General features: G+C 43.6%; 10 protein-coding genes, 1 long non-coding RNA gene and 1 other non-coding gene across 29 annotated transcripts in view; 4 read left to right on the plus strand and 8 right to left on the minus strand.

Moving 5' to 3' along the window:
• The first annotated feature begins 12,365 nt into the window (after positions 1-12,365).
• On the plus strand, positions 12,366-18,309 carry pck1 (phosphoenolpyruvate carboxykinase 1 (soluble)). Of its 2 annotated transcripts, XM_061291339.1 has the most exons (10): positions 12,366-12,568; positions 14,970-15,044; positions 15,114-15,216; positions 15,553-15,941; positions 16,009-16,196; positions 16,272-16,434; positions 16,513-16,737; positions 16,855-16,986; positions 17,168-17,263; positions 17,388-18,309. In XM_061291339.1, exons 1-10 carry the CDS (start codon positions 12,535-12,537, stop codon positions 17,843-17,845), a joined length of 1,863 nt encoding a protein of 620 aa, XP_061147323.1. In that variant the 5' UTR covers positions 12,366-12,534; the 3' UTR covers positions 17,846-18,309. The 2 variants fall into 2 exon arrangements, with proteins under 2 accessions (XP_061147323.1, XP_061147322.1); XM_061291338.1 differs by having other exon boundaries at positions 14,970-15,216.
• Positions 18,310-20,894: 2,585 nt separating this feature from the next.
• On the minus strand, positions 20,895-24,223 carry LOC133162157 (uncharacterized). 3 transcript variants are annotated; one of them, XR_009716188.1, is made up of 5 exons: positions 24,018-24,223; positions 23,129-23,194; positions 22,985-23,065; positions 22,816-22,856; positions 20,895-22,741 (listed from the first exon to the last, which is right to left on the minus strand). It is a non-coding gene; the product is annotated as an uncharacterized LOC133162157 (long non-coding RNA). The 3 variants fall into 3 exon arrangements; XR_009716186.1 differs by having other exon boundaries at positions 20,896-22,741; positions 22,816-22,890; XR_009716187.1 differs by lacking the exon at positions 22,816-22,856 and having other exon boundaries at positions 20,896-22,741.
• Positions 24,224-24,757: 534 nt separating this feature from the next.
• hp1bp3 (heterochromatin protein 1, binding protein 3) lies at positions 24,758-31,610 on the minus strand. 2 transcript variants are annotated; one of them, XM_061291153.1, is made up of 13 exons: positions 31,453-31,610; positions 30,168-30,248; positions 29,404-29,572; positions 28,895-28,972; positions 28,633-28,789; positions 28,396-28,533; positions 28,254-28,313; positions 28,041-28,180; positions 27,676-27,766; positions 27,420-27,579; positions 27,208-27,319; positions 26,846-26,995; positions 24,758-25,983 (listed from the first exon to the last, which is right to left on the minus strand). In XM_061291153.1, the coding sequence occupies exons 2-13, from the start codon at positions 30,232-30,234 to the stop codon at positions 25,392-25,394; spliced, it is 1,914 nt and encodes a 637-aa protein (XP_061147137.1). In that variant the 5' UTR covers positions 30,235-30,248; positions 31,453-31,610; the 3' UTR covers positions 24,758-25,391. The 2 variants fall into 2 exon arrangements, with proteins under 2 accessions (XP_061147137.1, XP_061147138.1); XM_061291154.1 differs by lacking the exon at positions 28,895-28,972.
• Positions 31,611-32,930: 1,320 nt separating this feature from the next.
• On the minus strand, positions 32,931-68,001 carry eif4g3a (eukaryotic translation initiation factor 4 gamma, 3a). Of its 10 annotated transcripts, none has more exons than XM_061291147.1 (35): positions 67,332-68,001; positions 60,206-60,278; positions 58,752-58,859; positions 58,006-58,098; positions 56,321-56,353; positions 54,789-54,809; positions 53,352-53,528; positions 51,532-51,643; positions 51,258-51,418; positions 50,036-50,170; positions 49,492-49,654; positions 48,489-49,226; positions 48,239-48,327; positions 47,487-47,766; positions 41,923-42,056; positions 40,698-40,817; positions 40,341-40,496; positions 40,066-40,263; positions 39,754-39,900; positions 39,330-39,566; positions 39,098-39,202; positions 38,864-39,002; positions 38,387-38,499; positions 37,895-37,985; positions 37,620-37,740; positions 37,289-37,542; positions 37,115-37,212; positions 36,865-37,037; positions 36,652-36,777; positions 36,491-36,572; positions 36,204-36,302; positions 35,974-36,120; positions 34,232-34,313; positions 33,985-34,131; positions 32,931-33,780 (listed from the first exon to the last, which is right to left on the minus strand). In XM_061291147.1, the coding sequence occupies exons 1-35, from the start codon at positions 67,496-67,498 to the stop codon at positions 33,599-33,601; spliced, it is 5,301 nt and encodes a 1,766-aa protein (XP_061147131.1). In that variant the 5' UTR covers positions 67,499-68,001; the 3' UTR covers positions 32,931-33,598. The 10 variants fall into 10 exon arrangements, with proteins under 10 accessions (XP_061147131.1, XP_061147128.1, XP_061147127.1 ...); XM_061291144.1 differs by having other exon boundaries at positions 49,492-49,651; positions 50,036-50,161; positions 58,692-58,859; XM_061291143.1 differs by having other exon boundaries at positions 50,036-50,161; positions 58,692-58,859.
• Positions 68,002-72,323: 4,322 nt separating this feature from the next.
• On the plus strand, positions 72,324-82,295 carry LOC133162152 (endothelin-converting enzyme 1-like). The gene is made up of 20 exons (XM_061291152.1): positions 72,324-73,142; positions 73,360-73,422; positions 73,588-73,689; positions 76,001-76,124; positions 76,196-76,408; positions 76,481-76,605; positions 76,691-76,834; positions 77,067-77,129; positions 77,202-77,390; positions 77,452-77,594; positions 77,712-77,823; positions 77,904-78,014; positions 78,084-78,182; positions 78,261-78,338; positions 78,415-78,518; positions 78,782-78,886; positions 79,153-79,220; positions 79,924-80,114; positions 80,215-80,310; positions 80,387-82,295. Exons 3-20 carry the CDS (start codon positions 73,588-73,590, stop codon positions 80,549-80,551), a joined length of 2,232 nt encoding a protein of 743 aa, XP_061147136.1. The 5' UTR covers positions 72,324-73,142; positions 73,360-73,422; the 3' UTR covers positions 80,552-82,295.
• Positions 81,906-93,153, minus strand: LOC133162151 (endothelin-converting enzyme 1-like). Its single transcript, XM_061291151.1, has 19 exons — positions 92,974-93,153; positions 89,256-89,342; positions 88,724-88,856; positions 87,534-87,746; positions 87,334-87,458; positions 87,101-87,247; positions 86,937-87,002; positions 86,528-86,716; positions 86,294-86,436; positions 86,117-86,231; positions 85,481-85,591; positions 85,313-85,411; positions 85,151-85,228; positions 84,978-85,081; positions 84,712-84,822; positions 84,454-84,521; positions 84,185-84,375; positions 83,971-84,066; positions 81,906-83,720 (listed from the first exon to the last, which is right to left on the minus strand). The coding sequence occupies exons 1-19, from the start codon at positions 93,136-93,138 to the stop codon at positions 83,544-83,546; spliced, it is 2,418 nt and encodes an 805-aa protein (XP_061147135.1). The 5' UTR covers positions 93,139-93,153; the 3' UTR covers positions 81,906-83,543.
• A 1,513-nt stretch (positions 93,154-94,666) lies between these two features.
• alpl (alkaline phosphatase, biomineralization associated) lies at positions 94,667-105,360 on the plus strand. 5 transcript variants are annotated; one of them, XM_061291156.1, is made up of 14 exons: positions 94,667-94,809; positions 95,722-95,829; positions 96,591-96,642; positions 100,138-100,264; positions 100,611-100,730; positions 101,578-101,693; positions 102,353-102,527; positions 102,761-102,936; positions 103,044-103,184; positions 103,337-103,406; positions 103,466-103,600; positions 103,681-103,872; positions 103,949-104,068; positions 104,138-105,360. In XM_061291156.1, the coding sequence occupies exons 4-14, from the start codon at positions 100,186-100,188 to the stop codon at positions 104,410-104,412; spliced, it is 1,599 nt and encodes a 532-aa protein (XP_061147140.1). In that variant the 5' UTR covers positions 94,667-94,809; positions 95,722-95,829; positions 96,591-96,642; positions 100,138-100,185; the 3' UTR covers positions 104,413-105,360. The 5 variants fall into 5 exon arrangements, with proteins under 5 accessions (XP_061147140.1, XP_061147142.1, XP_061147139.1 ...); XM_061291158.1 differs by lacking the exon at positions 96,591-96,642 and having other exon boundaries at positions 100,124-100,264; XM_061291155.1 differs by lacking the exon at positions 96,591-96,642.
• Positions 105,361-113,838: 8,478 nt separating this feature from the next.
• trnap-agg (transfer RNA proline (anticodon AGG)) lies at positions 113,839-113,910 on the minus strand. Its single transcript has one exon. It is a non-coding gene; the product is annotated as a tRNA-Pro (tRNA).
• Positions 113,911-114,102: 192 nt separating this feature from the next.
• Positions 114,103-115,680, minus strand: LOC133162743 (guanylate cyclase activator 2B-like). The gene is made up of 3 exons (XM_061292153.1): positions 115,564-115,680; positions 114,833-115,025; positions 114,103-114,413 (listed from the first exon to the last, which is right to left on the minus strand). Exons 1-3 carry the CDS (start codon positions 115,624-115,626, stop codon positions 114,343-114,345), a joined length of 327 nt encoding a protein of 108 aa, XP_061148137.1. The 5' UTR covers positions 115,627-115,680; the 3' UTR covers positions 114,103-114,342.
• Positions 115,681-116,761: 1,081 nt separating this feature from the next.
• LOC133161738 (guanylin-like) lies at positions 116,762-118,163 on the minus strand. Its single transcript, XM_061290311.1, has 3 exons — positions 118,027-118,163; positions 117,760-117,949; positions 116,762-117,122 (listed from the first exon to the last, which is right to left on the minus strand). Exons 1-3 carry the CDS (start codon positions 118,099-118,101, stop codon positions 117,064-117,066), a joined length of 324 nt encoding a protein of 107 aa, XP_061146295.1. The 5' UTR covers positions 118,102-118,163; the 3' UTR covers positions 116,762-117,063.
• Positions 118,164-135,214: 17,051 nt separating this feature from the next.
• Positions 135,215-136,916, plus strand: nmur3 (neuromedin U receptor 3). The gene is made up of 2 exons (XM_061291395.1): positions 135,215-136,079; positions 136,615-136,916. Exons 1-2 carry the CDS (start codon positions 135,215-135,217, stop codon positions 136,914-136,916), a joined length of 1,167 nt encoding a protein of 388 aa, XP_061147379.1.
• A 1,765-nt stretch (positions 136,917-138,681) lies between these two features.
• lactbl1b (lactamase, beta-like 1b) overlaps positions 138,682-140,226 on the minus strand; it is a 4,893-nt gene continuing 3,348 nt past the window's right edge. The window contains exon 6 of the mRNA XM_061291943.1: positions 138,682-140,226. This exon is cut by the window's right edge and continues 330 nt beyond it. Within this exon, the coding sequence (XP_061147927.1) occupies positions 139,578-140,226 (649 nt within the window). The 3' untranslated portion in view covers positions 138,682-139,577.

Here is a 140,226-nt window from a genome sequence, read left to right on the forward strand (position 1 = left end):
TGTAATGAGAAAATATGATTATGGGATTCGAACGATTCACTTCTCAAACAGCCTTCTGGAACGGATTGTGTTCAAAAACCGAGGCTCCACTGTAATTAAAATAAAATTGTGTAAGATTTCTTACAGAAATGACATTATTCATAAATAAATAAATACCGTTTTTTTCCGTGTATAGTGCGCCCCCATGTATAATACGCACCCTAAAAATGGCATGCTGATGCTGGAAAAAAGCCTGTACCCATGTATAATACGCACCCAATTTTTATGAATTTTCTTTATGAATTTTTTTTTTTTTTTTAAGTCCCAATGATCGTCACACACGCAGGGAGGCAATGGGTCCCATTTTTATAGTCTTTGGTATGGTCTTAACTAGGCTGGATGTAATTTTTTTTGTTGGCGTTGATTTCTCCGACTGCCCTTAAACGCACCACCGCGCTCCGTGCGCGCACGGGAAAGAGGCGTGCGGACGTGAAAAAGGCGGCTCTGTATGGGAGAGACGTTGAAGAGGAATAAAGACACCCTTGGAAACCAAAACTTGGTGATTTCAAGTTTCATTTCGAGGGACATTTGTCACGTCTCGTCCCCAGTTTTGCTATGTGTCTAGGTTGCCATAGTTTCTGTTCGCGTCGCCCCTCTCTTCCTGTGTCACCTCAATCGATGTAACGTGTTTTGTATTTAAGTCCTGTCTGCCCCTCGCTCACCGTCGGATCATTGCATGTGTTACTGTCATGATGTCTGTTTGCTTTCTGTTCCTGTCTTTGGTAATGTCACCCTGTCTTTTTGTTCCACGACTTTGTCGGTCAGTCCTGTTGTTGGTTTTGTTTTCTAAAAAAAAAAAAAGAAATTAAAAAAAAAAATTAAAAATTTTTTTGTACCCATGTATAATGCGCACCCCAGATTTTAGGACAATAAATTCGTTAAATTTTGCGCACTATACACGGAAAAAAACGGTAAATAAATAAATAAATAAATAAATAAATAAATAAATAAATAAATAAATAGATAGATAGATAGATAGATAGATAGATAAATAAATAAATAAATAAATAAATAAATAAATAAATAAAGCAAATATAATAAAACTTCCAAAAGGTGGAGATTCGTCCCATTTGCAACTTCTGTAAACATAACTCATTACTTCTAATGGTACCTTTTGGATAAATTGTGGCCACGTTTGGCCAAAAGAAATCCATACAAAAGTACAAGTGCAGATATTATCTGATGACCATTTATTAGCAATTCAAGAAATAAATATGGTAATGTACTGAGAATGCTGTAGGCCAGTGGTCGCCAAAGTACGGCCCGCGGGCCGGATACGGCCCACGGGACAGTTTAATCCGGCCCGCCAACCCTGAACAAATTGTATTAAACTTTTTTTGTTTTGTCATTTTGCCTGCAATGACTGCGTTTCCCCAGTAGATGGGGAAGCGCTCGCCTGCGCATTTACTACCGGAAGCCGTGTCAGAAAGCTCGGTGCACACTCACAAGTGCGTGTACGTACTCAGTAGTACGGACATGGCGCACTCGCGCTCTATTTGTATCAGTCCCGAATTTAGAGCGTGGACTGTGACGACAGCATTCTTGTAATTCGCGCGCTGAGCTTTCAGATGCTGTTTTGCGCTAAAGCCACCCACAAACCTTCCCCTGGAATCCTGCCATTAAAATGAGTCGCCCAAGGAAAAGCAAGGTGGACACAGTGCCGAACGTTTAAAAGAGAGTGGCCAATTTGGCTCGACGTACGCGACGTGACGTTCAGCCACATGAACGTCAACATCAACCCGTCACAGATCGAGGTAAACGGACCAACACCTCGGATCTCGCCTAAGAATTGCCACAACAAATTTTACTCCAGACTATGACGCACTAGCAAACTTTAACAAAAAAAACAGCGGTGTCTACAAGCCTACTGGAACCTACAAAAGGATTATAAGGAAGGAACACAAGAACTTTAAGAGACTGCTCATATGTGTCAGAGAGATTCTGCTCTGACAACTGAGCTGAACTTTCATCTGTTAAGATTGTGCATGGCACAACAGAAAGTTAATGTTCCATGGCTTTTTTTTCTATGAAGAAAGAAGTTATTTAGTTATTATTTATTTCCTGTTTTTTTCTGTGAAGAACTCAGAGAGGGTTATTTAGTTATTATTTATTTCATTAATAGTGTTATTATTTGTTTCCTGACTTTTTTTCTGTAAAGAACCTGGAAAGGGTTATTAAATAACCGTTATTTGGTTATGTGTGGCTTTCTGGAAAACAATAAATTTTTTAAGCTCCCCTACGATCGTCACACTTTTTCTGTTACAAACTGACACCGGCCCCCCATCAGAGAAGGGAAACGTTATGTGGCCCTCACAGGAAAATGTTTGGGGACCCCTGCTGTAGGCTATATTAATCAACGAATTTTTGTGCTATTTTTCAACATGTGCATTGGACCAAAAAAATTTCATTTGAAAGGCTCGAACATATTTTATTTTATTTTTTTACAAATAGTCTGTACCAGTGACAAGGACTGTTTTTATTCCAAAGCGGTAGACTTTAAAATATGCAAGAAACTTTTAGAAAAAGACAGAAGCAACCGTAGTTGATCTGTCTCCACTCAGGGCTGTTGAGGCCAGCCCAACTACATGAGAAAACTGTGCAAGCCGTGTTGGATCATGCCAGACCTTTCCAGACCGAGACAGGCGTGAGCTAAACGCCAGCCGATCACAGCCTGACTGTGGCACTGGGGGAGAGGCACCGACCTGACCACATACAAAGATGGTAGATTGGTTGCTACAAAGTAAGTTGCGACTACAAAGATAGTGGAGGAACGCAAGCTAAGTAACTAGGTAGGTAGTTTGTTAAATTGGTATATGTGTCAAGGTATACAAATGTACGGTGGAAAAGTCTTGCTTAACACGAGTGTAAAAAAAAATGCACATTTAGTGTAAATAAGCTGATGTCGCTTAATGTCACAAAATTGCAATCAAGCGTCACCAACATGGATGTGCACGGGCATCTATCTTCACTTATGCCCACATCAACCTCTGAAAATATCACAGTGGTACCCCCGGTGTTTTTATATTTTTGAGTGTTTTCCTCATTAAGAGACATTGTGAATGCTGTTCTGCAGGGTAGGGGAGCTTAAATGCGTTTTTCATCTGTGCTACTCAGTGACGTGCGGTGAGGTTCATGACTGGGGAGGCACTGACGTCAACCCCCCCGTTAAAATTTATCTGGCACCTAACCGTGTCACGAAAAAGGTTGGGGAACGCTGCTCTAGTGTGACCTATTCATTATTTAATTTGAACTATTTTAATTAAAATATCATATCAGTGAGAGTGATGTGAGTCACCCCGCTCACTCTTTGTTCGAGCTTCTGCCCTCTGGGAAGAGGTACAGAAGCCTGCGCTCCCGCACCACCAGACTTTCAAACAGCTTCATACTCCAGGCTGTTAGGATCCTGAACTCGCTTCCCCGTTCTGCGTAGCGTCCTGTACTTTTACTGTCTGTATGCACACTGGCTCTTATTTGTTGTGTTATCTGTTTATTTATTATTACTCTTATTATTTATTGTTTGTGCCTTCTTGTTTTTTATATTGCGTCGTTTACTTGTATGTCTATCGTGTAATATGTCTTGTCACCGTGGGATAGAGAAAACGTAATTTCGATCTCTTTGTGTGTCTCGGCATGTGAAGACGTTGACAATAAAGCAGACTTTGACTCTGATATCAGCAGTCTTCGCACATGAAAACACTCAATAAAGCACATGAAATCAAAAACTTGTTTTCGATCGTGCGTACCACTCCGTTCCGAAGTCCCGTTGTCCGAATCAAACCTTTTAACTCCGGAGTTGGTCTTCCTTTACTGATGACCTGCTTCGACCGAAAATCCATAGTTGAAAATTGTTTGGAAATGTAATAATCCTCCATTGTAAAACGAAATGTAAAAACGGAAAAGAAAAAAAAACGAATGTAAAACGGAACAAATGGACGACTGCTCCTCAGTTGTTCACTAGTATTGGCAAGTGAGTGGACGATTCGTTCAAAAGGAACGAATCCTTTCGAATATTTTACCAGGCAGGACAATTGAGAACACTTTCTCATTTACAATGGCGACCTGGAGGCAAGGTGTGTGAAGTGTCTTGCCCAAGGACACAACGACATGTGACTGTGACAGAGCTGGGATCGAACTGCCAACCCTCCGGTTACTACTCTGACTCTAAACGACCCACTCTACTGCCCATTGAAGCTGGTGCCACCTCGCCGTAAAACGAAACGAAGAAGAAAATGACGTATTTTCCCTTTCACGAACGAGTCGTGAATTGCATTTCCCGTTCACCAACAACGAATCTGTGAGTGAACGAATCACTCAGTGAGTGAATCACTCACTGAGTGAATCACTCACTGAGTGAATCACTCACTAAGTGAATCACTCGCTGAGTGAATCACTCACTGGGTGAATCGTTCACTGAGTGATTCGCATTTCCAGTTCACCGCGAGAACGGATCAGTGAGGGAACGAATCCTGGCTTTCCCGTTTGCGAACGAGTCAATGAGTGAACTGCCTTCCTGTGCATCAACGAATCAGTCAGTGAATATGTTGCGTCTCCTGGCGTGAACTATATAAGCCAGAATGTAGAGTTACGATTTACTTATAGTAGGTTTTAAAATAACGTGTATGCATATCAGGCACGTGCACTCATAGGAGGCAGGTGAGGCAGTGCACCTTGCCACCAGGGGCAGTAAAGGGCTCAACATGGTTTCCTCAGCTGTCACCATTAGTTGTTAAAAAATGAATAATATAATAAAACATCATATAATATCTGTCAGGCTCAGTTTTGCTCCTCTTATTTATTGGGTTATTTGTTTATTATTTATTCATCACTCATTTTATTTATCTATTATTTATTAGTTATTGTTTGTGCCTTCTTGTTTTTATTTTGTGTCGTCTACCTGTATGTTTAAAATTACTCAAGATTCTTTTTTTTTAACCAAATCACCAGCGGGGAAATATGCAAATAAGAATAAACTGTTGTTACAAATACATGACATGTTACTGTGTCTCGTCACCGTGGGATGGAGGAAACGGAATTTCGGTTTCTTCGTGTGTCTTGACATATGAAGGGATTGACAATAAAGCTGACTTCACTTTGTCCTGTGGTCTATGCTTTTAATGCAATTCGGGTGTGTTTCCTATACATTTGGATTATTTTCATAGTCAAAATAGCTGTATTTCTTGTTCGAATAACAACGGGAGACGAGAATCATGAAGGCAGCGACAGGTAGTGCCTCTCAGGGCAAGCGTGTAAGTGTGCACCACTCACACACTGTACTGAGCGTGTGCAAACGGCGCGTGCTTGCAGTCAGCGGGAAAATATGGGCCTTGAGGCAGCCAGTACCTTTGCCTCGAAGATGGGGCGATAGTGAGCCTGCGGCTAATAGTTCACGACACGAGTAAATGCGAGAGTAAATTAAGAAGAAACAAAAGAAAAGAAAAACAACCAACAACATTCGGTGCTAACGCGTTGCTATTTGGCTTTATTTTCCCTGACAATGGGGATATAATCTCGAAAGTGAGAAATTTTTCAAAACTTGACTTTCAGTCAAAGCAAGAAACCAGACGGACTACAACACGTTCGTTTCAAAAGGATTGGTACTCTATAAAATAGGGGTGTAACGATACATCGATACACATCGATTAATCGATATAATGCTCTACGATTTATTGGCATCGATGCTAAATGTAAACATCGATTTATATCGCCGCGTTTTAGACGCGACTTTATTTTGAAATCCAGTTCATTGTTGCTTGCTTCCTTTTTCCGGGAGCAGTGCGCCCGGCGTTGTTGTGTTGTGAGCAGAGCAGGCACGTGAAAGGGGAGTCGACAACTAGTACGCGGCTCCTGGGCTGGTGCTATAGCTAGTGTCTAAAAAGACGAGGAAATTTGCTCCCCTTTAGGCTTCAAGTCATTCGTTTGGAAGCACTTTGGATTCCAAAGAAAAGATGGCTCAACCGACAAGACACGTGCAGTTTGTAAATCCTGCCATGCGGTGATCAAATATTCAGGGAGCACAAATCTCGCCGCACATTTAAAGAAAAAACACGACATCAAAGTTCAGTGTTAAAATAAGCACTTTGTATACTGCAATACTCTTGTAATTTCCTAAATAAAGAGTTTGCAGTAACTTGTTGATTTTGCGTATGAATTGTTATAAATCAGGATATTGTTCTATATTTTTTATTAAAAAAAAAAAAATCGATCGTAGAGCACTATATTGCGATATATTGTGAATGAATCGCAGCAGGCTTTAAGATATCGGCAAATATCGTATCGTAGTTCTTTGTATCGATATTATATCGTATTGTGACAAAACCCGCGATTTACACCCCTACTAAAAAAGACTGGCTTTGTGGTTGTGCTGCCGAAAATCGACTTTATTGCTTTCCCTGTCATCGAGATCTTCGTCCAGAAGGACAGAAGAATGGACTTAATTTACAAGTAAAGGTAAGAATACTGCAGTGGTGTGTTTAAATGTACGGTGGTGTGTTTAAAATTTTATTAAATTTAATCAAGAATCGGATAACAACCATGTATGCATGTAAATCTGATTTGTGAGTTAGTGCTTTAGCGTCATACAGTACGATTGTAAATCTGACTCTGAGTCAGTGCCTCACCAACCCCAACCCTCACCGCACGTCACTGATGCATATATATGCCGAAATGTTGTTATTCAATATATCAACTGCAGTTTCACATTAGATTGCTGGTTTGAGATGTACTTTTATTATTATTATTATTATTATTTTAATAAACATTTATGTTATAATTTGTCTGGTGTTTTATTCCTTGTTTTTATATTCGCCAATCAAAACAAAAATCAGACATTTGGTTAACTGCTTTATATGACAATATGTACATGTGTTTTACGTTGTTATATGAGTTGGTGTTCCCAAAATTAACAAATGTTGGCATAACTTTTTTTTTCAACCTTTTATTCAAACACAAACACATTCGATATAATAACACCATCAACTACAATCCAACAAAGTCACTCGTGAATCTTCGCGAACGACCAATCAGCAGCGCCAGCAAGCGTCAGATGGAGGAGGGACTTTACGAGTCAGTGACGTAATTACCCGTTCACAACCGGGTGAGAGACTGTTGCCAACGGATCTGTGTGTATTACACACTGTAAGTGTTGGATTATAGAAAGAAATGTGTTAATTACCCGAGCCAATTATTATTATATATAGCGTTTTTTTCCATGTACAATGCGCAAAATTTAACTAATTTATTGTCCTAAAATCTGGGGTGCGCATTATACATGGGTACAAAAAAAAAAAACTTTATTTATTTATTTATTTTTAAATCCGGATATCATACGGAGGCCGCCATTACAGATGCGCTTTCTTCTCTGCTGTTCACTTCAAACACGCTCCATACGAACACAATGCTCTCGTATCAGACGCTTGCTAGATCACCTGCTCGTTTGCTGTCACAATGTACCCTACACAAATCCGAAACGTTTCTTCGGTATTGAGTATGCTAGCGCATGCGCAGTGATACTGACCGGCAGAATAACATCCGGTTGTTCCCAAAGATGATCTTTTTTCTGAAATAATTTTACGTTCACGGACTTAAGTAGGAGTCAAAATTTGGGTGCGTATTATACATGGGTACAAGCTTTTTTCCAGCATCGACATGCCATTTTTAGGGTGCGTATTATACATGGGGGCGCATTATACATGGAAAAAACTGTAATAGTTTTTTTCGGGGTATTTGTACATTTTGATGTGTATGCGTTATTTCCACTGGATGTTATTAAAAAAAAAGAAAAAAAAGCCGTATCAGTGTGTTCGTCTGAACGAATCATTTGAGAGAACCGATTCTAAAGATCCAGTTCACTTAAAAGAACTGGAATGCACATCACTATTGTTCACTGTAAATTTGAACTGGAGATCTCTTATTCTACAGGTAGGCGCATGAAGCATCCCCGGGATCACTAGCACCCCCTGCCATAAGGTTGGAAAACCTTTTTTTGTAGCCTTTTCAAAGCCGTTTTCATGACGAAAAACATAAGCTATTATATACACCAGCTTAACTACGGAAATTAATTAATATAGCCACAGTGTTTGAACACTTCAACAGTGACATAAAGACAGAGCAGTTCAGTCTAACTGCTGTGTGATTACGCAATCCTCAGAGGAGGCTTGACAGGACGTTGGCTCCTCCGAGCGAATCGTCTTCGGTTTTAAAATACCGTTTTTTTCCGTGTATAGTGCGCAAAATTTAACGAATTTATTGTCCTAAAATCTGGGGTGCGCATTATACATGGGTACAAAATTTTTTTAATTTTTTAATTTTTATTTTTATTATTATTTTTTTTTTAGAAAACAAAACCAACAACAGGACTGACCGACAAAGTCGTGGAACAAAAAGACAGGGTGACATTACCAAAGACAGGAACAGAAAGCAAACAGACATCATGACAGTAACACATGCAATGATCCGACGGTGAGCAAGGGGCAGACAGGACTTAAATACAAAACACGTTACATCGATTGAGGTGACACAGGAAGAGAGGGGGCGACGCGAACAGAAACTATGGCAACCTAGACACATAGCAAAACTGGGGACGAGACGTGACAAATGTCCCTCGAAATGAAACTTGAAATCACCAAGTTTTGGTTTCCAAGGGTGTCTTTATTCCTCTTCAACGTCTCTCCCATACAGAGCCGCCTTTTTCACGTCCGCACGCCTCTTTCCCGTGCGCGCACGGAGCGCGGTGGTGCGTTTAAGGGCAGTCGGAGAAATCAACGCCAACAAAAAAAATTACATCCAGCCTAGTTAAGACCATACCAAAGACTATAAAAATGGGACCCATTGCCTCCCTGCGTGTGTGACGATCATTGGGACTTAAAAAAAAAAAAAAATTCATAAAGAAAATTCATAAAAATTGGGTGCGTATTATACATGGGTACAGGCTTTTTTCCAGCATCAGCATGCCATTTTTAGGGTGCGTATTATACATGGGGGCGCACTATACACGGAAAAAACGGTAACTATAAAAAATCAGAGATTTTTGTTCAAAATTGTACAAAATTATTGAAATTAAAAGGAAAATGACTATAATAAAAACAATTGAATTTGTTTTTCCCCTTTTCATGACGGCAGGGGAGGCGTAGCAGACGGAGTCACAAGTGAACTTTGAGCTGTCAAAAAAAAAAAACCCAGAGGTGTCGCTACACTAGATTAACTCAAGGTGATGCTCCTATCAAATGTACTGCACATTGAAGTGGCGCGCTCAACTGCTACGGACAAAGGCATTGGGACACACACAAGAATTGAAAAGAGAAAATATGAAGCTTGGATCAAAGAAGTGGGTGGGACATGCTGGAGAAGTGAAAAATTGAAAATATGTAGCTCAATCAAGGAAGAATTATTTGGCAAGAATGTGATGATATTGAGTTTGGTCAAAATAATTTTGTTCCTCACAATAAATAGGGGGAAAAATATGGAAATTTAGGCCCAATTTGCGGGACATGTACAGCCAGTAAAAATCACTGAAAATTCTGACAGAAGTAACCTGTACCCAACCGTCTTGACAATTGACACAATCATTCAGGCTGTAGTCCGACCTTGGGTGCATTCTTTGATCGATAAATAAACAAAATACAATGTAGACATGCACAGAAAAAGTTTACAGCATCTGAACAATAACATGTTGTTTGTTTGTTTGAGCCATATACTTGTGCACCATTGGTAGTATGTGAACCTTGATACACGCCTTGACGTCACCAACCTTAAGTGTGTGTGTAAGTGTGTTTGTGTGTGTTATTCATTGACGTGTGTTTGCATTGCAACACTGATGTGCATGCTGATGTTGCAGTCAAAAGACGACATGCTGAGTGAAATTCAATGCGCTTAGCTTACTTAGCTTTTGACTAACACTTGATAGAAAGCTAAGGAATTAACAAACTAACCAGCTGACCAACAAACAAACTTATCAAAAGAAGTAACTTACTAAATAAATGAATAGATGACAAGCTAGCTAACAAACTATGTGGACGATTTAAGAAAAATTATTACAACTCAAAACCAATAGAATTTATTTGTAAAAAAAAAAAAAGAAAGGTCGAAAAGAACAAGTGTTGAAAATCTCTTGGTTTGCAAATGTTTGTTGTTGTTAAGGTTAATTGAGTTGCGATGTCATGTGCTGAAGTAAACATTAGGGGCGTCTCCAAAGTCTTTGAATTGGTGGCTTAAAGATTGCACTTGAGCACATAGGCCATTAAACACAGCCTTATGTCATGCACACTGTAATGTGAACGTGTCGTGATCAACAAGTTGCTTCCTGCCTGCTTGTAGATACTAAAACACAGGGCAAAGTCTGTTCACCACAAACACCTGTAAAGCATGGTGGTAGCAGCTCAGTGGACTAGTGGCAGAGTGTCCGCCCTGAGACTGGAAGGTTGTGGGTTCAAACCCTCGCCGGGTCATGCCAACGACAATAAAAATGGGACCCATTGCCTCCCTGCTTGGCACTGAGCATTGAGGGTTGGAATTGGGGTGTTGGATCACGAAGTTATTCCCAGGCGCGACACCACTGCTCCTCCCCTCTCCCCCAGGGGATGGATCAAAATCACATGGGCATGGCTTAAATGCAGAGGACAAATTTCACCACACCCAGATGTGTGTGTGACAATCATTGGAATTTTAACTTTTAATCACAAAAGTGAGTGCCAACTCTCACAAAAAAGCTTTTTTAATTTTTTATTTTACTACAGCTGGATCCTGGATCTGTTTAGTCACCATCCCAAAACAAATAAATGATAAGTGACTGAATAAATACATACCTAAGTAAACTAGACTGACTGACTAACTTCCAATTTAATAGCTAACCTGCTAAGTAGCTAACTAGATAGCAAGCTAGTGCTAGCTAACTGGCAACCTACCTAACTAACTACATACCTAAATAACAGACATACTGAGAATCTTTCTATCTACTATAAATGACTAAGCGAACAAAGAATGAACAAATAAACTAACCAACCAAATAACCAACTCCCAAACAACAAATAAATTAGCAAACTAACCAATGAAATAATGAATGTGCAAAAAAACACACACCATAGAACACCATGAGTATTCAGTAGATGAAATGATGCATACAATATAGTATAGGGGTGGCCAACCCGCGGCTCGCGAGGCACATGCGGCTCCTTGCCGGGTTTCATGCAGCTCCTTTACGTTCATATCAACATTTGTGGGTTTATTTGTTTGTTTGTTTTTGTGCGTGTTCGCGTCGCTTGAGGTCAATATGGTATTTTCGTCAAACGCTGCGTGTTCGCTTCGTTTGAGTTCACTATGGTATTTTCGTCAAACGCGCATGCGCATGAGGTGAAATCCCGCAAAGGAGGAGGGGCAAACCCATTCGAGGAAACAATTAGTGTCAATTTCGTTCTCAAAATGGCAGGGAAAAAATGCACAGCTAAATGTGGCCCATTTGAAACCGAGCAGCTTGGGGGGGGAGGGGGGTAGTTCATATGTGCTCATGTGTATGATGTGGCTCTTTGCGGTACACAGTAAAAAATGTGGCTCTTAGTCTCTGACTGGTTGGCCACCCCTGATATAGTATGAGCTATATATACTGTACATAAAATTGCCGGCGACGGTACAGACGAGGGGCTTAACTGGGGCTCCACAGATTGTTCCATCTCAAGCGCAGCATCCCAAGCCTGGACACAAAGATGAAAAAGGGGGGCCATGAATCACTGAGCGTCCTGGGCGCTATCTAGGAGGAAACAACAGGTCTCCAAGAATTCCTGCCTTGTAGAGGTTTCAGGCAACAGGAGCTCAGTAAGAAGAAAGAGCCAGATAGACTGTCATGGAAAGGAAAGACCCTGCATGACAGGTATTGCCGAAGAAGATGGATGGATGGATGGATGGATGGATGGATGGATGGATGGATGGATGGATGGATGGATGGATGGATGGATGGATGGATGGATGGATGGATGGATGGATGGATGGATGGATGGATGGATGGATGGAGAGAGAGAGAGAGGTAGGGTAGGTAGGGTAGGGTAGGTAGGTAGGTAGGTAGGTAGGTAGGTAGGTAGGTAGGTAGGTAGGTAGGTACTTTATTGATCGCCGGGGGGAAATTCAGGAGCTAGCAGTTAGATACAGAAAGCTGACATTGAGAAAACATAGCAGCGGCTGGAAAAGGCTGGATCGAAAGACAATGCGGAGCTGGTAATCATGGCAGCGCATCCAGTGACGGAGTCACACCGTCAACTTACGTCATAGTAGGTCAATGTTCAAAGGCAACTGCTGCAGATAAGATGATCAATAATCAATAGGCTGTAAAGTCTTCAGCAAACCACTCTGGTCAACGGCTCAAACGGTTCTGGAATGAATCATTCACTTCGTAAAGAACAACTTTGTCCGGACGCACTACCTGGGCCAGGCCCTGCCCTCACGTGTGATATGCCAAAGGATAAAAAGAGCGCAATTTAGTGAGACACACGCACACAGGCATACACGCGGTGGATGACATCACCACAGCGGAAACACGATAAATCAGGTCGGTCATCTTCACTTCTTCACCAGGCAAATCACATTTTATGTTATCACTTGTCACTTCCTTTCTTGAATAATAGAGGAGTAAATCAGTTGCGTGAGGCATTCCACAGAGTCCAGGATACAGAACATCTCATTGTGCATGTCCAAGTCACCAAATTCAGTTGGTTATTTATGCTTATTTCAGTAATTTTTTTTACCTTGTAGATGTTATACAAGGCAGCCAGTCAGTCTGATAGCAACCAACTTGGTTATTTGGTTCATCAACTAGTTAGGAAGTTCATTTGTTTGATGGCTGGTTTGTTTGTCTGCTTTGGGCTAGTTCTCAAGTTTATTTATTTATTTATTTATTTATTTATTTATTTATTTATTTATTTATTTATTTATTTATTTATTTATTTATTTATTTATTTATTTATTTATTTATTTATTTATTTATTTATTTATTTATTTATTTATTTATTTATTTATTTATTTATTTATAAGTCCCAATGATCGTCACACACGCATCTGGGTGTGGTGAAATTTGTCCTCTGCATTTGACCCATCCCCGTGTGATTTTGATCCATCCCCTGGGGGAGAGGGGAGCAGCAGCGGCGCCGCGCTCGGGAATCATTTGGTGATCTAACCCCCCAATTCCAACCCTTAATGCTGAGTGCCAAGCAGGGAGGCAATGGGTCCCATTTTTATAGTCTTTGGTATGGTCTTAACTAGGCTGGATGTATTTTTTTTGTTGGCGTTGATTTCTCCGACTGCCCGTAAAGGCACCACCGCGATCAGTTAGGTTAAAATGAAAAGAGAGGAAAGTGACGTGCGGACATGTGAAAAAGGCGGCTCTGTATGGGAGAGAAGTTGAAGAGGAATAAAAACACTCTTGGAAACCAAAACTTGCCCCTCGTCGTGACTCAGAGCCGCAACAAATGTTTCGGATTTGTGTAGGGTACATTGTGACAGCAAACGAGCAGGTGATCGAGCAAGCGTCTGATACGAGAGCATTGCGTCCGTATGGAGCGTGTTTGAAGTGAACAGCAGAGACGAAAGGAACAAGGCAAAGTGTTGTGAAATAAAATATTACCTGTAATACGCATTTTGTTATTTGCTGATTGTATTAAACTATCACATTCATTGTCAGTCAAGAAGAGAAGAGGACTATTTGCATCGGATCCATAGTGCGCATGCGCAGTGATACTGCCTCCGTATGACGTCCAGTCGGCGATGGAGATTAAAAAACAAACAATATTTGACAATAACACAGGTTTCTGTTCCTGTCTTTGGTAATGTCCCCCTGTCTTTTTGTTCCACGTCTTTGTCGGTCAGTCCTGTTGTTGGTTTTGTTAGAGAGTTATGTTAGTTTACCAAGTCTGTGTTTTGAGTTCCTCCAATGAACCCTGGTCCAAGCTGCACTTGGTTGCCCTGCTCCTTTCCACACTCCATCCGTGACAAGATTTTCTTCAAAAATTGCTGTACCATGATTTTCTTCAAAAAAAAAAAAAAAGAAAGAAATTAAAAAAAAAATTGTACCCTTGTATAATGCGCACCCTAGATTTTAGGACAATAAATTACCGTTTTTTCCGTGTATAATGCGCCCCCATGTATAATACGCACCCTAAAAATGGCATGTTGATGCTGGAAAAAAGCCTGTACCCATGTATAATACGCACCCAAATTTTTTTTTTTTTTTTTTTTTTTTTAAGTCCCAATGATCGTCACACACGCAGGGAGGCAATGGGTCCCATTTTTATAGTCTTTGGTATGGTCTTAACTAGGCTGGATGTAATTAATTTTGTTGGCGTTGATTTCTCCGACTGCCCGTAAAGGCACCACCGCGATCACTGCGGACATGTGAAAAAGGCGTGCGGACGTTCTGCGCATCGGATCCATAGTGCGCATGCGCAGTGATACTGCCTCCATATTACGTCCGGTCCGCGACGGAGATTAAAAAAGAAAACTGTTTGGTTTCTGTTCCTGTCTTTGGTAATGTCACCCTGTCTTTGTCGGTCAGTCCTGTTGTTGGTTTTGTTGTACCATGATTTTCTTAAAAAAAAAAAAAAAAAAATTGTACCCATGTATAATGCGCACCCCAGATTTTAGGACAATAAATTAGTTACATTTTGCGCATTATACACGGAAAAAAACGGGTAGTTACATTTTGCGCATTATACATGGAAAAACGGTACTTGGTTAATGAGTTCATTTGTTGGTCATTTGGTTCATTTGGTGTTGTCCACTACTTCATTTTTGGTTACAAGTATTTCTCGTTGATTACTTGGTTAGTTTGTGATACACTTTTGTCACCATGTGAGGTGGTTATTTCTTCCTCGTTTATTTTTTCATTCTGTACTGAGTTTCTAATTGACTGTCAGTATTTATTTGACCCAAGACCATTTCTCCTTCTCATCCTCCAGCATCTTCCCCTTTGTCAGAGTCGATCGTGATGCCTCCTCAGCTACAGTCCTCAAACGGGCCTCAGGTTCTGCAGGGTGAGCTGAGCGCCCTCAGTCCGCCCGTCAGGGAGTTTGTGGAAGCCAACGTGACGCTTTGCCAGCCAGATGCCCTCCACATCTGCGATGGCTCCGACGAGGAGAACCGGGCCATCCTGGCCCAGCTGGAGGAGCAAGGCCTGATCAAGAAGTTGCCCAAGTACCACAACTGGTAGGTGGAGACGCATGGAATTCTTGCAGGGAGTCTGGACTGTTAAGGCTGCTGCGCTTGTCCGTGTACAACAGAGCTGAAAGAAAACCAGCCAAAACAATCCCCTTCCACCTTACACACACCAGGTTTTTTAGAAAAGTAACCACTCAACTGTTGAGACCATGAATCGACAAGTTTTTTTTTTTCCAATTCACACATTTCCTTCACTTTTTCACTTCCCTCAGAATTTCCCTTCCCACACTTGTTGCAACTCTTTTATTCATGCTCCCCATTTGCGTGACTCTTCAGCGGACGTGTTCCTGTACTTCCCTCAACTTGAGCTTTTCCCTTCTGCAGCTGGCTGGCCAGGACGGACCCTCGGGACGTAGCTCGCGTGGAGAGCCGGACGGTGATCGTGACCCGCGAGCGCCGTGAAACGGTGCCTACGCCTCTGGAGGGTGGCATCAGCCAACTGGGCCGCTGGATGTCACCCGAGGAGCTCGACAAAGCTGTCTCCCAGCGTTTCCCCGGTTGCATGAAGGGTCGCACCATGTACGTGATCCCTTTCAGCATGGGACCCATTGGATCGGCGCTGTCCAAGATGGGTGTGGAGTTGACTGACTCGCCCTACGTGGTGGCCAGCATGAGGGTGATGACCCGGATGGGGAAGGCGGTTCTGGACGTCCTTGTGACCGGCGACTTTGTCCGATGTCTGCACTCGGTTGGCTGCCCGCTGCCACTTCAAAGTATGCCGACTCCTCTCACAACTTGACTGGAGGCGAAGATCTAAGACTGCACGTCTCCTGTCTTAAGGGCCTCTGGTGAACAACTGGCCTTGTAACCCCGAGCAGACGCTCATCGCTCACATCCCAGAACGCCGGCAGATCATCTCTTTCGGGAGCGGATACGGGGGCAACTCTCTGCTTGGCAAGAAGTGCTTCGCCCTTCGCATCGCCTCACGCCTCGCCAAGGAGGAAGGCTGGCTGGCAGAACACATGCTGGTAGGACGCCAAATTGTCTCATTGGTCTGCCAGAAACCATCCTGCGGAATTGATATTGATTTGTGTCTGGCTCAGATCCTGGGCATCACCAACCCCGCAGGCCAGAAGAAGTACATTGCAGCGGCATTCCCCAGTGCCTGCGGGAAGACCAACTTGGCCATGCTGAGCCCCACGCTGCCCGGCTGGAAGGTGGAGTGCGTGGGAGACGACATTGCCTGGATGAAGTTTGACCACCAAGGTTCAGAGTCATAGGGTGTGCGCGGTCCCTCTCCGATGTTTCTTTTTCTTATTGCTCCTGTCGTTCCCTTCTCATCAGGTCGTCTGCGAGCCATCAACCCAGAGAACGGCTTCTTTGGAGTAGCACCGGGCACCTCCGCCAAGACCAACCCCAATGCCATGGCCACCATTGCCAAGAACACCATTTTCACCAACGTGGCAGAGACCAGCGATGGAGGAGTGCACTGGGAAGGCATGGATGAGTCTCTGCCCCAGGACGTCACCGTTACTTCCTGGAAGAACGAACCTTGGAGCCCGCAAGATGGTGAGCCTCGGTGAAAACATCAATGAAAACCAAAGACAACAACAACAAAATCCAAAAATGTCGGTTGATCAGTCGAGATAACAAGATAAAGCAAGTCAACCTTGCTTGTTTCTTTAGGAGAACCTTGCGCCCATCCCAACTCCCGCTTTTGCACTCCGGCTGATCAGTGTCCAATCATCGACCCACTGTGGGAATCGCCCGAAGGTGTCCCGATTGAGGCCATTATCTTCGGGGGACGCCGGCCTGAAGGTGAGCAGGAGACTCGAGGTTCCAGACAAGATGCCTTGGGACATTTCTTACACGGTTGGAAACTACAAGAAATGAACCAATTTTACAGATCATCGACAAATTTGGACCAGAGAAAGCCGAGTATACTGTAAACACAAAAGGACCCCTAAAGAATGTGTTATGTCTAAAACTTCCTTCCCAGGTGTGCCACTGGTCTACGAAGCATTCAACTGGCAACACGGTGTCTTTGTCGGTGCCGCCATGCGTTCAGAGGCCACTGCCGCAGCAGAACACAAAGGTACGTATCGGAAAAAGCTTGAAGGTTTAGGTCAGTACTTGCACATCTGATCTATTGCCATCAAATGGTAAGAAGTAACATTAAGAAGGGAAGTCGACTTACTTCTCCTCATTTCTGGCTGCAGGCAAGGAGATCATGCACGACCCGTTCGCCATGCGCCCCTTCTTCGGCTACAACTTTGGTCACTACCTCTCGCATTGGCTGAGCATGGCGGAGCGTCCCAATGTCAAACTGCCCAAGATTTTCCACGTCAACTGGTTCCGCAAAAGTCCCACCGCTGGTTTTCTCTGGCCCGGATTTGGCGAAAACATCCGTGTCTTGGACTGGGTGTTCCGCCGGCTAAATGGCGAGGCTGGAGCTAGGCTCTCCGCCGTGGGCTATCTACCGTCCCATGATTCCCTAGACCTGGATGGCCTGAGGGTCCCGGTGGACCTGGACCAGCTCTTTGCTCTGGACCGGGCTTTCTGGCAGAACGAGGCAGAAGAGGTTGCAAAATACTTTGCCACGCAGGTGAACGAGGACCTGCCTGACGAGGTAGCGAGACAGCTGGAACTCCTTCGGCAGAGAGTGGACGAAATATGAAAAGCAATAATTGTAGTTAAAGAAAATTCTTGAAGTTGGGAATCTTCACTTAGCATTCTTGGCTAACTCAGATTGATTCAAATTGATTTGTTTCACTGTGAATCTTGCTTCATAGGAAGGTAGTAATATAGGTGGCACTCATGATAGGTTGCAATCTGTAGTATAGAGTTCTAAACAACAGATTATATTTTTTAGGAAAAAAGGTTTTAGAACTGTAACAGAAGTTCTGTAATCTCACTCAATGGTTAGCATTCAGCGCTAACAGCTAAACACTCAATCATCAAAGTGTTTGTGCTGCCTACATTGATTTGATGCTAAGCTATCTTTGAAAAGCATTCAAGGAACACCTCTCGTTTTACGAATGACTTAATTTATTTTTGTATTTATCTATCCATTTTACTGATATTTGGTGTAAATCTGATTTGAAAACATGTATCTGTGCTACTGCAATAAACATTGAGGAATACCAAAATTTGAATTTGTAGTTTAGGACACCAACACACGTACAATTGTTGAGGTGACAAACTGGCCTCGTGCTGCTTCACCAAGTCTGAAGAAAGAAAACTCCAACTGACATGTTCCCAGAAAAAATGGCTTATCTGATTATTTATCTTTCTTCACGGACCAATGACCACAGAGTAGCGCTGTGAGTGAGGTGATCAGTTTTACATGTTCTATCACATCATCATGAAAATCATTAACGGCGTATCGGGCCCATTTTGGCCTTAGCCCCCCAAAATGGAGTTTGAGGGGTCAAGATGGTTTTGAAAAGGAATTACTAATAGTTTATGCTTATGACAACAACTGATGTTAAGCAGTTACTCTGCAAGCTGAAAGGGCCATGAAATGGAAGGCGGCTTTTGGGCTAAGCGCAAGGATGAAGTTGTGAAAGTGTTCTTGAGTGTTGTTGTTCTCAACTGTTGCGTAATGTGTAAAGATAATGATGCTGGACAAAGTTAATCATCACTAGAGTGTTTTCAACAGCCCTCATCTTGGCTTTGCCACTTCAGGGAAAAACACAAAAACAAGTGGAACAATGTCCACTTGTTACAAAAACTCACAAAAGCGTGTTGATTCGTGCATGCTCATTCTGATTAGTCTCCATCAAAGCATCACAGCACAGGATGCAGTTTGCGTTGACGTGGAAGAGCAGAAGCTCAATTGAAATGATCAGAGTCAGTCAGCTTTATTGTCAATTCCTTCATGCCAAGACACACAAAGAGATCGAAATTACGTTTCCCGTATCCCACGGTGACGAGACACAGTACACGATAAACATACAAGTAAACAACGCAAAATAAAAACAAGAAGGCACAAACAATGATCAATAAGAGTGATGAATAAATAATAAATAAACAAATAACACAGTAAATAAGAGGAGCAAAACGGAGCAAGAGCGCACAGCAGACAGAACAAAGCGCAAAAGTACAGGACGCCACGCAGAAGGGGGGAGAGAGTTCAGGACCCTAACAGCCTGGAGATCACAAACTCCGCCAGTGGCGAGCAGTGCTCGCATACCACCACAGAGTCCCGGTACCCTCCGTCACGGTGTAGACCAGTGGTCACCAAACTACGGCACGGCCCGCGGGACCGTTTAATCCGGCCCGCCAACCCTGAACAAATTGTATTATTAAACTTTTTTCTTTTGGTCATTTTGCCTGCAATGAATGCGTTTCCCCAGTAGATGGGGAAGCGCTCGCCATTTACTACCGGAAGCCGTGTCAGAAAGCACATATGAGCAGTCTCTTAAAGTTCTTGTGTTCCTTGCTTATAATCCTTTTGTAGGTTCCAGTAGGCTTGTAGACACCGCTGTCTTTTTTGTTAAAGTTTGCTAGTGCGTTATGACGCAAAATTTGTTGTGGCTATTCTTAGGCGAGATCCGAGGTGTTGGTCTGTTTACCTCGATCTGTGACGGGTTGATGTTGACGTTCATGTGGCTGAACGTCACGTCGCGTATGTCGAGCCAAATTGGCCACTCTCTTTTAAACGTTCGGCACTGTGTCCACCTTGCTTTTCCTTGGGCGACTCATTTTAATGGAAGGATTCCAGGGGAAGGTTTGTGGGTGGCTTTAGCGCAAAACTGCATCTGAAAGCTCAGCGCGCAAATTACAAGAATGCTGTCGTCACAGTCCACGCTCTAAATTCGGGACTGATACAAATAGAGCGCGAGTGCGCCATGTCTGTACTACTGAGTACGTACACGCACTTGTGAGTGTGCACCGAGCTTTCTGACACGGCTTCCGGTAGTAAATGCGCAGGCGAGCGCTTCCCCATCTACTGGGGAAACGCAGTCATTGCCGTCCTTTGGTGACCACTGGTTAAGATTGTGCATGGCACAACAGAAAGTTAATGTTCCATGGCTTTCTTTTCTATGAAGAACCCAGAGAGAGTTATTTATTTCCTGTTTTTTCTGTGAAGAATTCAGAGAGGGTTATTTAGTTATTATTTATTTCATTAATAGTGTTATTTGTTTCCTGACTTTTTTTCTGTAAAGAACCTGGAAAGGGTTATTAAATAACCGTTATTTGGTTATGTGTGGCTTTCTGGAAATCAATAATTTTTTTAAGCTCCCCTACGATCGTCACACTTTTTCTGTTACAAACTGACACCGGCCCGCCATCAGAGAAGGGAAACGTTATGTGGCCCTCACAGGAAAAAGTTTGGGGACCCCTGGTGTAGACGCACATCCCACCTCCTCACAACTTTCCCCCTCGTACAATGGCCCGGTCCGCCAGATAGCACGCTAGCCGCTCCAGATGCACAGCAGAGTCCGGAATGATGACGGTCAACCAAGTCCCAGTGAACACGAGCACGGAGCAGTTACGCACTGTCCGGTTCGTAGATCTCAGCAGGCGAAAGTAAACCATGTTGATGTGTAATTAATTAACACACGTGGGCCTCGCTGAGAAAGCTACTGGAAGCTCGGAATAAAAGAAGAAATACCGTTTTTTTCCGTGTATAGTGCGCAAAATTTAACGAATTTATTGTCCTAAAATCTGGGGTGCGCATTATACATGGGTACAAAAATTTTTTTAATTTTTTTTTTTTAATTTTTTTTTTTTTTTTTTTTTAGAAAACAAAACCAACAACAGGACTGACCGACAAAGTCGTGGAACAAAAAGACAGGGTGACATTACCAAAGACAGGAACAGAAAGCAAACAGACATCATGACAGTAACACATGCAATGATCCGACGGTGAGCGAGGGGCAGACAGGACTTAAATACAAAACACGTTACATCGATTGAGGTGACACAGGAAGAGAGGGGCGACGCGAACAGAAACTATGGCAACCTAGACACATAGCAAAACTGGGGACGAGACGTGACAAATGTCCCTCGAAATGAAACTTGAAATCACCAAGTTTTGGTTTCCAAGGGTGTTTTTATTCCTCTTCAACGTCTCTCCCATACAGAGCCGCCTTTTTCACGTCCGCACGCCTCTTTCCCGTGCGCGCACGGAGCGCGGTGGTGCGTTTAAGGGCAGTCGGAGAAATCAACGCCAACAAAAAAAATTACATCCAGCCTAGTTAAGACCATACCAAAGACTATAAAAATGGGACCCATTGCCTCCCTGCGTGTGTGACGATCATTGGGACTTAAAAAAAAAAAAAAAAATTCATAAAGAAAATTCATAAAAATTGGGTGCGTATTATACATGGGTACAGGCTTTTTTCCAGCATCAGCATGCCATTTTTAGGGTGCGTATTATACATGGGGGCGCACTATACACGGAAAAAAACGGTAATAGAAGGCATTTGGGTCCACCTAAAATGTTTGACATTTTCAAATGCATGCATTACGACTTGACCAACTCATGATTATTCCTTTCCTTGATTATTCCTTTATTTATTTTTTAATGTTGGAGGCAATATGATGCAATAAACGCATAAGGGATAAGAACATGCGTGGATGCCGCGATTAGCGCAAGACGCACTAAGGGTTGATTGAGCACTAAAAAAAACAGAACGATACAGACGTGTGCAGGGCAAAACATTAAAAACTACAACAATGCGAAGCTAAACTAGCACAAAACAAGGCAAAGAGTGGATGTATTGCAACATACTTGCTACACAAAAAAAAAAAAATCATCATTATGTGTCAACCATCATCATCCAAACATTTTTGAAGTTGTGTCCCAGGATGATTAACAGTCATAACCGGCCGTTTTTCTCGCAATCAAAATGCATCACCAGGGAGATCACGGAAGGCGCTCTGTCATTGGACAGACGAAGTAGGCAGGAGACACTAAGAAAGGAAGCAGGGAAGGAAGTGAATGGGAACTGGGGGGGGGGGGACTTTACAGGCCGACTGTGTGTGCTGAGTCTGCTCACTGTGTTTGCTTTGCAGTCTGAACAGCAGCAGCACTTTCCAGGATGTGCACGCGCACACACACACGCACACATATTCAGTCGAATGTAGTTAATAGATTTCTGCCTGCACATAACTCACTGCTGTGAATGACATTTATGTACATATTTGAGCCTACATACATACATGTACATATTTGAGAACTCCGCCTCCTCCACCTCCTCAAGCAAATCACTAGCCAGCGAAAAAACAAGACAACAAAATCGATGTCATCGGCTTTGAAAAAAAAAAGATGCAATCATCACCGCAGGATCCCTGATCAGAACCCGTCGCGACCCTCCCAGGCGGGACAACCACACCACAACCAAGCTAACTTTAGCGACCATGCTAACGTTAGCGGCCATTTCCCTGTGAGGGGCACTGTTGCATAAAGATCGGACGCTAGTGGGCGCTGGATTTGATAGGATCTGAAAACATGGTAGCACAGCTGGGCGTCGGCGCTGTGGGAGACGAAGGCAAACTGGGAGTCGCTGGGCCGAGCGGTAGACAGTGACACTCTACGAAGGGCGTGGGCCATCAGAAGGGTCTGCAGGACGGAAGACAGGTTGGAGCACATAACTGTTAAGTGCAGTTAGAAAAAAAGGAAATAAACATCCATACCGTTTCATCCTCGTCGTACATTTTCACACTTTGATGGAGAACTTGAGGGGATACAGGCCTACTTTAATTGCATGTCTGACAGCAGAAGTACAGTGGTACAGAAAATGGATGGGGAAAAAAAAATGCTTTTGAACTTGGAACAATTTGAAAGTCAAGCAGCAGGACTTACATTCAGGGTCTTCAGGTTCCTGTGCAACTGCTCCATTTGATCATCTAGGCAGCTGTCGTCCACCGAAAACGACCCGACATACTTTGGAGCCAAAATGGAGCATTAGATGTCGAATAATGGCGGTAATATACTAATAGTGCTGACCTCAGCAAATCGGATCACTGCACCATCCTCTCTAACTGCTGTTTCTTCCATGCCGTCTGGAGATTTCTGCACATATGCATACAGTTTACATCAATGTACAGAGGAAGAATTCCATTTACTGTTAAGTTGAACAGCAGTTTTTGTCAACTTTATCTTGTCAAATCAAACCAAAAGAGGAACACCGACAGACTAAAGGCATATAGCCAATCTCTGCGTTTAGGATGCCCTCACACTGATATAGATACTCTATCTGATAAGCATTGGATTTTTATCCACTTTGAGGGTCCACATTGCAATTATACATATCCCAAGCACCACTTGGACATGTGTTACTTGAACAGTGTTCAAATTTTATGCTATGTACTCAAAGTAGACACAGAAATTCCAATGTAGTTTGTCAATTATTCACACTATTTCATCTGGGGGAAAACAGTTATAAAGTTAAAAAGAAATGCCAAATTTGAAGTGGTATAGAAAGTGGATCATGGATCATGGAAATTTGAACAGTGTTCAAGTTTTATGCTATGTACTCAAAGTAGACACAGAAATTCCAATGTAGTTTGTCAATTATTCACACTATTTCATCTGGGGGAAAACAGTTATAAAGTTAAAAAGAAATGCCAAATTGGAAGTGGTATAGAAAGTGGATCATGGATGACATTTTTCTTGTGTTGCGTCTCACCATATTCCACAATTACACACAAGCAAGTTGGCAGATATAATGAAGACGGCTAATTAAAACATTCTACGTCAGGTATTCGCTTCGAATTATGTCGAAAAGTTTCCTCCATAAAAAAACAACAACAGTCAAAAGTGTCTCAACAGTCGCGGACCGTCTCCCTTCTCAACCGAGATCGTCTTCGTCGACGCCCCCGCCGCCTTTAGTCACCTGAAGTCTGGCTGTCCGAGTTCAGCTGGTGCTTCGACCCAGGTATTCTGTTCAAGCAGAGATAGCGAGTGGGTGTTGGGTTAGAGGAGAGGTCGAGGAACGGGAATCGAAGTTATGTGCTTTTCGGCTTGGTGTTGCCTCTCGGTTCGCACCTCTCACATTGCTACTTGTTAACGGTTGCGACGTCACAAGTCAGAAGTAGCACACCTCCACGCGATGGAATTCCATGTCGCCCCGCCCCCTAAATGTTATCACGCTCACGGCTAAATGAATAAATGTGCTGTTTCTTTTAAACTTTAAGGTCTAAAAAAGTTTGCTCACAATTAAATCAGTCTAGAAACTTGGAACTAAAAAAATAAATGTAGATTATCATTTTAGTTGTGGAAATAATGCTTTATTCTATACCTTTGTTTTTTTTTTTCAAATTTGAACTGTTTTAGTAATAAAAAGGTCAGTTTCATTCTACTGTAATTTAGTCATAAAAGAACTTCATCCAGCATTGTGGATTGTCTTTTTTTCAGTGTGATAGTTACATTGCCTTGGCACACATGTTCTGTTTCTTTCCTTTTTGTTCAAACCAGCACCGAAGAGAGCTCCCCTCACCCCCTCAATACATCAAAATGTAAAAAAATCTAAACTAACAATATCAAAGTACTGTACATGTACAGCTAATGCACTGAAAAAAATAACACTTATTGTATATGTTCTTGTGTATGGGAGGCAAAGGGGGGGAGGGGAAGTCATGTACAAAGAGCCATTTTATTACTAGGAAAAAAGGCTTAACACAAAAAATACACATGCAGGGGGTGGAGACGCTACCCTAAGCAGCTTTTTCCTTATTCACAACATGGCGCTGCGCACCGAATTACAGCTGTGAAGCATTAAAACCAGTTTTTTTTATCACACACATACATTCATATGTATATACATAAAAATAAAACATGGGACATTTGATGTTTAGACGTATAAGAACAGCAACAACGCATATTTATATATTTTTTAACAGGCTGCTTCTTTGAACCACAGTGTTAGAACAGGCTGAAGGTCTGAACTAAAATGACCATTTCACTTCCTGGAATAAAATCAGCTGCCAACACGGAGCGGACCAGGTAAATTAAAAAAAAAATAAAATAAAATAAAAAATAATCCAAAAAAAACCACAAACATCAAAAAGAAAGCTACATGGCCTTCACTTATAGGATGTCAGGCCTGAGCTGAAGTGCGCTTCTCTACAAACGTATTAAAAGCAAACTGATGGAACCACCTTATTCTATGGTGGATATGAGACAAATAAAGGAACTATTGCCCCATTAAAAAAGGGGAAGACAAATAAGGGAGCACTGATGAAAACGGAGGTGGTGACAGACTCAGGGCTCAGTTCTTTCCTCTCTTGGACTTCCGGGTGGACCCCTTGCCAGGAGCTGCTTTTTTGGCAGGGGGCTTACCGCTAGCATCAGCTCCAGAGCGCCTGGACTTTGCTCTCCCGGCTGGCTTCTTGGCCGCTGGCTCTTCAGGCTCCGCTGGCTCTTCAGGCTCCACTGGCTCTTCAGGCGTGGAGTCTTCCTGCTTTGAACGCTTGGCAGCGCTTCTTTTAGCAAGTTGCTTGGCTGGTGATGCTGGCTTGGAGCTCTTTGCAGAGCCCCGCTTCTTCGGGGCCACGGGCTCCTTTTTCAATTCAGGCTTCTTCTCCTTGGGCTCCTCTTCCTCCGGTGATTCTTCCGGGGTGGCAGGTCGCTTGGATCCCGGTCTGTTCAATCGTTTAACAGTGGGCGTCTTTGGCCTCTTGGCAGCTGCTCGCCTCTTGACGGGGGTGGTGGCTTTAGAAGCAGATGCCTTGGCTTTAGTCACCTTCTTGACCGCCACTTTCTTGGCGGGAGAAGTTTTGGCCAGGTGGCGTCCTTTGTCTGTGCTGGCCTTCTTGGCAGCAGGAAGCTGGCGGACCCTGGGAGGGGGTCTCTTCATGGACCTGCAGTCAAATCAAAACAAGTCACAGACTTGAACATCGAAATGACTAAAAGTCATTCTCAACTCATGTTTTATAAATAGGTTGTACCGTAATTTTCGGACTATAAGTCGCATTTTTTTTCATAGTTTGGGTGGGGGGGAGACTTATTCTCAGGAGAGATACCGTTTTTTTCCGTGTATAATGCACCCCCATGTATAATACGCACCCTAAAAAATGGCATGTTGATGCTGGAAAAAAGCCTGTACCCATGTATTATACGCACCCACATTTTTATTTTATTTTATTTTTTTAAGTCCCAATGATCGTCACACACGCAGGGAGGCAATGGGTCCCATTTTTATAGTCTTTGGTATGGTCTTAACTAGGCTGGATGTAATTTATTTTGTTGGCGTTGATTTCTCCGACTACCCGTAAAGGCACCACCGCGATCACTGCACGATACGATTTTGAGTTTGCTAATGGGATGTCAAACGCTTTGTGTGGCGGGCTCCATCTAGTGTTGCAACTGAGAAGTGCAACAGAGTTGAGCTCAAGCTTCTTGTGCGGGCCATATTCAATTTTGTTTTCAGAATTTGCTGCGGGCCAATAAAAACTGGGCCGTAGTTTGGACACCCCTGGTTTAGCCTGTTGTTGCTCGTTCATGTCTGTTCTTGGTGTTGGATTTTGTCGAATAAATTTCCCCCCAAAATGCGTCTTATACTCCGGAGCGACTTATATATGTTTTTTTTCACTTTTTTGGGCATTTTATGGCTGGTGCGACTTATACTCCGAGCGACTTATAGTCCGAAAATTACGGTAATAGAAATTCGGTTTGGGGGTGCACAATAACTATTGGAACGATAAGAACAGTTGGAGCACGCACTTCTTTCGCACGGGAGCTTCGTCCTCAGAGTCTTCCATCTCATCTTCTTCAGACTCCTCCTCCTCCTGTTCAGATGCAGCTCTCCGCCTGGACCTGGAGGAGGGCTTGGTGGACACCTTGTTGAACTTGTCCGGATACAGGGTAGTTGGGCTGAACACAGGCAAATGTCTTTTTTTCTGAAGTAAAGCGGGGCAGTGGTAGTCTGCACTCATAGTTGAGGTCTAGATGATTATTTTATTTATTTCCATGGAAAGTGTGGATTGGCCTTTTTGTGCATTTAGTCAATGTAGACAGAACACTAGTGATAAATTCATATTGAGATTTTGAAAAAAAAAAGAAGGTATTTGAACAAGAAATATTACCTTGGGTAGAACGGAAAGCAGAGCCTGTAAGTCCCCGTGAAACCATGACCGGTGATCTGCTCCATCCAGCCGAGGACTTTACATTTTGTCAGGGTCCTCCTCAGATTGGCCACTTAACAGTATACACATTCACTTTGTCTTTTGTCATACAAAAACATGGCTGGCGATGTTACGGTTTTACAGGCATGTCCTCTAGAGGGGGCCAGACTCACCTAGCTGGTACTCCTTGGCATCCTTGTTGGCATCAACTAAATACTTGCGCAGTGTAGTGGTGCTGCATGTCTTGGGCTCGTTCATAGCCGTGATGGCCGCCAAGATGGCGTCCTCCAAGGTACCGCCTTTCAGGAGCACTTGGTTGCCGGTACGTTTCAGCTGTGATAAAACGGTTTGAATTAAAAATGCTTGCATTACTTGCAGTTATATGAAGGTTTACAATACTTAGATGTGTAGAAATGAGGGTGACTTTACCTGGAACGTTCCGGAGGCTCCCTTCCCTGTAATTTGCTCCAGTTGTCCTCGCTCCACTGCCTTCACTAGGGCCGACTTCAGGACTTCTGGTCTGGGGGGGGGGGATCATTGACGGTACATCAAGCCAAAGTTCCCAAACAGAAGATTCAGCATGTCATACAGAATGCAGTATGGTGGAATTTTACTTTCACACAGAAATCTGCAATTTGACATTGTGACAGCAGCATATACATTAGAATGGAAACAACAAATGCATACAATTGCTTTTGAGTACAGGGCAGGAGAAGAATGTATTCAATTTAAGACCCACATAGCAGAATGTCCTTCAAAAAAAAAAAAAAAAAACCCGCACAACACACACACACCTGTTCTCGATGTTAAAACTGGGGAAGTGCTGCTCCAAGTACTTCTTAATCAGCAGGTACGAAGCCTCCTTGGGCTCACACAGACGTGTAATGATGAGCGGCAGAGCGTCTCCAAGCGCCTCCTGCTTAGAGCCGGCCTTCTGTGATACACACCGCCCGCCATCATCACCATCAGCATTTGTGACATCAATTCTTCCAGGACCAGGCACTTACTTTGGACGCAGAGGTCATCTTCCCGATGGCGAAAGTGCCCGAGAGGCCTTTGCCCTTCAGCTAAGAGCACAGCGGAAGAAAAACGTGTTGTGATGAGCAGCGAAGGAGGTTTTAAACGGGCGTCTTGATTTGGCTATTTCACCTGTTTGATGGTGCCCTTCTCCAGATGCCTCTTCATCGCCTTCTTGATGTGAAACTTTTTTTTGTCTAGCTCCATGTCGGGGCACTTTTTGGCAATGTACTTTATGACCGACTGGTAGGAAACTCCAGACCCTTGTGACTGTACAAAAAGAAGGTTTAGACATGTATGCACCTTCGCACGCGCACACTCAGACACACACGCACACAGTCACACACACACAGTAACACACACACACACCGTGACGGCTTCGATGAGGAGATGATCCAGTCTGTTCTGCGTGCCGGCGTAATTGGAAACAGGAAGCTTCTTTCTGGCAGTGACGCTGGCCCAGACTGGGATGGTCCTTTTCACCTTCTTGACTTTGGCTTTCTTGTACTTGTAGCCATCCTTCAGCCTGGAAGAAGAGACAGCGAGGAGAATTGAGTGTCATAGCTCATCAAAGCCAAGGAGCGATATTTCACTGTGATGGTTCCCACCATTATCTCTATCGCATCCTCACCTTAGTAGGAGAACAAAGCAGTGTGTTGCGCACTGGCCAGCCACGCAGTCCTTGCATTTGTCACTCTGTCCGGATAAACTGAAAATTTGAGAACATCTGTCTTAATAAATGAGTCGGAGCTACTTTAGCGCACTCCCGTTTGCTCAGAAGAACAAGAAGCGATGTTACCACAGTCAGTAAAAGCTAAAATAATAGACCAGAAGATGTTTTCACAATAAAAAGAAAAGTGAGATTAACTACGAGTTAACAATACAAAAAATGCAATTAAATATTTTAATCGCTTGAAAGCCCTTTACCCTCGAGTCAACCAAACCTTTTGTTTCTAATCATCTGATCTGCAATCTAAAATCACCTCACAGTGGGAATGTAACATCGCACCAGGGAGGAGCGAGCAGCTTGCCATTACAGGGCGGAGCTATGGACCATGCGAGTAGATAAAAGAGCTATCAGAGTGAAATATCGCAGCAGGTCCCCCGTTGTGGTGACTGGTGCACTCGTGGAGAACTCACTCTTTTTTCTCTGTTCCGTCATCCAACTTGTCGCAGGCCCCATCGTCCGCTTTCTCGCCGTTCTCAGCCGCGTCGCATGCCTTTGCCTCGCTCTTGGCAGTGGTCTCTGTGGAGGACACGGGCGGATCACCTTCAACGGATGGAGACTCCTTGGGGGTGTCTTCGTTCCCTGATAATCATGAAAAAAACGGAAGGTTACTTTGGCTCTATGTTGCTTCATAATTAGTCATGTTTAAGCTCGGAGTTGATCCTCTTCACGGTCCTCACTAGGGGTGTAACGATTCATCGATACACATCGATTAATCGATATAATGCTCTACGATTTGTTGGCATCGATGCTAAACGTAAACATTGATCTATATCGCCCGTTTTTGACCTCGGACATTAGACGCGACTTTATTTTGAAATCCAGTTCATTGTTGCTTGCTTCCTCTTTCCGGGAGCAGTGCGCGGCGTGTTGTGAGCAGAGCAGGCACGTGAAAGGGGAGCCGACAACTACGCGGCTCCTGGGCTGGTGCTATGGCTAGTGTCCAAGAAGACGAGGAAATTTGCTCCCCTTTGGGCTTCAAGTAATTCGTTTGGGAGCACTTTGTAATTTCCTAAATAAAGAGTTTGCAGTACCTTGTTGATTTTATTCATTTATTTTTGATCGTGAATGAATCACAGCAGGCTTTAAGATATCGGCAAATATCGTATCGTGGTTCTTTGTATCGATATGATATCGTATCGTTACAAAACCCGTGATTTACACCTCTAGTCCTCACCTATCTCTACTGCAGCCGAAGGGAGTTTCTCCTGCGTTGGAGTTGCTGCTGCTCGGCGAATCGGCATCACAGGAGGGTGATCTGCAAATGTTTTAGGATAAAAAATAGACAATGCCAATGCTGCTTCACATACATACAGGACGCTACATAGAGCTGGTTAGGCAATCCAACATCTTGTGCATGACTACCAAACTTTTATTTTGACCAACCCTCGATTCTAAAAAGATTAGTTTGTGACAGCCCTAGTGTGAACTGCTCAACAAATGTGAAAAGAGGTACAATACTCGACCCCTATTCTTTCAAAGTTGTCTGTTATGCAGGGCTGTCACTATCAGGTACTTTTATGATCAATAATTCTATTATTCCAATCGAGTATCAGACAATTTTATTTAGCATAGTGTATTACAGTCACGTTTCCCCAATTGCGGTTTACCACCAACAAATGTGTGATTTAAAAGAAAAAAAAAACTAAACTAGGCAATCACATGTATGTCACTTGTATGTCTATCGTGTACTATGTCTCGTCACCGTGGGATAGAGGAAACGGAATTTCGGTTTCTTTGTGAGTCTTGACATATGAAGGGATTGACAATAAAGCAGACTTTGAAAGTGCGGCACCGTGACTACTGGTGAACACGTCTGCCTCACAGTACAGAGGTCCAGGGTTCGATTCTGGGTTCTTGCTTTTACTAGGTACATGTTTTTTTCAATATGCAATTTAGGGAAACTCGGCAACGTACTAATAAATATCTACCCTGACTTCTAGAACGATATGCATACGGTGGCAGCAAAGTTTAAATGGTTTCTATCAATCGAAAACCAACTAAACCGAAAACCAACAAAACCGAAAAAATAAAATAATGAAATGAACAACACCAAATTCACACCATTGGATGTGGAGAAAAAATGAATTAGGGGGGCCGGAGGTGTAGTTCAGGGCCCATCACTATGAAAGGATTCAAACAGGCGAATTTTACTTCAATTCGCGGAGGCCCCTCGCCGTTTAAGAGACTAAAACTGTCAAATACACGAACTCCCCCGGAGGTCGACAAAGCATTTCGAACCGGTTGCTCTCTTAGAACTCCTGACCAATGTCGGCAGAAGAAAAATCGCCAATTTCGCCATTTTGTCCTCTGGTAAATGTTACACGCACACACAGTACCGACACACATATAGAGCGGTGGTGGTGATGGCGTCGCGGGAGCATTGCAAGAACTCGCCCAGGCCTGCAACAATTCCCACGTACGGCATTCCGAGCTCCTCTGAAACTGCAACGCAAACTTACCTTTGACTTTAGGGGGGGAAAACTGGAGATATTCGCGAGTTAAAAATGAGTGTCCGAGCCTTTATTTCGATTCCTCTGTTTACGGGCCCCGCCCCACTAGAGTGCTGTGTGACGTCAAGGCGTCTCGACTGTCATGGCGGACCGCCGGCAAGTCGACTTTCCCACCATTTCCTTCACCTCGTTCTTTGTTTTATTAGAACTACCTAATCGAATTTATCCACAAATTTCAAGTTAACGTCAGGGTCAATTGAAATTTATGGGAACAAAATAGGCTTTAATTCAATATTATGGTTTAGATTTATCCCCGTGTGTATTAAAACAAGACTCTTTTTAAGACACCCCGTAATTAAATGAAACTCGTATTTACCGTGGCAAATCAATGATGAGGCTTGCCGGGCTACAGGACTACAAACATGACCGTGAATCGAGAGGAATTGCGCCCATGGTTCATGGGAGTTGTGGTCCAAAAGCGTAAAGTTGTTTAGGGGACCGCAAAAGTATACGATTATGTCGTTCATGTTTGTAATTGTGGTACTTTGCAGTTGCACTTGTTTTATTCTGTATTTTGTATTGATTTTATACAGTTCTTTTAATCCTCTAAGTAACATGGAAAATGAAATGCACCATTCTTTGCATCAGGGGTTGAATGTTTTGGGAATTCATTTGATTTTAAAAAATGGACGGACTTGCCAGATAACTCATAGATAAAAAAATAAGCTAGAATGAACATGTTGAATAAATTATTCTTATAATGTAATTTGGTCTAAAATTGACTAATATTAAGATTTTAACTTTAGTAAATCTTCTTTACAATAAAGCAATCGCCCAAATATCAAATTTAAATTACATTATATTTTCTAAAAGAAAAAAACAACAACAAATATAAATATATTATATGAACATTAGAAAAAGTTAAGAGGAAAACAATCAAATTATCAAACAACTGTGATAATGTGACTTCTTGGCAAGCAAAAGAACTAGAATTGAAGAAAAGGGACAGTAAAGATGTGACTTTGGAACACCATAAACAAACGGGTTAATCATCCCAGCCAATGAATTGAAGGTGCTTCTTCAAACCTGCATTGACACACTTTTGCGCAAGCACTTAAAAGAATAAAATCAAGACAATTGAAAATACTGCAGAATAACACATTTCCATGCTCACAAAGCAGGTAAATGCATCAAGCCGACATTAAAAGTCAATTATCACATCATGATCAAATTTGTGATAACATTAACCCTCCTGGTGTTTCTTTCATACACCAAACTGCTGCAAGTATGCAGCTCTTCACTGAGGACACTCACAAAGCGGTATGTTTTAAGGGAAGTCATAGGCGATTAAGTCGTCGGAAAAATATTCCTTAAGAGCATAATCATAGCAGTTCAATAGATGACATGGATATTTGAGTTTTGAGGGTGTCAGCATCAAATAGGAGGAGGAGGATGTTTGAGAAAACAGACAAATACAGAGTCATCTGCAAGTTTCGAAACACTTTTTTTCTCTCCATCTTTAATGTATTTACAAGCTTTCATTGAGCTGGGTGGGGCTGAAGTATTACAAGCATTTTTGTCATGAGCGCTTCGCTTCCCCTTAGTTCCTCCATTGTATTTCCTGGCATTCTATGGTTCCGTATCCACTTTGTTCATCTGCGGTTGTCCGTTTTCCGTCGCGCCGACGTGAACAGTACAAGCAGAGGCCTAACCGCAAGCTTGGCTTCTTTTCAACCCCCAAATGATTTTGTGCTACCCTGTTTCCTTCCAAACAGTGTAGAATCCAGGGAGGCTGTTCTATTCCTTTGTCAAAATTAATATTTTGTTATCATTCTTATTTAATATTATTATTTCTGCTGCTTCAGGTTCTTGCTTCCATATTTGCAGCCCTTAAAAAAAGAATAAATTAAAGAGTCCAGAATCTATGCTGCTGCTTCTTTTTTTAAGTCTCTTATTAAAAAGTAACAAAAAAAGTAAGTTAAAATTTAAAACAAAAATATTTTCTATGTATAATACATGTATTTCGTGCTTCCGTCATTGGAATTCAAACTGAAAAAGGCGGCATGTTTCCAAACCGTACCGCAGAAAACGGAATTCCAGCGAACATGAATGGGTCACGTTCAACATTTTGTCGAGCGGGGCCATGCACGTCTCCTCAATTGTCCTCCGACTCTTCCTCGGCCTCCTGCAGCCACGTGAAGAAGGCCGTCACCGACTTGAGGGCCACGCCTTTGCCCTCCTGCTCTGCGGGGTCTTTGCTGGTCTCCCACTTGTTGAACGCCTCCTCCGAGATGACGTCCTCATCGTAGAGGCAATCGAAGAACATCCGCAGTAGGTCTGGCAGATAAGTCACAATGAGCTTGTGCTTCTTTAAACTGTGACATACTGCTACAAAGCTTCAGTACTTGAATGGTGATTGGTTAATAAGGATCCAATCATTAACCGGCAGTGCTTACATCCTCCAAATGCAACATATTTACTGGTTTAGAGAACCTGCTCGGCGGACACTTGCAGCATCTCAAGTAATGAAGGAGTACTTACTGGGAGGCTGATCGAGGGAGACTATCAGCGTCTGAAGTGCATAAAGTGCTTGCAGCTGTCGCTCAGTGTCTGAGTTAAGGTACTTGAGTAATACGGGCAACCTCCTCTGGATGATGGCTTTGTCTACTTGACAGTTGGTGCCAATGTCTGCCGACGAAGCAAGGAGGAAGGAGAAAGGAAGCAGTTGAGTGAGTGAGTCCCCCCCTCCTCATCTATGACTGGCAAAGACAAAATGGACGTGGCTTACCTTTCACTGCTGCCTTGCACACGGCCGTCATCAGTGCCCTCAGGAAAGGTGACGAGCTCATCTGCGTTTCGTCCAGGTTTGCCTAAGTGGCAGATACGTAAAGCAAGAATACTTAAAACACAAAAGAACTAACGTTTTTTTTCCATGTATAATGCGCCCCCATGTATAATACGCACCCTAAAAATGGCATGTTGATGCTGGAAAAAAGCCTGTACCCATGTATAATACGCACCCAAATTTTGACTCCTACTTAAGTCCGTAAACGTAAAATTATTTCAGAAAAAAGATCATCTTTGGGAACAACCGGATGTTATTCTGTCGGTCAGTATCACTGCGCATGCGCTAGCAAACTCGATAGCGAATAAATGTTTCGGATTTGTGTAGGGTACATTGTGACAGCAAACGAGCAGGTGATCGAGCAAGCGTCTGATACGAGAGCATTGTGTTCGTATGGAGCGTGTTTGAAGTGAACAGCAGAGAAGAAAGCGCATCTGTAATGGCGGCCTCCGTATGATATCCGGATTTAAAACAGCAGAGAAGAGAGGAACAAGGCAAAGTGTTGTGAAATACAATATTACCTGTAATACGCATTTAGGTAGAGAACTGAACTCTCGCTCTTTATATAGCTGTCGTGTCAAAAAAAATAAATAAAAAATATTTGTACCTATGTATAATGCGCACCCCAGATTTTAGGACAATAAATTACCGTATTTTTCGCACTATTAGGCGCACTTAAAAACTTACATTTTACTAAAAAAAAACACGGTGCGCCTTATAATGCAGAGCGCCTTATATATGGATCAATTGATGGATGGATTTGTTGATCCATACTGGTTGGACACAGTGCTCTGCCAAAATGTTTCAGTACGTTTTCGTACAACTAGTAAATTACAAGGTCGCATCGCTTCCCAACATTACGGCAACTGTGGTCAGGGGGCGTCACTGAATAGCTGTTGTACCCGCAAGGCTATTTCATTTCAAAATAGGTTGCTCCGTTAATGTTTCGAGTAAATTTACGGATTGATATGGAAGGAAAACATAGGTAAGCAGTACCAATGTGTTAGATCAAACTTTAGTCAGTTCCGATCATTTTATAGGAGATCGTTTGAGAAACGTGATTGTTTTCACTTTGCTGAGGCTCATGGGGGTCTGCGAGCTGAGGCTCATGGGAGTTTGCGGGTGGCTAATGCTATAATAATAGCTGCTATACGCACAAGGCTATTTCATGTCAAAATAGGCTGCTCTGTTATTGTTTGAGAAACGTGATTGTTTACAGAGGGCTCATTGGTTATTGGCTAGTGGATGCATACCGCAACCCTAGTCAACCTCAGTTTGTTGCAGTATAGCTTCTATTTTATGCGCCTTTTAATCCGGTGCGCCCTATATATGAAATAATTTCTAAAATAAAAACTTCAATGAGGGTGCGCTTTATAATCCAGTGCGCCTTTTGGTGCGAAAAATACGGTAGTTAAATTTTGCGCATTATACATGGAAAAAAAACGGTACTTCATTAATGTAAATAAGACATTCACAAACATTGTGCCACAGCGCATTAGTGTGCTGTGAGAGATGAATAGGTGTGTTGTGGGAAACAACCGAAATGGTACATATATTCTTTTATTGACTACAAATAATGTATCTGTTGAAGTGGCGAGGGATCACTGTACATAAACTCAACAGTAACAAGTTTCATGTATTTGCGAGTTGCTTCCTTTGAGAACGCAGTGAGCGCCCCTCAGTACCTCCACCCAGTCAAAAATCTGCTCGTCGCTGGCCTTGTCCTCCAGCAGGAGCCTATCCAGCTGCTGGCTCAGCTCCTCAGGGGACAAGGTCTTTTTGGAGAGCGCTGCTTTGGGTTGTGCGGCGTCCAACTGGGTGAACTCCATCCTCTGCGTGCGAAAGGTAAAAAATAAATCAAAGATAATTCTGTGGACCGCGGATTGTTGGTGGCCGTAGAAGCGGCTCGGGGTACCTGTTGTGAGATAAAGGCCTGGACATCCTCTCCCTCTGGCAGGAAATCAGTCCATCTGAGGTCAGATTCCCTCCACAGAGAACCCACAGCTGTATGGCTCTGAGGAGATAACCGGTGTGCATAAATCCATCAATTAGTTAACAAAAAGGAAAAATGGAAATACAGGTGAACAATAATGCAAGGTGATTAATTTTCATTGTAACAGACACCCCTGACATCTGCGGCGCCTGTCTTCGTCCACATGCGCAATCAAGCATGTTTAGACAGCAGATCAACGTGTCGCTTACCATATGTTTGCATAGTATGTGCAGTATTTCAGATATGAGGATTCCTGCTCTTCCCACAGCTAACAAGGGTTTGCTCAATTCACTGTGAACACAAACGGCATTATCAAACTAATGAGTCTACACATCCAAGCCGCGAGGGAAGCAGTGGGCACACTGGGTACCTGAAGAGCTCTCTCATAGAGAAGCCTCCGTCCTTCAGCACGGGGCTTAGCAGCTGGGCCAGGTACAGCCAGATATGAGGAATGTCGATAGCCATATCGTCCGCCTGCTCCAGTATTTCAGCAAACCTGTGTAGGCATGTGTGTTCATTCACGCTGGCTGGTCGGTACCAAATTTGATTCAAAGGCTGTGCCTGTGCAGTGTGCATGGGATACCCTTTGTAAAACTGGTCTTTTGGCAGAACTCCCTGCTGAAACAGCTGCAAGAAGAGCAGGCCCATGTGGTCCCGTGTGATTTGACTGCGCTCCAGCGTCGACTCCACTCCGACACGCACGAAGATGTGCAGCTGGGAGGCCGAAACCAGCTCGTCCACACACTGAACGGCCTCCTGCGGATACCACAATGGCCAACTCAATGGACTACTTAAAGAAGATGATGGATTAAAAGTCCAGTGAGTGTCAGTACCTTGTAATCATTAATGTGGAGGAACTCGTCAATGATGGACTTGGACTTAAACTCCATGTCTTCCTCAGACAGGACAAGCCTTTCTGGCTCCGGTTTGACTGTCAAGGTATCGTAAAACAACTATGAGTCTGAGGTTTTTTTTTTTTTTTTTTTAAACTTTGTAATCTGATTGACCTTGCTTACCAGGCTCCCTGGTCTTGCTATGCTCTGGTTCTGGCTCTGGTTTGTCCTCAGTGAGACTTTTTCTGCGGGGCTCTGCTGCCTTGTTCTCCCGCTCCCTCCGCGTCTCCTCTGGGGGATGGCTGTCTTGCAGATTCTTAGAACTGTCACCCCGGTTGAAAGACGTGAGCCTCGGCGACGCCGACAACGGTGGCACCGTTTGGACCTGTGACTTCTCACTGCGCTCCCGTGCCACACTGCTACGATTGCTGGACATGAACAGAAAATATTTTTGTGGGACAAGCACTATCAACCATAGCTGAAACTAATGATCACTTTAACTCACCTTCCGAGAGTCCGCCTCGAATCAAAGTCTGGGTTCTGTGGAGCAACCGACGAAGCCTGTTGAGACAGTGTGGACTGCAGCACAGAGTAGTGGTTGAGGCTGCTGCCACTCCTCAACAGTTCTAAAAGTGGAGAGGAGAAAAGAATGACCAGATCAATGGGAGCTTTCACAAATTCTAAGCAACATCAGACATTAGACCTCTTTCATCATTACATGATAAAAGAGAGAGAAAGTGAGAGATGAAGATATTGAAAATCAATTTGTAAAGATCAGACCTGAGTCGCTGGCCTTGGCTCCACCGCTGCTTCCCTTCACCCATGTGACTTGAGCCCGCGGGCCAAGCTGGATCTTCTCATCCATCTGAGGCTGTAGAGAAAGTTAGAAAAAGTGTGATGACACCAACTTGAGGGAGACTTCAATTTGACAGGTCAATGATTTATCAGGGTCAAGTTCTAAAAATTTGGAAAGAATCTATTTAATCCATATGATAGTTTTTTGGGACTGTCCATTTCATAGTGATTCCCAACCAGTGTGCAGTGTGTTGTGAGAAATACTGCAAGAAAATAGACAGATTCACTTTGTCCAAAATGTATTTTTTACAAATATAACAATATCTAATCTGTGGACTTAAAATCATAACGCGCCGCTCTAAGCATGCATACCGCCAACTTGGTTCAACACATGAGGGGATTTTTTTTAAAAAAAAGCTCTGATGAGGGGGTTAAAAAAGTTCTGCAAACAGACCTGACATAGCAGCGGTAGCTTACCTTTGATATCTTTGGGATTTTATTCGGGTCGATCGTCCTGCTGTTCTTGGTCATGGGCACGGTATTCCAGGTCTCTTCTCTGGGCATGCGGGGCTCTCTCTGCTCTCGCATATCTATAAAACAAAATGTGACCCACCCACCATTGTAGCGCAGAGGGTTAGAGCATAAGGTAACTTCGTTAGATAATTGAAGCTAAACATTAAAGGACTGAGAGCTGATACAGAGAACAATGCATCTGAATTCTCACATTTTATTTCTGTCACATTCATTGCTACGGGGCAACGAGGTAACGTTCAGTGATTTCTGTAATAAAAGGCAGACAATCTGTGTAACAGCTGGCAGCTCAGCAGAGGCTTCCCGGTGGGTGCTGCATAAAACTTCGTATCTGCGCGGTCATGCGGACACAAAGTTGGAACGTTTGTAGACGTGCAGATGTGACTGGGAGTCCTATGAAAATGATCACGCAGGTGGCCTCACCTCCTCGTCTCTTGTTCTCTTTGGAGAGCAGCTGTTGGTGCACTTTTCTCTGCTCTTCCTGCTCTTCAATTTTGGCCTCCTTGTGGATCTGTTCAATGGTTTTGGGCCCCTGGTCGGCTCTTCTGGACACCCAGTTGTGCTACAAGAACAAGGGTGAACACGCAGCAGTGTCACATTGTGTATGGCACTTTAGAAAAGGACAAAAATCACATGGAGGCCTTTGACAAAACTCACCAATCTCAGGTCAATGACGTCCTGCAACATAAAGCGTATCCGAGACGACGTCTTCTTCTCCTTCACTATTTTTTCCATCTGAGTGAAATACTGATCCATACGAGGCTAGGGAGAGGATGAAATTGAAGTGGGTTATTCAAACTTGCGAGGTGTGCGTCTGTGGCTCCGCCGATCATTTTTTTTCACTCGCGTTTACAAATGTTTGTCGTCAAAATTGCACCATGGGGCTCACCTTGGCTATTTCAAAGTCAAGGTCTTTTCCGATTGTGGTGAGAAGCCTGCAGAGGCACTCAAGAGACTCTTCGTCATGGTTTTTCAGCAGCTTCAGAACACAATCGTGCATTATGGCCTCTGTAAGCATTTTGAGCTTGAAAAGCTCCCCGATGAACTTGATATTGCCGATGGATCGCCGCCGCGCCTTATCCTTGGCCTCCTCTAACTCCTCCTGAAGCCGCTCACGCTCTGTGGACTGCATGGACATGATAAAGAAAGAAAAACACTGGTAGGTGGATTCAACATTGGGATGGGCTTTTGGCATGTCTGTGACTTTCAACAATTCAAAGGATGGATTAATAGTTCCTTGAATAATTTTCCATGACTGCTAATTTCTTATGACACTCCGAAAAATCACCACCTTAAAAAATTCTGGCACATACCGAATCAGCAGAGTCCAGCTCTTTCTGCTTCTTCTCAAACACCACGTCATCCACTTTGTCCTTCTCAAACTCCTTCTGGCAGCGGTGGAGCAGCAATTTACGAAAGTTGACTGTGTTGTTGGGCTTGTCCGCAATTTCCACTTTGAGCTGTATACACACGCACGCATGCAACGTCTGTTAAGCAAGCATTATTTTCTGACCAGAATACAGACAGTTGCAATTTTGTTTTTCCAAAGGTGGATGTTCGCTACTTTTTATATCTATAACATTTATCACGTTATTATAAGTTAATCATAGCAGCCGTAGCTTTACCTCAGCAAGGCACCTGCACATGTTCCCGTAGGCGACAGAAAAGCTGGGCTCATCAATAGCTTTCTCAAAAACGAGGTCGATCACCCCCTTCAGTCGCTCTTCTGTGTCAATGGTCAAGTCTGTCACCTGCTTAATCAGCTGGCTGAACTTCTGCGGCGTGAGCTTGTTCAGAATGCTGCGCACTTTCCTGAACAGCTCCTGGAGGAAACAAGACCCCACAAAAAATAAATGCAGCAATTCCATCTGTGGAAGGGAGGTAAAATCCAATTTCCTACCTGTGTCCTCAAGGTCTCCGGGTCCTCGACCACACACTCCCGCTTGGAGCCCGGCTTCCAGGCGTTCTTTGCCCTCTGCAGTTTAACTTCATCATTCACCGGCACGCTCATGATGACCTTCCTTGGAGGAGGCCGCCGCGTGCCCATGTTCATTAGCTGTGCAGGAAGATGGGAAGTGAAGGATTTAAACAGAGCTAGATATTTTCAAAATGTATTTTTATTTTTCCTAATAGGGACAAAGTCACACATCTACAGTAATTGAGGGAGGCATTTATTTGTGTTGACCACTTGGGCCCTGATCAAATGAAAGCAGTCACGGAGCTTCAGAAGAGTTTGTCAGGTATTTATGCGACTCACCATAGCACCTCTTGCACTGCTCATCTGTCTGCCAAAGTCTGCAAAGGCAGGTGTGAAATCGGGTCCCCTAGAAATCACCCTGGGATCCACCGCTCGAGAAGGCAACTTGTTTTGGTTCATCTGCAATGGTATGCATGTTACTGAAAAGTCTAAATTACTCAAGTGTGAATATAAGTATGAATGGTGGTTTGTCTACATGTGTCCAGCTTAGGGAATGCCCTGCTTCACTCGCCAAATTGAGTTGGCTCACCCGTGACCTTAAAATAAGCGCTATAGAAAATGGCTGAATCTTCAACAGCAGGGAGAGCAGTCATCCTCCGCCAATATTGGAGAAAAGGGTTTGTATCTAACAAAGGTTGGCCTAAAGGTGATTCGTTGCAACTGACAGCCTTGCATCATTTTAAGTTGTTTTGCTTGGTGTATTTTTTTTACAGTACAGCCCTGCTCAAATGACCGTCCAGTGAGAACCAGATGTGGAGGGAAAGAAAGGAACGTAGAAGCAAGAGGGACTATTGCGGGGGAAGAGGGAGAAAAAAAATGTATTCAACTCATTGACCTCTTTGTTTTACTCTTCTTCCTGTAAAACTAGGAGTTTTGACATCAGACAGTTTAGCGGCTCTTGACAGAGATGGGGGACGGCCTCTTAATGCTGCCAAGTGTGACATAATGGCAGTGTGATTTTAATCAAAACAGGATTTCAGCAGAACCCCACGCTCTACATTACACACTTAAATACAAAAATTAGGAGCCTCTTTGACGCGATCTACCTTTGCGGTTTACACAGCGGAGGTGGGATTTTGCTGCAACTATTCACGCTTCCACACATCACGCAATTGGATTATTAGGTTTTTTGCACAATAAAAAGATTAATAAAACTGAATAGAAGAGAATCTGCGGCTAGCAGAGAAAGCCGTTTGAGCGCTGCGTCAGTTTATGGCTCATATATTGCATGCCATTTTTTTTCACACTAGTAAGACAAGTCAGCACACTTGGTAGGTTGTCAAATAAAAGCTAAAACAGTTTGTAAAGCATTTTTTCAACATCCTACCAGTGCGTTGAATTTTCTTACTACAAAAGGCGTACTAATGAACCTTAAACTGGGTACCATGGAAAAAGGGTCCATGCTCAAAGGGCTTTTGATAAGCCTGGAAATAAAGCCTACCAGATGGTAGGTAAAAAGTAATCAACCCAACCTCCATCAACTTCTACCAAATGGGGTACTCACCTTGTCAAGCACCACGTCGCTGATTGGTGGGAGACCCTCTGGTTTCTGTACACAGGCAGGCATGAATTGGAAACGCAATAAGTAGCTCCTGTCGTACTGTCGCTTCTTGCTGGGATCGGACAGGTCTGGACCACCTAGAAAATAAAAAAATAAGACTGGTGGTCATTATAAATCCGAAAAAATAATAATTATTAATCAATTAATTAATTTAATTCTTGGCCGAAACCGAAAACCAAAAATGAGGAAACCAAGGCTGAAAACCGAAAACCGAAAGAAATGATTGTCAGTTATTAGAACCACAGCATTTATGGATTTATTTATAGTATATATTATATTAATATTATCTTTATAATATTAATATTATTATCTTATATTATATTATTTATATTTATTTATATATTTATATTTTATTTATATAGCATTTATTTTCAGCATTGCATGTTTTGCAAATCGCTATCTGTGGGTCTTTCTCTGAGATAGTAAAATCAGTCCACACCGCAGACATGCTGGCTCTTATCCCGTTTTCCCGCGTGCTGGCTGCGCTGTTTGCTCACGTCATCACAAGTTTCGGCCGTGTTGTTTCGGTGATTTAGGTCTTTCGGCCAAAAACCGAAAATGCACTTTTGAGTCATTTTCGGCCGAATATTTTCGGTGGTTTGTTATGGAGTATTTGGTGATTAACTGTGTCAAAGGCTTTACGGAAATCTACAAAGACTGCTCCTGTGATGTGGCCTTTATTAAGAGAAGTGCGTATATATTCTGTGAGTAGTAGCTGTGCAGATAGTGTAGAACGAGCTGATCGGAAGCCAAATTGTGAGTTGTTGAGAAGGTTGTTTGTTTCAAGATGTTCGAAAAGTGGTTTTGACAGGTTTTTTTCTAAAAGTTTTGATAAGGTGAGAGGATTGATATGGGACGGTAGTTGGATAGGGTTGTTTGGTCGTCTGATTTAAATATGGGGGTCATTTTTGCTTTTTTCCACGCAGTCGGAAATATGGAATGTCTTATGCAGAGATTGAATAAATGGAGGATTAGGGGTAGGAAGCTACTGGCATGGGTTTTGTAAAAGTCTGTGTTTAGTTCATATATGTCTTTGGCCTTTGAGTTATTGAGTGAGCTGAGAATACTGGATAACTCTGAGAGCGTAATCTCAGAAAAAGTTAGCTTGTCTGATGAGGGAGTTATAGGTGTGGGTGGAGACATTCTGTCAGTTCTTTAATAGAGGTGATGAAGTAATTATTAAATGCATTTGCAATCTGTTCCTGATCAGTAGTGAGTGTATTTTGTAAAGATATTTGTATGCTGTTGTTTGTATTTTCATGAGTTTGCCCAGTGATGGATTTTAGTGTCTGCCAGAGGATTTTGGGGTTCGTGGCGGCCTGAGTGATTTGCTTCTGGAAGTAAGTAGTTTTAGCCTTACTTATCTCTAAGGTGCATTTATTTCTAAGATGTGTGAGAGCTGTTTTATTTTCAATAGTTTTTATTGACTTATACAATTTCAGTGCAGTGGTTTTCTGTGCGATTAAATTGACAATATCTGAGTTTATCCATGGTAATTTATTCTGTTGTAGATTTAGCTTTCTGGTAGTAGTGTATTTTTTCCGTATGGCTTCTATACGATTCTGGAAATCTGCTAAGATTTGTTCTGGGTCGGTGAGTGCTAGTTGATTGCTCCAATCAATATTCTTTATTTTGGTTTCATTCTGTGGTAGCTTAGATCTTGGTATATTTGAAATAGTGCACTGTTGATGATTTTTCCGAGGTTTCGGGTTTTTCCTAACTGTGTATATGAGAGAATGGTCTGATACAGCTACGTGGATGACTTCTGATATGCTATATTTTGCGGGTTAATTGGTGAGGATGAGATCAAGAATAGAGCCGCGAGTGTGACATATTCTAGTTCAGGGGTCACCAACTCCGGTCCAAATGATCAGCTCATCAGCAAGCTCTATTAAGGCTGATAGCGATCCTGATTATTTGAATCAGGTGTGTTGTTGTAGGGCTGCACCTAAAACAGGCTGGATTGGCGCCCTTGAGGACCGGAGTTGGTGACCCCTGTTCTAGTTGGTTCTTTTATCAGTTGGTGGAGTCCTAATTTTTCTGCCATGCTTTTTAGAGGTTTGGATGATTTGTCTTTGTAGTCTAAGTTCAGGTCGCCAATTATGATATATTCATTTGTTTTTATATTTTTTATAATATTGGATAGATTTTTAATATCATCTGTGGGGTTTGTGTTTGGCAGCCTGTAACTGGCAATAACTGTGATTGCATGTTGGTTGTTGGTAAAGCTGATGACCAGTTGCATTGTTTCAGTCTCTGTTGTGATTGGGGTTACTGTGTGTGCATATGATTTATTTACTAGTAATAGAATACCACCACCAGGTTTATTTGGCCGGTCTCTTCTGTGTAGTTGATAATTGTCTATGGAGATGGTGTGATAGGAGAAAGCCACGATTCTGTAACGATGAGAAGATGTGGTTTGCCTTGTTCAATGAGTATTTTTATTTCATCAAGCTTTGATGTGATGCTTCTTGCATTGAGGTGGCATATTTTAAAACCTTTAATAATGCTTAATTGGGATATGGTTTGAATTTGTTTTATGTGAAACTTATTTTTCCGTTTTGTCATTTGTACGTTATTATGGGTGCTAGATTGGGTGCCGGCATCTGTTTGACCGGAATAAGATTGCGTGATGGGCTGGGAGCGAGCTCCAGAGGCATGTCGTTTTGGGCTAGGGTTTAGTGCAGCGGTGGGCAAACTACGGCCCGCGGGCCACATCCGGCCCACGGGACCGTTTAATCCGGCCCGCCAACCCTGAACAAATTGTATTATTAAACTTTTTTTTTTTTGGTCATTTTGCCTGCAATGACTGCGTTTTCCCAGTAAATGGCGAAGCGCTCGCCTGCGCATTTACTACCGGAAGCCGTGTCAGAAAGCTCGGTGCACACTCACAAGTGCGTGTACGTACTCAGTAGTACGGACTTGGCGCACTCTCGCTCTATTCGTATCAGTCCCGAATTTAGAGCGTGGGCTTTGACGACAACGTTCTTATAATTCGCGCGCTGAGCTTTCAGATGCAGTTTTGCGCTAAAGCCACCCACAAACCTTCCCCTGGAATCCTTCCATTAAAATGAGTGGCCCGAAAAAAAGAAGTGAGTGCCGAATGTTAAAAAAGAGTGGCCAATTTGGCTCGACGTACGCGACGTGACGTTCAGCCACATGAACGTCAACATCAACCCGTCACAGATCAAGGTAAACGGACCAACACCTCGGACCTCGCCTAAGAATTGCCACAACAAATTTTACTCCAGACTATGACGCACTAGCAAAAAAGGGACACCAACAACACTGTTCCCACTGAAAATGAACGGGAGGCTCTCAAGTTTATTGTAAAAAAATGCATTTTCAATATGATTTGTACACATAGCAGGGATTGAAACTAGCGACCATCCTCATTTTCAAACAATGCAGGATGCTCAAAGACATTGATGCACCACCTATTTGCGACTAATCTTAACCTGTAAAGTTCTTAAGGCTTACTTTAAGGAAGTGTTTCCCGTTTCCTCACCTCTGTTACCAGGTGTTTGCGAGCTAAAATTCTGCTCTGATTTTCAGATACCCCTCACCGTGTTGCTGTTTTGATTACTTTATTTGGATGTATGCTTTCACCGATTCTTCAAGATGATATATTTGGTCAGAATGTTTGCCGTTTGATGTGATCTCATAAGATAAACATCTTTCATTAATCTGACCTGCAGGCACTGAAGTGATGGAGATTGTTATTCATAATAACAGTGTCGTATTTTATGAGAATCACTGATAGCAGTTTTTTAGTGAATTATTATTTTTTTTAATGCTGTTAATAAATGCATTTGTTTTCAAAAAACTTGTTTGGAATATCCATGCTTTACTACCTACTAAAGGCCAAGATCTTTTATGCAATGACCTTTACAGGTCGCTTATATGACTTCACACGCCTACGTCCATCTGCTCCTGGTCCGGCCCTCCGGTCCAAATTTAGAACCCAGTTCGGCCCGCGAGTCAAAAAGTTTGCCCACCCCTGGTTTAGTGGAATATTTATGAGGTTATTATGATTGGTTAATTGTGCCTGAGATCGACAGCCGGGGGTGGACATGAATTTTTTGCAGTGGGAAGGTAGTGTGTGACAGTGGTGTGGTTTTTCCTTTGGCGAAGGGGGGGGGGGGGGGGAGTAAAGGGGCCAGGTGTGGGGGCCAGGTGTGAGGACTAGCGTGTGGGGGAGCGGGGGGATCTTGGTTAGTCCGAGGTCTGAGGGGAGGTGAACTGTTGTTGTGAGGGAGAGAATGGATGGGACTATCCTCGCATTATGTCCCAGAGGTGTTCCATCGGGTTTAGATCAGGTGATTGTGAGGGCCATTCAATTGTGTCAATTCCTTCATCCTGCAGATACTGTCTGCATACTCTTGCCATAACAGGCCGGGCATTGTTGTGGATCAGGAGGAACCCAGGACCTACTGCACCAGCGTAGGGTCTGACCATGGGTGCAAGGATTTCATCCCGATACCTAATGGCAGTCAGACTGCCGTTCTCTAGCCTGTAGAGGTCTGTTCGTCCCTCCATGGAAATGCCTCCCCAGACCATCACTGACCCACCACCAAACCGGTCATGCTGAATGATGTTGCAGGCAGCATAGCGCTCTCCTTGGCTTCTCCAGACCCTTTCACGTCTATCACAGGTGCTCAGGGTAAACCTGTTCTCATCTGTGAAAAGCACAGGGCGCCAGTGGCGGACATGCCAATTCTGGTGTTCTATGGCAAATGCCAATCGAGCTCCACGGTGCTGAGCAATGAACACAGGAAACACTACGGGACGTCGTGCCCTGAGGCCACCCTCATGAAGTCTGTTTCTGACTGTTTGGGCAGAGACATTCACACCAGTAGCCTGCTGGAGGTCATTCTGTAGGGCTCGGGCACTGCTCAACCTCTTTCTCCTACCACAAAGCAGCAGACATTGGGCCTGCTGATGGAATGAGGACCGTCTACGGCCCTGTCCAGCTCTCCTAGAGTAACTGCCTGTCTTCTGGAATCTCCATGCTCTGGAGATTGTACTGGGAGACACATCAAATCTTCTTGCAACAGCACGCATGGATGTGCCATCCTGGAGGAGTTGGACAATCTGCGCAACTTCAGGAGGGTTAAGCAATCGCCTCATGCTCCAAGTCGTGATAATGACTCTAGCTAAAGCCAACACTTGTGGAAAAACAGTTAAAGATCAAGAGGGAGGAACGTGAAATGGCCTGCACCTGCAAAATCAGTCTTGTTTTGGGGACCAACTCGTTGTTGCCCCTCTAGTGCACCTGTTGTTATTTCCATCAACACCAATGCAGTTGAAACTGATTAACAACCCCTCTGCTACGTACCTGACCAAAACCTTATCAGAAAAATCTAATTGAATTCATGCCATACCGTGATAAAAAACTGTTCCTTTAATTTTTTTGAGCAGTGTATATATATTTTTTCCAAATTCCCATATCCTTTGGTTAATTTCTAGAATTTTGCAACACTAGTCTTGAGTGGCGTTTCTCTTACCTTCTATGTCCTGCGAGGCCCCAATGGAGTTGTCTTTGTCCCTAGGCGACGCACCACTGTCATTGGTCTCATTTTCAGAGGTATGGCCCGCCCCGTTCCTTAAAGGCTCCGGCTCGGCATCTCCGTTCTCCTCTGGTACAGCCAGCCTTCTGTTGGCCTCGGGGCTGCTGGCAGGAGCTGGGACGTCAGCAGAGGCAAAGAGCAATGTCCCGGAGCCCCCAAGCAGTGTCGACTGCAGCGCCGGATCCGCAGCAGCAGGGTCACCGAGCTGAGGCTTGTCCTACAGCAAGAGTTTACATATGCAGGTTCCTCAGTTTACATCCATACTGGCATTATACATTCCCAGCAACTGGTCATTTATTTGTAGATATATATATCCAATATAATACTGGTTTGAAGCTTTGTCAACGACGTTAAACTCGAACAAGCCATGAAAAAAGTCTATGAAAAAGTAGGGGTGTGGTTGTCCATCAATGAAGGCAGGAAATGAAAGAAGCTGAATTTACAAACAGTGTGCTGAACAGGCAGCGAGGATGATGGATAACACCTTGCTTGACCCAAAAGTCGCGTCTAAGCGCTTTCCTGCAGCACACGAAGAAACATTTTCCACATGATTTATTGTGGCTTTCTGTTCTTTGCACTCTCGTCCTTAGTGTCATGCTTCTTTGATACGCTGACATTTTTCAGTGGCTTTCATTAAAAAAAAAGTGTACATCAATGTGAAAAATGTCCAAGCATCTTCCTTCTCTTACCTCATTCTCCTTCAGAGGTGTTCCTCTGGAGTGAATCAATTCATTTGGTTTCCTCCAGGTCTTTGGTGTAGCAGCTGAAGCCTGATTTACTGCAAATATTAGCTACACTTTAGAGCTTTTTACACCTTCAGGAGTTTCTTTGGTACTCCAATTACTTCAAATGACTACAATTTAAAATCAGAATTATTTCTCAAACATACTGTATGGAGTGAAAGTTTATAAGTAAGCTGTTTCCATTGTGTTCATGTACCTGTAGTGGGGCTCTTCCGAGTGAATGAATTATGCTCGGGCTCTGCTTCAGTAACGACTCCAGCGGCCTCTGCCCCCACCCCGGTGACAAGGTCCTTTCTCTCCAGGGGCTGCTTGGGCTCATCGGTCTCTGCTGTGGCCTGCACAAGAGGGGGAAGGCCGGGGGGGACCGAGACACGCAAAGTTGGGACAGGGCTGGAGGTCAGGGTGACCATCGCCAAAGACGTCATGGGAGACAGCTCAGCAGCGACGGGCACCTCTGGCCTGACGTCAGAGGGTGAGATTTCCAAAGAGGAGGTCTCTTGAAAAGAGGGAGAAGCAACAAGAGGATTTGCTTCAGATGGGGACGCCAAAGGTATCTCAGGGGACGGCACATCCGCATCGGTGTCAGGATCCGCGACACCATTCACAGCCTTGGAAATCGATGACAGTGAGACAGTCGGAGTCCGAGAGTGGGCGTCCGAAAGTGTGTTGTCAGCGGTGGGAATACAAGGCGCCGTCGAAGAATATTGATGCTCCCCGTCAGAGCAGAATGAAGCAGTCGAGGGCGGCTGGTCACCAGTGTCGACAGCCGTGGGCGACAGGACCCCGAGGGCGGGCTGAGCGGCAGGGAAGGCAAGCTCGGGTTCATCAGTGGAAGAGGGTTGCGATGCTTCCAGTCTCTCCAATGGAGTTTCCGGCTGCAGGAGGCCAGTTGGGGAAGACTTTTGGACCAATGGTTCCAATTTTGGTGACACACCTGTAAGGAGCAAAAGCACAGCTAACAAATGTTAGCAAAAAGAAATAGTGATATCATCAAGGGACAAGTTTCATTTCATGCGTTTACCAGAGCTATTTACAAATCATGGAAAAGACGCTTAGGCGCGTTTAGATTTATTTTGAAATTTTATCAGAAAGCAGAGTTTTCCAAATTTTTGGGGACTAGTATATTTTTATTTTCAATGGGAACACAAGTGTTTCCGAGTTGGTCAATCCCAAAACTGAATGTATGTATTGAAGCCCACCTGGCCCTGGTTTGGCTTCTTGGGCGCCGGTTGTTACCGCTTGTTGCGGCTGCTGCGGGGACGCCGAGGGCTCTGGCGTAAAGTCTTCAGAAGAGCCATGCTGAGGCTGGGGAAGCTGCGAGGCCGACTGCAGCTCCGGAGTCTGCCTGCTGCTCAGTGGCTGCTGCGGTTTGAGGTAGAACACGTGAGGATAATAATGAGGGTGGGGCCAGGAGAACTGAGCAGCACACAAATCAACAGAAGCCAAAGAGATGCCAGACAGCATTAGACAACAAAAAAGTACAAAGCGGAATTAAGCAGAAACAATGAATCCAAATGAGGTGTGGTGTGTAATAAGACAAACGGAGCAACGGGATGAAGTTTAATGTGACAGCAATTACAGCACAAAGGACGCGGATACATGCCAAAAATCAAAACAAACAAAATCAAACAGAAAGACAGAGGGACAGGAAAGACACACTGTTAACACACAGGGAGGACAAAAAGCCGCCACATCAGCATTTAGAGCTGGCCTGCTCTTAAAGCCATAGTACGTTGAGCCTACCTGAGGGGGGGTAGGAGTAGAGGAAGGAGGGCCGGCAGGGGGGGTTGAGTTCCTGCTCCCCGACCCTCCTGCCATGATCTCCTCAGTGATGTCCCTTCCACCCCGATTGGGGTCGCGGATACGAATCTGGGAGGACAATGGCACAAAAAGAGCACATCTCACTAAAGCGCACATGTCCAACAACTGCTGCTGAAGGCTTCTCGTAACACACATTTGTACAGTGCTCTACCACTAACGCAGTTGTAAAGTCATAGTTAAAGGACATATTTATTAGGGGTGTAAATTGCGGGTTTTGTCACGATACGATATCATATCGATACTGTTACTTAAGAAATATATAAATCAATGTTTACTAGGGGTGTAACGATACATCGATACACATCGATTAATCGATATAATGCTCTACGATTTATTGGCATCGATGCTAAACGTAAACATCGATTTATATCGCCGTGTTTGACCTCGGACATTAGACGCAACTTTATTTTGAAATCCAGTTCATTGTTGCTTGCTTCCTCTTTCCGGGAGCAGTGCGCCTGGCGTTGTTGTGTTGTGAGCAGAGCAGGCACGTGAAAGGGGAGTCGACAACTAGTACGCTGCTCCTGGGCTGGTGCTATGGCTAGTGTCCAAAAAGACGAGGACATTTGCTCTCCTTTAGGCTCCAGGTCATTTGTTTGGAAGCACTTTGGATTCCAAAGAAAAGACGGCTCAACCGACAAGACACGTGCAGTTTGTAAATCCTGCCATGCGGTTATCAAATATTCAGGGAGCACAAATCTCACCGCACATTTAAAGAAAAAACAAGACATCAAAGTTCAGTGTTAAAATAAGCACTTTGTATACTGCAATACTCTTGTAATTTCCTAAATAAAGAGTTTGCAGTACCTTGTTGATTTTGCGTATGAATTGTTATAAATCAAGATATTGTTCTATATTTTTTATTAAAAAAAAAAAAAAATCGATCGTCGAGCACTATATCGCGATATATCGTGAATGAATCGCAGCAGGCTTTAAGATATCGGCAAATATCTTATCGTAGTTCTTTGTATCGGTATTATATTGTATCGTGACAAAACCCGCGATTTACACCCCTAACGTTTACGTTTAGCATCGATGCCAATAAATCGTAGAGCATTATATTGATTAATCGATGTGTATCGATGAATCGTTACACCCCTAATATTTATATTACAAACCCTGAATGAACTACTAAGGTGCTCACTGTTTTTTTCTCGCGCTTGGCTGGTGGAGGTTGCTGTGGTGTAGGCACTATGATGGGCGGCGACGCCGAGTACACCGTCTGCCCCGGGTAGTATGGCGGGCCGGCTGTGGGCACGGGGGCTGGGACAGAAGGTGACACAGTTTGGTGGTACCTGATGGAATCTTGGGGTGGGGGTGAAGGGGGTGGTTTTAGTATGACTACATTCAAAAGCAATGGTCACAATTGTTGGCGTTTTTTATGGTGTGTGAGTCTTTTGAATTTAGGAAAAACTCACGATAGGGGGACGGGTACTCCCCTGGTCCTGGACCTGGATAGAAGGTGCCAGATCCTGGGGGCTGGACAGAATACTGCTGAGGAGGCGCCACATAGGCAGTGCTGTGACGAAACTGCAGAGAGACAAAGACGTCAATAAGGACGAGAAAAGAGCACTCCTCTCCTCAGGCACATTTAGATGAGTGTGTTTCACAGCAAAACTGGTAAAACAGCTTTCCTTCTACTTTTTATCTCAAAAAGCAAATCAGCATGGCGATACCGCATTGAAAAGTCACAACATTGACAGAAAGAAGCTCAAATTGGCCATTATGTTTTTGCCACAATTTAAATGTTGTAAGGTGTCCCATAGCTTTACATATTAAAATCAAGAATAATATACCTCTTTATTCCCAAACAATGTGAGGAATATGCTGCAGATGGTGAGAGAAAAACAATCTAAATGAACTATAACAAAACAGAACATTTCAAAATAGTTTTATCCCTCCTATACACATTAAAGGCAATTAAACACTTACCGTCTTTTTCCATGTATAATGCGCCCCCATGTATAATACGCACCCAAAAAATGGCATGTTGATGCTGGAAAAAAGCCTGTACCCATGTATAATACGCACCCACATTTTTTTATTTTTTTATTTATTTATTTTTAAGTCCCAATGATCGTCACACACGCAGGGAGGCAATGGGTCCCATTTTTATAGTCTTTGGTATGGTCTTAACTAGGCTGGATGTAATTTATTTTGTTGGCGTTGATTTCTCCGACTGCCCGTAAACGCACCACCGCGATCACTGCACGATACGATTTTACGGCCTCCGGGGCGCTCTAGCAGGAAGCAAGAGCGAGACAGACAAAGAAGAGATAATGCGCCGAAGAAGACGTGCTAGTTTGTCAAGACGGTTGCGTCACCCTTTTCTTTATTTCGTGGTCCCGTCTGTCTACTCTGGAGCTATACGTGTCGCTCGCTAGTTTAATGTAATTTAGCGCTTCGTGCATGAATAAAATTAACATGAACAGACTCTCATCACACTCGAAGAAATGCATAAAAGCGACGACGAAAGAGAGACTGAGAAAGTGTGAGGCGAAGGATATCTAACGCTATTTCAATCGGACGCTGAGGAGGAAGGCTTCGGTGGTTTCAGTGGACTGGAGGAAGATGAAGACGATGAAGCTCTTTTCTTACTTTTACTGGTATGTTTTTTAACGAGCCCTGTTGGTGCTGTACTACCGTGTTGCTGCTGTGTTACCGCCGCGTCTCAGTGACTTTTACCGGGTATGTTTTTTTAATCCAGCCTTATTAGTCTTGGTATTACTGCCGTGTCTCAGTGACTTTTACCGGGTATGTTTTTTTTAATCCAGCCCTATTAGTTTTGGTATTACTGCCGCGGCACGGGCAGTGTTTGGAAAGAAATGTTAAGGTATGTTATTAAAACTTTAAAAAAGCTTTCTGTGTCCAGTTTTTCTTTGTTAATAACGTGCGTTGGAAAGAAATGTTAAGGTATGTTATTAAAACTTTAAAAAAGCTTTCTGTGTCCAGTCTTTCTTTGTTAATAACTCGCGTGCACACTTCCGTGTTGCTGCGGTACTACGGCTGCGTCACAGGCAATGTTTAGAAAGACATGTTAAAGTATGTTACTAAAACTTTAAAAAGGCTTTCTGTGAACGGTCTTTCTTTGTAAAAAAATTCGTGTGCACGTGCGGTTTATAGTCCGGTGCGGTTTATATAAGAAAAAAACTAAAATATCCCCCAATTTTAGCTGGTGCGGTTTATAATCCGGTGCGGTTTATAGTCCGTAATTTACGGTATACACACTGCGCCTGACCTGTGATATGTAGTACTGTGCAGCCTGCGGTGACGGAAAAGGCATGGGCGCCATGGTCATCATGATTGCTTGATTAGTAGGGTAGACGGCCGCCGTGGGGGCCTGGGAGCCGGGCCGTATGGTGGGGGTGTTTGTGGGGATGGTGGGCCTTGCATTCTGCATCTGGCTCTGGAAAAGCTGAAAGGAAAACAACAGAAAGGAGGAGAGGAAGCTGAAGCTATTGTTGCCCAACAAGTGTACAGCGGAGGCGATGGGTGGTCTTGCTTTGTTATGCTCATTTCCACTGTCCGTTTCCATACTGCTTATTCATAAGACATTTTTGCCTGTCAGGTTTAAAAATAAAAAAACAAAAGGGAGGGGGGAAGTGAACGCTAACTCCAGCATATTTTTTTCAGGTGCCAGATGATAATGTACCACTCATTTACTGGTAGTGGTGGTGATGTGCATTAAGAAAAGGCTTTGCCGGACAAAAATACATTTCAAATCCAACCAATTCTTTCAATATTTCCTGGAAATCAAGATATGTGGTTCACGCACAAGCCTGCAAGTTAACAAAATATCCAACACACTAACCTACCAACAAACGAGCAACCACGCACTTTTAAGCTTGGAAGAGGTTAAAAAGTTGCAATAGTTCCACTGGATTGGCTCATTAGCATGATGAACCCAATGCCCTAAAAGCACAATGTCATGTCATTAATGAATTAATATACTAAATAAACACTTGTACTTGGCATTTACGATGAAGAAAGCAAACACGGAAGGTTACTATTGTGACATCATACAAAGCACCGGGCTTTGTGAAGCCGTCAAATAAGCAGTGTTGTAGTCTTGTTTTTTTGTCCGAAATTCATCCAGCTTCAACTAGGTGAGAAAAGCACTTCAAAATGGACATATAACAACTGTAATGGGCTTTCTTGAAAAATTGCTCAGTAAAACTCTGCCAAATTGATCAGCGTAAAGATGGGAAATAAACCCCATCCATTCAACAGGGACAGCTTCTCTAGACAGCCTTACTACTCCAGGAAAAAAAATGTGAGGACTAAAATGTACATTGTGAAAGCTGCATGCTGTTTGTGCAAGTGAGCAAGCGGGTTAGGAGATGATGAGTCATACGCAAAAAATAAAATGGCAAATGATGAACAAAAGTCAAAGCGTTTCCTCTACAAAAGGGGTGGCGAACCTCCAGACTGTGGCCTAAAACAGCTCACAATGTCTAATAATAAACATGAGTGTTTATCTCTGCATCAGGATTTGTTCCTAAATTTAGTCTGGTCCTCTAAATACTTGAAATGATGACAGAAGTTCCCCACCCCTGCTCTCTACAAATACAAAAGACGACGCCAGAGGTCCGTCGTGTGAATTGTGAGGAGGGGACAGGAGAGCCCCTCCTCGTCATCCTCATCATCATGCCATGCAGGTCTGCAATCGGGTTACCTGGAAGGGCCTGAATCCTCCCTTGACAGCAGGAAAGAGAGAAAAGCCAATTGCACTGGTAAGACTGCAGACACGACGCGTGCGCTCACGCATAGAAAGCACACAATTATTTCCGACGACCCGACACGGACCACTTGGAATAAAAATACAAGTCTCAGGATGAGCGTTGAAGTGGGAGGGCGAGTGGAAACCGCTTACTGAGTACAGTCAGAATTTATTGGCTTGTCGACATACACACACACAGAATTGCACACAAGGACAAACAAACGGGTGCACACACAGACTTGGAAACAGTACAAAATAACACACACAATATAACTTTTTTTTTTTGTAAATGCACTCGCCCATTTAAGCATATAAACTCAAAAGAATAGGCCACTCTTCACCAAATGAATGAATTTCTTCATGGCTGCACATTGAGTGTCTTACTCAGGGCACAATGGAAGCTTCTCCATTGGAATAAAAAGCTTTACTGTTTGGCTTCATCTGCTTTCCGACTCCACTTCCGTGGCGGCACAACAGAGCATAGCGCCAGTTAGTGACAGCTAGCGCATGCGCTCAGTGTGTGTGTGCATGCGTGCATGTGCATTCACACCAAACGGCCCACACTCATTGACCTCATATGACTTGTCAAGAGGGGGGTACCGAAAACATCAAAAGCTGAAGACTACAGTTGAAAATAGTTTTGCATACGGTAGAGCTAGTGGCTGGGAAGGGCATGATGACTCAGCAAGCCGCAAAAAAAGGTCATCGGTAATTGGACATGTTAAGATCCGCATAGCGACAACACCGACTACACGATCAGACGTGATCTCAATCAAGTTTTCCTTCGACTCTGATGACACCTTATCACAGGAGTCAAATGTCAAGATCACATCGTGCAATTGATATTATTTGATGCTCTGTGAGTCGTGTAATGATCTAATACTACTACTACTAATAATAATGACACAATCCAGTACAACAAAAAGGGAGTTTAAAAGTTTTTTTGTCACACTGGAGCAAGTGAATGGCCATTGAGCAGACCTTTTGGTTGTGCCTGCATTGACCACCTGAGGGCAGTATAGATGTCTCAACTCCTCCAAGCTCATCAGTACGGCAATATTAGTCAATAGTCACATAGGATAAAGAATATGACTTGAGTACTGTTACACTATAAACAAGTGCTTCTGCAATACTTGTGTTCAAGCCTTTGCCTAAAAGGCTAACATGGTGCTATTTAGCATTAGCGCTGAGCTAACCAACTGAAAGGCAATGCTATGTGGTTTGTTTAATAGTGAGAATACATTAAAATTGCGCACTTGGAACAGCTGAGTAAATCAATTAGTGTGATCAAGTGACGACCCAGGATGCAAATCATTTAAATAAAACCCAGTTTACATGACATAATTCTCACGGAAATAGAAACCTTTTTGAAATTAGAACCTTAATGTCAATTAGCTTGTGCATTTAGTTCCACTGCGTCGTCTGTTGAACATTAAAATAGCCAAGCTTTCAAATCAACATTTCATGATAGTCATAGAAGTATATACCTGATGGGGGGTCGGTCGTGGGCCTGTCGCGAACTGATTGGTGGGAAGATGTTTGAAGCAGTGGTGGCAAAGCGGACAGAGGGAAGAGTACAAGAGACACAAGAAATTAGCAATGTAGAAGCAGACGGTAAAGAGCAATCAAGAGCATGATGCAGCAACTTCGTCTTAGTTAACTGACTAACCAGGGCTTGAACTCATTGAGAACATTAAACCACAGGAGTTGTTCGATCTATGAAAGAGATCTGCTCCTGCGGCGACAATGCACTTTGGAATATACTATCATGCCGTCGTCACACAGGAGCTAAAACAGAAGCAGTGCTTTACAATTCAATAGATGAAGTTTGCAGATAAGTACCGTTTTTTTCCCATGTATAATGCGCAAAATTTAACTAATTTATTGTCCTAAAATCTGGGGTGCGCATAATACATGGGTACAATTTAAAAAAAATTTATTTTTTAAAGAAAATCATGGTACAACAATTTTTGAAGAAAATCTTGTCACGGATGGAGTGTGGAAAGGAGCAGGGCGACCAAGTGCAGCTTGGACCAGGGTTCATTGGAGGAACTCAAAACACAGACTTGGTAAACTAACATAACTCTCTAACAAAACTAACAACAGGACTGACCGACAAAGACGTGGAACAAAAAGACAGGGTGACATTACCAAAGACAGGAACAGAAACCTGTGTTATTGTCAAATATTGTTTGTTTTTTAATCTCCATCGCGGATTGGACGTCATACGGAGGCAGTATCACTGCGCATGCGCACTATGGATCCGATGCGAATAGTCCTCTTCTCTTCTTGACTGACAATGAATGTGATAGTTTAATACAATCAGCAAATAACAAAATGCGTATTACAGGTAATATTTTATTTCACAACACTTTGCCTTGCTCCTTTCGTCTCTGCTGTTCACTTCAAACACGCTCCATACGAACGCAATGCTCTCGTATCAGACGCTTGCTCGATCACTTGCTCGTTTGCTGTCACAATGTACCCTACACAAATCCGAAACATTTGTTGCGGCCCCGAGTCACGACGAGGGGCAAGTTTTGGTTTCCAAGGGTGTTTTTATTCCTCTTCAACTTCTCTCCCATACAGAGCCGCCTTTTTCACATGTCCGCACGTCACTTTTCTCTTTTTTCATTTTAACCGAACTGATCGCGGTGGTGCCTTTACGGGCAGTCGGAGAAATCAACGCCAACAAAAAAAATACATCCAGCCTAGTTAAGACCATACCAAAGACAATAAAAATGGGACCCATTGCCTCCCTGCTTGGCACTCAGCATTAAGGGTTGGAATTGGGGCATTAGATCACCAAATGATTCCCGAGCGCGGCGCCGCTGTTGCTCACTGCTCCCCCTCTCCCCCAGGGGATGGATCAAAATCACACGGGGATGGGTCAAATGCAGAGGACAAATTTCACCACACCCAGATGCGTGTGTGACGATCATTGGGACTTAAAAATAAATAAAAATAAAATTTGGGTGCGTATTACAGATGGGTACAGGCTTTTTTCCAGCATCAACATGCCATTTTTAGGGTGCGTATTATACATGGGGGTGCATTATACATGGAAAGAAACGGTAAATATGAGCCTTTGTACCATGAAGTGTTTTGGGCAGATACACTTCAGTATCAATTAATTTGTTGGAGGCATAAGGGGGTTCGGGGTGACACTTACCGGGCGACTCTGCGGCTGTGCATTCATTGGCTGTGTCTGAGGAGAATACACTAAAGGGGCGGAGCCAGCATTCTGTCCAGGGTTGTACGGAGACTGTCGAGGGGGGGTTGGGGGGTGGGGAGACAAGACAAAGGTCAGCTTTAAATTAATTGAGGTCCACACATTTCATCAGCCACAGTGTTATGGACATCAGCTCATCTTGCTATGAAGTAGGCTGCCTGTTTACATGTTGCCGCAATAAATGTTATGAAATTGGGGTTGACATCTTGTACATAATGGCACCCCGGAGGTCTGCAACTCTTGCGGCGCATTATTGCTCATCAGAGCCATGCGAGAAGCCAGTTTATCTCCTTTTCTTAGTATGGTTGTGCCCATTTAAGAGTGTGCTGGCTGAGTACGCTATTTTTAGCACGTTAAGACCAGAGCTGCTCCCAGGACTCACAGTGGGCGACCAAACTGCCAACACTGAAGATGCCTATGATGCTCTCACACGTTTACAGAGACTACATGGCACAGGCGTTCCTAAATTGGCCTCATGCACAATTGAACTGCCATTGTATTTTGCTCCATCACATTTGCAAATGTAGAAATAAGATATTTACACGACAGATGCAAGCAAACATTTAGAAAACGCAAATATAAGTACGCAAAGAGGATGAAGACGGCGAATACCACACGAAACTCACCCCTCCGCCTGTCTCCCAGCCCTTAGGATAGCGATACGTGGGAGCTGTGGGTACGGATACCTGAGAGAGCGCCGGTGAGTGGGCATGACCCGGTGGGGTGCCCGCCAAGCTCGGGTGTCCCTTTGTGATGTCGTGAGACGTGTAAGGAGGGCCGGCGTGCCTGGGGAGCTGTGGGATGAGAAAACAGTGTGCTTTAGGCTCGATCAGTGCTGCTAATGAGACACTTGGAACACGCAAATGTTGGCAGGGGTGTGAAGTCTGACAGTCTGCCTCGTGTTGAGAGCGATTCATTGTCTGCCACTGGTGCTGAAGTCATGCATGGAAGGATAGATTTATATATACCTCATCAATGAGAGTTTGACAGCATGGAAATAAAATGAATCTCCTCTCTATTACTAGTGGAGTAATCGCTTTTCATGGGCTTTACGATTTAGTGTCCGGATTTTGAGTTGTCCAACTTCAACATAGCACAGAGGACCAAAACTGCTTACTTGATTATTAAATAAAATAAATAAAAAATAAATTACATCCACTTCAATCATCTGATTGAGGCACACTGTGCGAAAGTGCACACCGGGTTGAGCTCGGAATGGCAGGAAAGGGCTTGCCTGCCACAGCTGGCACTGTTCTCACCACTCCGACACACGGCGGAATGAGAGCAGACACTGCGGCAAGGCAACAAGAAGCCTGCGCGTTTCACCAACGACTGTCCTCAAAAGAGTCTTTTTCTTCCTGACAACGATGACATTCAGCTTGCTCATCGTTGCAACGCGGCTGCGGGCACCAGGACCTGGGGGTGCAGCCGCCGTCGTTTATGCTCATCTCCCCAGCTCCTTTGTGTGGCACACTTCCCTCACATGACCCAGGATAAAGCAACTAATCTCGCTGCTGTTGCCAGGGGAGGGGCCTGCTCTGCTTGGGCGGCTGACTGAGGCAGAGGACATATGGAGCCATGGGGTGGGGGAGGTGCAGCTGTATAGGATCTGTAACGTTCATTCCTCTCACGTAGAACAAATGCTTCACGCCACGGGCATTGCTTTAATTGATGCATCTTACAGTGATTATACAGCATGCCCTGCAAACTAAGCACTCCCCCCGTAGCCAAAAGCACAACTGGTTTGAATACGCAGAATAATTTGAATTTAATTGCCGGACAAGGTGAGTCATACCCATCTGCCATGTAGATGCTCATGTGCATTTAGAATGAGAATATTATTATTATTATGGACTACATATTGGTATCTACCAAATACCACAAAATCAGAACACTCGGAAGGACCTGCTATAGGCCACAACTCACACCTGGACACTCACGCCATCCAACTTGACTCAACATCACTTGCCAATTTACTTGAGGCCCTTTAAATGGTGCACATGTAGCATGCAGAAAGTACAGAAACCAAGTCAAGGTACCGTTGTACTTGTACATGGTCTTTAGCAATAATATTTTAATTTTGATACGAGATGTGTCAAGATGCACAGCTGTGCGTGTGCACGTGTGCGTGTATACTCACACTGTAGACGGCGGCAACTCCAGGCTGCGTGGAGAAGATTCTGTCATCCAGTGACTGTGGAACCCGAGGAATCCTGCAAAGGTGCGTTTTAAGGAAAACCAGCACTGTGATACATGGTTCGGTTGGTTTGTTCGGGTTGTTTATTTCAAGAGAGCAAGAGAGAGTCTTTCAAATGTCACTGATGCTACATTTGGGACACCAACAGGAAGTTTTAAATTGGTAGAAACGATAGAATTAATGTATCAACCATACTGAAGCACATTTATTTCGAAAAGGGATTTCGACGGTGCCTTGGCGGGTTTCATTGCAAGGATTCCCCTAAGTCCCACCCCCAACCACCAAACAAACCCCTTCATCTCAGAGTACACCATGTACCTAAAACCATTCACTGCATCAAAGGGAAAACATGAAGTGGATTTTCTCAGCCTACACACAAGACTATACCTAAAGAGTGAACTGAAAATGTCCTGTTATAACTCACTTCAAAAGTCCTCAGCTTGAATGTTAGTCAAGCGGCAATGCTGAGAATGAGCAGATGCAGAGAGCCACTTAGTGAGGCGTCGCAGAGCACCCAAAAGAGGGAGCGCCTGACAAGCACACATGTGAGGGAAGCCCGTGGTTAACCTGCTTGGCCACTTGTCTGTCACACTCGCAAACTGCTGGTCACATGCTTTAGGGGAAAAAGCAGCGCGTGGCTGTCCTCCTCCTGGCTCAAAGTCACTGCTCACTAGTCTCACAAGGCGGCAATCCAGATGACACTCTTGGCCTGCTGCCAGGCCTAAGCAAGCCCAAAAAAATTATTATTAATTATTAAGTGTCATAATTTTATTTAGTATAAATTACTCATGCCTAAAGAGTGAAACGCTCAGAAAGAAAATCAGAGTGGCAGAAGATGCAAAATGACATTCATACAGCCTAAATCAATTGAGAACTACTTTCAGCAACCTTCAATACAATTAACAGAACTTTCAAGGGTGGTGCTCCGGTCTTTAAACTCATCCTTGAGGCCCAGAAATACCTTCACACTGCATGTAAAAAAATAAACAAAATGATCAGATACACATCGGCAAAAAAGAGACATCGGAATTGAGCTGCAATCTAAACAAATTCAAAGTCTCGCTCAATGACGCAGGCTACCCAAACCATCAGAGACGACGAATCAAGATTGGAGGCACAGGAAGTGAACGGACATGTCCCAGATGGTGCTAACGCGCTGTCTTCTTGCTGTTGGTCCACTCCTCTCTTGCTTATTCTTTCCCAAAGGCGCACGCACGCGCACACACACTTGGCACTAACAAAGCTTTTCACTGCATGCTGCAGCTGCGACCACGGCAATACAAACAATAGATGGTAGCTTAGTGAATTCAAGCCTCACAAGCCAAAATCTGGGAACTAAGTCTTATCATGGAATATATAACAAACAGAAAGCCATACAGCTTCTATTTCATGGTTAGAGAGTGTCATATTTGCCTGTTAAAAATTCTGTCTATCCATTGTAAATTTATGGAGGAACTTTGGCCTAACTCAGTGCTTCTCAAATAGTGGGGCGCGCCCCCCTTGGGGGGCGCGGTGCTATTCCTGGGGGGGCGCGTGTGACCCTGGGGAACAGGCTTTTTTTTTGGCAGTACTAGAATAAAGTGTAATAGCGCGTTTACTACAGCAGGGGGCAGTGGCGCTCTCATTGTTACTTCTGTCACGTTTGCGACAGTGCAACATTTTACGACTTACAAGACAAGTTAGGATAGTCACGGTGGGGAGGGGGGGCGCGAATAGTTTTCTTCTTGCTAGGGGGGGGCGTAACAGAAAATAATTGAGAAGCACTGGCCTAACTTATTTGCTGCCATAAAAAAGTCACATGTATATTAACCCCATTAAATTTACTACACCTTCAAAAATAATCTGCACACCGCTTTTTTCCGTGTATAGTGCGCAAAATTTAACGAATTTATTGTCCTAAAATCTGGGGTGCGCATTATACATGGGTACAAAAAATTAAAAAAAAATTTTTTTTTAATTTTTTTTTTTTTTTTTTTTAAGAAAACAAAACCAACAACAGGACTGACCGACAAAGACGCGGAACAAAAAGACAGGGTGACATTACCAAAGACAGGAACAGAAAGCAAACAGACATCATGACAGTAACACATGCAATGATCCGACGGTGAGCGAGGGGCAGACAGGACTTAAATACAAAACACGTTACATCGATTGAGGTGACACAGGAAGAGAGGGGCGACGTGAACAGAAACTATGGCAACCTAGACACATAGCAAAACTGGGGACGAGACGTGACAAATGTCCCTCGAAATGAAACTTGAAATCACCAAGTTTTGGTTTCCAAGGGTGTTTTTATTCCTCTTCAACGTCTCTCCCATACAGAGCCGCCTTTTTCACGTCCGCACGCCTCTTTCCCGTGCGCGCATGGAGCGCGGTGGTGCGTTTATGGGCAGTCGGAGAAATCAACGCCTGCAAAAAAAATTACATCCAGCCTAGTTAAGACCATACCAAAGAATATAAAAATGGGACCCGATGCCTCCCTGCGTGTATGACGATCATTGGGACTTAAAAAAAAAAAAGAAAAAAAGAAAAAAAGAAAAAAAAAATTCATAAAAAAAAATTCATAAAAATTGGGTGCGTATTATACATGGGTACAGGCTTTTTTCCAGCATCAGCATGCCATTTTTAGGGTGCGTATTATACATGGGGGCGCACTATACACGGAAAAAAAACGGTATGAAGTTTTCCTGTTATTTCTATGCAACGTCAACTGAATAATTTGAATTTTTTGAAACAAACCTCCCAATGATAACGGGAATAGCTGGGCTTCACTGTTGAAAACTTTAGAATACAAGAATAAAACATGTCAAAAATAGGTCGAGTATCATCAAAATTCATTAGGATTCACCGCATGTCCACAATAGGGGTCTGTACAAAATGTCACATCTATCAGCCCAATAACTGGTGAGGCCTTTAAAAAATGTCAACGTCTCAGCAACTCAAGAAGCATCGCCAAGGTTCCTCCTTTGTGGGCCCCAGGTGACTCAAATGCAGTCCTGATACAGGTTAAACTCACATGACAGATTTTCTTTTCTGCCCTCAAATGGCTGAGGGTATACTGTACGTCATGGCAGCGTAAATACACAAGTGACAAACAAATACTATAACACCTGTTGTTATTCTTAGATACTGCCAATGCATAGACAATTATTTCTCCCCCCAACAAGAAACCCCAGTAACAAAATAACAATCCAGCCTTAGTCGAGTGTGCATCAAAGCAGCATCTCCAAAATGCTCCAAAAGTTCCAATTACAGTGCCAGCAACTGCTAAATAAATAAATATATTTAAAAAAGGAAAAAAAATTACAAATCTGTCAGAATAGGTGACTACTACGTCATCTGCTTTAGATCATCATCCTGTTAACAAGTTCATGTTTATCTCAAAAAAGCACTTGTAGCATCCAACCTCGTCAACATGACTTCTAGACAGCCCATTGAACACTGAAGATTCCACAGAGGAGCTGTTTGTCTTTAAAAAAAAAAAAAATTGAAAAAAAAAAAAAAAGCACATCTGGAATGCACAATACGAACAATAGCGAGCAAGTCTTATGACATCAACCAGGAAGCTGTCTTTAATCACGGGCACGCCCTCTCTGGAAGACGCCATCCTGAATGCTGGCTCATAACAGCTCAGCAATTTATTTATAAACGTCCCACAGAGAGCGCACTGACATAACCACATTTTCACAGGCAGTTGACACACATACATGCACCTGCCCTATATATGCGTAACTTGTAAGTATGACAAAAATGGAGATGGGTCTCATAGCTGAATTTGCGCGATAAATTGTCACAGAGCCAACTATTGCTACTGGACGCTACAAGGGACTTCATTTTTTTTTTTTTAAATCCCATGTGTCACGTTCAGACACGCGTCATGTCATCAGTGTAATCCAAAGCAAGATGAGCATGTTAATCTGAATTTTGAACTTGTTTAAATCCATTCATCGATCATCTAATTGGTCTGAGGAAAAAGCCGCCAGCTTCTCAGCAGGGCCTCCAACGGAGTGAGGTGAGTTGGAATGAAATAAGGCGCTGGGGGTGCTCAACGCTCAAGCAAGGCTGGCTGACCTGGCCCTTTGCTGGCAGATGGTGGGAAGCACCACCTTGGCCTCTCACACTGAATGCTAAGCAGCGCCGCCATTGTTAGAGGTTGCGCGCCAGCAGATGCAAGTGCTGAGCGTTCCTACGGCAACCAGGAACAGCAACAAACTACACAACCACACACCTTCAGGGAGCGCACAATCCCAACAAGTGGGAACTGGTGATCCCTTGGAGAGCCATGTGCCAGACGCAATGTCAAGTCTATACGACCCCAAGAGGTTAGTTAGAAAAAAGTTATTTTACGTCCATCCTTTCATATATTCATTCATCAAAATAAAACATTTGCAGATATTTATCATATATTTATCAGAACAAAAACTCCAACATTTCTATTTCTTTTCCAACACGTCATGGATTCGCATAGAGAAGCAATTGGTTGTGGTGAATTTTTCAAAATGACTCGCAATTCATTCACTACATGAGAAATAAGGATAATGGTAACCACAATGACGGTACTAACTACTGGCTGGAAGAGGAATGCTTTTACGTAAAGGTGATTAAGATCATTGAAAGAGGTGCATCGGACCATCAGCAGTCAGTCACAGGACATTCATAAGTCAAATGACATAACACAAATGGCAAGGTGTAACTCCCTGCAGCAAAAATCTCAACAAGCCATATATTTGTATTAATTCCACTCATATAACACATTCTATAAAGATCAAGAGTTCTATACAACAGTGATAAACTTTGACAGCCATGCAGCGGAAAGTAGGTTAAACAGATTCAACAATCAGGAGTGTCAAACAAGGACACCAGTCTTTGTACTGTGTTCTATGTACACACAGAACACCAGTTTTGGGTTACAAACAAGCGCCTAACGCGACAACAACCAATTGGTTTTAAAACGATCCCTGTTCACAGCGGAAATGCAAAAAACGTAATATCCATGCCAGGCCACTAGGTGGCGATGCTGATCCCAAACACTGGCGGCCTTAACAAAATAGTAGGGATGGGCAAGTCGAGTACCGATACCTGGTGACTGTATCGTTGCCAGGCTTATTTCATTGATACTAGTGACAGCAGCCAATATCAGCCACCCTCTTATAGTCATTTAACAATCAAGAACTAGAAATTAAAAAAGAAAATTAACAGTCTGTTGAAAAATCATGGCCTTCTTGAACAATGCAAACTTTCTCTACTGCTTGAAGAAAGTGTCTTCTAAAAACAGGCATAGTAAGTTAATTTCAAATACTTTTTGTCTTAAGGTTCTAAATGGTTGCGACAGCAGATGCGCTTTTGTAATGATTCCAGACTTAGAAAATCTGTCATATACTGACGGTTTCAGTCTGGATCGCTGCCATGGCCCGAACACCCTTCCACACAAAGCCGTGCATGAGTTTGCAGTAATGCAGCAACATTAGTCTTGACTAACTTGCGACTGTTACTACTGCTTAGAAATGTATGTTTCCATTTACTGTTTTCAATGTCTTTGTGGTTGTCCCGTTGCCATATTGCTCTCTTGCAGCTATTGTAAAGAAAGTTGTATTGTATAATGTGAAACAATGATCACAAACCTTAAAAACAACTAGTTTCATTAATTGTTAAAGCTCTACTTTTGCATTTGGACCTGCAGTTTCAATCAACCAACAACCAATCTTGGGCCAATTACTCACTGACCAAGATGGCACTGGCCAATCTCACACTGACACATTGCTAGAAGTGTAACTGGAGATGACGTGACTCAGTAGACTAGTGTGTACTCTGTGTGAACATCTCTCAACAATGCAGGTGAGGGAGGGTAACTGCGGTAATGACATTTGACATCACACCATGGACGTTAAAGTTTGACAGACACTGGAGCCATTTCATAAAACAAAAGTTTAACGACCCGGCGACATGTTACATGACATCCTTTAATAGTTTTGTTACTGCTTACGAGTGCTTCTCAAACTTATCTGCAATAAATAATGTTCTATCAATTCAAATTTATTTTTTTGCAGATATTGCGATAATCTGACATCTCTGCATGAGTTTTTACTATTATCAGGCACTCCTCACATGATGTAAATCTCACTAAAATATTTGCAGCTTGATAGCACATACCTCACGTCAAAGTTTCCAATGTGGCCATTAATTGTCGTTACATATGAACTGGCCGTGTTAGTGCACGTAGTGGCTGGTGGCCATCTACCCATTTTGGCTAGAGACGTAGGGTACACCCTGGACTGGTCGCCAGCCGATCCCAGGGATTTTGCAGTTGACAAACATTCAAAATGTGAAAACGATGGAAACTGTTGTCATTGACGAGCACTGTACTTATCTTAACACGAATTGCTGTATCAGCAAACATTGAAAGTTAATTTCCCTTTCTACTGCCAACATGTCGGACGATTTTGAGGCTTTTCAGGTAAACACATGTAAATACTTCACAGAAAATGGGATTTGGATGATGAGAACGCTGCCACCTCTGCTGGACCTAAACCAGCCGAGAACGTTTGTCTTTTAGGGGCTCAGCGAGCTGGCAGGCCTGTCAGAGTGCAACCCCTCATCCCCCTCAACCACTGGAGAAGAGGTGGCACCTCCCCAAAAGCGGCCCTTATTTTGGGGCTAACATTAGCAACCTTCTGAAGGGATGCAGTTAGCCACCGAAGATAAGCGAACAAAGCCGTCCGGCCGGGCGCCGGTAACCGGTGTCGAGAGCCAGGAAAGCCTGGCACTAACCAACAATGTCAGGTCGCTTTGACACTACAATAGAATAAAAATACGCATTACTGACCACGAGATTTCGTTTGATTTTGGGTGTCCCCCCCCCCAAACAAACATAATCTCGGCTGGTGGCGTTCGAAAGCCGGCTAGCGTTAGCACACTTAGCATCCTAGCTAATTGTCCCCCTCCCCTTCCACAACCACCATCATATGGAGCTTTCACTGTAGCGTTAAGAAAAGTCCAACTCCTGGGCCCAAATCAAAGGGGGAGGATGTGTTGGGGAACATCATGGGTTACCGTGCGGATCAAAGGATACGGAGTTGGCGCTACGCATCCGGGTTGGGGAACTGCTGGGGCTCCCGGCGACAGCGACACGGAGGTCAGAGTAGCTCGCAGTTGGCTCGACGGAGAGGGTCCGCTTCCAGGTCCACTCACGGTGACGGCGGCGGCGGGTTTGGAAACTACTTTCGGTGGTAAACTCATCGTAAAAAATCAATTAAAAATGAAAGAGGGAGGAACTAACACGATAAAAACAAAATAGTGCTACAAATAGTGAAAGGACCGTCGCTTTAACGCGCACACATGGAGCCAAACAGGCCCCAAGCCCACCCCCCAGAGAAGCGGGATAAGAAGCCCAAATAGCAACACGGATGTTTCCTTTTTTTCATGGAAAGTCGCTGCCGGAATCAACGGTGCTCTTCATGGGGACGGTGGGGAGCTTTCCCAAGCCCGTCCGGAGCCTCTGCGGATCTCCGGCCCCCCCACCAGTTTTGCTTCTTTTCCACGAGAGGGGGGGGGGGGGGGGGGAGAAAAAAAATGAAACCACACAGTCTTCAACCTCCCGCGCGGGAAGATTTAGTTGGCCTGATCGTCAATTGTGTTTTCTCTCATATTTAGCCCGCATATACATGAGAGAGTCGGCCAACATGGCGCAGCTGCCTGCCGCTTCTCCAGCCGTCCGGGTAGGACAGATGATTCGGCAATTCTCGGCCAATTACGGAATCGCTCGGCTAATCAACCGAGAGAGGGGCGACCAGCTTCCGCTGTGACTATTCGAGCTGACTGTCAGACGGCAGTACACATGCACGTTTATGTCAGCATTTTATCGACTAAAAAAGTTTCTAAACCATTTACTCATGAAAGAATATGACGAACACGCCACAAATGTACAATAAAATACGAAACGGTCAAAATTTAATTAGATCCACACATAATTTGCGAGGCATACTTTCAGTTTTCTTTTTACAGTATATATTTACGATAAAGGTATTTTAATTATCGGCAGCCTTCGGGACCTGTGTGCTAGTAACGCCCTCTATCGTCGTTAGCCGTCCTCTGCATCTTCTCCAATGATATTTTGTGTTTATATGATGCAGTTTCAACAATGGCTTGGAGTTTGAAAACGTTGTTTTATGTGATTGTTGTGTGCTCACCTTATACCTTTATTAGGTAATGCACTCTGAATTTAATCAGGACCCGAACCGATGTCTTTAATCACTTTTATTCATGAAACAGAGGGCCATCACTTGCCGCTCTGCCTGCATATCCATTTCCTGAACGTCACTCCCCCACTACGTCATCACGTAGGCCCACAGTACAATAACATCCCAGTACAGTACATGACATCCCCCAGTACAGTACATGACATCCCCCCTTTCCTTAGAAATAAACTGTACCATCACATACCAATACTGACCATGTAATTTACATCATCATCTTTTGCTAACCGAACATTGTATTGTCTAACTTTTCTTATGTAACCCATAAACATTTTTTTCTTTTAAACAGTGAACAACATATTCAGACACAACCCTTTATTTTTACTTTGTCACAAAATCTTTGAACTTTGCTGGTATCTTTTTGACTCTCTGGGGCCTCATTTCAGGTTCCTGAGCTCCCTCTTGTGGTGTCTGGTTGTAACTGTCTACATTTCTGCTCCGTACATTTCCCTCCCCTTCAGTAAAAGTCTTCGGTGTGTCATGTCCTTCAGTATTCTCATATGATTGGTATTTCTTCACGTGAGTGGTATTCCGGTGGTAGCGAGCTCCAGTTGGGGATTCAATTACCACTTGACTTCCAGTTTTACTCACGACTCTATGTGGGGTTGGATTGAATGGTGTTGTGAATTTGTCCTGTTTGTCCTGTTGTACCAGTACTGTGTCTCCAATGTCCACATTTGAGTACTGGGCTCCTCGTCGTTCTTCAGCATAAAGCTTTGCTTTCCCTTTTTGTTCAGCATCCCTGTCACGAACATCTAGAGCCGTTGTTTTGGACTCAAGAGAGGTCAGGCAACTTTCCTCTCATTTTTCTGTTGAAAAGAAGTTCAGCTGGACTTTTCCCTGTCGTGGGGTGTTCAATGCTCCTGTAAATAGTTACATATTTTCTCAGTTTACGTTTCCAGTCCAGCCCTTCTGCCTGTGCAATCCTGATTCTCTTCATCAGTGATGCATTTTGACGTTCCACTTCTCCATTGGCTTGTGCCCATTTTGGTGTTGTTCTCACATGTTTGATTCCATTTGTTTCACAGTATTCCCTGAACAAGTCAGATTTGAACTGTGGTCCATTGTCCGATTTGATCGTCACTGGTAGTCCATGCCTACTGAAAATGTCCTCAATACAGTCAATAACTTTGTCCGTAGTTGTAGACATCATTACTTCATACTCATAGTAGCGACTGTAATAATCTACTAAAACAAATATAGACTGATTGTTTGGTAGTGGTCCTAACAGATCTACAGCCACGTCTTGCTCACTACCGGACGAGACTCCAAATATCAGTCTTTTGTACCTGTAAACACCATTATGCACAGCAAACGTTGTTATTTCTCTGGACTCTGGGGTTAGCTCTAACTGATGGTAGCCCCATTTGAGATCAAGCTTACTGAATATTGCAGAACCATTCAGACCTTGCAGTATTTCATCCACTGTAGGGATGGGGTATCTCTCCCTCACAATAGCCTCATTAGCTTTTCTCATGTCTAAACACATCCTAATGTCTTTGTCATGTTTCTTTGGGAGAATCACTACCGGATTTACCCAGGGAGTAGGACCTTCAACCTTCTCCACAATGTCCATGTCCATCAGTTCCTTGATTTTCTTCTCGACTGCATCCCGCAAATGATAGGGTATCCGTCTCAGTGGTTGAGCGACTGGTTTCACATTTGGGTCTATGTACAGTGAGATTTGTTTGGTGTTTAATTTACCTACTCCTTTGAACACATTTGAATACTGTTGTTGCAGAATACTTTTAACATCTGTGATTGCTGCAACATTTTCCCCTATTTTTAGTACTCCAAGCTTAATAGCTGTCTTTTTACCAAGGAGTGGTTCACCATTACCTCTAATCACAATGAATTCAGCTTCTTCAGTCTTATCACCTATCTCGATTACACATTTGAAAGCACCTTTGACAGATAGTGTCTGGGTTGAGGAATATGCATACCTACATATTTCTCTGCTCTTTGGGCACATATGATTCACATTTTATGTTTTCAGCTTTCAGCTTCTCCCAAACATTTTCTCCCATGACATTACTCGTTGCCCCAGAATCTACTAACATTTTTAACTCAACTCCCCCTACACAAAATATTAATCTTTCAGGCATTTCACGGTCTGAATTTAATCAGGACCCGAACCGATGTCTTTAATCACTTTTATTCATGAAACAGAGGGCCATCAACTTGCCGCTCTGCCTGCATATCCATTTCCTGAACGTCACTCCCCCACTACGTCATCACGTAGGCCCACAGTACAATATCAGTACATGACAGTGATGTTGCTCAAATAAAATATTAAGTATTTTTTCAAATGTTCTGGTCTTTGTGATTATAATGAGTGAATACATATTTTAGAAGTCAGGGCTTTTCAACTGGTTTTGTCCAAGGGACCCCCATTATAACCAAGAAGCAACTCGGGACCACTGTTTTGGCAGAATATTATTTTATTTTGCACCGAAGGAGGATAGACCTCTACAAGCTATTTATTTGCATCTACAAGTCTACAAGTCTGGACATGAAAAGAATATGTGGCTAATACTTTCGTTTTGTTAAGCAAAAACAGCAGTTGGGGTAGGGTGAGTGAATTGAGAAATATTTTTCCTTTGCTGGATATGAATGAATATACAATGAAGAATTTTAAAATAAATATGATTTGTTTGTCTCTGTGTGCCCTGCAATTGGCTGGCAACCGGTTCAGGGTGTCCCCCGCCTACTGCCCGATGACGGCTGGGATAGGCTCCAGCACGCCCGCGACCCCCGTGGGGACTAAGTGGTACAGGGCGGCTCGGTGACGCGCTGGGTAGCAGTTAGGAGGGTGCGTGTTCGATTCCACCTCCGGCCCTCCCTGTGTGGAGTTTGCATGTTCTCCCCGGGCCCGCGTGGATTTTCTCCGGGCACTCCGGTTTCCTCCCACATCCCCAAAACTTGCTTGGTAGGCCGATTGAAGACTCCAAATTGTCCCTAGGTGTGAGTGCGAGTGCAAATGGTTGTTTGTCTCTGTGTGCCCTGCGATTGGCTGGCAACTGGTTCAGGGTGTCCCCCGCCTACTGCCTGATGACAGCTGGGATAGGCTCCAGCACACCCGCGACCCCTGTGGGGACCAAGCGGTTCGGAAAATGGATTGATGGATTTGATAATTTTAGGATTTTTTCCCTTAAATAATATTACCGTTTTTTTCCATGTATAATGCGCAAAATTTAACTAATTTATTGTCCTAAAATCTGGGGTGCGCATTATACATGGGAGCCAAAAAAAAAAATCTTTTTTTTAATTTTTTTTTTTAAATCCGGATATGATACGGAGGCCGCCATTACAGATGCGCTTTCTTCTCTGCTGTTCACGTCAAACACGCTCCATACGAACACAATGCTCTCGTATCAGACGCTTGCTCGATCATCAGCTTGTTTGCTGTCACAATGTACCCTACACAAATCCGAAACATTTCTTCGCTATCGAGTTTGCTAGCGCATGCGCAGTGATACTGACCGGCAGAATAACATCCGGTTGTTCCCAAAGATCTTTTTTCTGAAATAATTTTACGTTAACCGACTTAAGTAGGAGTCAAAATTTGGGTGCGTATTATACATGGGTACAGGCTTTTTTCCAGCATCAACATGCCATTTTTAGGGTGCGTATTATACATGGGGGCGCATTATACATGGAAAAAAACGGTACTTGAGTTTCATTTAGATTTACATTGTTTTGCTGAACGTGTTTAATTTTCTGTATACATTGTCTTCTTTATTTTTACTTTTTTTGTCAAATACAGTGCAGTATGTACTGTAGAGTCGGCAATTGTTCTTATTAATAGATTTGATGTTTTTGTATGATTTGTTACCACCTAGTGGCCTTTCATGAGATGACACACTGTAGTTTTTAAAATATGAACACTGCTATTGATTTATATTCAATAAATATAATTGGAAATTTGTTATAGAGATAAAAATATTTCAAGACAGCTCCATTATTATCCACCATTAGAGTCTTTAAATCCAGGACAGAGAATTAAAAACTGATCAATTCCTTGTATACAGCAATTATTCCAATTGACAGATTTGGACAATTTTGCTCTCTGTAATGATGACATGTTTAAAAAAATCATTGTTACATGCATGTAAAATATTTCAGTCTTTGGTTTCCTCCAAAAGCCTGCGGGCTCAGATGGTCAATCCAGAATTCAATAAACTTACTCTCCTACTCTAGGCTGACGGTCGGTCCCAAAAGGTCACACTTAAACAGATTTTAACTTAAATAAGCATTAAAGAAAGAACTCATATCATGTACCTCACCGGAAAGCCTCAATGATTCGTAAAGCTTCATTTGGCCACAATGGGACATTCTTTTATAATACTGGTTCAGGAAGCTTCATTTTGCCATTGGAAAGCACCAGCACATTCTGTTCATATCAGGAAGAAAACCCTGCCCCTAATTCTGCACAATTTAAACAAGTGATAGGAAGCAAGTGCCTGTAAATGACATGTCACAAAGCTTTTGAATGACTCATAAAGCTTTTAAATGACATATATTTGTTCTCGCAGAGAATTTAAAAAGAGGAGCTTTAAAAAGCAACACGTTGGCTGGACCAGGACAGAAACAGAGTGCGAGTCTTGATTCTCGGATTGACACCCTCGGTAAGCAGAACAAACTCGTGAGTTTCTTTGTGCTTATAAGAAGACGGTTGTACGTTTATTTTATGTCTTCGAAAAAGGGCCCAACCAATTGTGGCCCAACCAACCGAATATGGACCTTAAAACATTGGCCAAAAAATCTTGCCAAAATGATTATTTTTACTATTTTACCTTTTACAGCAATTGTATAAAATTATATACACATTTTCTCTCGCACCAGGTGGAACCAGCAAGTTGTAAAAGAGAATTCTCAAGGATTTAGGGGAGGTGTTTGTGTTGTAAGGTGCGTCTGGCAGGGAATGTCTTAGAAATAGTCAGCTTTCTTTCATATGCAATGGACACCAGAGTGAAACCCAAAATACCAAATGTTGTGGAGTAGCCAGCTGAAGAGCTTGACGTTCTATACCATGTAGGAACTGAGAGACTCGTGTGTATCTGGACATTTTAGATGTCATCATCCAAGAAAGCCATCCTGGACAAGGAAGAACTGGTTAACTCTGGTAGTGATGATGATGATGATGATGATGACCACCAATCAACATCCGTGCAGGTAAGACAGACAACAACAAAATTGTATTGTTGCCACATAACACCTGAGAGCCTGCTTTGTGAATTTTGCTGGTGGATCTTAAGATTAGTTGGCTTCTCGTGATCACGGACGGGTTTGAGACTCCGCATCCACGATGGTCTAAAACGTCTTCCACGATGATCTAAAACGTCTTCTACTTTAAAGCAATTATGGTCGTGTAAAGGGGACAGTAAATCGGACTGAACATAGGCACTTATATAATAGGTCTATGTGTAAAAACATAAAAAGATTAGCATTAAAATTCACATCTATAAAAGAATCTGGTGATTGAATGGATTTTTGGAGGCAAAACCTCCAACAAACGCACTTTTGGAGCTGGCTTCCTGTTGTTTTTTCATCTCGGCCTGTCACAAGAGGCAGGCAAGCCGTTGCAATGCGTAGCGTTTCCTGCTTTGCTTTGTCACTTTCTCTTGTCACCCAGTGTCTGAAATGGTTATTGCCATCAACAAGTAACCTGTGAAAATATGAAAAACATTAGCAGAATAGTTTCAGCTTCTTACAAGCCAGACATGGGGCCTCTGTGTCGCAGACACCCGCCATCAATCAACAGCCAGAGCGCCCTCCTCGAGGCCGACCTCATTCACTGACGCCGATGAGGCGGCCGGCAACACCTAATTTGCCGGCCACATTGGCCGGTGGGCTGCGCCGCGAGGAACCTCTCTCCCCGCCACTGACTGCGTTCGGTGACGGCAGGGAGGCAGCATCTTATTCGCCGGAGCGCTCCATCACGGCCTCCCGCCGTCCATCCACCCGGAGCAGGAGTTGCAGCGGCGTACGTCCTTCTGCCAGTCAGCCGGCTCGTGCCCGTCGGCGCTCTGCCAGTCAGCCGGCCTGTGTGCGGCAACTTTGGATAAATAACTGCGAGACAACCCCAGGAGGCCGGCTTGTTGAAATTGAAGTAGAACTTGAGAAGATTGACAGCACCTGAGGTCCAGCAAGGAGGCCGAGTGAGGCCGCAACCAGTGCCTCATTTTCAGATGGAGGGAATAGATAGCCACACGAATCACTTATGAACAATACAACTTAGAAAACGCCTTTCAGAACGCTTGTTTGCGTATCCTGGTGACTTATGAAAGAAAATAGACATGTGACAGAAAAGTCGGCCATGGCAAGGCAAACTCATTTGATGAGCTTTTCAGAGGTTGTAGTGGGCCTAAGTAGATACGTCCACATCCATTTTGAGTCTGTCTGACTATACAGAATGGACGGTTCGAGCCATCACGTTTGCTCACTTGTCTTTATTTTACACGTTTCTGTAACGCGCAACACTTCCGACCACATTTCATGTGTTGCGCAACAACTCAACAGTCTTGGGAAAACAATCTAACAATGCTATTGTTACACTGGCTAATCTGTGTTATTTTGATTTCCAATGGACAGTGATCACTACCACAAGTGACTCCCAAGACATGAACGGAGGGCAGGGCAGGGGCCGTGGCAGTAGAGCTCTTTGGGCGCCTCTGAAAAAAACTTAAATGACACTTTCTCGTTTTCCTATTAATCTGGGCCTTTTATTAAAATCAATTTCACAGTACAAGCTTTTAGTAATTTAATCTACTTTTTCTTTGTATTAAAAGTCTTCTGTTGATGCTGGAAAAGTACTGTACATTTTTTAATAATTTGGTGAGATAGTTTTTTCTTATGCTTTGCTTCTGAATGTCGTTAATTGTTTTTATAAATGGTTTTGTGTCTGCTTGTGTGAAGCACATAGCCTTGTGTATGAAATGTACTATGTGCTTGTACTGTAAATAAAGCTGCTTTTCTTAATATTGGTGAAAAAAGTAGGTTTTTTATATTTCCACTCATGGAGGCAGCACTTTGAATTTGGATCTGGAATCAAACACCACAGTCCAAAAAGACAATTCTTAAGCAAGTTCAAGACTGGAAAACTAAATCAGAGGTCACAAATTCATCTTGTGTGGGCGCCACTAGAGATGGACTCTGGGCCACATCAAGTGCTGTATTCCACAAAAAAGGGAGTCCAAATAAAAGTATGACTAAGGTTAAAAGGTGGGCACCACACTTACATTAAACTTCAATGTCAAGTACGCTATTGCAAAATATCATCCTGTAGGTGAGGGTAAGCGGTACAGATAATGGAGGGCCGGATACCACAAGATGGCTGCCAAGTGCCTCACGAAGCTCCTCAGATAACTTCCAACATACATGACACCAAAATACCAAAAGACTGCACCTAAACAAAGCATTTGAAAGCCATTGAAGTCGATTTCCCATTATATTTCTCCTTTAAAATCTGTCAACGTGCGTACAGGCCTTGGACACCTCGTGCTGCCCTGAGGAAATGCGAAGGAAGAGGCACTTTCACTTTCTGTCGTGCGTGCTGTCTGCGGGCCTGTTCGTAACGCTCTTCACAGCCGCTGTCTTCTACTGGCAAAGTGAGTTCTATGGCTTGGCTTTCCACAAATGCCGTTTTATTTTGACAAAAACGCATTATTGTGCTCGACAGCACATCCGGGCGTTTGCCTGACAGAGACTTGCATCAATGTGGCCAGCGCCGTCATGTCAGCACTAGACCGCTCGGTGGACCCCTGCCAGGACTTCTACACCTTTGCTTGCGGCAGCTGGATGAAGAACAACCCTCTCGCCGATGGCAAGTCCAACTGGAACCCTTTCAACACCCGGTGGCAGCACAACATGCTCGTGATGAAGCAACTATTAGGTGAGTTTGGCAATAGATGATTGTCCATCTCGTTGCCGTGATGGTTTTATTTTGTTGTTGTGATTTGAGCAGAGAACACGACGATGAGCGGTCTGAGTCAAGCAGAGGAGAAGGCCCAGAGATACTATCAGGCCTGCATGAACGAGACAAAGATCAAGAAGCTGGGAGCGAAGCCATTGCAGCAACTTATCACACAGGTTTGTGCTTCAGCAACGGTTGTCTCAACTTGATAAACTTGACAGTCGATCGGGCACACACACTTCTTTCTGCTATGTCCTTTAGCTCGGAGGATGGGACCTGACCGGACCGTGGGCCAAAGACAACTTCCAGAAAGTCCTACGCACGGTGTCCGCACGCCAGCTCGCTTTCCCGTTCTTCACCCTATTGGTCTATCCCGACTTCAAGTCCTCCCGGAACAACATTTTTGTGAGCCAGCTTGTCACTGATTTTGTTGTGTTGTAATTAGGCAAATTCATAAAAAAATAATCTGATAAACCTATAAATAGAATTATAACTCTGGACTGTTGCTTGTGCCAAATTTCATGCTTTTATATTCTAAGTAATTCTTTGATAAATTGCAGGAAACCACCAACTGTTATACTGACACAAATATAAGGAGCTGATTAGTCATTATGTCTGATATTTCTTTTGTTTGTAGGTGGCTCAGTCCAGCCTGGGACTCTCGCAGAAATTCTATCTCAACAAAACAGCCTATGGAAATGTAATGCACGCACTGGGTCGCATGCAGGCACGCACGCATGCACACACATTCACATTCATTGCTTGTTTGCAGCATCTGACAGTGTACCAGAACTTCCTCGTGAAATTAGGGGTCCTTCTGGGTGGTTCTGTGAAGACGTCCCAGAAAATTATGAAGGAGATTTTGGACTTTGAAACGGAACTGGCCAATATCACCGTACCCCTGAAGGGGAAAAAGGATGAAAAGCCCGTCTACCACAAGATGGAGGTCAAAGACTTGAAGGTGAGTTAGAGCTATTTGTCAGAGCCAGTAACTGAACTTAAGTTGTATTTTTTGTGTGTAGAGTCTAGCCCCTGCAATAGACTGGATCCCTTACCTCAATGAGGTCTTCGCTCCTGTGCCCATCAATGAGTCCGAGCCGGTGATCGTCTCTGCCAAAGAGTACCTTCAGAACGTGTCGGACCTCATAACAAACACCAATAAGAGGTCTGTTGAGTTAAAGCAAAAAACGTATTACATTGGTGTCATCTGGTGGATTATTATGATTCGTTCCATTTCCACACATTTCTTTTCTAACCAGCAATGACTGTGTCTGCTTTCCAGCATTCTCAACAACTACATGATCATGAAAGTAATAAGGAACATGATTCCCAACTTGGACTGGAGGTTTCGGGATACCGAGCAGCGCTTTCAACAGGTCATGTACGGAATTAAAGTAAGTAGATTTGTAATGGTAAATCTTCAACGGGTAGTTGGAATGTCACCTCTGACCTCCTCCTATTGTTTGTATTGCAGAGCTGCACTCCTCGCTGGAAGCTGTGCGTCAGCGACACAGACTCGAGCCTTGGCTTCGCTCTGGGCGCCATGTTTGTCAAGGCCACCTTCGCAGGGGACAGCAAGGACATTGTAAGTGCACAAGTGCTCGTCTAGCGTGAGATGCACCCTTCTCAGCGACCCCTTCTTTCCGCTCCGCAGGCCGAGGACATGGTCAGCAACATTAAAAGAGCATTTGAGGACAGCCTGGAGCATGTGAGCTGGATGGATGGTGACACAAAAAAAGCGGTAAAAGAGAAGGTGAGAGGACGTAGAAGACGGAAGTGGAGGAAACACTGCCCCCTGGTGTCTAAAAGTATTCACCGCTTTTTGTTTTAGGTCGATGCAATTTACGACATGATGGGCTATCCGGAGTTCATCATGAACGACACCAAGCTGGACAAAGTGTACAATGATGTGGGTAAATGTGGTCACATTTTCACCAACTTTTCTTCATCAAAAGAGCCAAACTCTTTTTTATGTTTGTTTTCAGTTCAAGGTCAAGTCGGATCTGTACTTCCAGAACGTCATGCAGTACTATAACTTCTCTGCCAGGGTGATAGCCAACCTGCTTCGACAAGCGCCAACAATATTTCAGTGAGTGTCTCTGGAACACAGAGTGATTGATATTGTCTGCCTACATAAATTGCTCCACCTTTTGTGGCATTGAACAGCATTGAACATCTCGAAGCCTCTTTTTATAGAATTGCTAAATTGCTTTTTGTAAAGTGAGTTAGTTGCTCCAATAATGTGCCTGCAATGCAAAACAAAAAATTGGCAGAATGATCACGTGTGTCTTGAAAAACATGTCGAGTCACTTCACTAAATGGCTTGCTGATTTGTGTTTTTTGCTGGTGCAGCACGGCCCCCGCAGACGTAGAGGCCTATTACGACCGCATTGGAAATGGGATTGTATTGCAAGCAGGAATCCTCCAGACGCCGTTCTACAACCACCACTGGCCCAAGTAAGCATTGAATATGAAGCCCCATGTTACTGTAGCAGCCACTTTGGCTTAACGCAAACATCTCAGAAAACAGGTGAGGTTTTTGAAAAGTTGCAAATTTTGTTCCTGGGCACTTTTTCTTGGTCTCAAGAATTTTGCATTAATAAATAAAATGACTTAAAGCTTCAAGTTATGCCAAATATTGAAGCCTAAATATCGACTGTGAAGGATTTCTTCAATTTCATCTGTTTTCATTTTTGAGTGTGCTTTTGTTTTGTATGTTGCAGATTTCTTAACTTTGGTGGAATTGGGGTCATCATAGGGCATGAACTGATTCACGCTTTTGGCAAAAAAGGTTCGTAATCATTTGCCGGTAATAGTTCAATGTAAAAAAAACAATAAAATACAATAATCCTCTAATATTTAGATTTTTCTATTTACAAGTTCGCTTATTTATGTAGTTTTGTAAGTTTGGTCCGAGTTGTTAGCGGCACTTTGGGAGAGTCTTGAATGGACGTCTCACAGATTTTGAATTTCAACAGCAACAGCAATTAACAGAGGCAAATATTGGGGGACTGTTACAGATGACATTTGATTACCGTATTTTCCGGACTATAAGGTGCACCGGACTATAAGGCGCACCTTCATTGAATGGCCCATTTGAAAACTTTGTCCTTATATAAGGCGCACCGGACTATAAGGCGCACCATGAATGCGTCATGTCAGATTTTTAATCCTAATCAAATCATTCTCCATTTTATCTTTTTTATTTCAACTTCAGACGCAACAAATTACTTTATAATCACAAAATAATGATCCATAGTCTTTTTGATTCATGATTCATAGTCTTCAGGGGGCCAGTTATGATTGATTTCATGACACAATTGTTCAGGCCAATTTAAATTTAAGAATTTGGTCCATATATAAGGCGCACCGGACTATAAGACGCACCGTCGGCTTTTGAGAAAATTTTAGGTTTTTAGGTGCGCCTTATAGTCCAGAAAATACGGTATATTTAATGACCCATCCTGATTTTGTTAAAAAAATAAAAAAAATAGCAAGGGAGTTCGACACATACGGCAACCTGCGCTCTGCTTGGAAGAACTCATCTGTGGAGGCCTACAAGAATCAGACACATTGCATGGTGGAGCAGTACGGCAACTATAGCATCAAGCAGGAGACCCTGAATGGTAGCCACACGCTGGAAGAGAACATCGCCGACAACGGCGGACTGAAGGCTGCCTATGAGGTGAAGACGCCTATTGACAGATGCAGCTATGTCTCTGGATGTCAGTGTACAGCTTGTGTAACATGATGGATGCTCTGCCCCCCCCCCCCCCCCTTCCAAGGCTTACGTGAACTGGATCGAAAGGAACGGTGAGGAACCGACACTGCCTGCGCTGGGAATGACCAACCATCAGCTGTTTTTTGTGGGATTTGCACAGGTTTGTAGCGTGTGCATGATTTTTTTTAAAGACTACATTTGTTAGTAAACATCTGAGTGTACCTTTTTGCCATCAGATTTGGTGCACCGTGAACCAATACTACTACAATGTCAAAGACCCGCACAGCCCGCCCAGATTCCGAGTCATCGGGAGCGTCTCCAACTCGCATGAGTTCTCCAAGCACTTTGGCTGCAAAGAAAACACGCCCATGAACCCTAAACACAAGTGCAATCTTTGGTAATGGCTCTGTTATTATGTAATTGAGCCTGTGACAGCAAATTTGATTACAGATAGTGCAGATAGGGGCAGATTCAGTTAGATGAAAATGTATAAGGGCTGACTATTCGGACGGACATTCCTTGAACCATTACCATTGTAAATTAATTGTCTGCAGCTAAGTTGATATTGCAAATGAGAATTGTCAATTGCATTACCATGGTAAATCAAGTGGTTTTAACTTTTAAATCAGTGGTCGCCAAAGTACGGCCCGCGGGCCGGATACGGCCCATGGGACAGTTTAATCCGGCCCGCCAACCCTGAACAAATTGTATTAAACTCTTTTTTTTGTCATTTTGCCTGCAATGACTGCGTTTCCCCAGTAGATGGGGAAGCGGTCGCCTGCGCATTTACTACCGGAAGCCGTGTCAGAAAGCTCGGTGCACACTCACAAGTGCGTGTACGTCCTCAGTAGTACGGACATGGCGCACTCGCGCTCTATTTGTATCAGTCCCGAATTTAGAGCGTGGACTGTGACGACAGCATTCTTGTAATTCGCGCGCTGAGCTTTCAGATGCTGTTTTGCGCTAAAGCCACCCACAAACCTTTAAAAGTGAGTGGCCAATTTGGCTCGACGTACGCGACGTGACGTTCAGTCACATGAACGTCAACATCAACCCGTCACAGATCGAGGTAAACGGACCAACACCTCGGATCTCGCCTAAGAATTGCCACAACAAATTTTACTCCAGACTATGACGCACTAGCAAACTTTAACAAAAAAGACAGCGGTGTCTACAAGCCTACTGGAACCTACAAAAGGATTATAAGGAAGGAACACAAGAACTTTAAGAGACTGCTCATATGTGTCAGAGAGATTCTGCTCTGACAACTGAGCTGAACTTTCATCTGTTAAGATTGTGCATGGCACAACAGAAAGTTAATGTTCCATGGCTTTCAAGTTATTTAGTTATTATTTATTTCCTGTTTTTTTTCTGTGAAGAACTCAGAGAGGGTTATTTAGTTATTATTTATTTCATTAATAGTGTTATTTGTTTCCTGACTTTTTTTCTGTAAAGAACCTGGAAAGGGTTATTAAATAACCGTTATGTGTGGCTTTCTGGAAAACAATAATTTTTTTAAGCTCCCCTACGATCGTCACACTTTTTCTGTTACAAACTGACACCGGCCCCCCATCAGAGAAGGGAAACGTTATGTGGCCCTCACAGGAAAAAGTTTGGGGACCCCTGTTTTAAATGATTGAATTCTCTCCCTCCAACACACCGGATTCTTTGATCAGAGCTTGCCGATAAGTTATCGTCAGCAGGTAGAGGCTCCAGCTCACCTGTAACCCGAAAAGAAAATGATTTGGAAATGAATGTTTTATAATCATTTTAATATACAAAATAATCTTACACATACATACAAGCTTACTCGGTACAACTGGTTTTGGTTGTGAGTGCCGTTCTATTATTTCTATATATGCTTAAATCAGTCCAAATTCGGGTTTGTCATTATAATACAAAAACATTTTCCCCAATAAATGACACCTTGACCATGTTGTACCTCCCTCCCAACAGTGCACCTTTTCCCTCAATATTTGTGTTGACATTCAATATGGCTTTGAAATCGTCTTTAAGTTGGCTTTCATATCTCAACACTCAACATACCGGTCCTGAATTCAGTGTCATATAAAAATGTGACATAGATGATAAAATCCAGTGGTACCTTAGAATACAAAAGAGAATGAAAATGCAAATAATCTAGGCCATCCTCTCCAAAAATACATTTGTGTTTAATAGGGAGCAATAGCAATCTTTGACACTGTAGTAAGTGCCGAGGGTAGCCGCTGAACGACGCCCGAGCAGAGTTCCAGGCGTTCGGATTGACTTACATGAGCGCTAACGGAAATGTCGCCCTCTGGCGGACACGCCATTGTAAATGAATGGGCTTTCGCACTTGTGTTAAAAATGTAAAGAATTAGTGTGTAAATGCTTTAATAATTGGTAGGGGGTAATGAATATATGCCAGCCATGCCAGTAGTCAATAGACTACTATCTGCCCCCATGATGCTTCTAATACCTGACAGTACACAGAGTAATTGTCAACTGAAAGTGGAATTAAAAAGTTCAAAGCTTTGAAAAGTTATTCAAGACTGCGCTATCATGGAAAACGTTTAATTAGGGTCACTTGTATCTCAAGACACCACTGTCGAAGTGAGAGAAGGGTTCCCCAAACCTAGGTTACTGAGCATTAACCAGAGAATTTCTTGTCCAATGACATGTAGTAGATTAAAAAAGTCTATAGAGGTCTATGTTTTGGCAATATGTGTTGTGTATTGTTCGCATTCAAAAGTTTGGAAAATCCTGGCACACAGTAGTGACCTAAAAAGCAACTCAAAAGTTGTAACACTAAAATTTTTAGCTCAGCAGTCCTTAAAAAGGGCATACAGTGTTCCCTCGCAACTTCGCAGTTCGGGATTCACTCTATGGCAGTTTTGCCTCGCTATTTTGAAGGTTATCTTGCTTCTTACTAAGACCAGTCATGGTAATTCACTCTGACGTCTATACACCACTCCGAAAGTGTGGAATGGATCACCCGCAAAAAGTGAGGGAACACTGTATTGCATGAAAATAGACTTTTGAATGGCTCGTAAACAAATAAATGGGCCCGATACAACCCATCAAGTTTGAAATTAAAAGACTCAAGTAAATATTGCTATCTGCTCTCTGTCCGATTTGTAACTGTGATTAATTTACATTCCTTTAACCAAGACAAGAAAATGTATAGCTTGATCCTTGGGCTATTTTTTTTTAAAAAGCATGTCATTTTTTTTGACACCTGGGAAAAGGTAGAATGTGTCTCCTTTGGGAAAAAAAGTAAAGATTTTCTCGAGCAATCCTGCACACAAAGTTGGCACGTTTCGTCCTAACAAAGTGCTTCTTAGTGGTTCTTTGGGTCAGTGAGCCTCCACAGTCAGTTTGCTCATACTGCTCTCTGCTAACCATTTTGAGGCATTACCAGAGCTTGCACTTTTGTTCGGGGTTCATAGGCGCGTTTGCTTTGCAGCCAAAGTGCTTGGAGAACTCGTGTGAGTTGGAGACGGTCCCGATGACTCGGAATCTGGGCGGGCTGTGCGGGTCGGTGATGACGCCCTCGTGCGAGCTCTCAGGCGTCCTCAAGGCGCACCACACCTGATGACAAACAGGAAGGCTTACTTGACATCTGTGACTCTTCCGGTCTCTCTGCTGTCCTTGGCTTCCTTTTTTCTTCCATTTCATTTTTTTTAAAGTACTTGAATTGGTGTCAACATGCTATTAGCATACATTTTATGTGGTTATATATATTTGATGTATTTGCTAAATCTCAGCTATGGGTCAATACAAATTTGGAGATGTCCAATATGTGTATTGTCATTTTTTTTTATATATCAAAATAACTAACCTGTGCAAATCCCACAAAAAACAGCTGGTGGTTTGTCATTCCCAGAGCTGGCAGCGTGGCTTCCTCACCATTCCTTCTGATCCAATTCACGTAAGCCTTGCAGGGGAGGAGGCAGAGCATCCATCGCGTTACACAAGCTGGGCATTGTCGTCCAATAGACGTACGTAGCTGCACTTGTTGTGTTTAAGCAAGCGAGCTCAATAGGCGTCTTAACCTCATAGGCAGCCTTCAGTCCGCCATTATCGGCGATGTTCTCGCCCAGCGTGTGACGACCATTCAGGGTCTCCTGGTTGATGCTGTAGTTGCCATACTGCTCTACCATGCACTGTGTCTGCTTCTTGAAGGCCTCCACAGATGAGTTCTTCCACCAAGAGCGCAAGTTGCCGTCTTTGTCAAATTCCCTCCCTTTTTAAAACAAGATGAAGACGCGTATGCTCCAACTAATTCTTTTTCATGACCTGTTAGAGGCAAAAGACTACCAACCTTGGTCATCAAAAGCGTGAGTCAGTTCATGCCCCATGACAACGCCGATTCCGCCAAAGTTAAGAGCTCTGCAACATACAAAAAAAAGTAGTACAAAGATGATTAACACAGAATAAGAGGAGCTGCTCCCATAGGCTGATGTGTCCACCCTCACATTGGCGCAAATATCCGTTTGTAACCTCATGAGATCCAATAAACAAAAGAAAGAAAACTCCTTTGGCAAAAATGGGGGGGGGGGACTTTAAATTCAAGGCTTACTTGGGCCAATGGCGGTTGTAGAACGGCATCTGGAGAATTCCTGCTGGCAAAACAATCTCATTCTTAGTGGGGTTGTAATAGGCATTCACAGTTGGGGGGGTCATGCTCCACCTGCAGAAAACGTAAAAAATGCCAGTCACTGTTACTATCACATGCAACACATGTAGCCAGTCAATAGTCTTACTGGTCAATCTCTACGTTTAGCACTTTGTGGTCCGAGTACTCCACTATTCTAAGCCCCCCCTTGGACGACCAGAGACACTCACTGGTTTCTGTTTGGAGCTTTTCTTAGCTGGTCGGCTGTCACCCTGGCAGAGAAGTTGTAGTACTGCATGACGTTCTGGAAGTACAGATCCGACACGACCTCGAACTGAAAAGAAAGAGTTTGGCTGTTTTTGATGAGGAAAAAGTTGGTTTAAATGCAACCACATTTACCTACATCATTGAACACTTTGTCCAGCTTGGTGTCGTTCATGATGAACTCTGGATAGCCCACCATGTTGTAAATTGCATCGGCCTAAAAAAAGTGGTGAATACTTTTAGACACCAGGGGGAAGTGTTTGCTCTGCTTCCCTAAGGTCCGTCTTCTACGTCCTCTCACCTTCTCTTTTGCTGCTGTTTTTGTGTCACTATCCATCCAGCTCACATACTCCAGGCTGTCCTCAAATGCTCTTTTAATGTCGCTGACCATGTCCTCAGCCTGGGGATCGGAAAGAAGGGGCCGCTGAGAAGGGTGCATCTCACGCTAGACGAGCACTCACGCACTCACAATGTCCTTGCTGTCCTCTGCGAAGGTGGCCTTGACAAACATGGCGCCCAGGGCGAAGCCAAGGCCGCTGTCTGTGTCGCTGACGCACATCTTCCAACGAGGAGTGCAACTCTGCAATACGAACAGCAGGAGTTCAGATGACTGGTGGAGAAGGGTCAAAACTAAACAAAACAAAAACTGGCGTGGACCCAATTTGAGCATTTTCTTTGACTTATAATCAAACAAAGCAAAGGCACGTAACAGACGCGCACACACACGCACACACACGCACACACACGCACGCACACGGATGCACACGGATGCACACACACGCGTTGTCTTTATTATTACAGCTTGACCCGCTAGCAAAACAAACAGGATCTCACCCTGATAAATGCTAAAAGGTCGACTGCATTTTTTCTCCCCTCCTCCGTTTTACCAAAGCCACCAATCCACTTGAGGGCCAAGCTATTTCCTGTCTAGTACTGCCGCAAAGCTTTTGTTTTTACATTTTCCACAATGCACTTTTTAGGGCTGTGTCTGTTCTGTCACTGTAATTCCACAAATAAGCAGTGTAAAGTCAAATTAAGAGTTTAACCATGTCAGAAATGGGCTATAATGACTTGAGGAAGGAACAAAGAGCAGATTTTCATTCACCTTTTTAGTTCCGTACATGACCTCTAGGAAGCGCTGCTCAGCATCCTGAAACCTCTGGTCCAAGACGGACACCATCTTCCTTACCACCTTCATGACCATGTAGTTGTTGAGAAGGCTGCAAAACACGGTCACTGGGTGGTTAAAATCAATTCAACTTAACAATGCCAAGACTCTGACCTTTTATTGGTGTTTGTTATGAGGTCCGACACATTCTGGAGGTACTCTTTGGCATAGACGACCACCGGCTCGGACTCATTGATAGGCACAGGAGCGAAGACCTCGTTGAGGTAAGGGATCCAGTCTATTGCAGGGGCCAGACTCTACACACACAAAAAGACAACTCAAGTTCAGCAAGATGTCAAGCAATCTTTTTTTGTTCTTGTTGTGCTCTGACAAATAGCTCTAAGTCACCTTCAAGTCTTTGGCCTCCATCTTGTGGTAGATGAGCTCCTCGTCCCGTCTCGCCTCCAGGGGTACGGTGACGTTGGCCAGTGCTGTTTCAAAGTCCAAAATCTCCCCCATGAGTAGCCGAGACGTCTCCTTTGAGCCCCCCAGGAGGACCCCTAACTCCATCAGGAAGTTCTGGTATGCCACCAGATACTGCCAAGAAGACAATGTGATTGTGCGTGTAGCTTCCCCTCCCCAAACAAGTACCCAGGTAATCCTCAATAATGCAAACACAAATCTCCAATGCTCCGGTTTCATGATTTAATTGTGAAAGACAAATTGAAATGAAAATGTTATGGAAACATGCCCAGGGTGTATTTAAACCACCCCTCATTGATTCATTTATTTGTATGCGTGTAATGCCTCACAATACCTTTTCATTGGCGGTTTTATTGAGGTAGTAATCCCGCGAAGGGAGTCCCAGGCTGGACTGATCCACCTACATCGGCACAAGACACATTTTAGACGTCACGGTCCAAATTAAATCAGTGTCAAATCCCCAATACAGAACTCAGAATCAGCGGTCAGCGTCTTCACCTGAATGATGTTAGTGGAGGAGTTCTTGGAATCGGTACTGACAAACACGGTGAAGAATGGTGAGGTGCGGTAATTTGCTGACACCGCACGGAGGACTTCCTGGAAGTTGGTTTTGTCCCACGGTCCGGTCAGGGCCCATCCTCCCAGCTAAAGGACATAGCAGAAGTGTGAGTGTCCGATCGACTTTGTCAAGTTGATCAAGTTGAGACAGGAACCGTTGCTGAAGCACAAACCTGCGTGATGAGTCGCTGCAATGGCTTCGCTCCCAACTGCTCGATTTGTGTCTCATTCATGCAGGCCTGATAGTATCTCTGGGCCTTCTCCTCTGCTCGACTCAGACCTTTCATCGTCGTGTTTTCTGCTCAGATCACGAAAACAACAAAATGAAACAATCACGGCAATGTGATGGACAATCACCTATTGCCAAACTCACCTAATAGTTGCTTCATCACGATGATGTTGCGCTCCCACAGGGCGCTGAAAGAGCCCCAGCGGGACTTGCCTTCAGGGAGAGGGTTGTTTTTCATCCAGCCGCCGCAGGCAAAGGTGTAGAAGTCGTGGCAGGGGTCCACCGAGCGGTCCAGGGCTGACATGACGGCGCTGGCCACGCTGATGCATGGCTCGGTCAGACAAACGCCCGGACGTGCTGTCGAGGAGATGAAAAGCGGCTTCAAATCCCATTACTTCCTCCTCCGTGTCATGCGAGTCATGACGTTTTTTGAAATGCCGTGTATGATGGGAAAATATTTCAAAAGCCAAACAGACACATGTGGCTTTGAAGGAGCATCTGGAAAGAATCATTTTGGACGTCCTCACGCCAACATGCACTTTTCACTCCTCACCTCACCCCTCATAAAAAGTCTGTTTTAATAGTTATTCACGTCAAATAGTGACAGACTCTCTTTACAGAATACATGTTGGTGAGTTCAAGCTCTAAAAATAGGTAAAAAAAACGCTTCCTCATAAGATATGACGCGCAAGACAGGGATGAAGACTTGAGCTCGCCCCGAGTCAAGAGGTTAGCACCCCGAGGAGGATTTACCCTGTGTTCCTTCCATTATGCCACCAAACGTTGTGACACACTTGTGAATGGCAGGAAGTGGCATGAGGCCTTCCCATGGCAACTCAGAGGAAAACCAACAGAGCAAATGGCTCATCCACAAGCTTTTTTTTATTTTTTATCAGGATGTTGAAGCTCACGGGAGAGACTATGAAGGCGGGTAGCAGAGCCAAAGGTGTGGCTGCTATGATTCCACAAAATACTTTTGCTTTAACTTCAAAATAAAAGCCAAATAAAGCTTTTTATATAACTCAATTGTGTTAAATAGGAATTCAACCTGTTTTATAAAAGAGTACATTTGAATGAGGTGTCATTGTAAAAAAAAAATTGAAAAAAAATATTTTTGTGACATCAAAATGACATATTAGACATATTAATGATAAACCTTGAGCAGATGTCCTTGAGCTCATTTGAATTGAAAACCTAACCAAAATGTTTATGTGCGCAAATTAAACATTTGGCCATTTGTGGGAAGTCGAGCCATATTATGCCACAACTTCTCTGGGCAGCGTTATCGAGTTTAACGCTTTGAGGCTGATGGGAGAAAAAAAAAAAGAACTCACTTTGCCGGTAGAAGACAGCGGTTGTGATGAGCGATACGAATAGGCCCGCAGACAGTGCACACACCAGAAACAGAAGCTGCCTCTCCTTTGGCGTTCTCTCCGGCCAGCATGAGAAGCCCCGCCGGAGACTCACCTGTACGCACATTGACACCTTTTAAAGGGGACATATTATGGAAAGTTGACTTCTATACAAAGACAGCTACGTAGATCCTGGGAAAGTTCATTTTCTTTGCAAAACTAGGTCAAAGTTCAGTTCATCATTTATTAAAAATCAAGTTATGTCCAATTATGTCCAGTTCATAGATCATACATATACATATATATATATATTGTCATCATTGATGCAATTTTCTGGGTTCATTCATTCATTTTCCTCACGAGTACAGACATGCAAAAAAAACTTTCCTGTTAATCACAATGGAAATATTTGTTTACAAACTTGAAGGTGCGTTTGACTTGCTGACGCTTAGCTTTACCAGGTTTATCCAGATCCAAACAACACCTTGGAAATATTTTCTTGAGTCTGTCTTACCTGCATTGGTGTTGACTGGTAGACGTCATCGCCGCCGGAGTCCACCAGATCTTCCTCGTCCAGTGTGGCTCTCTTGTAGGATGACATCTGAAAAGTCAGATGCACAAGGGAGTCCCTGAGTGTCTCCATGCTTGTTCTTCGACCTCTTTCAGCTGTCTACGCCACGTTTGGGGGTTCGGGTTTCATCACCCCATCTGCGGCAAGTGAACAGTCTGGTCGGTCCGGTCCGGCCGGTGAGTGTTTCAAAGGCATCCCCGTGGCCGCCGACACTGTACGTCACAACACTAAACACCTCCCCTATATCCTTTTTTACAACTTGCTGGTTCCACCTGGTGTGAAAAGAGACGGAACCCGTAAAAAAAAAACAACAGGAAAGAGTGCTGACTGAGTTGTGCGTCTGCACACATTCCCAGAAAGTTTAGGCCAGGCGAGGCCGCGCCTCGTCTCTTTTCTATAGGACAAGAAGTTCTGAGGAGTTGCCTCGGAAAGCGTATTGCCCTCCCACAACATGCTTACTCCCGTCGCCATGGTAACCAACACTTGATACGTAGCCTGGTCTCCTCTTGAAAGCGTCATCAACGGCCCTCTCTGATGCCTCTAAACTCATGTAAACTTCATTGATTGTTCATTATTTCCCATCGAGGATAAAAAAAAAAAAAAAAAGAAAGAACGACTTGGACTTTAACTGTGAACAAAGTCCGAGCCATGTCGTCTGGCTCCTATCTCAAGCCCCTCGTAACTTGATATGTTTACTTGACCCAGACAGCTACCTGTAAACCACAAAGGCCATTTGCTATCACGCGCTTAAGTCGCCTTCACGACTTAATATAAACACAAGGGAATGATGGTCTTCTTATTCCGCCATTGGACATTCCATGGAAAGAAAGAGTGTCATTTAATTGCTTTTCCCTGGAAGGATGACGCGTGTTCCAGCAACACCAGGTGGAAGGAGCTCAAAATATTCATGCTGCCAAAGGTTAACATGGATGGGCCTCTTTGCAGAACAACAACAACAAATCACGCTTTTAACTTTGCAGTCAACCACTGAAGAACATTGCATTATCAGTTCATGAAAAGTTTATGCAAGAGGACCATGTTGTAAAATGCACATTCCTCGGAACCACAACCGCTGACTAACAAACAGCCACCAAACAATGATAAACACTTTCTGAGAAAAATCTCCCGGTTGTGTAACATGAGCTAACTTGTTGCCTTTCGGACGCCACATCTTGCTTGCTGTTTGTTTTCTCTTCTATATGGAATGGAAACAAGCAACCTGTGCCCATGACTCAACAAGCAAAACCCAGCTCTAACGATTCACACGGCCGAGGTCGCCCGGCCCGCTTGGAGCGACGGACAGCGAGTGTCTCATGGGTTTAGCTCCTGACCGCTGACGTTAACACGGCACAGGAAAAGGTCGCTTTTTTCCCCCCTATCCTGCAGCAACGATGTTTCATTTCCTTTTGGGAGTGGATAACATTGAGAATTATGGGAGTGTGGCGGCAGGGAAAATAAAGCCATCTTAGCCGCTTTCCCATCAAATGTAAAAGCAATTAAAAAAAAATCTGTTTATTTTTAGAATCATTGCTAGAGAAAACAAAGCTTGTATTGGGAGCCACGTGGTTATTAGTGTGCACGCTGCAGCTCTGGAATTCTTTACATTCCTCAGTGCGCAGTGCAGGTACTCAGTGTTTGTGTGGGGTGGGTGGGGTGTCTGCGCGTGTGTCAGGGTTGTAATCTTTTTTTTTTTTTTTTTCAATTATAGTTCAATTTTATTTTATCTTTTGTTTGTTTTAAATTAAAATAGCTTTAATTTGTATTCAGTGCAGTTATTTTTAGTTTGTATTTTCTTACTGCTTTTCAGTCATTTAAGTATTTGTTTAAATTCTATGATTATATAACTATAATATTAAGTATGGGTAATTAGTATTGTGTAGTAAAATGAACAACACTTCTAAGAAAATCACAACAGTCTACCTGTGATAAATTCAATGGATTGGACAAGATTTGGAATAACACATACACATGTCACACAGTTGACATGAAAGCAAAGGGATTGTGTGTAGACCTCAGTATTTTCTTATGAGGCACAAAGGGATGACCACCACTGCAGCATTTTCATTATATTTTCATTTCATGAGCCTGAAGCATAAAATATGACAAAAGTGAAATACTACTATGAATACCTTCTGGATGCACTGTACCTTTAAAAGGACAGTGTGTTGGTTTTTGCCATCTACTGGTGACCTAATAGAATGCAATGACAATGACAGGATAAAAAAATGTTTTGATGGCAGGCAAACACGTTTGCGTGTAGCGTTGACATAAGTGACATGTCATTTAGGGGCCTTTGTTTCCTAGCAACTGTTTGATATGTGTAAAAAAGGGATTTGTTCTTTAAAAGGAGCGGTATGGTACATGCTGGTTATTTGGGTGGCTTTCGAGTCATAACAGAAAATTGATAAGAGGCCCTCTCCACTACATGGCTGTATGTTGTGGCTCTCCGCCGTACACTCTCCAGACGCTTTGATAATGAATAACTGGTGAGCAAACAAGACACTCAAAAGCCGCACTCTGCGTATGTTTGTGTGTGTGTGTTATCACATCGATCAATCACAGAATAGGGGAACCTACTTGTGTTTTGTGTGGTAACAATATTTGTATTGCTTTACTGCACACAATAAGGAAGCATGAGGAAGTGAAAAAAAAAAACTGTGTGGAACAACTACGAACTACCTGAGAAATAAACTGATTGATGAGTTCCATTTCCAATCTTATCATCTCTCCTCTATCATATCATGACACAAATACGACTTGCAATGCACTGTGACAAGATGTACAATACAGTCACTATCAAAACTTGTTTACGCTAATGTGTAGGGCTGTTATAGCTTAATTTCACAATAAAGCTACCCTCTTAGAAGACAATGAGAGTTTATTGTGTTCCCAGTTGAAGGTTATTGTAAAATAAAAAATTAAAAAATGATATTGGCACATTGGGTAAGTAATTTAAAATTATAATCAGCAAAAATCCATTATCAAATCAAAGGCAGGATAACGGAACAAGCAATGGATATTTGGAACACAATGTATATTAGAACACAAATAATGCAGCAACACATCTGGACAGACAATACAACAATACTCGCAAGTCAATATTCTTTCTTATTCGCTACTAATAAAGCTTACTGAGACATAGTTATAAAACTCTTTTTTGTTTATCACGAATACATGAATTAAACTGCCCCCTGGTGGCTAACCTGTGCATAACAGAGGAAAATGTAATGGACATAAAATCATATTGTAAAAATCTGATTTATTTAGTATACGGTTTGAATATGGTTATATAGTATATGGTTTTTATATAGTACATTACGACTGAATGCTATTTTTTCTCTCCCTATGTGACAGTAAAGTTAAAGTTGATGTTTGAGCTGGAAGTTGTGATTGTTTACCACGTTTGTATTCTTGAGTAATTTCCCATTGCAGCAATCTACATTCACTTCCACATCAGACCCCTGACGTCAATATAGTTATAAAGCGCACAATAGCACAAAAATAACAGTTTAACGTGGAAGTAAACATTCGAACATACATGCCATTTCACGTTAGCGCCCCGTTAGCGTAAGTGGAAATCCGTGCCGTTTTTTAGTCATCTCCATACAAAAGAAAATGTTGGAAATTTTTTTGAAGACGCACACAAAGGAAGAGTACTCACAGTGCCGTCAGATGGTCCACTGGCGTGACTAGGTCGGGTAGTCTTTTCTGGCCCGAGGGGCAGGGGGTGGGGGCACAAACAACAGCCAGCCCCCCTCGATATCCAATCCAAAGCCCCTATGCGCGGATCGGCATCAAGATAGTTCCCAACCCTCATCAACGTCATACCGGAAGTAGTCGAGCACTTGAGTCGGAAAACAGACGTATATATTTTGAGGTAGAAATTGGTGGGTGATTCGTTTTGCTAAGGCTATTATAACTATTAATGTTAGTGAACATAAAATATAAATAACAAACCTAAATGCTTATAGTACTTGTTTTAAAAATGTAAACATATTTATAATAGAATGCAATATGATCAAATTGTGTGTACACATGTGCTTGCCATTTTTTTCCGTGTGTTTTGTATTTTCTTTCAATCTGATATTTGGTTGGAATAGCATTTCTTTTCATTTTTATTTGGATGATTTTTTTTTATGTGGACGAGTTTTGTATCCATTCTATTTTTGTTTCATTTAAAGTTGCATTCATATTTTAAAATGTTATATTTTTTGTTGAATGTGCACGTGTGAATGAATTTGAATATGTTTAAGAAGTATAATTTTATTTCGAAATATTTTTTACTTTTGTATTTTTTTTTTCTAAAGCCATTTAAATGTTGCATTTTTTTTTTCATTTTATTGCTTTTTTTTTTATTCGTGGTATACATTATTGGGTGAAGTTAGTCATGAAAGCCAGTCTGCTGCGCACATCTTCAGGAGTAGGAATGGAGTAATGCTGGCGCTTGACTGCCTCATTCAGGTTGCAAGGATCCAAACACACCCTCAGCGACCCGTTCTTTTTCTTAGTGGCAACAAGACTGTTCACCCATTCTGTTGGTTCATTCACCGGTGTTATCACTTTTCTGTTTTGTAAGTCTTTGATTGTCACTTTCAGCGCATCCATGATGGAGAGGGGTACATTCCTGCATGCGTGAATCACAGGAGTGACGCTGGGGTCGACGTGTATGTGATGAACTCCAGGAAATTCCCCCAATCCTGTGAATACATCAGCATATCTTAGTAGTAGCTCCTCTTTGGTGGCTGGCGGTTGTTGTTGTTGTGGAGCTTTTGCCGCGAGCGACCCCATCCTCTTCACCAGTTGCAGCTCTTCACAAGCCTCCCCTCCTAGAATTGGCTTGTCTGCTTGGCTACTCACGTGGAAGTCCAGCACAGCCTTGCGTTTAGACGTTCTGCATTCTAAAGATGCAACACCATCTGCTGTCAGGCGTGCCCCTCCAAAAGCTATCAACATAGTCTTTGTTGGACGCAGCTGAACGGGACCTGGTAGCTGCTGGTATAGCTGCCTGGGCAGCACATTAGCGTCAGCACCAGTGTCCAGCTTGAAGTCAATTGCAACACCTCTGATCGTGGCTGTTTCGCGCCATACAGTGTCCTTTGTTTGGTGTGCTGTTTTCTTGGTTCCATTTCCAATCATGCCTATGTATAAACAGTCCATTTCTTTTTCTAAATTGTTTACAGTCTTTGTCTTACAATGGCTATATTTCTCATAGCCACCCCTACACACCTTTGAAAAGTGGTTATTTTTTCCACATTTATGACACACAGCGCCGTAAGCTGGGCATTGACGAGGCTCGTGCTTGTTTCCGCATTTACGGCACACAGTCATTACCTGCTTCTTGTAGCTTGGTTTGTTCTTGTCCCAGCTGCGTGTTTGCACTCTTGCTCTATTTAACGCATCCACTGAGGCATCATGGACAACAGGTGACGCTTGCATCGCTTGTATTTGTGACCTGGCGAGTTCTGCTGATCTACATGTTTCCATTGCTCTGCGTAAAGTAAGTGCATTATCACGTAACAGTCTCTCTTTCAGATGGGTATCACTAATGCTGAACACCAATTTATCCCTTATCATGTCATCTTCATGTCTTCCAAACTCACAGTTCTTGCTCTTCTGACGTAGTTCTGTGATGAATCTGTCCACCGATATTCCTGATGACATTGTGTGTGACCAAAACTGATGGCGTTCAAAAACAACGTTCTTTTGTGGACTGCAGTAGCCTCTGAATGCTTCCAAAACTTCCTCCATCGTTGCTTCCTCCCCTTCTGGGGTAATGGCAAGTGTATTATACACTTCCAGCGCCTCTTCGCCGACAGTGTGGAGCAGGATGGCAATTTTAACCCCCTCATTTTTATCCACCGCGCCAGAAGCAACCATATAGAGCTGGAAACGCTGCTCCCACCTGCGCCAGTTTTCAGCGAGGTTCCCCGTGATTATCAGCGGAGACGGTGGCCTGAACTGCTCCATGCCGGCTGTGTTAGCTCCCGTTAGCTTGCCGCTTATCTTCGGTCAACACGTGTTGAATACTGTCCTTGACTTACTCCGTAACTCCGTCTTCTGACACCATGTTGTGGCTTTATGCTCTGATACACTGTTGTAGTGTTGTCACTAACCGTGGGTTGCTTACTGGTTGTTTCACCAATAATACACGGAGGCAAGGATGCAGTACAAGTCGATCTTTTACTGCCCGCTCAGTCAACATCTCCCCGACTCTCAATACAGACAGACCACACAGTCGAGCACCGAGTGCTCGATTCCAATCTACCACACGCATCAAGGCATCCTACAGGGAGCGCTCCGAGTCCACGCTGCGCCCTCACAGCGCCCTCACAGCGCTCAGTTAATAAGCCTGTTATTTCTATGCCTTTCCCCTCCTCCACATGGGTTGCTGACCGTCCCCCTCAAAAAGCCTCGGTAGAACCACTCTGGGCCTTTAAAAGGCAGTGAAAGCCACGACAAGGAGACACAAATCAAGGTGAAACATTACAGGGCAACGTTTGAGGATACACTGTGTGCAGTAAGTGGAACTGCTGTACTTAACTTTTTTTGGGTGAGATTGGAAAATGAGCGCGTTTTTGTTATAATGATTCAACAATTTGCGTCCCTCTCTTTCTTTTCATGCTTAAGTAATAATTCTTTTTATGCATTATTTCAAATGTTGGATGTTTATACAATGCGATTTTGTATTTATTTTATGTTTTTAAAGCTTTGCATGGGTGACTTTCCTCTGGGGAATGGTTGTTGCATGCCGTTCGTCAATGTGGGTAGAAAGATTATGTAACGGTGCATTTGTATGGCTTGGTTCCTTAATGGCATAGTGCAATCATTGCAGGGTTGGAATATTTAACAGAATAAAATCCACATAACCATCTAATTATTCAATTAATGACTCACCAATCAATTAGATAACATACATAATGACAACAATAACTTATTTCTGGATCCCTTAACATTATAATGAGAATCAGGATATGGTTGGCTCCACATCATTCGTTGTTGTTCTTTCGTTGGACCATTGACTAGCTCAGACTGAAATAGTCTGTTGTTTCTTTTGGAGGTCATCTGAGCCGGTGCTCCAAATCTTAATCCCACTTTGAGGATTGAGCCCGAGAGGAGTGAAGTTGGTGTTGGTGCTCAGGCTTGACATCACCTTTATTTGATCAACTTTATGTATCGTGAAGTCATGACTGAAGCGGCCCACCACTTGATCTTAACCACTGTGCTGTCTGCTCTCCTACTGATGGCTATAGTGGCACTGCTTTGTTTCTTCATGTGCAGACTGGGTGGATCTCTGCCTCTGGGCGGACCGGGTACCTTCTGACTGAGGCAGGTTGGTGCAGCGCTTTAGTTGGTTGTGACATGCTGATTTGCGGTCACTGAGAAAAACCTCCAGCAGGTTAATTTTTTTTTTTTTATGTAATCTAATGCAAAACTTCTGTCAAACTCTGGCCCGCGAGCTAAATTTGGCCCGGAGTTTAATTATATTTGGTCCGCCAAGACAAATTCTGCATCAACTTTATGTGTCAATACTAAAATGACAAATTGTCTTCACTAATAGAGATGTTGCAAGTTTTATTACCCTTCATTTTTTTAAATTGGAACAGTTTTTTTTACTAGTCTCTGCTTTCAAAACTAGATATTCATCAGTTGTGTAGGTGTTTATACATTTATTTGGGTTGGCCCTCCGAAGGAAGCTATAACTATGATGTGGCCTGTGACAAAAATGACTCGCCTACCAAATGATGTCACAAGGCTTTTACCCTTTTATGGTTCATTTAGAGAGTTATTTAAGATAAATATAGAAAATATGTCAGAAATAAATTTGGATGACTGTAAGAGACTAAAAGTAGTCACGTATGTGATGACTATTTGTCAAGTTTTTGATTGTGTCCAAATTTGTAGTTCGCAAGCTGGGTAGTCCCTTGAGTCACAATTTGCATTTGACTTTGGAGTTAAATTTGATGTAATTTAGTTGGCTAAAATTTTGGGGGTTTAAATTGATTATTTTTAAGTGTTTTAGGTTTTAGTTTGATGAGCATATTGTGGATTTGACTTGTTCCATAGCTATATCAGGCATTGTTTTGTTTAGTCGGACACTGAATGATGTATGCGAGAGTCTTCCTGCAGGGAACTAGTCCAACTTTTGTTCTTCCCACATGTAATGCTGGACATATTTTACAGGGATGACGAATTCCCACATGCAACGCTGGACATATATTACAGGGATGACTAATAAATGGCTTGAAGCGAGCACAACAACTTTTCAGGAAACTATGAACAATCTGCCTAACTGCGCAGATGTACCGTACTACCGTAGCGGTCGAATTTTTTGCAAAATAGAGCTCATGCCAGCTGACCCTTGGACACAATCACAGTTAACATAAAAAAATAAAAAAATAAACTATCCTGAGATTGTAACCCGTAAACTCAAAACTGTGATGCAGATGTGCAATACTGGTCTAAAATTCTATCAAGCCATGCAAGAAAAAAAAAAATCATACCCCAGTGTCGGATTTGCTTTGGGTGTGTGCAGTCAATCATCGGTTTTTAATCGGCTTTGTTCTGGCCCTTAAACCTCTTGGTGTTATGGAGCTCAATCCCATTAAAACAACCTTGAAAGCTATAAAGGCCAAAGAAGAAAGAGGGAGGGTGTGGATAATCGTAGTTGAAAGCCTTACTGAGCAGACCCCTTTACAAAAAGCTCCCGTTGCGAGCACTTTCTAGCACAGCGAGGCCACTGGTAAGGCTTGCAAAGTCTGACATGGGCCCCTGAGACGTTACATCCTGTCGGTAAGATATTGCTAAAGCAGATGTTCACAAAACTTGGCAGCAGAAGGGCATAGGAAGACTTCTATTACCTCCTTTGTGCCATTTTATTGCTCTCCAAGTGGATTTTAGTAGTGATAGACTCCTTCTCCATGTAAAACATTTTCATCTTGTAAAATTCTGTCACAGACTAAAATGAAGGAAAGCTCACAGGGAGGAATCGAACTGACTAGCTTGACTGTACAAAAGCGGACGTAGAGTTCTGTTGGTGAAGGTAAAGATAATACTTGCAGGACTATTTTCCCTAGCGATCAACAGGTCAAATTAGTCATACAAAGGTAACCAAAATAACCATGTACAGTGCCTTGCGAAAGTATTCGGCCCCCTTGAACCTTTCAACATTACGCGACATTTCAGGCTTCAAATATAAAGATCTAAAAGTTTAATTTTTTGTCAAGAATCAACAAGTGTGACACAATCGTGAAGTGGAACAAAATTTATTGGATAATTTAAACTTATTTAACAAATAAAAAACTGAAAAGTGGGGCGCGCAATATTATTCGGCCCCCTTGCGCTAATACTTTGTAGCGCCACCTTTTGCTGCAATTACAGCTGCAAGTCGCTTGGGGTATGTCTCTATCAGTTTTGCACATCGAGAGACTGGAATTCTTCCCCATTCTTCCTTGCAAAACAGCTGGAGTTCAGTGAGGTTGGATGGAGCGCGTTTGTGAACAGCAGTCTTCAGCTCTTTTCACAGATTCGATTGGATTCAGGTCTGGACTTTGACTTGGCCATTCTAACACCTGGATACGTCTATTTGTGAACCATTTCATTGTAGATTTGGCTTTATGTTTTGGATCATTGTCCTGTTGGAAGATAAATCTTTATCCCAGTCTCAGGTCTTTTGCAGACTCCAACAGGTTTTCTTCCAGAATGGTCCTGTATTTGGGTCCATCCATCTTCACATCAATTTTAGCCATCTTCCCTGTCCCTGCTGAAGAAAAAGCAGGCCCAAACCATAATGCTGCCACCACCATGTTTGACAGTGGGGATGGTGTGTTCAGGGTGGCCTGATACTCCTTCCATTTCAATATAATTGCTTGCACAGTGCTCCTTCAGCTGTTTATAGCTTGGGAAATCTTTTTGTATCCAAATCCGGCTTTAAACTTCTCCACACCAGTATGTCGGACCTACCTGGTGTGTTCCTTTGTCTTCATGGTTCTCTCTGCGCTTTAAACATAACCCTGAGACTATCACAGAGCAGGTGCATTTATACGGAGACTTGATTACACACAGGTGCATTCTATTTATCATCATCAGTCACTTAGGACAACATTGGATCATTCAAAGATCCTCATTGAACTTCTGGAGTCAGATTGCTGCACTGAAAGGGGCCGAATAATATTGCACGCCCCACTTTTCAGTTTTTTATTTGTTAAAAAAGTTTAAATTATCCAATCAGTTTCGTTCCACTTCACGATTGTGTCCCACTTGTTGTTGATTCTTGACAAAAAATTACAATTTTATATCTTTATGTTTGAAGCCTGAAAGGTGGCGAAATGTTGAAAGGTTCAAGGAGGCCGAATACTTTCGCAAGGCACTGTATATTTCTTACCAAAACACTGACAGCCTTTGACACAATCGTTGCCCTCCTGTCAACCCTTCCTGGTGTTCAAATTCATTCATTTATATGCTTCCCAGTACAATGCACAAGAGTGCCTCTAGTGGCATGGAGGTAAATTACATCAATGCATGAAAGGCAATTTTTATGCAAGAGCGTATTGCTCTGCCCCCCCACGCCACTGCTCCTATTCATTGTTTGTGCCTTCTTGTTGTTACTTTTTGTGTTGTTTACTTGTATGTATATTGTGTACTATGTCTTGTCACCGTGGGATAGTGGGAACGTAATTTCGATCTCTGTGTGTGTCTTGACATGTGAAGAAATTGACAATAAAGCAGACTTTGACTTCGACTTTGACAACAGAAGTGTAGAGTAAATAACTCAGTACTCTTCATGTGACTATTCTATTTTTTTCCATTCCTATGCCTCATTGTGAAGCAAATAAGAAAGAGCAAGACGACGTTTTTGACACATCGAGCTGACAATATGAAGGGGACACTGCAACTTGTTGTCATCTGCTGCACTCTGTTGGCTGTGCCATGTTCAAGTCAGACAAGCTTTCCTGGTAAGTTGGGAAAAACTTTGTTGTCAATCACATGATCATTATGTCAGGTCAGAGTTATTCGGCAAATTTTATCAGCATTTCCCAACCATCAAATGTATAATGTATTTACTTATGAGTTACTCACACAAACGTTAACATGGACACAAAATTGTCCAAAGTTGTGAATGGCTTTCATCTGTGTGGCCAGTGATTGACTGACGACCAGTCCGGGGTGCATATAACTACTCTCGTCCACTCAGCCTTGAACTTATTGAGAAAACACAATACAAAAAAATGGATTTTTTTCTTACTAGTGACTTATGTCCCAAATTCACTGTGAGCTTTTTTATTAACCTTCCCCCATTAGCGCAAGAGAAGGATCCCAATTTCTGGAGAGACTGGGCCCAAAAAACCCTGAACAATGCGCTAAGGCTGCAGACACTCAACCAGAATAGAGCCAAGAACATCATCATGTTCCTTGGTGACGGTGAGTCACGACGCCTCACTTGCGGCTAAAATGAACCCATAAATATATGCAGTCGTTCATTTTTCCTTCAACACACATGAATCACCTTCACGCGCGGTTCAATACAACACAACAGCGCATACTGATGTGACATCACACGTGTGTAAGCAAAAGACTGCAACTCTAATTGAAGTAATGTGTCGCTTATTAATTCATGGTTCATTTGCCTCGATTTTAGTGCAATAAGCTAGAAGGTCAAAATGTTGGAATACAGAATAAATCTTTTTTTTTTGTGTTAAAATACACACAGGCAGGGGACTTAATAGCAATCACAATAGTGAGGCGGAAAAAATCTGAATTCAATTCTTTTGCTAAAGCGTTCAGCTCTACTATATTGAATCGAAATTCAAGCTGCAGTGTAACGCAGCCCAGATGTTGCGGCGGTGAAGCAACACTGGAAAAGCAAACAATGTTGCACGCTCATCAGTGGAACATTAACTGGAGTTTTTCATCGGGGCCCCTACGCTGGGGTTTTTGGATGCGGGCCACATTGTGACATTCCTGTCCAGCATGGCGTGCATACTTATTCACGTAGAACCAATGAGCGGCTTTCCTGTTTGAAAGAACGTTGCAAATGGGAAATGTTATGTTACTTCAAGGAATGTGTGGAAAGAACCAAGTGATGCAATTGTGGTGGTTTAGAAACGATTGTGATGAATCAGAGCTGAAATAACTTTACATGCTCAAATGTCTTTAGTTAATCGATGTATGGCATCTGGTTAATTGAAGGATGAATTGATTTATTGATTTCCCCGTGAGGGCAAAGCAAATGCATTGTTAACAGTTGACCTGTTTGTGGCGTTTAAAGGGATGGGCGTTCCCACGGTAACTGCCGCTCGGATATTGAAGGGTCAGCTGAGCGGACAGTCTGGAGAAGAGACCGTGCTGGAGATGGAAAAGTTCCCCTTTGTGGGTTTATCCAAGGTGATTGATGTTGCTTAGTCCAAAACAGAAATGGCTTTGGATAAATATAGGAAAAACAAATATTGTAAAAGAAAACTAATGCAACTCGAAAACTATTTTTTTGCCTTTTTTGTTCAAGTTGTGCAATGCCACTCACACTTCCACATTCTTGTCATATTAATTTTTTAATATTTTGACTTATCAACAAAAACGACTATTAGTGCAACATTTACTAAGAGACTAGGTTGCAGTGCTTATTTTCAATTTTACTAGTTGTAATCTAACCTACACAATCTTTGGTGTTTTTTTTAAAGGAGTATTATTTTAACCTGTCCAATTTTAAAAGTTGTAACTTTAAACCTAAAGACAATAAATTGTAGTCCTACTTGAACCATAATCTAAATTTAAAGTGCACATTTTTGGGGTTAATTTCTTTTACTTTTTTATTTTTTCTTTGTCTTATTTTAAATTATGCAACTTTTGGAAGTTTTCTGTATTGTTTGTAATCCTTTAAAAATCTCCCATGAGACACTAATTGTAAAATCAAATGCATGTCTTTATGAGTGGAGCGAGTGGGTGCGTGCCAAGCAGCCAAGTCGTGAGAGAATATTTGGCAGGGAATTATATTGCATTCTATAAATACATTCAATGGAGGATCCCTGATCATATGATCTGCGCAGACATACAACACAGATTCACAGGTGGCCGACAGCGCCGGCACGGCCACAGCCTTCCTTTGCGGCGTCAAAGCTAACGCGGGCACGGTGGGCGTGAGCGCCAATGCTGTCCGCTCCCAGTGCAACACCACGCGGGGTAACGAGGTCACCTCCATCCTCAAGTGGGCCAAAGATGCAGGTAGGGCTGTTGATGACTAGCGGGCACAGTTTGCATCCTTGTTAGCTAAGTGTCGGAGATAATGGGACACTTGGTGTGATCTCAAAATTGTTTGGCATTTGGCAAATAGAAATTCATCCTACCAGACCTAGAAGAGGAATAGTTAAAGACATTTCATGTCGGACAGCAAAGTGTCTTTTTATGTAGTGGATTTAAATTGTACATGGGAATTCTCATCCTTGCTATATTTGCAGGCAAGTCGGTGGGCATCGTGACAACAACTCGCATCAACCACGCCACACCCAGCGCTGCTTACGCGCACAGTGTAGACCGAGACTGGTATTCGGATAACGAGATGCCGGCTGAGGCGCTGCAGGCCGGCTGCAAAGACATCGCCAGGCAACTGTTTGAAAATATCCCAAACATTGATGTGAGTTGTACTAATACACAGACGGTTGAGATTATCCATCCACCAAACAAAAGAAAAAAAGGATAGCAAAGCACTGAAGTATCGTCTTCAATGTTGTGGCTGTGCAGGTTATGATGGGCGGAGGAAGAAAGTACATGTTTCCCAAAAACACTTCGGACGTGGAGTACCCCACCGTTGAGAAGCATAACGGCACGCGCAACGACGGTCGGAACCTGGTACAGGAGTGGATCAACAAAAACAAGAACAATGTAAACAAAAAAACTTGTTCCAAATTAGGCTTTCATTTCTGAGTTAGTTTCGTTATTTTGAAATGAAGATTCAAGCCTGAGTTAAGTTTTGAAATGGGATTTTTTTCATTTGTATATTGCGTATTCAGTATACTCTTGTTTTCATTGTGCAGAAAGGCCATTACGTGTGGAACAGGTCTCAGCTTTTATCGCTCAACCCAATCAATGTCAATTACTTACTGGGTGAGTTTTGCCATGTTTCCCTTCCGCTTGCAGTCCGCTAAGTACTGTCCTCCTTTTAGGACTCTTTGAACCGTCGGATCTCATGTACGACTTGGAGAGGAACAATGAAAGCGATCCGTCACTCACGGAGATGGTGGATGTGGCCATCAGGATCTTGAGGAAGAACCCCAATGGATATTTTCTGCTTGTAGAAGGTGCGTTTGTGCCACCTCAGTTAGTTATAAACGAGCCTATTCAGTGGCTAACCAAAATGATGCGATGGCCTATCCTTCAGGCGGGCGTATCGACCACGGTCACCATGGAGGTCTGGCCCAGCTGGCTCTGCACGACGCCGTAGAAATGGACCGGGCTATTGGCCAAGCGGACTTGTTGACCAGCGTCTATGACACCTTGACTGTCGTCACCGCCGACCATTCGCACGTGTTCAGCTTTGGAGGTTACACGTTTCGAGGAAACAGCATTTTCGGTAGGTGTGATATTTATATGAGTATTTTGAATGTTGTGGGAATATTAAGATGCCAATGCTTTGTCTCTTTCTTTAGGCTTGGCTCCCGAGGTGAGCGACGTTGACCATAAGCCTTTCACCGCCATCGCATACGGCAATGGCCCCGGATACAAATTAGTCGACGGCAAAAGGGAGAACATCTCCAACGTTAACTATGGTAAGTCGTCACTGTAATATAATAAATAGGTTACAGGCAAACTGAATTTGACCATCAAACCAAACGCAGGTGACATCCACTACCAGCCTCAGGCTGCTGTTCCGCTCAGCTCCGAGACCCACGGCGGCGAGGACGTTCCCGTGTTCGCCAAAGGCCCGCTGGCTCACCTGATACACGGCGTGCACGAGCAGAACTACATCGCGCACGTGATGGCGTACACGGCCTGCATCGGGATCAACAAGGCACACTGCGAGCAGGGCAGTTCCGTTTTTGATGACGCCACACGCCCCGCCTCCTCCTTTGTTGTTGTCGCCGCGTTGGCAGTCGTACGATTTCTCTGTTGACGGCAATGCATTTTTAATTTTTAATCTTACGACTGTTGATCTCGTTCTTTACTATCCTTGAGTTGATCTATACGATAACACTTTCAGAATCTACAGACACGTATGTCAAACATAGCATCACGTTAGTGGATGTTGCCACACTATCTTCAGATTCCTCAACCACAATCTCCCTATGCAATAGACGAGCATTTATTGTGCATATTTTACATTACGGAAAACTTACCACAGAACAGAAATGTCACAAAAAAGATGATCTACTCAAAAGTGACGCACACAAAAACAAAAGGCAACAGGTATAAAGATAGTTGTATCTTCTGTCATCTACTGTTTGTCAATATATGTCGCTTGCATAGATAGATGAAGAAAGGATCAATGTTTCAAAAGTCAATACAAACCTTGCATGTTTATACATTGTAATGGAACAACACAAGAAATGTAGTAAGTAGTGCACAGCTTGCATAAATAAATGTATTGTCCCCTCAAAATAGAGCACAGCCATTAATGTTTAGACCACTGGCAAACAAAGTGACTAGACCTTGAAGTGCAAATGTCCAAATTGGGTTCAAAGTGTCACTTTTGTGAAACATTATAGTTTTTGTAAATAAGTAGTTTTCTCACCAATTAAGTGGATCATGGCAGAGTGGTTGAAAATCCCTGTCGTGTTTTAAGTCGGAAATTGGCTTTGCTGTTTTTGTTTTTTTTAAACAATAACATCTACCTCATACGTGTGGGATGATGAAATGTGGTATGTGTGAAGAAAAAGTCACTTTTGAATGTATCATTAATCACTAAACTAGATCCCCAAATAAATTCTCAATCGGTGTACTTTTCCATCTGCTCTGTTGTGGTGGCTGCAGTTGGATTCATGTTTAATTGTAGTGAACCCATGATTGGCTGTTTGATTGGGTTTATTCCTGAACTGGTGTCTAGTAAAAAATCTTGACAGTCTGCATTTTCTCACTGGTTCTCTATCACACAAAATCTCATCATGACATTGACATTTTTGACACAATCACAGTACGATACATAATGGAAGACAAATATTATAAAGGAGATTAGAGTTCAACCAAATCAGAGTTCCGCTCTTGCGAAATACTGTAGTGAATCAAGTTTGCGAAATGTGTAAACTTCAATAATTTCTGAGACAAAAGCGTCGTTGCTGTTGCACCATGGTTCTGTTTCCTTTACATATAACCTGTAACAAAAAATGACATTACCTATGACCTAGAGGGCGGCTGGAGCTGATGACAGGATCTTGATTGATGTCCAAGAGACTTCACGGGTTACACATGAATTGGAACAGGAGACAAAAGACTGACCCACTAATACCGGGCTTTTGAATGAATGCCTTTGTTTGAATGACGCATGTTGTTGTTAGGTCATTTCAGAGCAATAAAATGAGAAAGCGACACATAAAAACAATGCCATTGGGGTACTTGCAAATAAATAAGCTGTGCAGCAGTGTGATGGACGATTGCCTGACCTCCCCAGAAACAGCAAGAGTTCACTGTACCGTATTTTCCGCACTATAAGGCGCACCGGATTATAAGGCGCACCTTCAATGAATGGCCCATTTTAAAACTTTGTCCATATATAAGGCGCACCTGATTATAAGGCGCACCTTCAATGAATGGCCCATCTTAAAACTTTGTCCATATATAAGATATAATATACATTTGGTCCGTCGGCCGGACTTTGGACACGCCTGCTGTAGTGGCTCAGTATTGGTCCATATATAAGGAGCACCTGATTGTACGGCGCGCTGTCGGCTTTTAAGAAAATTGGAGCGCCTTATAGTGCGGAAAATACGGTAGTTTTTAAATTTTTTATTATTCACACAATAATCAGCTCCAGTTTCCCTTCCTCTGGAGCTTCCTCTAAACTCTCGCTCTTAAAATTCCTGAGAGCCTCCCTCCCACTCCGCCATACACATTCAGTACCATCACAGCTGCAGTGAATGAGCGGCCCATTCCCACTCCTTCTTGGACCAGCGCCTGTAGTTACGCAGGGAACAGTGGGAGAGTGAGAAGGCACCTGACTCTCACTCTGCATTTTAACTACAGGGGGTCCTCAATTCATGACAATATTATGAGGGTTGAAACGTCTCTAAAGCTTTTTTTGAGCCAAGCACAAATTAAATTTTCAGAGAGGAAGTTATAAACAGCCCAGAATGTCACATCAAGTATTTGCCTTAAATATCATTTGCTAACACTAATCTTTGTATCTAGCAAAACGTTACGTTTGGATCGCTTTTCCCAAGATCCAACTATTTGCATACGAGCATCTCAAAAGTCAATTTGGCATCATGTCTCACAGGAAGTGAACCACTATGCTTGCTATGCTGTTATCGTTGACCTTGCCGACTGTGGCTATTGAGGCCAAGATTTCCTCAGGAAAAAGGAAAGTGTACCGTGATGACTTGTCCGCAGTTTAATAACAATAACATTCATAACAATCGGGTTCAAATTTAGTTGCAATCGGTCAAAATCCCAAAGACAAGTTCCACTTTGAAGACGTGACTTGCGTGTTTCCTTGTCAGTGAGACTTTTTTTATGCCGATTGCCTTTCTTAATGCATTTTCATCCCGTCTTGGGACCTGTACTGTGTGGGAATTGGTGCACTGACAGAGCAGTCAGGTTTGTCGACAAAGAACCCTTGAAAAAGGCAAAAATGCAGCTTCATACCAAAACAACACACTTCCTGGATCTTTTCAGGCATAACTTTGTTTTTCCTTTCCAGGAATCCCCCATTGAATTTAAAATCTAATTTTCAAAGGAGTCCTGGCTAAGAGGAGACAAAAAACTTCAATACAATTAAAATGACAATTACCTACAGGCGTATATGGTTAAGCAGGCTGTCTCGAGTGCTCTCAGTCAGGATGAAATACATTCTTTTAGCTCCCAGGCCTTTTGCAACAGGTTCCATGTAGAGGACAAAAGCCCTTTTCCCCCCAACTCAGTGTGTGCAAATGGAACATTTGGCAACAACATGTGATTTGAATGCAAACTGTAAGAATCGACAATTCTCTGTGTGAGTATGTCGGTGGGCACAAGTTCAAGAATGGCCTTGTAAATATAAAAGTGTAGCAGTGAGCCAAACAACCTCTATGCTTACTTTTGATTGGCATGTCTACAAAATTCCCTGCTTCAAAGTGTTACAGGCTTCAGGTTTACAATTAGTTATGCTTTAAATTGAGAACCAATCAATATCTCCGGAATGAGTCCGTCTTTGAAGGTTAGAAGCAACAAAAACAAACTTAAAATGGGTGAAATCCGTGAGTCGTCACCTTATCGTGGTGGAGGGGTTTGCGTGCCCCTATGATCCTAGGAGCCATGTTGTCTGGGGCTTCATGCCCCTGGTAGGGTCACCCATGGCAAACGGGTCCTAGGTGAGGGGCCAGACAAGGCACGGCTCACACAAGCCCCTTACGATGAATAACATAAATGGATTTTGTTTTCCCTCGCCCGGACGCGGGTCACCGGGGCCCCCTTCTGGAGCCAGGCTTGGATGCGGGGCTTGAAGGTGAGCGTCTGTTGGCCGGGCCTTCGCCCATGGGGCCACAGCCCGAAAAGGAAACGTGGGTCCCCCTTCCCATGGGCTCATCACCTGTGGGAGGGGCCAAAGGGGTCAGGTGCAATGTAAGCTGGGCGGCGGCCAAAGGCAGGGACCTTGACGGTCTAATCCCCGGCTGCAGAAGCTGGCTCTTGGGACATGGAATGTCACCTCTCTGGCTGGAAAGGAGCCCGAGCTGGTGTGCAAGGCAGAAAAGTTCCGACTAGACATAGTCGGACTTGCCTCCACGCACAGTTTGGGTTCCGGTAGAAGCCCTCTCGAGAGGGGCTGGACTCTCTTCCACTCTGGAGTTGCCCACGGTGAGAGGCGTCGAGCAGGTGTGGGTATACTTATTGCCCCCCGGTTGGGCGCCTGCACATTGGGGTTCACCCCGGTGAATGAGAGGGTAGCCTCCCTCCGCCTTCGGGTGGGGGGACGGGTCCTGACTGTTGTTTGTGTCTGCACCAAACGGCAGCTCAGAGTACCCACCCTTCTTGGAGTCCCTGGAGGAAGTGCTGCAGAGCGCTCCTTCTGGGGACTCCATCGTTCTACTGGGTGACTTCAATGCTCACGTGGGCAAAACAGTGAGACCTGGAAGGGCGTGATTGGGAGGAACGGCCCCCACGATCTGAACCCGAGCGGTGTTCTATTATTGGACTTCTGTGCTTGACACGGATTTTCTATAATGAACACCATGTTCAAACATAAGGGTGTCCATGTGTGCACTTGATACGAGGACACCCTAGGCCGCAGTTCGATGATCGACTTTGTAGTCCTGTCATCGGATTTGCGGCCGCATGTTTTGGACACTCGGGCGAAGAGAGGGGCGGAGCTGTCAACTGATCACCACGTGGTGGTGGGTTGGCTCCGACGGTGGGGGAAGATGCCTGGCAGACCGAAACGCTCTGTGAGGGTCTGCTGGGAACGTCTGGCAGAATTCCCTGTCAGGAAGAGCTTTAACTCCCACCTCCGGCAGAGCTTCTCCCACATCCCGGGGGAGGCGGAGGACATTGAGTCCGAGTGGACCATGTTCCGCGCCTCCATTGTTGAGGCGGCCGACCGGAGCTGTGGCCGTAAGGTCGTTGGTGCCTGTCGTGGCGGCAATCCCCGAACCCGCTGGTGGACACCGGCGGTAAGGGATGCCGTCAAGCTGAAGAAGGAGTCCTATCGGGCCGTTTTGGCCTGCGGGACTCCGGAGGCAGCTGACAGGTACCAGATGGCCAAGCGAAACGCGGCTTCGGCGGTTGCTGAGGCAAAAACCCGGGCGTGGGAGGAGTTTGGCGAGGCCATGGAGAATGACTTCCGGACGACTTCGAGGAAATTCTGGTCCACCATCCGGCGTCTCAGGAGGGGGAAGCAGTGCAACGTCAACACTGTTTACTGTGGGGATGGTGTGTTGCTGACCTCGACTCGGGACGTCGTGAGTCGGTGGGAAGAATACTTCGAAGACCTCCTCAATTCCACCTACACGCCTTCCATTGTGGAAGCAGGGCCTGGGGACTCTGAGGGGGACTCTCCAATCTCTGGGGTTGAAGTCACTGAGGTGGCAAGGCCCCGGGGGTGGATGAGATCCGCCCGGAGTTCTTAAGGGCTCTGGATGTTGTGGGGGTGTCATGGTTGACATGCCTCTACAACATTGCGTGGACATCGGGGACAGTGCCTCTGCATTGGCAGACTGGGGTGGTGGTTCCCCTCTTTAAGAAGGGGGACCGGAGGGTGTGTTCCAATTACAGGGGAATCACACTCCTCAGCCTCCCTGGTAAGGTCTATTTAGGGGTGCTGGGGAGGAGGGTCCATCGGGAGGTCGAACCTCGGATTCAGGAGGAGCAGTGTGGCTTTCGTCCTGGCCGTGGAACAGTGGACCAGCTCTACACCCTCAGCAGGATCTTCGAGGGTGCATGGGAGTTCGCCCAACCACTCCACGTGTGTTTTGTGGACTTGGAGAAGGCGTTCGACCGTGTCCCTTGGGAGGTTCTGTGGAGGGTGCTTCGGGAGTACGGGGTACCGAGACAACTGATAAGGGCGGTTCGGTCCCTGTATCACCGATGCCAGAGATCCGCATTTCCGGCAGTGTGTCAGATTCGTTCCCAGTGAGGGTTGGACTCCGCCAAGGCTGCCCTTTGTCACCAATTCTGTTCATAATTTTTATGGACAGAATTTCTAGGCGCAGCCGAGGCGTTGAGGGTGTCCGGTTTGGGGACCTCAGCATCGCGTCTCTGCTTTTTGCAGATCACGTGGTGCTGTTGGCTTCTTCAGGTCGTGATCTCCAGCTCTCACTGGAGCGGTTCGCAGCCGAGTGTGTAGCAGTCGGGATGAGGGTCAGCACCTCCAAATCCGAGTCCATGGTCTTCGATCGGAAAAGGGTGGAATGCCCTCTCCGGATCGGGGATGAGATCCTGCCCCAAGTGGAGGAGTTTAAGTATCTTGGAGTCTTGTTCACGAGTGAGGGGAGGATGGAGCGCGAGATCGACAGGCGGATCGGTGCAGCGTCGGCAGTAATGCGGACTCTGTACCGGTCCGTCGTGGTAAAAAGAGAGCTGAGCCAAAAGGCAAAACTCTCAATTTACCGGTCGATGTACGCTCCTACCCTCACCTATGGTCACGAGCTATGGGTCGTGACTGAAAGAACGAGATCCCGGATACAAGCGGTCGAAATGGGTTTTCTCCGCAGGATGTCCGGGCTCTCCCTTAGAGATAGGGTGAGAAGCTCGGTCATCCGGGAGAGACTCGGAGTAGAGTCGCTACTCCTGCACGTTGAGAGGAGCCAGATGAGGTGGTTCGGGCATCTCATCAGGATGCCTCCTGGACGCCTCCCTGGGGAGGTGTTCCGGGCATGTCCCACCGACTATGTCTCTCAGCTGGCCAGGGAACGCCTTGGGATCCCCCAGGATGAGCTGGATGAAGTGGCTGGGGAGAGGGAAGTCTGGGAGTCCCTTGCCCCTGCGACCCGACCCCGGATAAGTGGAAGAAGATGGATGGATGGATGGATGGATGGATGGATGGATGGATGGATGGATGGATGGATGGTGAAGAGGTGACTATTCAATGTGACATGTAGTCAATAAGTTACCAACAAAGTTTAAATATTATTAACGTGCTACCTAAATGACATTTTTTGAGTAGAAAAGGATCCATCGCTTACCTTGAATCGCTTCTGTGCAAGTGGGATGGGTCAATCTTTATTTATTTAATGCATGGCCAGTGTTCCAACAAAATATTATCTTAGGCCTAAACAGGCAGATAAACTGGTTAGGAAAGATGACATGACAAAGAAAAATGAGGCCCGGCAGACAAATGTGTCCTTAAAACAAATGTCCTTAAAACAAATGTCAGACATCGGAGGAATGAAATCAGACACGATCACATACACCTTAGCAAATACCCATGTTTGAGGTCAAGGGAGTTAGGTTAGGTCAATCTTACGTGAAAATATGTCTCAATTCGATGGTACTTTGAGATACAAGTTAACATTTTTTCCCTGTCCATGGTCATTACTCAAATCAATCTCAAATGTCTATCTACATGTCTCAAAATTTTGATCATGGTTTTTCAAAATAAAACAAATCCTTTATTTTGATTCAACACAAAGATAATCAGGCTGCTTTAATCGGGCATGACAGAGATCGGAGAATATTCAATCCAATTTTAAATTCATAAAATTACTTAAATGATTAACTGATCGCTGATCAAAAATCATTTATTTAATAATTGTTAATTAGTTTTCAATTATTCAATCATTATGGACTTGACCGTAAAGTATTACTACCGTTTTTTCGCATGTATAATGCGCAAAATTTAACTAATTTATTGTCCTAAAATCTGGGGTGCGCATTATACATGGGTACAATTTATTTATTTATTTTATTTTTTTATTTTATTTATCCGGATATGATACGGAGGCCGCCATTACAGATGCGGTTTCTTCTCTGCTGTTCACTTCAAACACGCTCCGTACGAACACAATGCTCTCGTATCAGACGCTTCCTCGACCACCTGCTCGTTTGCTGTCACAATGTACCCTACACAAATTCATTTACATTTCTTCGCTATCGAGTTTGCTAGCGCATGCGCAGCGATACTGACCGGCAGAATAACATCCGGTTGTTCCCAAAGATGATCTTTTTTCAGAAATAATTTTACGTTTACGGACTTAAGTAGGAGTCAAAATTTGGGTGCGTATTATACATGGGTACAGGCTTTTTTCCAGCATTGACATGCCATTTTTAGGGTGCGTATTATACATGGGGGCGCATTATACATGGAAAAAAACGGTATCTTGTTCAAGACGTTTGCCAAAAAGAATATAGTAAAATTAAATCAAAATCTCCCTCCAGTCCTTCAATGTCACCTCACATGACTCCATCAAGACTAAAAAAAGAGAGGGGAAAAAAATTATATCACTTATTTTCCTTTTTACTTGCATGTGTGTGTGAGGGTGTGTAATATGTTATCTAAAAAAACATTTAGCCAACTTTGAAGGAAAAATGAATTTGACTGTAAAAAGTCTCTAGGGAAGGAAAGCAAACTGTGAGTGTAATCAGACACCTGTTTCCTATTTTCTTGCTACGGCTGAGAAATGTTAACGACTTTGCTTCTCAGCCCCCTCGCATTGCATATATGATTACATGTTGTGTTTAAAGCAGTGGTTCTTAACCTTTTTCCTTGTTCGCACCCCATTCAATTCACCAACCAGTTCTCGCACCCCTAACCCTAACCCGAAATAATTATTATAATAATAATTGGTTTGCTTTACAGCTATAACGCTTAATTAGCATTATCCCTCATGCCAATTAACACAATGACTTCTTGATTTCCAGAATTTTTCACTTTTTTCAGTTATCCCCGAAAAATTGTAAATTTCCCCAAGGGTATCCTCGCACCCCCTAGAAAGCATACTCGCAACCCTAGGGGGTGCGAGCACCCCGGTTAAGAACCACTGGTTTAAAGCAACCACATGGCCTCCGCTACTTTAATGTTAACATGCTCCAATTAGTATCTAATTGGCAATGGATAACTGAACACAAACTGTGCAGTAAATCATATAAAGTGATAGTATCACGCAACTCATTGGCAAAATATATTTCTTATCCACTGCGAAGGACGAATAATAAACAATGGAGCTAAGTTCCTGATAGCAAACGTGATTTAGGGGTTTTATTTTAGTTACTCTGCCTGGGTGTGTTGATAGGCCATCTTAACATTTTGACCCTGAACAGGAGACGTGGTGACACGGGGTGATTCTTCCTTATCTAATAACAAAACATGACATTCCTATTCTGAGATGTGCAACATGGACTTGGGAACTTGTCAGTGGCTTAAACAGAATGTCCAGAATCTCAAATTACTATACGGTTTATTGACGCTGAATGCTTGACAAGTCTGGTTCACGGTTCTGTGGTTTTGGGTTTGAATGTCATCTCTTCAAGAGAGTGTGTGTATATATTTTTTAAAATCCTAAATACTTTGGCTTCCTCTCATATAAAAAGCGCTCATGTTGAGGATGTTGAAGATAGGTGTGAATGCTTATTTATTCATAGGTGTCTGGTGATGAATATTTGACAGAAGCATCCTATTGTATATTCTTGATAAGACGCTACTCAACTACAAACTCTTCAGCTCGGTCGAACTCATCCAAATGAATAGCAAAGAGGAACACCCTAAATGTGCAACGATGTCGCCGACTATCGGTCAAGAAAAAAACATAAATGAGGCGATGCTGCCCTCTGGTGTTTAAGTAGCACAACTGACATTCCCCAAATAAAAGAGCGTGCAACGATCTCTTCGCCAAGTCCAATCGCCTTAGGTACTATGACACCAGTTTTTAACTTGTTTATTCATTTACCTGTTTAAAATTCACACTTACCGGTGGACGCTGGGCTCGTCCGGGATTTGAACCCGGGACCTCTCGCACCCTAAGCGAGAATCATACCCCTAGACCAACGAGCCACGTCAAATATAGGAATCCCATTTTATTTAAAGTCAAACTTTTTCTGTTATTGTATGATCACTAATTGACAAATGTATTGTACTCATAATTAAAAAACATAACATTTTAAGCTTTAGTTTACACAAAAACGAGCAATCCTGCCTCCTGTTCCCGACTGTACCCAATGTGAACCAAGCCTTAGAATACAACCTTAAACCTTTAATGTGGTTTCACCACTATAAGCAGATATACAGTAGAAAGTGTCAAATACAAGGGAACCAGCAATCAGGTATGCAAAAAAAGCACATTTTATCATCAGGACATTACCATCAATGCATTAAGAGGCCAACATAATATGAGAGTTGACCATTAAAAAGAATCATTGCAATTCTGGAAAGTCTCACTATTTTCTTGTTTCTTGCAGATGATGATTATTTATTACAAAGTCAGCCTCAGCGCAGACAGCCAAAGCACGAGGGGTTGACGCATATCTCACACGGGTCAGAAGATATGAGAACATTCACTAGAAAGGACAAAAACGACAAAAAGTCATAATAGTCGCCGAGAAAGGTCTTCAAAGTATTCTCCTGAGACCTCGGATGGAGGACCAGGAGTTCCGTCCATAATTCGGTTTCCATGGTCTTAGCAAATTATTAAAGTAGGCAATTTTACAAGAATTGTTTTTGGCAATTTTACAAGAAAAATAAAATAAAATAACCAATAATATTATTACGGAATTATATAATAGTTTTGTATTTTTAAAGAAAATGTGATTGTTCTATGGGAATGCAGTTTACATTTTATGAGAAAAATGTCCTCATAATACAAGAATAAAGTACTATGTACTGAAATTAAGCTGCAATACTTGACATTTTTTTATATTTGTTTCTCCGAACTTATTATTTATCCCCCCACTAACTATGAGTCTTTGCTTATGTTTACCAAGTCTGGAGAAGACCCCTGCAGCACCTTGGCCTCGGCACACGGGGTAAAAGACCCGTGGCAAGACGGGGTCGGCGCACACGGCAAGCACCCTGCGGCTGCGAGCGAGCTGCGGACCGAGATGCGCCCCCGCCCTGTCCATCAAGGCCTTCAGCTGCTTCACGGCCTCTAAGGGGAAGCTTCTGTCACCATCCTGCGAGAAGAATGAGAGTTTAGGTTCAAAAGCATTCTTCATACATCAGGTGTGTGCTTTGTCTGAATGGGCAAACAAAAAAACAGGCACAAGACAAACTTGAACATGACAACTGGACACCTTGTATGTGGATTGGAATGTCAAGTGAGATTTTGAATTAAGGGTTGATTGCACCGTGCAAACATGGCGTATGTGCACAATTTGTTTTGTTTTTTCAAGCAAACCTTTGGACCTTGCACTTCTTTTTGAACGAGCGAATGAATGAACAAAAGATTAAACTAAGTAACTAGCTAACTCGCTAACTAACTCAATAAATAAAATTCACTAAAAGATTGTGTCCTAATTCCCCCTTCCCAAAACCACAATCATTATACAAAACATTTATTTCTAACTGGAATACTGTTCTAAGGGCAGGACAACAATTTTGCAGTGTTTTAGCATGAAAGAATCTTTAAGTCGTTAATGAATTGATCTGTTACATAAGTTAGTTATATAATGTAAAAAATCACAGCTCTTCATTAACTCCAAAAATACATACCTTGACTTGCACACATAAAGCTGTACTGCACAACAGCAAGATGAGAACCACCACACTTTTCATAGCGAGAGAGATGAGGACCAAAACGCAGAGATGCTTTTAGGTGCGGGTTTTCCTTCTCGTGTGCCTCCTGCAGGGCGGCGCCGATGCTTATAAAAGGCGTGGCGAGGCTTAGGAATGATTGATTTATACCAGGAATGAAGGCGTGTGTGTAAATAAAACTCATCGGGGTACTCTTGGATCCTTAAGAGTAGTCTAACTACTGCCCTAATGGCATCTCTGCATTTGTTCATCCAGTCAAAGGGAAGTTTCACTGTTGACTCTAGCTTCCAAAGGGTCATCATCATCATATTTTTTTTTTAAATAGACACTTTCGACATGCAATATCTAAGTGAGCCAAGGAGAAGATATGTTTCGTAGAATACAATAGTAAATCTTCTGAGATGCCTCGTGAACAGAGAAGGTAAACCACCCGTAACGTAATTTTTACTGTTTTATCACTTAATGGACAGCATTGGCGTGTCGTGAAGACGAAGTGGCTGCGATGGCAATTTTTCAAATCTCTAAGCACATTCCTGCTGCAAGGCTGTTTATTGGAAGGTTGTTTATTTCATCTCTGCTGCAAGTTTGAAATATTGCAAGCAGTGAAATCTAGTGATTCATTGTAAAGGGAAAACAATATTGACTCTCTGAAACTCGTAGGTGTGCCAGAGCCAATCCCAGCTATCTTTGGACAGTGAGCGCGGTAAACGCTGAAGTGGTTGCCAGCCAATTGCAGGCCACTCATACGACAAACAACACTTAGAGTCACACTCGTGAAAAACAGAGAGCTCAGTTAAGCGACCTTACATGTTTTTGTCACGATACATAGCAGGTGCAGGGAGAACATGCAAACGCAACAGAACTAAAATTGGACTGTACCACTTTTAGAAAATATTGAAATGCCACTGAGTTTATGCAGACTATCATTTTGTAGTTTGCATTCATTTTTTGTTTCCTTATTCAGACTTTTATCCGTGACCTTAGAATCTAAGGTCAAGTATTGAGTACCATCTAAGGCTTATATGGTGCAGAAAAGGAAATGGTTTATCAGTGTGTGTTGAATAAATGTATCAGCAGAGTGCAAACATTCGCTTTGAGTAAAACAAAAAGTGGTTGTTCCGCTTCATTCGTCTATTGATGCTAGAAAGACACATACGTGACTTGCAGTGCACACATTTTTATTCCAAACAACAACATAGAAGAGGATGCTTAAATAGGCACACAAAGCATGGTAAGATAGAAATGAAACAAAAAACTTTCAAATATAAAACTAATGACAAAAAAGATAATTGTTTTTTGTTTTTTCTTAAGTAACAGTTTGAGTTTAAAAGCTCCTTATGGATTCCTGGTCTACTCTGGCCCTTTTTTCTTCTTTAAGTACTTGTTTTGTTTTTTAATAAAGGACATGAAGACATGAAAGATACAAATAAGGAAATAAAGCACATATGTGGTGTCGGCTTAGCAGCCGCTGCAGGCAGCAAAGGCGCAAACCTCGCAGACGTCCAGCGGCACCAATGCTGCAACAAGGAGAATAAAACCAGTTAGCAATGATGTTAGCATCTACAGTACATTGCCATCCACAGGTAAAGGATTTTGTGAAAAAAGAATCAAGAGTGACACTCACCAAAAGTCACCTGACACTGAAAACTTTTTTAAATTGTCCATGCATGTGGATGTCAATGGTCTCTTGCCAAAAGTTTGCATAGTTCAACTAAAGATTAAAAAGGTTTGTATGTGAGAGTAACCAGTCTCAATTAGCTCCAGCGCTCATATAATTAGCTCAAATGTTGTGCCAAATATAAAAGTAATGTTTATGATGATGACTTACAGCTAATGAAAAGCCCACAAATTCCTTGTCAATCAAAAACAATCAAAATTACTTTTACAATAGATATTAGGGTAGATTTATCCGACTGAAAAGTAGTTTTTGACAAACCTGTCCAAAACACCACTTTTTGAAATACTATGAAGGTAAAAAAACAGATAAGGTCTTTGAGCTTCCACCCACTCACTTTGAACATGTAAACAACTTCTACAATAGATCATTTCTTTCTTTTCAATAATCTTAAACATTTCGAGGAATATTTGTATGTTTAATAAACGAATGAAAAAAAAAAGTATGATAATGCAATGAGAAGTAACGAGGATCCTCACCTAGTCTGGCGAGTGATGCCGACGCCCCCTTCTGCTTGCACAGGGGCAGCAGCTCCTGGGGCAGCATGGGCTCCTCGCACATGGATGCCGAGCTGGCCCGCATCCGCGGGTTCAGCACCGGCGTCCTGGCGCTCTCAAACATCTCCTGGAGTCTCTTGACGGCTTCCAAGGAGAAGGACAAACCGTTCTCCTGTGGGGAGACACAAGAAGAACTTTGAGGTCCTGCTATCTCCTGAGGATGACTATAAACTTTGGTTTCTCACTTACCTCCACCTGCACGGCTTCAGAGCTCCGGCCCACGACCAGAAGTAAGAAAGCGACGCAAGCAAATGTGATCTTCATTTCTGCAGTGTTGATCTTGGCAGTGTCTGCTTGCTTCTCTGAGACCAAGGCACCTTTTTAAATCCTTACTCCATGTGACATGAGGTGTGGCCAATGGGAGCAAAGTTTTCTCACGGGTTAATAAGTAGCGTAGCCATAAATTCTGCTTCAGCCAATCAGCTTGTTACGCTCAACACGAGCTACCAATGCTTCTCGTGTCAATAATAACATCTGATCCAATGACGGATTGTGCGTCAAAACTTTTTGCCAGAGCACACAGGATGCAGTTTATTGCAATGAGTAATTATGTGAACTTAATGTTTCACCCCATAGCTACTGTTGCTGAGTCAGACAAACTTAAGTAGGTCTTTGGAGAACGTCATCCATCCTGTTTTACCATTTTTTTCCGTGTATAATGCGCCCCCATGTATAATACGCACCCTAAAAATGGCATGTTGATGCTGGAAAAAAGCCTGTACCCATGTATAATACGCACCCAAATTTCTTCTTTTTTTTGTTTTGTTTTTTTAAGTCCCAATGATCGTCACACACGCAGGGAGGCAATGGGTCCCATTTTTATAGTCTTTGGTATGGTCTTAACTAGGCTGGATGTATTTTTTTTTTTGTTGGCGTTGATTTCTCCGACTGCCCATAAAGGCACCACCGCGATCAGATGAAAAGAGGAAAGTGACGTGCGGACATGTGAAAATGGCGGCTCTGTATGGGAGAGAAGTTGAAGAGGAATAAAAACACCCTTGGAAACCAAAACTTGCCCCTCGTCGTGACTGGCAGCCGCAACAAATGTTTCGGATTTGTGTAGGGTACATTGTGACAGCAAACGAGCAGGTGATCGAGCAAGCGTCTGATACGAGAGCATTGCGTTCGTATGGAGCGTGTTTGAAGTGAACAGCAGAGACGAAAGGATCAAGGCAAAGTGTTGTGAAATAAAATATTACTTGTAATACGCATTTTGTCATTTGCTGATTGAAACTGCTAATTAAACTGTGAATTGAAACTAATAGGAAGAAAACTGAAGTCTCGCTCTTTATATAGCTGACGTGTCTTGCGCATCCGTTCTGCGCATACTGTCATGGCGGCCTCCGTATGATATCCGGTCTGCGATGGAGATTAAAAAACAAACAATACTTGACAATAACACACCATCAAGGATTGCACCATCGCATCAAACGATGTGTCGTCAATTATGAATTTTACTGACTACGTGTGTTGGCCAGGATGGCTGAATGTGATGCACGATTGACAACAAACAAGAAGAAAGGTGATTTCAAGTTTTATTTCGAGGGAGATTTTCTTCAAAAATTGTTGTACCCATGCATAATGCGCACCGCAGATTTTAGGACAATAAATTAGTTAAATTTTGTGCATTATGCATGGGATATCACGGTAAGTATTGAACAGTCTTGAAGCTTGAATGAGTCTTTTGCACTCATACTACATTTTAGTGAGAAACATGGGCTTGTACCTCACTTTGTCATTCTTGGTGGCAGGGAGGCAACTGCTGTGATCAAGTTCTTCTCCAGGCTCAGTCTGTTTCTTTGCTTTGTTTTGATCACAGTCATTGCAGAGAAGGAGCTCTCGCATAAATATGTGGAGGCAAAGTGCAGCAGCTGCTCCAAAGCTTTCTGTCACAGCTCAGGGTGCTCCTGCATCACACACAACCAAAACTGTGTGAGAGTGGATGCGCCAAACTTCATCTGCAGGCCACGGTTAGATGCCACTTCCATCAGTTTTTCCTGGTGAGTGACAGGAAGCTTGCTTCTCTTTGCTTCAGACAAGATAAATGGGTTTCTCACCTAGTCCAGCCGTGCAGATTTCTCCTCCATGTCAGCAAAGTAGCAATGAAAGCCCTTTATCAAGTTAGTCATAGTGGGACATTTCGCTAACTTCACTGGAGCTGTCTCCACATCTTCATTGGAGAGAAAAGCATCCACCTGAGGAAAGCAGGTAAAATCCTCCTTGGCCTTGACTTGATGAAGTTGATCACTTTGATGCTTTGTATCGATATTAGGGGTGTAAATCGCGGGTTTTGTCACGATACGATATCATATCGATACAAAGAACCTCGATACGATATTTGCCGATATCTTAAAGCCTGGTGTGATTCATTCACGATACATCACGATGTAGTGCTCTACGATCGATACAGAACAATATCCTGATTTATAACAATTCATACGCAAAATCAACAAGGTACTGCAAACTCTTTATTTAGGAAATTACAAAGTGCTTCCAAACGAATGACTTGAAGCCTAAAGGGGAGCAAATTTCCTCGTCTTCTTGGACACTAGCCATAGCACCAGCCCAGGAGCCGCGTAGTTGTCGGCTCCCCTTTCACGTGACTGCTCTGCTCACAACACAACAACGCCGCGCACTGCTTCCGGAAAGAGGAAGCAAGCAACAATGAACTGGATTTCAAAATAAAGTCGCATCTAATGTCCGAGGTAAAAAACGGGCGATATAGATCGATGTTTACGTTTAGCATTGATGCCAACAAATCGTAGAGCATTATATCGATTAATCGATGTGTATCGATGAATCGTTACACCCCTAATCGATATGATATCGTATCGTGACAAAACCCGCGATTTACACCCCTATTCGACAATGTCTGCACCCATTCTGTCTGTTCTGCGGCAAACGGTGTCATTAGACAAAGGCACAGTTTTTAATGGATCCGCAGTTTTTTGTCTCGCAAAGTTTCGGCCAATACAACAGCGGCGGGGAGCTGCAGCTCTTCAGCTATGGTGAACGTTTTTTTGGCTTTAGCTATGAGCAAAGAAACCGCATAAGAAGCCTTTAGGGCAGTGGTCGCCAAAGTACGGCCCGCGGGCCGGATACGGCCCATGGGACAGTTTAATCCGGCCCGCCAACCCTGAACAAATTGTATTAAACTCTTTTTTTTGTCATTTTGCCTGCAATGACTGCGTTTCCCCAGTAGATGGGGAAGCGGTCGCCTGCGCATTTACTACCGGAAGCCGTGTCAGAAAGCTCGGTGCACACTCACAAGTGCGTGTACGTCCTCAGTAGTACGGACATGGCGCACTCGCGCTCTATTTGTATCAGTCCCGAATTTAGAGCGTGGACTGTGACGACAGCATTCTTGTAATTCGCGCGCTGAGCTTTCAGATGCTGTTTTGCGCTAAAGCCACCCACAAACCTTTAAAAGTGAGTGGCCAATTTGGCTCGACGTACGCGACGTGACGTTCAGTCACATGAACGTCAACATCAACCCGTCACAGATCGAGGTAAACGGACCAACACCTCGGATCTCGCCTAAGAATTGCCACAACAAATTTTACTCCAGACTATGACGCACTAGCAAACTTTAACAAAAAAGACAGCGGTGTCTACAAGCCTACTGGAACCTACAAAAGGATTATAAGGAAGGAACACAAGAACTTTAAGAGACTGCTCATATGTGTCAGAGAGATTCTGCTCTGACAACTGAGCTGAACTTTCATCTGTTAAGATTGTGCATGGCACAACAGAAAGTTAATGTTCCATGGCTTTCAAGTTATTTAGTTATTATTTATTTCCTGTTTTTTTTCTGTGAAGAACTCAGAGAGGGTTATTTAGTTATTATTTATTTCATTAATAGTGTTATTTGTTTCCTGACTTTTTTTCTGTAAAGAACCTGGAAAGGGTTATTAAATAACCGTTATGTGTGGCTTTCTGGAAAACAATAATTTTTTTAAGCTCCCCTACGATCGTCACACTTTTTCTGTTACAAACTGACACCGGCCCCCCATCAGAGAAGGGAAACGTTATGTGGCCCTCACAGGAAAAAGTTTGGGGACCCCTGCTTTAGGGTTTTGGCTGATATAGTGGAGGCTTTTCGCATTGTGTCTTGGGATGACTTGAAGTCAGAAAGTTTCCTCCTGAAGAACTCCGGTGGCTTACCAACATGTCATCCGTGTTTTGTGGTGAGATGCCGCTGGAGATGTGCTGGCTTCATGCTAGCGTTGGCTAATTTCTCCATCCATCCATCCATCCATCCATCCATCCATCCATCCATCCATCCATCCATCCATCCATCCATCCATCCATCCATCCATCCATCAATCCATCAATCCATCAATCCATCCATCCATCCATCCATCCATCCATCCATCTTCTTCCGCTTATCAGGGGTCGGGTCGCGGTGGCAGCAGCTTCAGGAGGGACTCCCAGACTTCCCTCTCCCCAGTCACTTCATCTAGCTCATCCCGGGGGATCCCAAGGCGTTCCCAGGCAGGCTGAAAGACATAGTCTCTCCAGCGGGTCCTGGGTCGTCCCCGGGGTCTCCTACCGGTGGGACATGCCCGGAACACCTCCCCAGGGAGGCGTCCAGGAGGCATCCTGATGAGATGCCCGAGCCACCTCATCTGGCTCCTCTCAACGTGGAGGAGCAGCGACTCTACTCCGAGTCTCTCCCGGATGACCGAACTTCTCACCCTATCTCTAAGGGAGAGCCCGGACATCCTGCGGAGAAAACTCATTTCGGCCGCTTGTATCCGGGATCTCGTTCTTTCGGTCACGACCCATAGCTCGTGACCATAGGTGAGGGTAGGAGCGTAAATCGACCGGTAAATCGAAAGCTTTGCCTTTTGGCTCAGCTCTCTCTTTACCACGACGGAACGGTACAGAGTCCGCATTACTGCCGACGCTGCACCGATCCGCCTGTCGATCTCGCGCTCCATCCTCCCCTCACTCGTGAACAAGACCCCAAGATACTTAAACTCCTCCACTTGGGGCAGGATCTCATCCCTGATCCGGAGAGGGCATTCCACTCTTTTCCGATCGAGGACCATGGACTCGGATTTGGAGGTGCTGACCCTCATTCCGACCGCTTCACACTCGGCTGCGAACGGCTCCAGTGAGAGCTGGAGATCACGGCCTGAAGAAGCCAACAGCACCACGTCGTCTGCAAAAAGCAGAGACGCAATGCTCTCCAAACCCAAACCGGACACCCTCAACGCTTCGGCTGCGCCTAGAAATTCTGCCCATAAAAATTATGAACAGAATCGGTGACAAAGGGCAGCCTTGGCGGAGTCCAACCCTCACTGGGAACGAATCCGACTTACTGCCGGAAATGCGGACCAAACTCTGGCATCGGTGATACAGGGACCGAACCGCCCTTATCAGTTGGCTCGGTACCCCGTACTCCCGAAGCACCCCCCACAGAACCTCCCGAGGGACACGGTCGAATGCCTTCTCCAAGTCCACAAAACACATGTGGACTGGTTGGGCAAACTCCCGTCCACCCTTGAGGATCCTGCTGAGGGTGAAGAGCTGGTCCACTGTTCCACGGCCAGGACGAAAGCCACACTGTTCCTCCTTAATCCGAGGTTCGACCTCCCGACGGACCCTCCTCTCCAGCACCCCTGAATAGACCTTACCAGGGAGGCTGAGGAGTGTAATTCCCCTGTAATTGGAACACACCCTCCGGTCCCCCTTCTTAAACGGTGTCAAGGGATTCCACCAGACGTTCCCAGCAGACCCTCACAGAGCGTTTGGGTCTGCCAGGTCGGACCGGCATCTTCCCCCACCATCGGAGCCAACCCACCACCAGGTGGTGATCAGTTGACAGCTCCGCCCCTCTCTTTGCCCGAGTGTCCAAAACATGCGGCCGCAAATCCGATGACACGACTACAAAGTCGATCATCGAACTGCTGCCTAGGGTGTCCTCGTCCCAAGTGCAAACATGGACCACCCTTATGTTTGAACATGGTGTTCATTATAGAAAATCCGTGTCGAGCACAGAAGTCCAATAATAGAAAACCGCTCGGGTTCAGATCGGGGGGGCCGTTCCTCCCAATCACGCCCTTCCAGGTCTCACTGTTTTGCCCACGTGAGCATTGAAGTCACCCAGTAGAACGATGGAGTCCCCAGAAGGAGCGCTCTCCAGCACTTCCTCCAGGGACTCCAAGAAGGGTGGGTACTCTGAGCTGCCGTCTGGTGCATAGACACAAACAACAGTCAGCACCCGACCCCCATCCGAAGGCAGAGGGAGGCTACCCTCTCGTTCACCGGGGTGAACCCCAATGTGTAGGCGCCCAGCCGGGGGGCAATAAGTATACCCACACCTGCTCGACGCCTCTCACCGTGGGCAACTCCAGAGTGGAAGAGAGTCCAGCCCCTCTCGAGAGGGCTTGAACCGGAACCCAAACTGTGCGTGGAGGCAAGTCCGACTATATCTAGTCGGAACTTTTCTGCCTCGCACACCAGCTCGGGCTCCTTTCCAGCCAGAGAGGTGACATTCCATGTCCCAAGAGCCAGGCCCCATGGGCGAAGGCCCGGCCACCAGACGCTCGCCTTTGAGCCCCGCCTCCAGGCCTGGCTCCAGAGGGGGGCCCCAGTGACCCGCGTCCGGGCGAGGGAAATCTGTGTCCATATATCTTTTTCATCATAAGGGGCTTTTTGAGCCGTGCTTTGTCTGGCCCCTCACCTAGGACCCGTTTGCCATGGGTGACCCTACCAGGGGCATGAAGCCCCAGACAACATGGCTCCTAGGATCATAGGGGCACGCAAACCCCTCCACCACGATAAGGTGACGACTCACGGAGGGGGGCTAATTTCTCCCCGCAAAAAAAGCACAGCGCTTTGGGTGGGTTACAACATGTGGACGTAAATCTCATCAAACAAAAGTCTTCCATGTACTGTCGGTACTTCGTCGACTCTGGTTTTGCCTTCATTTTTACTTGTTTCTCCGTGTTTTCAACAGCAGCATCGCTGCTACGCTTCCGCCACATCTCCATGTTAGTGCGTCATCAGGGCAACCGCAGGAGACTGCTATTGGTTTGTGGAGAGTCCGTTTATTAAGAATTAAAATTGAATACTGAATATAAAACATACATTTGTATTTCATTTGTAATTCTCAAGACAATCGGGCTTGATGTTTTTTTTTTTTTTTTATAAATACCGGTATATATTTTTGTAAAATCTCACGTACCTCCACGTACCCCCAGGGGTACGCGGACCCCCATTTTAAGAACCACTGGTCTAGAGTCTAGACCAGGGGTGGGCAATTCCGGTCATCGAGGGCCCTGGATGTTTTCTATGTCACCCTGTTGCAACACACCTGATTCAAATGGTCAGATAATTAGCAAGTTCTGCAGAAGCTGGATAACAATCCTGATCATTTGAATCAGGTGTGTTGCAGCAGGGACACCTATAAAACATGCAGGACACCGGCCCTCGAGGACCGGAATTGCCCACCCGTGGTCTAGACCATAAATTAACAATTAAATGAAAATCAATAAGTCCGGTAGCAACCGGGCATGTTTTGTAACCTCAAAATGGCCAGTACCGTGGAAAACCTGTTACTAACATTGTCAAAACAGTTTGTTTACGTTCCGTGAAGCTTTTGTCGTGTTTGAACTGTGAAAACAAACATCGCAATTGGAGGCGAGTAAATCATCAGCCGCGCATGAAAAGAATACATTTCAACATTTATCTGACCACGTTGCCGTGTGATTGCTTGTCTAAACATTGTCTTTCTCCCTTGCGAGAAACCCCCTAGTTCCATTTTGTTTTTTTCAAGAGTGACTTTTTGACACATATCAGGGCGGCACAAATAAAACTTATTTTTTTTTTATCATTAGTGTTCAGACGGAGGAGAGGAAAAAAATAGTCTTTCTTCTTGTCCTAGCGTTTGTTTGCCACTTTGAAGATTGATTTTGAGGGGAAGTTGGGTTTTTAACTTCTTGAAATCGAAAAATAAAATTTTCATTGTAATACTGCCTTGCCGTCTTGCTTCTCTGCTTTTGGGTTCTCAACCACAAATATTTGTAACAAATACGCCTGCTATAATTAAACTTCATATTCATTGTTTCAGGCATTAATTGTTTTTCTCATCTCATGGTTTTGACATTCTTGTGCAGCCAACCTATTTTTTTTTTTTTTTACAGAAGCTATAAAGATGACAAGCCCAATCGAGTTACATAAGTCAGAGATTTTTGAACACTCTCATATCATCCTTGATTATCAAAATAAACAATGCCATTAGTTCCCATGCTACTGTAGTGCTGTATATTGTCAAATGTAAGGCAAAAGTACACAAGATATAAAAGGTGACAGTAATAACTTAAAACACAGAATCTAAATGCAGAGTAGAGTTGTATACATTTTATAGCATTTTCTTTGCTCTGTAAAATGTCAAGCCTCACCATGTGACATTCAATGAGACCCAACCCGGCAAGTTTTTTACAATGCCATAAAAAGCAAATTAAACTCCTGGATTTTTTTCTTTTTTCTTGTTAATAAATCAGACATTTATTTCATCCCACAGGCACTGTGACATTTGGGTATACTAAATCCATAGGATGCACACACACACGCATGCATGCACACACATTTTCATTTACAAAAATCACACACTAATAATGTCCTTGTCGTTGCCCTAGCAACCTCCAAGACCAACTGCTGCGGCAGTGGCAGAGGAGAAGCATGCCAAGACATCTCTTGTATTGCTGACGTCAAGATTAAAATAAATCTTGCCATGTGTGACTTATCTAATAAGTAGTGTGAAAATATTGTTAGATTACTGCAAAGGGACATAGTTTGCATTTTTAGGCACCCAACTCTGGGGCTCCCTTGCCTACATTTAAATGCTCCAAAAGAGTACTTAACTTTCACGTTGCAAGTGATGTATGTATGTACACGTCCAAATGAAGTTCATCTAAAGAAACCAAATGATTATTTTTCGGAGTGCACACAACGTGCCTTCACAACTCCATTGTCATTTTTAAATGGGAAGAAAAAAAAATCCATCATAAACTTTGGATGAAGCACTTAACTCAGCTTGTCACACATTCATACACTGATTTCCACCTTGCAGCGCTCAGCAAGTCAAAGTCAAAGTCAGCTTTATTGTCAATCTCTCCACATGTCACAACACACAAAGAGACCGAAATTACGTTTACTCTATCCCACGGTGACGAGACACCTAACACGATAGACATACGTGTACGCAACACAATATAAAAACAAGAAGGCAAAAAGTCAAACAATCAATAGTAAGAGTGATGAATAAATAATAAATAAACAGATAACACAATAAATAAGAGGAGCAAAATGGAGCCAGCAAGCATAGCGCAAAAGTAAAAAACATCATAAACAAAAAGGCACAAACAATAAATAATAAGAGTAATAATAAATAATAAATAAACAGATAACACAACAAATAAGAGCCAGTGTGCATACAGACAGTACAGACAGTAAAAGTACAGGACGCTACGCAGAACGGGGGAGCGAGTTCAGGATCCTAACAGCCTGGAGTATGAAGCTGTTTGAGAGTCTGGTGGTGCGGGAGCGCAGGCTTCTGTACCTCTTCCCAGAGGGCAGAAGCTCGAACAAAGAGTGAGCGGGGTGACTCACATCACTCACAATCGTGGTCGCCTTGCGGGTGAGATGGGAGGTGTAAATGTCCTGCAAGGAGGGGAGCGAAGCACCAGCAATCTTACCAGCCGTGTTCACTATGCGCTGCAGGGCCTTCAAGTTGTAGTCAGTGCAGCCGCCACCCCAAACAGCAATACAGCTGGACAAGGTCACCGAACTCATGAAATCTAAGCCATCCATCCACCTATCAACTGGACTCCCTCGCCACACAACATCCACTCCTCACTCACCACTGGAACAAACTGCTGCCATCTTTTTAGTTCTGGGAAAGAAAAAGAAATGTTGCCGATGCCTCCAACTTCAACAATCCACTTTTCAGTTCTGAAATTCTCCCAAAAGTTATATTCTCAACAATCACCCTTGAATGGAGTGGACTTATATGGCGCATTAACTACACTACATGGTGCCCAAAGCGCTTTCCGAATCCTCACAACACCCCCATTCCTTTCCAGTCCCATCCTTCTCTGACGCTTGTGGTGTGCCTCAGGGATCTGTCCTGGGGCCTCTCCCCATCAACTACTTCCTCCACATTTTTGTAAATGTTCTATTCACTTTTTCGGCGTCATTGATAACACCTATACTCCCCACTAAAGCCTTGTCCACTTTACCAGCATCACCGGTGCCTATGCTTGGGCTGCAATTATATTTTCTTTTATTAAAGATTAATCATCTCCACAAAATAAACTACACAGTTAGGTAGGTGTGACTGACTTATCTGCTATGGAAAATGAGCCAGAATTGTCGCCTTGGCCTAGACCAGTGCTTCTCAAATAGTGGGGCGCGCCCCCCAAGGGGGGCGCGGTGCTATTCCTGGGGGGGCGCGTGTGACCCTGGGGAACAGGCTTTTTTTTTTTGGCAGTACTAGAATAAAGTGTAATTGCGCGTTTACTACAGCAGGGGGCAGTGGCGCTCTCATTGTTACTTCTGTCACGTTTGCGACAGTGCAACATTTTGCGACTTACAAGACAAGTTAGGATAGTCACGGTGGGGAGGGGGGGGGGGCGCGAATAGTTTTCTTCTTGCTAGGGGGGGGCGTAACAGAAAATAATTGAGAAGCACTGGCCTAGACAATTAGAGCAGTACGTGTTACTCGAGATAGCTATTATTAGGCGGCTGCATTGATCATGTTTGGTTATAATTGCTGTTTACATCTTTTGTTTGAATGGGTCTAGAACAGGGGTCCCCAAACTTTTTCCTGTGAGGGCCACATAACCTTTCCCTTCTCTGATGGCGGGCCGGTGTCAGTTTGTAACAGAAAAAGTGTGACGATCGTAGGCGAGCTTAAAAAAGTTATTGTTTTCCAGAAAGCCACACATAACCAAATAACGGTTATTTAATAACCCTTTCCAGGTTCTTTACACAAAAAAAGTCAGGAAACTAATAACACTATTAATGAAATAAATAATAACTAAATAACCCTCTCCGAGTTCTTCACAGAAAAATCAGGAAATAAATAATAACTAAATTACTCTCTCTGGGTTCTTCATAGAAAAAAAACCATGGAACATTAACTTTCTGTTGTGCCATGCACAATCTTAACAGATAAAAGTTCAGCTCAGTTGTCAGAGCAGAACCTCTCTGACACATATGAGCAGTCTCTTAAAGTTCTTGTGTTCCTTCCTTATAATCCTTTTGTAGGTTCCAGTAGGCTTGTAGACACCGCTGTCTTTTTTGTTAAAGTTTGATAGTGCGTCATAGTCTGGAGTAAAATTTGTTGTGGCAATTCTTAGGCGAGATCCGAGGTGTTGGTCCGTTTACCTCGATCTGTGACGGGTAGATGTTGACGTTCATGTGGCTGAACGTCACGTCGCGTACGTCGAGCCAAATTGGCCACTCTCTTTTAAACGCTCGGCACTGTGTTCACCGTGCTTTTCCTTGGGCGACATTTTAACGGAAGGATTCCAGGGGAAGGTTTGTGGGTGGCTTAAGCGCAAAACTGCATCTGAAAGCTCAGCGCGCAAATTACAAGAATGCTGTCGTCACAGCCCACGCTCTAAATTCGGGACTGATACAAATAGAGCGCGAGTGCGCCATGTCCGTACACGCACTTGTGAGTGTGCGCCGAGCTTTCTGACACGGCTTCCGGTAGTAAATGCGCAGGCGAGCGCTTCCCCATCTACTGGGGAAACGCAGTCATTGCAGGCAAAATGACAAAAAAAAAAAGTTTAATACAATTTGTTCAGGGTTGGCGGGCCGGATTGAACGGTCCCGTGGGCCGTATCCGGCCCGCGGGCCGTAGTTTGGTGACCCCTAGTCTAGAACGTATACAAGTCAATTCCAGCGTATTACGAGGTCCAATAATTGCACCTGCATGTTCCAAGCATACTACATATGGCTTTAACACTGCTGACTCCAAGTAAACTTATGGCTTTAATTATCAGCAGTTGGGTCGAAAGCCATTGCGTATTGTGTTGTAAAACAAGATGGAAGGGGGAGCAAAACATTTGGCAACAATGAGGCTAACATGACTGAGGGCCCAAGTCAAATTAACTGGACTAACTACAGATCGTGAAAGCTCGATAGAAGGAAAGGAAGTTGCTATATTAGTAGTTACTAATCTCATCAGCCGTTTTTGACAGTTTTGTCACATCTGTTTACTACACTAGACTAATATGAAACATGACTAACTAAATGAATAACTAAAGCCTACTTTTGAAACCTTACTTTAAAATCCCGACCCTTTCTTGAATCCCTACTTTAAACTTGCTCCTAACCCCGAGCGACACGGCCGAACACCTGCACAGTGTGCAATTATGCCTCATGTTAATGTACCGCACCAATCCCATCTACCTGCTGGAGGATGGCCCATAATGTCACCGCAAACTGAATTTATTTCCACAACAATATTGCAAAGCTTGAGCTATGAAATTAAAATTAACTCATTTTATTCATTTGGTAAATGGGCTGCATTCATATTACGCTTTTATGTGCACCACATGGTGCTCAAAGCACACATTCACACACACATTCATACAACAATGGGCACCAATGCCATGCAAGGGAGCAATTTGGGGTTTAGTGTCTTGCTCAAGGAGACTTTGATGACAATGACAATAGATTTTTAAAATGTTATAATCAGTACAAGAAACCTGACAGAATTATTTGCAAGTTTATGAACATGATCCATTTTAAAATCCAAACACAAGCTTCAACACCGCATTTAAAATTCCACCATTAGCTTGGAACCTAAATTTGAAACTGTAACCATTTTTTTTACAACCCAGGTTTGTTAAATTTAACTGCAGAATAAAACTATACAGACCACAACATACAATGAGTCTTTTTATTTTTGTTAGCAACCTTGTTAGCGTTCTCAACCTCGGGAATTCCTTGGGGTATGATTGAAATTCTGTATGCTGCGTCATCCCATAAAACACACCCAAGGTTTCATTACCTTGTCATTGTCACTAACATTGCAGTGTCTTGGTTACAATCATACCAGTTAAAATGACACAAAGTGGTCAAGGTCAGTTAAGTTATGTGAACCAGTCTGCGTTCCCCATATGTCCATATTTTAATGCTTTTATGGAGGTAACAAAACAAACAGCACTTGGCTTGTTGGATTTTCACACAGGTCCGTATTGTATTTGCTTTTATCGTAAATCATCACTTCCGCAGCGCTTTTACGTCAGGCCAAGATTACAATTTGACAGATACACATGAAGGTACATCCGAATGCTGGTGGAATTGAGTTGATATTTTATAGGGCGATGTTTATTGCAAGGCTGAAGCGCCATATTTTTAGCAAGGAACTATATTGGTGTCAAGGGGCTTCATTTTGACAATAAAGTGATCTTGTGTGGCGTTGGTGGGGCCTTCAGTTCAAAGTCAAAGTCAAAGTCAGCTTTATTGTCAATCTCTCCACATGTCACAACACACAAAGAGACCGAAATTACGTTTTTCTCTATCCCACGGTGACGAGACACATAACACGATAGACATACATGTACGCGACACAATATAAAAACAAGAAGGCAAAAATTCAAACAATCAATAGTAAGAGTGATGAATAAATAATAAATAAACAGATAACACAATAAATAACGGAGCCAGCAAGCATAGCGCAAAGTAAAAAACATCATAAACAAAAAGGCACAAACAATAAATAAGAGTAATAACAAATAATAAATAATAAGAGCCAGTGTGCATTCAGACAGTTCAGACAGTAAAAGTACAGGACGCTACGCAGAACGGGGGAGCGAGTTCAGGATCCTAACAGCCTGGAGTATGAAGCTGTTTGAGAGTCTGGAGGTGCGGGAGCGCAGGCTTCTGTACCTCTTCCCAGAGGGCAGAAGCTCGAACAAAGAGTGAGCGGGGTGACTCGCATCACTCACAATCGTGGTCGCCTTGCGGGTGAGATGGGAGGTGTAAATGTCCTTCAAGGAGGGGAGCGAAGCACCAGCAATCTTACCAGCAGTGTTCACTATGCGCTGCAGGGCCTTCAAGTTGTAGTCAGTGCAGCCGCCACCCCAAACAGCAATACAGCTGGAGAGGACGCTCTCAATGGTGCCGCGGTAAAATGCAGTCATGACGGCCGGAGGAGCGCTCGCTCGCCTGAGTTTCCGCAGGAAGTACAGGGGGCGCTGGGCTTTCTTTGCCAGTGACGCGGTGTTGGTGGACCAGGAGAGATCCTCACTGATGTGCACCCCCAGGAACTTGGCGCTGCTCACTCGCTCCACCACAGCACCGTCGATGGTCAGCGGCAGGTGTTGGGTGTGACCCTTCCGGAAGTCCATTTGCACATTTTCGTTTTACTCAGCAAGGCTCTGAAAAATGTTTGTACCTGCCATAAGTAAAAAAAAAAAAAAAAAATACAATTTAAATGTGACTAGGAAAAAATGTGCAAGAATAACTTTCACTATGGTTACGTTCACACCGCAGGTCTTAATGCTCAATATATAATTTCTGATAGAAATTCGACTTTTTAGCAAGCCTTCACATTCTATATATATATGTGTTTGTGTCCCCAAAGTGACCCACATACGCAACAGAAATGTCATTCGCATATCTTTTTACTCTCTCATTCCCATAGAGGAGCAATTTGGGAAGAGGTGAATAGAAACGTAGTATTTAGGGAGACTGGGGTTGTAACCTACAGCTATGACATTTTAGAAAAAAAAAATTGTTGCTGAACCATAATTCACATAATTCATAAAAAAACACAATGTTCTCATTCATATTATTACTATTATTATTGAAATTATTGAAATTGAAACTATCAAAATTATTGAACCCCCCCCCCGGCAGATTTGCAATCACAGCGCAAAAAACTTAAAACGGTTTATATATGCAAAGTGATTGAAGAGGGTCAATTGACTTTCTTGATTTGCCCTCATTAGTAGATATAGCACCACCTGTTGCTTCGGCATGCCATGCTGGAGAGTGGACACTACAGTTAAAAGAAAAAAAAAAAGGCTGTACCGTTTGATTCTTTTTTAATTTAGCGTGTAAACAACCCGCATTTCAGCATCGGCTTGATTTTATTCATACATCTTTGATGGATACCGTCACCACATGCTCCCTCTGATTCTCTTTCTCTCTCCTCTGTACGACATGGTAGGTTGAGAGGATGCGCATCGTCTGCTTTCTTTTGCCAGCTACTATTGCATGTGAGCACATCATAAGGAGACACTTTAAGAGCTACGGAGTTAGAAGGTGAGTTTTAATTCATAAAATCTACTTGTCTTTTAGTGCCTATCTAGATTGTTCTTTTATTGACCCTTTAAGATATCCAGGAGGAAATCGTTTTTACTGATCAATTGTAATTCTGCTTCAGTGATCTAAAGCACAATACCTTAACATGCAGGTTTAGTTTCATTTACAAAGATTCGAGGTTCAATTGTGCATTATGAACATGAGGCAGCCTAATTAATCTTGAGGTGAAGGGACAAATAAGGTGACTGGCATCTACCAGAGCAGGGAATCCAATTTTAATCATCCTCAGAGCGTCACCGGTTCGGAGCTCATTAGTGTGGTGGGGAAAGAGAATATTGCATTCCAACATCAGGCACTTTCTTTTACTTCCCATTAAAGTGGATGTCCATGTCACAGCAGAGGGCTCCTTTCGGCAGCCCTCTGCTGTGACATGGACATCCACTTTTTATTTAATTGATTTTCATGTTGTATCATTTGTGCCCTCTCTGCATCCATTTCAACCTGGTGATCCTGAAAGGGGGATCCTTCCATCTGTGGTCCCTTCTCAAGGTTTCTCATTTTCCCCCTGCTAGGGGTTTTTAAGTTTTTCCTTGCCCTTTTGGGAGCTTAAGATCAGGGGATGCTTTGAGAATAATTGTCAATTTCTGTCTATGTGAAGCCCTTTGAGACTGCTTGTGATTTAGGGCTATACAAATAAACTTGACTTGATTAAACGGGACCAAATGAGGAAAAAGGTTTCTCTCCCTCAGATGGATTTGAAAATTTCTCGCTTGACTTTCTCTGTGCAAACAGAAATTTCGGGTTCAAATGTCAACTTTCCCGAATGGATTCTTATATACTGTCCAGTTTTATATCACATCACAAAAACATGCTCCTTAGCTTTATGGGGCAATTGGAATTGTCGATCGATGTGAAGCCAAGGACATTGAGGATGTTGCTCCTCTCAACACCACTGAGAGCAGGATGGAAACAAAAGGCAAAATAGAAAGCATAGGAAGAAAAGTCAACCCCCCACAGTGCAGGCCTGAGTCGAGTCTTAAAGCCGGAACCTGTTCAGTGTGAAGTAAGTGCCATTAACCGCAACTTCGCTGTGCTGTCAAAGACATAGTCAATGAAAGTTTTCTCACCATTTAGACTCACACAAAAGTGACAGAGTCATGAGAATCATTGTCAACTATGAACTGTCAGGAGTAGAATGGAGCAGGGCGACCAAATGCAGCTTGGACCAGGGTTTATTGAGGGAAAAGGTAGTTGGAAGGGAGGATGAGGGGAACAAACCAACATAAGCAGCAAACTAACATAACGGCGACAGAGGTAACCGACAGACCAACTTGGAGAGAAACTAACCGAACGGAAAGACGAGACAAGCGAGTCAGGCGCAGACAGGACTTAAATACATGACAGGTAACAAGAGGCAGGTGTCTGTGATTACATTGATTGAGCGGTAACACGAGAGGGGAGGGGCAACGCCAACAGAAACCATGGTAACATAATAAAAACAACCGTGGACGAGTGGTGACATGAACACCATGAAATGTTTTCAAAAATGAGACGTCTGACGAATCGATGTGTCTAAAACCACCTTTTTTTTTTTTTTTTTTTTGACAGACAGTTCGAGAGACAGAATTTTTCATCTATTGTTGTGCATTTGCCGATTTGTTTGTTCCCAGGGCAGTTGATCGATCTCAACTGGACAGCTCTGGTTGATCTCTGGTACGAAGGCAGTGGAACTACTACCTCAATTAAGGGGGGGGGGGGGCAGTGTTTTTGTTGTTTGTCAGAGGCGTGGGGATAGCTTGTGAGCTTCTTCTGTTTTGAAATGGTATTTCAATCTTGACCAAGATGGCTTCTCTCATTCTGCTTTCACATTATGGTCTGTCCTAAGCTTCGGTTGCATGAACTGATGAGGGCTTCTCGGATCAGAAGTGAATATTCCAAGGCAACCAGAGCTGTGCATTTGCGATCGAGTCAATGCTCTGAGAAATGACATGACCCTCAAACATATATATATATTTTAATGTTTCTGTAACAGTTCCATGAGAGCAACCTGGCAAAGCATCGATTGATTCCCAGTCCTGAGATGGATCCCTTTTGGCAAGGTCCCTCATCAAACATGTCCAGATCGCTTGGCAACACCAGCATGTCCCCCAACTCCAACGTGGGTAACACAACCAGCACCAGCGCCAACACCAGCCTTTACACTGAAGCCAATCTCTTGGACATCCTCGGCCCCAAACGCTCTCCCTTCTTCCTCCCGGTGGCCGGCGTCTACTTGGTCATCTTCCTGGTGGGCTTGAGCGGGAACCTTCTGACATGCGCTGTGGTAGCCAAACACAAAAAGATGCGCAACCCGACCAATTTGTACCTTGTTAGCTTGGCTTTATCTGACCTTCTCATGCTGGTCTTCGGGATGCCCATGGAGATCTACGACTTGTGGCAGAACTACCCGTTCCCCTTCGGCGCCGGCGGTTGCTACTTCAAGACGTTCATCTTCGAGACCCTCTGCTTTGCGTCCATCCTCAACGTCACGGCCTTAAGCGTGGAGCGATACATTGCCGTAGTGCACCCTCTCAAGACCCGCTATCTAACCACCAAGAGGCACGCCAAACAGGTCATCGGTGCCGTGTGGGCGGCATCCATGGTGTGCGCCATACCCAACACGTCCCTGCACGGTATCTTCTACCTCCCGGGCTACATGAGGGAGTCGGCCATTTGCATCATACTAAAACCAGTGTGGATGTACGAGACGCTTATGCAGATCACCACCGTCTGCTTTTTCTTCATCCCCATGATGGTAATCAGCGTGCTCTACCTCGTGATGGGCATGCACCTGGGCAGGGAAAGAAGACAGAGGCAAGGCTACTTTGGGAAGAAATTGGTCAGTGACACCCGTGTGAGCGTCCACAATGAGGGCGGTCGGCGGACAAACGTCGTCAAGATGCTCTGTGAGTTCTGAAATTAGGCTTTGAGCTTTTTAATGACACTTGCAGTTAAATGTCAAGCTAAACACCTAGCATGTGTATTTAAAACAACAAAACAACTTTGCCTTAAGAAATGCTACTGCTAGCTTAATGCTAACACATAATGGGAAACACCATTGACGAGTTAAAACTTAGCACCAATAGTCCCGGTGTTCAAACTCTTTTAATTTTTTTCTTTGTAGTTATATGCTGAGCGAATTGCTGGGCACATACACCATTTACAATATTGGATTTTGGGGTAAACACGTTTTACTGACGCCAGAAATTTATCTTGTAATCCACATGGCCGTTGCCAAGGCATGTACCCAAAAGACAAAAATGTGGCGAAAGGCATGTTTTCAGTGTCATGGTTATTTGCAGAGGTGTCCCTAGCGAGCTTCGCGGCTTAAAGAGACTTCAGGTATCATTTGTATCAAAGCCCCGTCTGCTGTTGAGTCCACAGCCGTGCAAAACCTGCCGGAAGTTTCCTTTCAAACTCACTGGTGTCTTCATCTTTCAGCCATCGTGGTGGCAGTGTTCGGCGTCTGCTGGGCGCCTTTCCACATGGAGCGTCTGCTCTGGAGCTCCGTGCGCCAGTGGACCGACCTAATGCGCAACATCTACCAGTACGTCCACATTCTGTCGGGGGTCCTCTTCTACCTCAGTTCTGCCGTCAACCCAGTCATCTACAGCCTGATCTCCACACGCTTCAGAGAGTGCTTTCGAGACCTCGTGTGCTCACGGGTCGGCGCACCCGACTCTCCGCCGCCCCCGAAGGGTTCGCTGGTCCTCTCCACCTCCAGGGTCCAAACCAGAGTTTAGGACTCATTGATCCGCTTACTATCTCCGCCAACAAAGCGGGGACTGGACGCCACGTTACTCTCAAGCGCTTGCCTAGAGACAGCTTGCAAGACTTCAGTGTTCTGAGATAATATTCCTTTGGCTACAGATTCAGATCCTTACATCTGTTTTATGTCATGCTACTTGGACATTTGGGCTGAGTGACGCAAAGAGACAAGATGGAAAATAATTTAGTATGGCGTACTCACAGGTCAAGGCAATTCAAACTGTCTCAGAGGTTTCGGTTGTGGGGTTGCTTCTTTAGCTGTTGCAGCACTACATCTGTTAGGACTCAGATTTATCGTATTTTCATTGTGCAAGTTGGTAATTATCTTCAAAAGCTGTCATGGCTTTAAGACTCAGATAGCGTTCATTGGCATTTGTGTACTGTCGATAATTTTTTTCCGTCCATCCATCCATCTTCTAAAGCGCTTAAGGGTCGCAGGTGTGCTAGAGGCATTTTTTTCTTTTAACCAGGGATCATGATTCATTTCAAATAATTGTTTTCATATGAATGAAAAAATATCTAAGTATTCTATTTAAACAAACAAAACTACTGTGTTATCTTATCATCATTCTTTTGGTGGTGGTTATCATTCATAACCGTGGAAAGGAGAAATCTCAATGAGTGTTAACTGTGTGTGACTGGCCTCCTCTGCCGTTATTCAAGCCTAGCCAGGAAGTGAAATGTCATCACAGCAAAATCTGATGCAGACTGCACTTAATTATCACTACTAATAGAGTGTTGGACTCAAAGACGACTGAAGGACACCAGGGGAAGACTGCATTTGGAAAAGGGCAGATTGTGCTTTTTTTTCGTTTTTCTTTGTCTAATGTAAAATCAAATGTGGTTGCCATGATCCTGCTCACTATTCATGTGCGATTCTCCTGTACAATCACTTAGACAAGGGTGTGTGAGGCTATTTTATTTGCTTAATGTAATTGGTTTGTCCAAAAGCACCCTGCATATTCCAGCAGCTCATTTTATATTCCACCTGCTTCGTCCCAGGCTAAAAGCACTCAGACGGAGCTGGATCAGATTGAAATAATGTCATTCTTGTTGTGTAGAAGGAAAAAAATGTCAAACAATGTCATGATTTTCCTGTGAACTTGTGTTGTGAGTGATCGCGATTGCTGTGCAGTAACATGACAAATCACAATAAAGTTTAAATGTGGTACATGCAATTGGCATTATTTTCCTTCCCTAAAAGTCAGCAAAGACCTGATTATCCCATGGCTTGATTATCCTTTGGTTAGTTACATAAACGATACAGAGCATTAAAAAAAAAAAATACTTAGGACACGCTAAAACATAGCTTGAATTAACTTGCTTGTGATTTATCAAAGACTGGAAGTTTATTTCTGCCAAAGTAAATTCAATAGTTAGCTTAGCTTCTTTTATACATTCTTCTAATGGTATTGTGGCTGCTCTGTTTCACTGTGCCGACATTTGCTTCCCTTCAGTCTTATATGCTAAAAACCACATTGAAATGCTTACATTGTACATTTCCTTTACATTTCCATCAGATGACATTTTCAGTATATTTTCTCAATAGCCGAGAGAGGCAGGAAGCAGAAAAGATAAGGTTAAACGTAAGCGTTATTTCTGTCCTTTCAGGTCTGCCATCAGCCTCGACCTGTGTGACAGCGTATTACATGAATAATCCCGACCCATGTCGAGGGTCACAGTGAATCGGAGTCCATTTTCAGGGATTATGATGCAAAGAGCCAGGAGAGCATAGGCGGAAGCCTCTCTTTTAATGTCAAAAATATTTCACACCAGCCCCGTTTAGAGAATAATTTAGCATTCAAATACTCTTACATAAGTCATAAATTCATGAGATGAACCAGCTATAGAAACAAGACACACTTGCCGGGCTGCAACATTAGGTACACACCTGTACAATTTAAAACATGTATCAAAATTATTTACAAAATAAGAATGTTCCGTTTTTAATTGACCGTTTGAGTTATAACAATAGGTTTTGGTATAGAATGTTAAACAACCCTGGCCCAACTTTTTGCGGGACAAATGAAATGATTCTAAAATAGCAATTTTCCATTGAAAGTAAAGTGGCGTCTTTGTAACAATGGCGAAAGTGACGATAATTTAAGGCGTAAGCAAGAACGAAAGGGCCTTCGCAGTTGGATCCTTTTTTTCTTAGCCATCCCTTAAAATGATGGTAGTATTTACTCCCAATTTTGGCTTGTTTGGGTGAAAGCATTCATAGTAGTTCACTTCTCTCCCATTTGGCCTTACCGCTAATGGCTTAAAGGTTTGAAAATGGCTGCTCACCGTTTCTCATAATTCAAATAGTTGGATCCTTTGAGGTGATAAAAAGTCTATACCTGGAAAATGTGCCAAGATTATTGTATTTAAAAATGTTTATTTCGGGTTTGGTCAGAAGCTTTGGACGTAGCGAGGGTTCACGGTAGAATATGCATTCAATAGTAGTATAAAAACAGCAACAAAAAGACATGACATTAATGGAGAGCAAATGGTAACTGTGAAAAACAAAATAAACGGTGAGTCTAGGCAGGGGGCAAAATGATGACTCACTTTCACAACATGTCCTCCTCCATCTTCATTTGTAGCAACCGTCTCAAGGCTAGGACGCGAAGTGCCCTTCAGGTAGCCGTGACTCAGCTGGAGAAGGACGGCTTGCGTGCTATCCTGACCACATTGTACGTGTTCAGACCCGGCGCGTCGAACCCGGGGGAAACGCCGCGCTTGTCGTACGCGTAGAAGTTGAACAGTTGTCCGTCCTGGGCCTCCAATGACACGGCTGCCGAACCTACCCTGAGGACGCAGGGGTACTCTCTTTCAAAGACCACCTTGAAGACGCGCTCTACCAGGTAGTTGAGCTTTATGGTCCGGTACATTTGCGGTATCAGCTCTTCGATTTGAGGGCCGAATTGCTGCATGGTGAGAACGCCGTCCGAGCCGGCTTTGATTTCGTAGAAGGTGATGTTGCTGTAGGTAAAGAACCCCGCGTAGGCCTCTGGGTTCGGGGGCGCCGAGAGCACCCTGCGGGTTTCCCTGAAGGCGTTTTCTAAGGCAGGGATGATGTGGCGGTAGGCTTTGGCCACCAAGTCCTGCTTTTGGGAACGACCCCCGGCCATGAGCACCACCAGGCCGAGCTTAAGTCGCGGCACCAGGGAGAATGTGGCCGAGTAGCCGTCCAGGTCACCGTCTTTACGCACCATCTCGTAGCCCAGCAGCTCATTCACCTCCCACGGCGTCCCCGTACGGTTTGCGAAGTAGTCCTTGTCGCACCGGAAGAGCGGCGTA

This window comes from Syngnathus typhle, linkage group LG11, assembly GCF_033458585.1.
Source record: "Syngnathus typhle isolate RoL2023-S1 ecotype Sweden linkage group LG11, RoL_Styp_1.0, whole genome shotgun sequence".
In the NCBI taxonomy this organism is placed as follows: domain Eukaryota; kingdom Metazoa; phylum Chordata; class Actinopteri; order Syngnathiformes; family Syngnathidae; genus Syngnathus; species Syngnathus typhle.

Bases quoted from the DNA above. Each gene is read 5' to 3' on its own strand.
- pck1 (XM_061291338.1), top strand. From the start codon at position 12,535: ATGACATCACCACAGCGGAAACACGATAAATCAG. The intron at 16,435-16,512 runs GTTCAGAGTCAT...CCTTCTCATCAG, and splicing joins GATGAAGTTTGACCACCAAG to GTCGTCTGCGAGCCATCAAC. The intron at 16,987-17,167 runs GTGAGCAGGAGA...CTTCCTTCCCAG, and splicing joins CGGGGGACGCCGGCCTGAAG to GTGTGCCACTGGTCTACGAA.
- hp1bp3 (XM_061291153.1), bottom strand. From the start codon at position 30,234: ATGCCGATTCGCCGAGCAGCAGCAACTCCAACGCAGGAGAAACTCCCT. The intron at 28,314-28,395 runs GTGAAATAGCCA...CTGTGCTCTTAG, and splicing joins AGAAGGGCACCATCAAACAG to CTGAAGGGCAAAGGCCTCTC. The intron at 25,984-26,845 runs GTGCGTGCTCCA...ATTTGACTGCAG, and splicing joins GAAGCTCCCGTGCGAAAGAA to GTCCATGAAGAGACCCCCTC.
- eif4g3a (XM_061291140.1), bottom strand. From the start codon at position 67,498: ATGAGTTTACCACCGAAAGTAGTTTCCAAACCCGCCGCCGCCGTCACC. The intron at 38,500-38,863 runs GTGAGGCCACCT...TTTGTTTTATAG, and splicing joins AGAGAACAAGAGACGAGGAG to ATATGCGAGAGCAGAGAGAG. The intron at 36,303-36,490 runs GTAAGCGACACG...TTATCTCCTCAG, and splicing joins ACATACTATGCAAACATATG to AGCCATACAGCTGTGGGTTC.
- LOC133162152 (XM_061291152.1), top strand. From the start codon at position 73,588: ATGTCATCATCCAAGAAAGCCATCCTGGACAAGGAAGAACTGGTTAAC. The intron at 78,519-78,781 runs GTGAGTGTCTCT...TTGCTGGTGCAG, and splicing joins CAAGCGCCAACAATATTTCA to CACGGCCCCCGCAGACGTAG. The intron at 78,887-79,152 runs GTAAGCATTGAA...TGTATGTTGCAG, and splicing joins TACAACCACCACTGGCCCAA to ATTTCTTAACTTTGGTGGAA.
- LOC133162151 (XM_061291151.1), bottom strand. From the start codon at position 93,138: ATGACGTTGATGAGGGTTGGGAACTATCTTGATGCCGATCCGCGCATA. The intron at 87,747-88,723 runs GTGAGTTCTTTT...TCTCCTCGACAG, and splicing joins CGCTGTCTTCTACCGGCAAA to CACGTCCGGGCGTTTGTCTG. The intron at 86,717-86,936 runs GTATTGTGAGGC...TCTTCTTGGCAG, and splicing joins ATAAAACCGCCAATGAAAAG to TATCTGGTGGCATACCAGAA.
- alpl (XM_061291156.1), top strand. From the start codon at position 100,186: ATGAAGGGGACACTGCAACTTGTTGTCATCTGCTGCACTCTGTTGGCT. The intron at 100,265-100,610 runs GTAAGTTGGGAA...TTCCCCCATTAG, and splicing joins AAGTCAGACAAGCTTTCCTG to CGCAAGAGAAGGATCCCAAT. The intron at 103,601-103,680 runs GTGCGTTTGTGC...CCTATCCTTCAG, and splicing joins ATATTTTCTGCTTGTAGAAG to GCGGGCGTATCGACCACGGT.
- LOC133162743 (XM_061292153.1), bottom strand. From the start codon at position 115,626: ATGAAAAGTGTGGTGGTTCTCATCTTGCTGTTGTGCAGTACAGCTTTA. The intron at 115,026-115,563 runs GTATGTATTTTT...TTCTTCTCGCAG, and splicing joins CTTTATGTGTGCAAGTCAAG to GATGGTGACAGAAGCTTCCC. The intron at 114,414-114,832 runs GTAAACATAAGC...TGTCCTTTCTAG, and splicing joins AGGGGTCTTCTCCAGACTTG to TGAATGTTCTCATATCTTCT.
- LOC133161738 (XM_061290311.1), bottom strand. From the start codon at position 118,101: ATGAAGATCACATTTGCTTGCGTCGCTTTCTTACTTCTGGTCGTGGGC. The intron at 117,950-118,026 runs GTAAGTGAGAAA...GTCTCCCCACAG, and splicing joins CTGAAGCCGTGCAGGTGGAG to GAGAACGGTTTGTCCTTCTC. The intron at 117,123-117,759 runs GTGAGGATCCTC...TCCTTGTTGCAG, and splicing joins GGCATCACTCGCCAGACTAG to CATTGGTGCCGCTGGACGTC.
- nmur3 (XM_061291395.1), top strand. From the start codon at position 135,215: ATGGATCCCTTTTGGCAAGGTCCCTCATCAAACATGTCCAGATCGCTT. The intron at 136,080-136,614 runs GTGAGTTCTGAA...TTCATCTTTCAG, and splicing joins AAACGTCGTCAAGATGCTCT to CCATCGTGGTGGCAGTGTTC.